This window comes from Molothrus aeneus, chromosome 5 (genome assembly GCF_037042795.1).
Source record: "Molothrus aeneus isolate 106 chromosome 5, BPBGC_Maene_1.0, whole genome shotgun sequence".
NCBI classification, from domain to species: Eukaryota; Metazoa; Chordata; class Aves; order Passeriformes; family Icteridae; genus Molothrus; species Molothrus aeneus.
Genome location: NC_089650.1, coordinates 70,017,263 through 70,143,719, shown reverse-complemented (window position 1 = coordinate 70,143,719; position 126,457 = coordinate 70,017,263). Strand labels below are relative to the sequence as shown.

Below are 126,457 nucleotides of genomic sequence, written 5' to 3'. Positions count from 1 at the left end.
AGGCCTTGAAATCCCAACCCCTTGGGGATCTCCCTCATCCTGAGGGGACCTTTCTGCCCCACTGGGTGGGCTGGGAGTTGATCCATTGGAAAAACCAGAATTGATCTATTGGAAAAGCTAGAGTGTGGTGCTTGGTGAAGGGCCCAGGGCGTGCCCAGGGTGTATCCGAGCTGAACCCGTCTTCCCACTGTCCTGTCGCTCATGGACTGGCTCTGAACTGGTTTAAACTGGGGCTCACTGGGCTTGGTGCTGCCCTGAGAGAACCCCTGGTCCCCTCCTCACCAGCTGCACCTGCACGTGTTAGGATTGGGAGCTCCTCCTGCCATTCCCCATTCCCGCTCTCCTGGCTCCGTACCACGCTTGGGAAGCTGTTCCTGCCATGGAACATTCCCCATTCCCGCTCTCCTGGCTCCGTACCACGCTTGGGAAGCTGTTCCTGCCATGGAACATTCCCCATTCCCGCTCTCCTGGCTCCGTCCTGTGCCACTCCCTGTGCTCTCCTCTGGGGGCACAGGGATGTGCCACCCTGGAATCCCGGCCGTGTCCTCAGGGAAGGGCTGGAGGCTGCTCAGTGTCCCAGGCTGGGGCACCTGGCACCCTTGGAATGGGGTGTGCTGCTGTGGTGTATCCATGGAAACCCGGCTGGAGGGCTTTCCTTGTGACTGTTCTCCCTTTGACTCATTATCGGGATTTTTCCCTTTGCTCTGCCGAGATTGGATTTGGGATTTTGGTGTTCCCAGTCAGGAATCGGCTCTGGGATTCGGCAGTGTTAGTGAGTAATTAGTGAATAATTACCTGTGTTAGTTAATGACAGTGGCAGTGGCAGGAATGGTGCCCTTGAAGCGTTGGACCAGCTCCAGCGTTCCGTCAGTGAAGGTCTGAGATCCTTTGGAAGATGGCTTGGATCAGTTCCCGTTGGTTTCGTCCTGGATAACGTTTCTGACTTCATCAGGAATGCTGTTGGGCTTGGGCTGAGAATGGGATTTTTCATCTGGTTTTTCCCTCTGTGGTGGGAAGTTCCAGCAAACCCAGGAGTTTTCCAAGTGTGTTTAGGGCTGAACTTTGGGACAAGTGGAACAATTTGGCTCCTCCCCGGTGGCTTTGCTCACCTGAACCTCTCTTACCTCATCCAGGAAGGGCTTTGTGGTGTCCCAGCTCCCACCTGGATTTGTACAGAATTCCTGGTATTCCGTGGTGGTCCTCATCACCTCTCCCAGCAGTGGGATATTCCCATGGAAACTGTATTTTTGTATTTGATGCTGATGGGAAGAGAGGGATTTTCCTCTCTCCCTGAATTCGGGGCTTTTCTGGAGGGCGGAGCCTTCCCTTCTATTTTTGATTCCCTCGGATTCCTTGGACAGATGGAAACGAGGGATAAATCCTTTCTCCTGTAATTTTGATGCTCAGAGGTAGTTTTGCAGAACTCTGTAGGAATTCTGGGAATGCTGTAGGGATTCCCCTGCGGGGGGTGGGTTTGGTGCTTTTGCAGTGAGGGCGCTGCCAGAGAATCCCCTTGGCCAGATCTCATGGATCCAAGCGTGAGGATCCACAGGCACAGCAAACGTTCTTCTCTCCATGGAAATGCTTCTCCCATTCTCCTCTTTCCCAGACTGCTGCTGGAGAACCTCGAGTGGCCCCTGGGGTGCTGGGATTGTGACAGGGAATTTTGGCTGCTCCGCTCCAGAGCCCGGAGCTGGGCCTGGAGTTCCCTTGTTCTGTGGTCCTTGTGTGCCTTCCATGTCCTCCTGTGAATTCCTGACTCCCTGGAGTTGTCTCTGGTCCTTGGAGTCATCCTTTGTTCCTTGCAGTTCCTGATCCTCACATCTGTTCCATGGTCCTTGCAGCTGTTCCCTGGCCCTCGTGCATTCCCTGATCCTTGCAGTTAATCCCTGTTCCCTGCAGCCATTCCCTGCTCCTCAGCTCCCTGTTCCCACTCCTGGCAGTGACTTTGCATGGACACTTCAGCTCTTTCCCTGCTCCTCTCTGTGGTCCCAGGAATGTTCAAACTCCAATCTGTGTCTGATTGGCCAAGGCACAATCTGGAAAAATGGGGAAAATCCCCTTCCCTTCCCTTCCCTTCCCTTCCCTTCCCTTCCCTTCCCTTCCCTTCCCTTCCCTTCCCTTCCCTTCCCTTCCCTTCCCTTCCCTTCCCTTCCCTTTCCTTGGATCCTGTTAATTTGCAGTTAATTGCTGTGTATTCATCACATCCCTGTAATTCCCATCCCTGTTCCTCCCCTCCCTCCAGACCTGCTGCAGCTTTCCCAAAAATGGTTCTGCTCCCTCAGACACTTCCAGCTCTGAGGCCCCTTGGATCCAGGAGCTGTTCCAGGGCAGGCACTGACCACGCTGGTGGTTCCAAAGCAATCCAAAGCCTTGGATTTAGTCTGGAAGGAGCCACCTCTTCCCATTCCAGCTTGGATCCAGTGCTGTTCCAGCCCAGTTCACAGGAGGAGAATGTCCTGTGCTCGAGCCCTTGGATAACAGTCATTCCCAATTCCCACTGTTGCGAGTGCCTTAAATCCATCCCAATTCCAACAATGGATTTCTGTTCCCTGTGCTCTTCCCGCTACACCTCACAGCTCCTTATCCCACTTAGTGCATCCCAGTATCCCAGTTCATCCCTGTATCCCAATTAGCCCATCCCAGTATCCCAGTTCACCCATCCCAGTGTCCCAGTTCATCCACCCTCAGTGTCCCAGTTCACCCATCCCAGTGTCCCAGTTCACCCATCCCAGTATCCCAGTTCATCCCAGTGTCCCAGTTAGCCCATCCCAGTATCCCAGTTCACCCATGCCAGTATCCCAGTTCATCCATCCCATTTCACTCATCCCAGTGTCCCAGTTCACCTATCCCAGTGTCCCCACGAGCTCCGGGCAGAGCCAGATGGGATTTGGTCACGGGAACCTTCCCTGCACTTGCGCTGGGTTTGGGATGTGAGGATGCTGTTTGGGAATGGGCCCTGTCAGAATTCCAGGAACAGAAGGAAAAGGTGCTTTGGGAACGCTCAGCTCCCGGGGTTCCCTGTGGGGCCGTGCAGGGAGAAGTTGATCCCTTCCCAGGGGATAATGGGGATCCCGTGGGAGTGGGGCTGTGGGGCAGGGAACGGGAATTCTGTGTCCATTTCCTGTCTGCCCCACAGGGATCCCAGACTCCAGCCTGGGCGTCAGAGCTGTCTCCGAGTAGGACAGAAACGGGGCTAAAAGCACCAGAAAGAAAGGATTACTCCTGATTTTCTGATGGAATGGAATTAGTGTTTAATCCCAAATATTTTATTATTTAATGGAATTTAAATGAAAACTTCCTGGACCTGTAAATATTCCCCCCCTTGGAATATAAACATTCCCCTGCTGGGTCTGGGGTTTGTGGAATGGAAAGGGATTTTCTGCCAGACAGTCCCAGAGAATTCCCTGGTGAGCTTTCCCCTCTTAAAATTGTCCTTGTGTCCCCTGGCAGCCGATGGTGGCAAACACCAGGGATGCTCCGATCTCCCGAGTGGAGGGGCCAGTGCTGGGATCCAACCTTAAACCTGGACCTGGGCACAGAGGGAGGGGCTGGAATTAGGAATTCCCTGGGGTGGGTTGGGGTTTCCCTGGCTGGGATCCCCCTTTTCCTGTTTGGGATCAAAGGAGCTGCTGCGGGGCCAGAGCAGTCGGACGCCCTGGATTCATGGCGGATTTAGGAGCAGGACCTGACCCTCCACCCCCGTTCCCAAGGGAGCCAGAACCTTTCCTGTGGGTTTCCTGTTTGGCTGAGGCTGTGACTCGAGGGTTGGACCATGAAACTGATGAGGAGAGACCTTAAATCCTCGGGATTTCAGGGAAGGAGGTGGTTGGTTTCTCCCCCAGCCTTGGGGACAGGCAGGAACATTCCAGAGGGGATGGATCCATGGAATGAGGGCAGAGGGGACACTGGGGACAGGCAGGAGCATCCTGGCAGTGGCAGCAGGAGCTGCTCTGAGCGTGTCCCTGGCTCCTCCTTCCCTCCCCACGCTCCCATTCCCAGTGTTTGCTGTAAATAGGGAATATTTATAAAAATCTATTGCAGAGATTTCTAAACTCACCCGAATCCCATTTTTCCCAGAGCTTTTGGCTTTGCTGGGATCTCCTGGAGCAGGAGATTTGCACCTTCCCAGTGGCTCCGGCGTCCGTACAACTCAATCCAATCCCAATCCCAGTCCCAGTCCCAGTCCTGGGTGCTGGGCAGGGCTGGGAATTCCAGGGGTCCCAGGGCTGAGAATGGAGCAACTCCTTCCCTTAATTTTATCCCTGTTCCATTTTCTCCATGTGGGAGAGGCTGTTCCAGGCTGGAGCTGTCCCAGGGTGTCCCTGGCGCTCTTGGAGGTCATGGATTTTCCCTTTTCCTCGTTTCTGTCTTTGCCTTCCATGTCTGACCCGGCTGCAGCGGCAGTTGAGGGGAATTTGGGTGGAAATGTGGAGTTTTCCAGGCATTCTCCTTGGTGTGACATTTTCCAAACCTTTCCTTTATCCCTCCCAAGTCCCGGGATCTGCACGGCCACGGGGGTGATCCCAGCTGGCTCATCCCAGTCCCCAGGGGTTCCCGGTGGTTTTCCCTGGTGAATTGGCTCCAGCAAATCCCTCCTTGGCTCTGCTTTCCCGCCCGGCCTCCTCCGTCCATCCGCACTCGGAGCATTCCATGTTTGCTGTTGAGTGGGAGCCTCTGGAGCCGCTTTTCCAGGGCTTTCCCAGGGCTTTCCCTTGCAGGGGCCTGCCGGGAACGTTCGGCTCTGTGACTGTTAGCACAAACCATGGACTCATCCCCCGGGAGACGCCGGTGCCGCCTCCGGCCCCAGGACCCCAGACTGATCTCAAGGTGACCCAAGCCAGGCTGTTTGGTGGGAATAATTCCGATCTCCAGGAGAGCAGGAGCTTCTGCGACCGCAGCAGTGCCTGGGGCTGGCAGGGACATCCAGGCATCTCCTGAGGGAGCAGATTCTGATCTGTGCCCATCCCGGGGGCTCCGTGCCCATCCCGGGGGCTCCGTGCCCATCCCAGGCCGTGCCTGGCTCCTTGCCTTGGCTCATTTTGGGAAAAGGCCTTGGGAATGGCACCTCTGCCATCTCCATGTCGCGGCCGAAGCAGAGCTGATTCCAGGCTGTGGGATGGGAGCTGGAGCCTTCCCTGAGCACAGGAGATCCCATAAATCCAACAGCCCCGGCAGGGGGAGGCGCTGCTGCCGCGGGGATGGGGATTCATGGATTTGGGAAGGTTGCAGGAGGGTCCCCAGGCCGAGCCCGGAATTTCAGCGTCGCTCCGCTCCTCCTCCTCTTCCCGCTCTTCCCTAATCCTGCCGTGGTGTCCCGAGCTGAGTCTCCCTGAAAAGCTGCGCTGGCACCGGGGACATGCCCCGTTCCCGAGGGAGTTCCCGAGGGGTGGGGTGTCCCGGCGGGAGCAGCGGGCGGGGCGGATTCGATGCCTTTCTCCACAACCACCGGCCCCGCAAAGCAATAAAACCACGGAGGGGCCGCGGGGAGATCCCGGGATCCGCTCCCGGCCCGGCGCCGGGGCCCGAGGGCGATGCCAGGGGAGCCTTCTCACGATGCCAACTGCCCTTAAACTGGGATCCGGGTCTTTGTAAGCAATGTCTGTGTATTATGTGTAAATATGAGGGACAAATTTGAAATTACTGCCTTTTCCCTGTTTATTTTTCTGAGTAATTCCAGATGTACTTTAGTCTCTCTACTGTCAAAACTTTTATATTGTAAATCTGATGCTGGTGGCTTTTTTGGTTATTTTGGTTTTTGGTTTGGTTTTTTGTTTTTTTTTTTTTTTTTTTTTTTTGTAAAAAAGTGACCAAAAAAGAAAAAAAAAAAAAAAAAAAAGAAAAAGGAAAAAAAGTCTGCATCTCTCTATGTTGTCAGTTTTAGGCTGTAAATTCCAACTATCAATAAAAGCTCAAAATTCACGTGCCAGTGCTGGGTTCCTCCATCCTGCAGGACACACCAAGGGTCTCGAGGGGGCTCTGGGATGGTCGGGGCCAGGAGTGGGGCTGGACTCCTGATGGAATCATGGAATCCCCGAGGCTGGAAAAGCCCTCCCAGTCCCAGCTGTGCCCGACTTGCACCTTGTTTCCAGCCCAGAGCCCTGAGTGCCACCTCCTGGAATTCCTGGGACACCTCCAGGGATGGGCCCAGCCAAGGCCTGAGCCCCTTTCCATGGGGAAATTCCTGCTGATTCCCCCCTGAGGCTGCCCTGGCCCAGCCTGAGGCCGTTCCCTCTGCTCCCGTCGGGTTGGAATGGTGGCAGCCGAGCAGGAGCGGGTGGCACAGAGCGGATCCAGCGTGGAACAAAGGTTCCTGTGCCAGGATCCCCCCTGGAGCTCTGCCCTGTCACACAGGAGCTGAGCCTGTCCTGTGCTGGCCCGAGGCTCTGCCCTGTTTCCCTGTGCTCAGCAAGGCAAAAGGAGCATCTCTCATATTAATTTTTTTATTAAATTCCGTTAGTTTTCTCTTTATAGAATAACCTTTTCCTCTAGGCACAAATACAATACAAGGACTCTGCATGTTTGACACAATGTACAGAAACTTCAATAATCTACAACTGCTCGGGTAAGTTACAAAACCTCCGTGTTACACCTGCACAGCCAGGATGGTACAGAGGAACGGGGCGACTGTACAAAGAGCTCTGCACTGAAATAAAACGCTGGACTTTAAAAACGAGACGGGTGGAGGGGCTGGCGGAGCTGGGGGGGTCAGTCCTGGGGGTGCTGAGGGGTCCCGGGCAGCAGCGGGGCCGCAGTGACCTCATGGTGCCCTCTGGGGTCCCCCCACGCCGAACCCCCAGTTCACACCAGTGCAGGGGCGGGGGGGCTGCAGGAGCCAGTGCGGTACCGAGAGCCACCCCCGGCACTGAGGGGCAGCAGCAGCTGGGACAGGGACAGCGGGGCTGGGACAGGGACAGCGGGACAGGAGCTGCTCCCCTGGGTCCCCCCGGGCTGGGCACAGGCAGAGCACAAAGGGGGCACCCGTGGGGCGCTGGAGGCAGGAGAGCCCTGGGGGGGGGGGGGGGTGTGTGACCTGTGCAAAGGAGACCCTGCAGAGACCAGGTGGCACTCGCAGGGCCACTGCCCCAGCCCTGTCGCAGCCCCGTGTGCCTTCAGCCAGAGGGGACCCTCATCCCGGGGCTGGTTTGGTCCCCACGCCCCGGGAGGGGACAGAGGGGCACCCAGGAGGCCGCAGCATTTGGCATCTCCCGCAGGGAATGTGCCCCCCGGGACAGCCACCTGGAGGTAGAGACTGTCCCAGCCAGGACAGGGACCCCCTGGCCACAGCCCGAGGAGCCTCCTGCCCACTGGGAGCAGAGTGGCCACAGCCACGTCCCCTCCCAGGGACACAGAGCCAGCACCTGCAGCATCTCAACATTCCCATTCCTGTGCACAGCTGGGAGCAGCTCCAGGGTGGGACAGGACACGGGATGGTCCCGGTGCTCCATGCTGTCCCCTGTGCCATCCCCTGAGCTGCAGGGCTCTGTCCCCTCTGCCATCCCCTGAGCTGCAGGTCCCAGCTCCAGCAGGACGGGAGCGGAGCCCAGGACTCGCTCCCGGGCCGAGAGGGGCAGGGCAGGTTCCGGGGGCTCTGGCAGACGTGCAGGGGGGCAGGACGAGGGGCAGGACGAGGGGGCAGCTCTGCCTCCCCCAGCAGTGTGGGGTGGGGGTGTGGGGCGCAGGACCCCCTGCCCAGGGAGCTGGAGCGGGGCTGGGGCACACGGAGGACACGGGGTCACGACACGGCTCAGACGGGGCCGGGGGCGGGACGGGGCCCCCGCCCGCTTCAACGCGAGGAATCCCTCCCTGTGCCACCCCTCCCCGGACACGCCCGTCCTGCCCGGCGGCTGGGAGGAAGGGCCGCTCCTCCTCTCCCTCAGTCCCGGGCTCGGCCTGGAGCCTGGCGCTGCCTCTGCTCCCGCTGCGGGCCCGGCAGCCGTGCCTGGAATTGCGGCTCCGCTGAGCCGGGCTCACGCGTCCGACAGGCAGCTCTGGATGCGGTCGATCCACTGCTGGGCCAGCTGCACGTCCTGGGCGCAGAAATTGTAAACTCTTTTCGTCGTCTTCAGCTGCGGGCAGAGAGAGGAGGGGCTGAGGGCTGCAGCAGGGACAGCTCCGGGGCCGCGGCCGGAGCCCAGAGCGACCGGAGCTGCCCAGCACCAGCCCCTGGGGACACTCACGTCGAAGAAAGCTTTCTCATCCACCGTCTTGGGGGCCCCCATGGTGGGGGTCCCTGGGGTGATGGACTCCACCTCGGCCAGGTCAATGACGCCCTTGCACTCCGTGTCCATCCGGCTGTCGTAGTACCGCAGCTGCAGGAGAGCCACGCTCAGGGCAGGGATGGGATGGGATGGGATGGGATGGGATGGGATGGGATGGGATGGGATGGGATGGGATGGGATGGGATGGGATGGGATGGGATGGGACAGACCCCGGGGCCCACCCAGTACCTGATGTTTGGTTTTATCCAGCACAAACCACCGAGACTTCCAGGGTTTCATGAAGGCGCCTTTCTTGTACAGAGACCCCTCATAGGATCTGCAGGGCAGGAAGGGGCCGGAACAGCGGGGTCAGGGATGGAAGCCCACTGGGACCCATATCCTGCCCCCCGGGAGGGATCCTCCTCCTGCCGTCACCATTGCCAGCCCATTCCCAGCCCCGCCTGCCTGTTCTCGCTCTCGGACATCTGGAACTGGCTGTAGAGGGTGGAGGTGCTGCGGCGGCCGCCTGGCTTCCCGCTGGATGGGGTGGAGGTGCTGCTGGTGTCGCTGTCCAGGCTGAGGTTGAGCGTGGAGCCCACCCCACTCTCCTGCAGGTACACGCCCAGCGAGCGCCGGTGGTGGGACAGCCCCGATGACATCAGCAGGGAGCTGGGGGTCTGCGGGACAGGGACAGCGTGAGGGGGGCTGGGGCTGAGCTCCAGCAGCAGCAGCAGCAGCAGCAGAACCATCACCACAACCACCAGAACCAGCAGCAGCAGCACCCAGAAGCAGCACCAGCCTGCCACGCCCTGTCACACCTCTGTCACAGTCCTGTCACAGCCACTGTCACACCATCACAGCCCCATCACAGCCCTTGCCACAGCTATGCCCACACACTGTCACACCCTGTCACATCCTGTGACAGTGCCTGGCACAGCCCTGTCCCCCCCTGTCACCTACCCTGTTGCCCTCCTGCCGCCCCTCCGTGCGCTGGGACGCTTTCACCTTGTCCCACGTGTCCTTCCAGCGCTCCGGGACCTGCCCCAGCTCCATCTCCAGGTTTTGCAACTCCTGTGGGGGGGATTCCAGCATCAGCCCCGGAGGGGACAAACCCCCTGGGGCCGCCGTCCCTGTGCCAGGGCTCTGCCGGGTGCCATCCCCGGGGCAGGGTGCCCACCTCGAGCAGTTTGGAGATGGCGTCGGGCTCCACGCGGCTGCGGTTGTCGTAGCAGGGCCAGATGATGCGGCGCTTGCTCTGCGGGGCCGCCGTGTCCTGGCGATCCGGCTCCTCCGCCGGCTCCGGCTGCCCCTGCGCCAGCTCCCAGTCATACGGGGGGCCCTCGGACAGCGTCTCCTCCGTGTAATAATCCCACACCTTCAGGTTGGAGATGTTGCTGTACGGCCTCAGCACCTGCGGGAGGGGTGGGGGCAGCTCAGGAAGGGCAGCGGGGCCAGGCTGGACATTCCCGGCCAGACCAAGGGGACAGCGTGTCCACATGGAGAGCTGGGAATGCCCAGCCTGGAGAGGGAAAGGCTCCAGGGAGAGCTTCCAGCACATTCCAGGGCCTGAAGGGGCTCCAGGAGAGCTGCAGAGGGACTGGGGCCAAGGCCTGCAGGGACAGCACCCAGGGAATGGCTCCCAGTGCCAGAGGGCAGCCAGGGATGGGATCTTGGCAATGAGGAATTCCTGGCTGGGCTGGAATTGCCAGAGCAGCTGGGGCTGCCCCTGCATCCCTGGCAGTGCCCCAGGCCAGGCTGGACACTGGGGCTGGAGCAGCCTGGGACAGTGGGAGGTGTCCCTGCCATGGCAGGGCTGGCACTGCAGGGGCTCTGGGGTCCCTTCCCAGGGGACAAATCCCAGCTCCAGCTGCTCCTGCAGGGAGGATCCCAGAGTGCTCCCAGCCCCCCTGCAGGTGCCCCCAGCTCTCACCTCCCCGTCCTCAGGTGCGTACAGGTAGTTGAAGAAGATGGGAGCTTTCTTGTTGAGGCGGTCGATGTAATCCCAGATGGATTTGGAGAACTGCTGGCCCTTCCGCTCGCCCTTCTCCTCGTACAGGAGCCCTGGGGGACAGAGGGGACACCGGGTGTGACGGGGGCAGGGGCAGGTGCCATCCCTGGCCCCGCACGCCGCGCTCACCCAGCTCGATGCGCTCGTAGTCCGAGTCGAGCAGGAATGTCCGGAAGCGGTTGGAAATGTAGTGGTAGCTGAGGAACTTCAGGTAGTACTGGCTGAACTCGAACTCCATGGGGAACTGCAGGTGGATCTGCGGGAGAGCCCCGGGAGGGCTGGGATCAGGCTCACGGGCTGGGCCCTCCCGCCTGGCCCAGGGCACACTCGGGGGTTCCAGTAGGCACTGAGGGGTCCCTCTGGGTGCTGGGGTTCCCACCGGACACTCACAGCCTTGGGGGCACTTGGGGGGCACTCAGGGGTCCCTCCATGTCCCTTGGGGGTCCCGTGGCCCAGGTGCCAGGGCTCACCTGGTGCACACAGTCCAGGAACTGGAGGAAGATGGGGGCGAAGCCGCTGCTCTGCCCCGCCAGGGTCTGGGCGCCGCGGTGGCTGAAGCGGTGGCCGAAGGACAGCCACTCCTTCTCCACCAGCAGCCGGAAGCCCTCCAGCGTCCGGTAGTAGGGGTCGGACAGGAGCTGCACCAGGGACACCACCTGCGGGGACAGGGAGCTCCAGGGGCTGTGGGGGGACAGCCATGGGGCCACCCCAGCCAGCGCCGTGCCCTCACCTGGGTGGTGATGTCCCAGCCGTCCTCCAGACTGACCAGCACGGACGAGCCCGTGTCCAGCAGCTCCACCACCAGCACCGAGATCTGCAGGATCTTGTGGATCTGCCAGGGCAGGGCCAGGAGTGAGGAGGGCACAGGGAGTTCCTGGGCTGGGTGTGGGGGCAGCGTCCCCTTCTCCGGAGTGAGGCCACGCTCGGGGGTCACAGGGGCCACCACCCTGTGCTCGGACACGGCAGCAGCAGCAGGGACAGGGGACCCTCACCCCCTCCAGAGTGGGACCCCTCCCATGGCTCCACACTGGACCAGCCCCCTGGGCTGCTGCCCTGGCTCATCCTGGCACTGCCCTGTCCCAGCCCCTCTGGAGCATCCCGTGGATCCTGCCTGGCATTCCTTGGCTGGCAGCTCTGTCCAGCACCATGGAGCTGAGCTCTGGATTGTCCCACCCTTGTCCCTCACACCCCTCTGCATGTCCGCAGGGTGTGCCAGTGCTGCTCTGCACAGGGCACTGGAGCCCATCCTTGCTCAGAGCCCCCAGGGGAGGGGAGGGCCCTGTCTGTGGGTGCCTGACCTGGGACAGCCACTCCGAGTCCTCCAGAGAGCGCAGGTAGGCCACGCTGGGGTCGCTGGAGGGGCAGCCGGGCACGCAGGCCTTCATCAGCTTCTTGAAGCTGGCCTTGACCTGGCGCACGTCGAACACCTCGATGGGCACCACCTCCCAGTGCTGCAGCGGGTCCGGCTTCACACCCTGCGGGGGACAGCATGGCCTGGGCTGCCCTGGGCTGGCCTGAGCCACTGCCACCATCAGGACCAGGGAATTCTCTGGACTGGAAAAGCCCTTGGAGACCGTGGAGTCCAACTGTTCCCCAGCACTGCCAAGGCCACCACTGACCCTGTCCCCAAGTGCCACATGCACACACATCCTTGAAATCCCTGCAGGGCTGGGCACTCCAAAGCTCCCTGGGCAGCCTGTGCCAAGGCCTGAGCCCCTTTCCATGGGGAAGTTCCTGCTGCTGTCCAACCTCATCTCCCCTGGCCCAGCCTGAGGCCGTTCCCTCTGCTCCTGTCCCTGTTCCCTGGAGCACAGCCCGACCCCCCCGGCTGTGCCCTCCTGGCAGGGACTTGTGCAGAGCCACCAGGGCCCCCTGAGCCTCCTTTGCTCCAGGCTCAGCCCCTGCCCAGCTCCTTTGGCCGCTCCTGGGGCTCCAGCCCCTTCCCAGCTCTGTCCCTCCCCAAGGTGGCGGTGCAGGGTTTGTGTCACCTTCAGCTGGGACTTGTCCCCGATGATGTAGAGCGAGGCGCGGTGCTGCCGCAGGAAGGAGGGCTCGGCGGGGGTCCCGTTGTGCTGTGTCCCCAGCAGGTCCTTCCCCGCCAGGCGGGACCCGATCTCCACGTTCAGGGCGTAGCTGCTCATGCGGCCGCTGGCCCGGATGCTGCCCCACTTCCCTGCGGGACCGGGGCGGGATCAGGGCGGGACCGGGGCTCAGGGGCCGCACAGCCCCACTGTCCCCAGCCGGGGGACCGAGCTGTCCCCGCAGCCCGGCCCGGGGGGCACATGCCAGGGAGGTGCTGGGCACCAGGTTTGCTTTGGCTCCTTCTCCCTCTGGGTGCTGCAGGAATTCCTGCCCGCTGGATTCCGGCCCCGTTGGCTCCGTGTCTCGTCACTGGCACTGTCACACCCCACTCCAGCGTCACCGGGACCTGCCACCTGCACCACGGCCCTGCCCGCTGTGCCACAGCCCTGCCACCAGCTGCGCCCCGCCCCGGCACCGCTGCCCCGCACCGCAGAGCCCAGGAGCCCAAAGCAAACCTGGCGAGGCTGCCCGGTACTTACCGTGCCCGTGGCACACCTGGAGCAGCGGGGGCTCGGGGGTTACTGGGGTTACTGGGCATTAGTGGTGAGGGGCAGGGAGGGAGAGAGTGGGTGAGTGGGGGTCAGTCACAGGGGTCAGTCACACCCGGCCGGCTCGGGCGCGTCCGTACCTCGGGGCGTCTCGCGGCCCTTCGGCGACGCGCACTTGGGGGTGGACAGGGTGATGACCCTGGCTCTGTGACCCAGCCCTGGGGGCACAGGATGAAAGTGACCTCAGCAAGGGACACAGAGTCATGGACAGGGAATGGGATGGAGGCAATGGCACCGGGGCTGTGGGAGAGCCCTCCCTCCCTCCCTGCAGCTGCAGCTCAAGGGAGCACCTCCTCTTCCCAAGGAATCACCTGCTCTTCCCAAGGAATCACCTGCTCTGCCCAGGAATCACCTCCTCTTCCCAAGGAATCACCTGCTCTTCCCCGGGGATCACCTGCTCTCCCAGGGGATCACCTGCTCCCCCCAGAGAAGCATCTACTCTACGAGAGCTGCCCGGGGCTGGGGGTCTCGGCGAGGCCCCCAGGCAGCGCCCCCGCCCCGTCCTCACCTCCGCGGCTCAAAGTCCCAGGCCCTTCGTCCTTCCCTCCCATCACCTGCTTCATGAGCGATCCCAGCTTAGGCTGCTGCCTCTTGTCGGAGAAATCTGCAGCACCAAGAGAAGGTCAGCTCCCGAGGCCCTGCCCAGCTCCCGAGGCCCTGCTGGAGCCGGGCAGGGCCGGGAGGAAGCGGCAGCAAGCAGAGCCCTGGGATGCAGAGCCAGCGCAGGAAGCACCATCCAGCTGGAGCCACGGAAAACCAGTGCCCGGGGCAGCCCTGGAGGAGGGGGCTCGGCCCCCAGCCCACCCACAGGGTGGGGTCACCCCGCGCCAGCCCTGCCAGGTCACCTGTGCCACCCTCAGAGCCAGGCTGAGCCCCCGCGCTCTGAACACATCCCTTTGCACTGGGGAAAGGCCTCGGAGGGGCTCTGGGAAGTTCTCTGCCTTCAGGATCAGGGAGCCCCCCTGGGCTTCCCAGGGCCCCCAGCCCCTGATGTGTCCACAGTGATGATGGGTGGGGTGACGGGACAGCATGGATGGCACTGGGACAGCATGGATGGCACTGGGACAGGACGGATGGCACTGGGACAGCAAGGATGGCACTGGGACAGCAAGGATGGCACTGGGACAGCATGGGTGGCACTGGGACAGCAAGGATGGCACTGGGACAGGACGGATGGCACTGGGACAGCAAGGATGGCACTGGGACAGCATGGATGGCACCAGAGTTTGGCAGGGTGGGATGGAGCTCTGCCCTGCAGGAAGGGCGAGCTGGGAAAGGACATTTGGGATGGGACAGCTGGGAAGGTCTGGCTGGGAAGGGACAGCTGGGCACAGACTTACCAGGGGTCCCCAGACCGACCCCAGCACCACGCATGGGGGACACACAGTGCTGAGATCCTGGTGGGAAGGGTCTGTCCCCACTGGCCCCCAGAAAGTGCCCAGATCCCAGCACAGGCTTTGGCTCCCAGTGCTCCCAGCTCAGGGACACTGTGCTTCCCAAAACCCCCAGGGTTCCCGGTGCTCCCAGCTCCAAGGACACCGGATGTCCCAAAGCCCATCCCCACCCGCAGCCAGGGAGACCCAGCTGGAGCTGGGAGCTCTGGAGAGGCGGCGCTGCCTCCTGGGATGTGGGAGAGCAGATCCCTTGGGATGCAGAGCAGGAGCCAGGGCTGGCAGGAGCCCACCTGTCCCCCTCCCTTGTGCCCCCCCTCACCTGCACTGCTCATGTGAGCCGAGGTGAAGCCGCTGAGGGTGTTGCGCCCACCGGCGTCCGAGTAGTGGGGCATGGAATTGATGACGGCCTGCAGGTACTTCTCCTGCTCCAGGCTCGTGGAGTCCGCCTGCGAGGGGCCTGCAGGGGACACCAGCGTCACCTGGGTACCCCCAGGATGTCACTATCCAGAACCAGACGACCTCTGAGGGTAACCACCCAGAGCTGGGAGACCCCCGAGTGTCACCGCCCGGAGCTGGGGACACCCCCAGGTATCACTGCACCAAGCTAGGGAGACACCTGAGTGTCACCTCCCAGAGCCAGGGGACTCCCAGACACACCACACAGAGCTGGAGACCCCAAAGTGTCACTGCCTGGATCACGCAGACCCCCAGGTATCACTGCCTCAAGCCAGGAAGACCCCTGAGTGTCACCACCCCAGAGCCAGGGGACAGCTCAGTGTCACCCCAGAGCCAGAGACCTGAAAGCATCACCACCCTGAGGCAGGGGACCCCTGAGTGTCACCACCCTGAGGCAGGGGACCCCTGAGTGTCACCACCCTGAGGCAGGGGACCCCTGAGTGTCACTGCCCTGAGGCAGGGGACCCCTGAGTGTCACTGCCCTGAGGCAGGGGACCCCTGAGTGTCACCGCCCTGAGCCAGGGGACCCCTGAGTGTCACCGCCCCAACCCCCAAGTGTCACCGCCCGGAGCCAGGGGCGATCCCATGGCCCCAGCCCCCGTTCCAGCCAGGGTGGGAGGGTCACCTGGGGTCGGGGCGTTCTGGGACTTGAAGAGGCCGACGACGCCCTTGCCGTGGAGGCCCCCGGAGCGCAGGAGCACGGCCTTGGTGCGGGAGTTCCTCCAGCACACCACGGGGAAGCGGCTCTGGCGGTAGCAGCGCGAGATCCGCTGGATGGTGTTGTCCTGGATGCTCTGTGGCACGATCAGCAGCCCGGGGTAGCTGTGGACACAAACCCCGCGATGGCACGGCTCTCCTGAGCTGCTCTCCTTAGTGCTTTCGTTAATCCCGAGCTCCACTTGGAGCCAGCACTGATCACCCTTCTCCACACACCTGACTGCTCCTCAGATCATTAAATCACAACTCCGAGTTGGGTAAAACCAACCCTGACAAGCTGCACTCAACAAACCCTGAGGGAGTTAAAGGCTGGACACCTGGGAGCCAGAATTCATGGCCCTCCAAGGACACAGTGGAGTGACCAGGACTCATGGTCATCCAAGGACACGATGGAGTGACCAGGACTCATGGCCATCCAAAGACACAATGGAGTGACCAGGATTTATGGTCATCCAAGGACACGTAGGAGTAAATGAAGACAAAGGAAACACTAACAAAGACACTTCAGTCTTAGTGCTGGAAACTCCTCATGTGGGAAAAACATGATAAAACATTGGAAAATTCAGACTAATCATGAGAAGCGAGAAATCAATAATCAATAGAGGGCAGAACAGCGATTAATGAAGAGGATTGAGCAATTCAGAACCAATGAACATCGGCTGAAAATGTATCAATAAGTGAGACAGTCATGGGGGGTTCAGGCTGGGAGCAGGTTGGCCAAGGACAAAGCCACGATGGCACCATTTTTATTGGCGCCGGTGGCTCTATTTTTATTGGTCCCAGTGACACCAGCAGGGGCCCGTGCCCGGGCGGGCTCACCTGCGGCAGATGGCGTACATGCGGTTGACGGTGGAGATGCGGAAGGGCTCGTTCTTGGAGCGGGTCAGGCTGCTGCTCAGCGTGCCCAGCCCCAGGCGCTGGTAGTCCCGGCAGCAGGCGCGCTCCACCACGTGCGTCATGGTCATCTTCTCCGACGGCCTCATGGTGCTGCTGGGCGTCAGGGTGCTCCTGTCCAGCTCCTCGGACACTGCGGGGACACGGCGGGGCTGGGACGCCTCGGGGCACACACGGTGTCCCAGAGCAGCAGGAGGAGGTGGATTGGTTGGAGCAATGTCCCACACCCTGCTGCTGTCACCCGCCAGCCCCAGGAGATTCTCCAGCCAGCCCAAGACCTCTCTCCGTGCTGGGCTCTCTGCCTGGCCACCAGCAGCAGCCAAGGGCCGGGGCAGCACCGGGAACCGGGAGATGCTCCCATGCTGCTCCCACCGCAGGGACTCCGGGTCTTCTCCCAGGTGCCGCTGCTCCCTGCCTCCCCGGGGACATTCCCCACCTGAGATCTCGTCCTCGTTGTCCTCGGGAAAGTGCTGGCTGCCCCGCTGCTCCCAGGCTGGAGGCGTGTACTTCTTGCGGGTCACGTACTGCCGGCCGATCGTCCTCTTGGCGTTCTTCACCAGGTTCTTGGACAGCGTCCTGGGCACACGGGCAAGGACACAGAGGGACAATGCTGTCACCCAGGCAGCCAGAGCCAGGAGCAGCCCTCAGCCCTGGTGCTCACTGTCACACGGGAGGGGACGGACGTGTCACCTGTCAGCTACTCGGCCCTGCAGGAGCCACAGCTCCTGCCATTCCCAAGGGATTTGAGGAGCTGGGGAGATGGGATGGGGCATTGCCCCAACCTCTGGACCAGAGCTGCCACAGGCTGAGCTCTGGCTCATCCCAGGGGAGGCTCCAAATCACAGCAAGGGACAGGGATCCAGCACAGGGACCTGGGCCTATCCCCCCTACCAGGGGATCCATGGCAGGGCCATTGCCAGCCAAGTCTGGGCTCAGGGCTGCAGCCAGTGCTGCAGGACAATGTCCCCAGGTCACCCAGCACCGCATCCCTAAGTCACCCAGCACTGCAGGACCATGTCCCCAAGTCACCCAGTACTGCATCCCTGAGACACCTTGTGCAAAATCAGTGTCCTCGAGTCACCCAGTGCAGGAATAATGTGTCCTCAAGTCACCCAGCACTGCAGGACAATGTGCCTGAGTCACCCAGCACTGCAGGGCCATGTCCCCAGGTCACCCAGCACTGCAGCACTGTGTCCCTGGGCCACCCAGGCCACTGGAACCCCTCCTGTGGGACACCTCCTCAGGCAGGGGATGCCACTGCAACAAACTCCCACTTTGCAGTGTGACCTGTCCTTCCCAGTGTGACTGTGTGGGGCTGGGGACACTGCAGGACAGGGGACATCTACAGCTCTTTGGGCTCCACAGCTCCCTGACCGGAGGGGACAGCTGAGGGTCGGGCTGTGCTGCCAGGGAACAGCGACAGGAGGAGAGGGAACAGCCTCAGGGTGGATATTGGGGAAACTCCTCCTGGAAAGGGCTATGCAGTCCTGGCACAGGGAGGGGGTCCCTATCCCTGGAGGGGTTTAAGAGCTGTGTGGATGTGGCACTTGGGGACATGGGCAGTGCTGGGAATGGCTGCAGTCATTGTCCCACAGGGCCTTTCCAAGCCTAAGGATTCTCTGATCTCCAGCGACGCAAACGCTGCACCAGGATGGGTCTGAGCAAGGAGGGCTCAGCTCCCCGTGTCCCCTTCCTGGTGGCTCTGCCGGAGCAGGGACAGGAGGGGGAGTCCCAGAGGAGGAGGCACATCCAGGTGTGATCCCCTCTCCTGGCACAGGTACCTGAGTGAGGGGTTCTTCTCCTTGGCCTTGGGCTGCATGGCCTGCTTGGGGGACTGGCCCACGGTGAAGGCGAAGGTGCCGCGCACGTGCTGGGGGTAGCGCAGCTTGTGCAGGTGCTTCCGGAAGATCTCGGCGCTGTCCGAGGCCACCTCCTCGTCAAAGGCAATCTTCAGCAGCTGGGGAGGCACAGGTCAAGGATGATAGTGGGGTCAGGCCAGGGACAGCCCTTCCCATGGATCAGGGCAGAGCTCGGACCCGCCCAGGAGCACCATGGGCACAGGCTGGACTGAGAGGCTGCCCTGCCTCTCCCTGGATTCCCATTCCCTTTCCCCTGCCCCATTCCCTTTCCCCTCTCCCACGCCCTTTCCCCTGCCCCATTCCCTTTCCCCTCTCCCATTCCCTTTTCCCTCTCCCATTCCCTTTCCCCTGTCCCATTCCCTTTCCCCTGTCCCATTCCCTTTCCCCTGCCCCATTCCCTCTCCCCTGTCCCATTCCCTTTCCCCTGTCCCATTCCCTTTCCCCTGTCCCATTCCCTCTCCCCTGTCCCATTCCCTTTCCCCTGTCCCATTCCCTTTCCCCTGTCCCATTCCCTTTCCCCTGCCCCATTCCCTTTCCCCTGCCCCATTCCCTTTCCTGCTGGACTCCCCACTCCTGTTCCTGGGTGTCCCTGTGCACAGCAGGTTTGGGAGCTCTCTCCCAGCACGGGGTCCCACCTGGAATGTGCAGGAGCGCAGCTGCAATCCCTCCTGGATGAACTGATCCGCCTGAGCCTGGATACTGATCTTCTTCTCTTTGGTCAGCGAGGCGATGGGGAAGGACCGGATCACCACCTGCTCCCCCACTGGACATGGGACAGGAAGGGGTCAGTTCATCCCTGCCTCGGCCCCGGGCAGGGCCAGGCCACCCCAGGCCACCTCTAGTATCTGTCCCACCACAGACATGGGTCCATGGGACACAGTGGCCAGAAACAACCAACCCCTGCTCCCCAGGGATCACTGACCAACCAACCCCTTGACCTGCAGGGATCACTGACCAGCCCCCTGCTCCCTAAGCATCTCCAGCCAGCCCTCTGATCCCCAGGGATCCCCAACCCTCTCCCCTACCCCCCGAGACGTCCCCCCTCTCCCAGGGCCGCAGCCCCTCACCCAGGGGGTCGGTGGGGGTTCCCTTGAAGATGATCCTGTAGGTGGTGAGGAACACGGCTCCCTCTGCGGGGAGCAGGGGGGGCCCCCCGATGCTGCCCCCGGCCCCCTCCTCGCGCCCGTCCGGCATCAGGTACACGCGGAGCCCCTCCATCACACACTCCTCCCCCAGCAGCAGGTTGGGCCGCAGCAGCTTTGGCTGGGGGAACAACGGGGGGCTCAGGCCCGGGGGAAGGGTCTCACAGCCCCCCTGGCTCTGCTCCCAGCCCAGCAGGGCATCCCTACCTTCTGGATGGGAGGAAGCCTCTTGCTCTCCCTGTGCACGGCGTCCAGGGTCTCAATGTGCATCTGCACGATGTCTGTGGGACAGGGGGTGAGCCCTGCCCTGCCCGAATTCCACCCTGTCCCTGCCCAAATCCCACCTGACCTGATCGAATCCCACCTGACCTGCCTGAATCCCACCCTGTCCTGCCTGAATCCCACCTTGTCTGTCCTGCCTGAATCCCAGCCTGTGTCCCTGCCCAAATCCCACCTACGCTGCTGGAATTCCACCCTGTCCCTGCCCAAATCCCATCCTATCTTACCCAAATTCTGCCCTCCCTTACCTGAATCCCACCCTGCCCAAATCCTACCTGCCCTATCCAAATCCTGCCCTGCCCCGCTCAAACCCCACCCTGCCTTTCCCAAATCCCGCCCTGCCCTCTCCCGCTGTTCCTGCGGGATCCCCGTGGCCACCCCAGTGTCCTCACCCGGGATCATGACGTGCAGCCCCTTGAGGTGCTCGTTGGTGACGCCGCTCTCGGTGCACACCTTGTCCACGAAGCGGTTGATGAACCTCACCACGGAGTTGGCCACGTCTGAGCTCTCGGCGTCCTCGAAGCCACTCTCAGTGTCGTAGCTCTCGGCCACGCTGCCCGCGATGCTTCCCGAGGGAAACGGGGAAGGGTCAGCCCAGGACAGCCCCGGCCAGGGGCCACTCCCTGCACGGACCCGGGAGAGCTCCCACTCCTCATATGGTCCCAGGAGAGCTCCCAGTGCTGATACAGACCCAGGAGAGCTCCCACTCCTCACAGGAGCACACAAGAGTTCCTACTCCTGATATGATCCCAGGAGAGCTCCCACTCCTCATAGGAGCACGGGAGAGTTCCTACTCCTGATTTGATCCCAGGAGAGCTCCCACTCCTGACAGAGATCCTGGAAAGCTCCCTCCCACTCCTGACAAGAGTCCAAGACTGTTCCCACTCCCAGCATGGACCCAGCAGAGCTCCCACTCCCAGAAACCCCCTTGGGCACCACAGTCCGCCTCAATCCTGACATAACCCTGGAATCCCAGCATGGCTGGGATTGGAAAGAACCCTCACAGGGGTCCAACCCCCCCCACTGAGCAGGGAGATCTTTCCCTGACAGCAGCCCGGCCCACCCCAGGAGCTGTGTCCCAGCTCGGGTCACGCCGGTGTCCCCAGCACCTGTTGGTGACGAAGCTGTTGCTGACGCTCTCCACGTCGCCCAGGCCGGAGCTGCGCAGCAGGCGGTTCTTGCTGGTGTCCAGGGGCAGCAGCAGGTAGCTCATCCTGTTGGCGTAGTGGATGGCCTGGCTGAACACCGTGCTCTCCTCCTTCTGGATCAGCTCTTGCTGCTTCTCCCGGCTCATGGTGGGCCACAGCCGCAGCTGCTCCGACGCGATCTCCAGCGCCGACTTGGCCTCCTGCGGCTCCTCCGCGCTCTCCTGGGGCAGGGGGAAGGGATGGGGCTGTCTGCATGGACAGACCCACAGGGATCTCCCAGAACTGGGGTGCAGCCCCTCGTCCTCAGCTGAGCAGGGTGCCCAGAACAGGCAGCTGGGCTGGGATTGCCAGAGCAGCTGGGGCTGCCCCTGCATCCCTGGCAGTGCCCCAGGCCAGGCTGGACACTGGGGCTGGAGCAGCCTGGGACAGTGGGAGGTGTCCCTGCTATGGCAGGGCTGGCACTGGAGGGGCTCTGGGGTTCCCATCCAACCCATCCCATGATTCTATAACTCCATGATGAGCCCCAGCCCTTTGGGAAGAGCTCTCCTGGGCCACCCTCCCACCTGCTCTGTGTGGTTCTCCTCGGCACTGTCCAGGTAGAGGGCCCGGATGTGGTTCTGGACGTCACAGTAGAACATGGCCTCCCAGAACTGGATGTTGGTCCACACCACGTGCTCCTGCACGCAGCTGTAGGCAAACTGGGTGATGCCAGGGCTCAGTTTCTGTGGAAGGAGGTGGAAAAGATCCATCTGCACAGAGCCTTTGTGCCAAACTTTCCACTCAGGTGTCCCTGCTCCTCCAACTGACCACTGGGAAAGCCCTAGGCAGGCAGCAGGGATGTCTGCACCAGAGCTCCTCCAGCATTCCCTGAAAATTCTCTTGCTCAGAGCCCACCCAGAGCCCAGAGGCTCAGCCCAGCCCAGCCTGGCCATGGGATCAAGCTGGCATTCCAGAGCAAGCCCCTTCCCACAGGTGTTCCAGCCTCCCTGGGAGCCTCGGGCCAGTCTGGGCCGGGTGGAACATTCTGGGCAGGAGCCATAGGCTGACAAGCCCTGAGGGGACACCCCCCTGCAGCCTCTGTCTGCCACCTCTGGGGGCTGGCAGCCTCTGGGGGGATCCTGAGGGCTCCGGGGCAGGGACACTGCGGTCACTCACCCTGCAGAAGGCAGTGACCAGCGGCAGCAGGGCGGCAGCGATGCCGTGCTCGTCCATGGCCGTGCAGTCCTGGGGAAGGAGCAGGGGTGACCAGGGGACACTCCAAGGCCAACCCCTGCCGTGTCCCACGGGAAGAAGGAGCCCCCCAGCCCTGCCCTACCTGGAGGCAGCAGTTCATCATGCGGATGACGAAGTCGAACTGCTGGTGGTCCAGCACGGCGCGGTTCTGCTGCACGTGCAGGTGCAGCTCCTGGGTCAGGCAGTGCCGGGCGGCCCGGCCCTTCATGGCGCGCAGCACGGCCGGGAACAGCTGTGGGAACGGGGATTGTGGGCTGGGATGGGCCTGGACAGCCCTGCTCCCACACCAGTGTCAGGGGATGCACTCGGACACGGAGACAAAGCAGGGCACGATCCCAGCTGAGGCTGGCAGGACATGGCCATGGAGGAGGGGGAGGAGCCCAGGGGCACCGGGACATGGAGTTGGGCTGGTGTGGAGCCACCAGCCAAAATCCCAGGAACACCAGGAGGGGGACAAGTCACAGGTCAGTAGTGGCCACAGTAGTGCTGGGGAATGGTGGGACTTGATGGTACCAGAGGGATTTCCAATCCAAATGGCTCCATGGCCTGTTACTGAGGTGGGAGTGGGGCCCTGCTCCCAGGGAACAGGGACAGGAGGACATGGAACAGATTCAAGCTAGGCCAGGGAAGGCTCAGGGGGGACATCAGCAGGAATTTCCCCATGGAGAGGGTGGTCAGGCACTGGCACAGCTGCCCAGGGAGGTTTGGAGTGCCCGTCCCTGCAGGGATTTCAAGGATGTGTGGATGTGGCACTTGGGGACAGGGTCAGCGGTGGCCTTGGCAGTGCTGGGGATGGTTGGACCCAATGGGCTCAGAGGGATTTTCTAACCTCAGTAACTCTGTGATTCCACAACTTTTTGACCTCAAGCCAATCAGCAGGACGTGGGCACAGGACAGGGAACGTCCTCTCCATCCACAGAGGACACCAACCCCCATCCCCAGCCTCTCTCACCTTTTTGGCCTCCAGCATCTTGTTCTCGAAGACGTAGGAGATGCAGTTCCTGACCACCTCCAGGCGCCGGGCGCTGTTGGCCAGGGCGTTCCCGTTGCGCTCCAGGATGGCAGCTGGATGGGAGAGATCCTGTCAGTCTGGGTGGGGTGGGGCTGGCACCCAGGGGGGACACTGTGTCCCCCTGCTCCAAGTGACCACGGGGCCTTCAGGGGCTCCCTGGGGAGCCGAGAACCCCAAGGGGGTTGGAGCTGCTGCTTCTCCATGTTTTACTCCTGTGGTGTGACCCAGAACAGGGTCCTCCTGTGCCCCACATACCCATGGGGTGTCCCAAGAGCACCAACAGCCCCCCAAAGCAGGGTCCCCTGTGCCCCACACACCAATGGGGGTCTCAAGAGCACCAATGGCCTCCAGCAGCTCCCAGGACAGGGCCCTGTGCCCTACAAACCAATGGGGATCCCAAGAGCACCATGGCTTCCAGCAACCCCCCAAAGCAGGGTCCCCTGTGCCCCACACACCAATGGGGGTCTCAAGAACACCAATGGCCTCCAGCAGCTCCAAGGACAGGATCCCCAGTGCCCCACACACCAATGGGGGTCCTGAGGGCACCATGGCCTCCCACAGCCCCTCAAAGCAGGGTCCCCCCATGCTCCACATACCGATGGGGGGTCCCGAGGGCACCTTGGCTTCCAGCAGCCCCCCAAAGCAGGGTCCCCTGTGCCCCACACACCGATGGGGGGTCCTGAGGGCACCATGGCCTCCCACAGCCCCCCAAAGCAGGGTCCCCTGTGCCCCACACACCGATGGGGGGTCCCGAGGGCACCTTGGCTTCCAGCAGCCCCCCAAAGCAGGGTCCCCTGTGCCCCACAAACCAGTGGGGGTCCTGAGGGCACCATGGCCTCCCACAGCCCCCCAGAACAGGGTCCCCCCATGCCCCACACACCGATGGGGGGTCCCGAGGGCACCATGCACTTTTTCTCAGCCTTGACGGCGGGCGGGGCTGTCTGCAGCTTGGCCGTGGCCTGGTCGATGATCCACTGCACGGTGCCCTCGTCCAGGTGTGGGAAGGGCTTCTGGTGCAGGCGCAGGTGGCAGCCCTCCGTGGGCTTCTGCACCTTGTGCATGGTCACGGCAGGGTACGGGTTCTCCTGCGTGGGGAGAGCTCCTGCTCAGCCCTGAGGTCACCCACAGCGTGTCCCCTCCTGGAGAGGAGCCCCCAGCCCCCCGCTCTGCTCCCAGCTGGAATCTGCAGGCCCCAGGATGTGCTCCCCCAATCCCCTCTCGGACAGGAGCCCCCAGCCCCCCGCTCTGCTCCCAGCTGGAATCTGCAGGCCCCAGGATGTGCTCCCCCAATCCCCTCCCGGACAGGAGCCCCCAGCCCCCCGCTCTGCTCCCAGCTGGAATCTGCAGGCCCCAGGATGTGCTCCCCCAGTCCCCAGGGATGCACGGCTGTGGCACGGCCGTGAGCCAAGTGCCAGCAGGAGCTCCATCCCAGCCAGCTGAGGCTCCCAGGGGGCTCTCCTGCCTTCAGGTCTGCTGGGCCAGGGAGGCTCAGGTTGGACATCAGCAGGAATTTCCTCCTGGAAAGGGGGGTCAGGCCTTGGAAGGGGCTGCCCAGTCCCCACCCTCAGAGGTGTCCAAGGAATTCCCAGAGGTGGCACTCAGGGCTCTGGGCTGGGGACAAGGTGGGCATTGGGCACAGCTTGGACTGCATAGCCATGGGGGTCTTTTCCAACCTCTGTGATTCTGGGATTCTATGATCCTATAAAACCAGGGAATCCCACTCCCAGGACCTCTGGGCACACGAGGATGTGCATCATCACGCATGACAGCACAAGGAGGGACAGGATCTGTCACCACGAGCTTATGGAGGGAGGACAGAGTGACCAGGACTGACTGCACCCAGGCTCTCCCTGCCCCACATCCCCCAGTATATCCCCACTCCTGCCCAGGGGCTCCAGGACTCACATTTTTGTAGAGTTTCTCTGCCAGCTCCTTGATGTGCCTCAGGATTTTCTGCTTGTTCCCCTCTTCCGCCTTCATGCGCTTCACGTCGTAGGCCACAAGCTGGGGAGGACAGGACAGGAGTGACAGGGGCAGCTCCAGGGCCTCTCCCAAAGCTGGGGCCATGAAGGTCCTGCTCAGGCCATGGCAGATCCCGCTCAGGCCCCACAGATCCCGCTCAGGCCATGGCAGATCCCGCTCAGACCATGGCAGATCCTGCTCAGACCCCACAGATCCCGCTCGGGCCATGGCAGATCCCGCTCAGACCATGGCAGATCCCGCTCAGACCATGGCAGATCCCGTTCAGCCCCTGCAGATCCCGCTCAGCCCCACAGATCCCGCTCAGACCCCACAGATCCCGCTCAGACCATGGCAGATCCTGCTCAGGCCATGGCAGATCCCGCTCAGGCCCCACAGATCCCGCTCAGGCCATGGCAGATCCTGCTCAGACCATGGCAGATCCCGCTCAGCCCCACAGATCCCGCTCAGACCCCACAGATCCCGCTCAGCCCCGCAGACCCCGCTCAGCCCCTGCAGATCCTGCTCAGGCCCCACAGATCCCACTCAGACCCCACAGATCCCGCTCAGGCCCCACAGATCCCACTCAGACCCACAGATCCCACTCAGACCCCACAGATCCCGCTCAGCCCCTGCAGATCCCGCTCAGGCCCCACAGATCCCACTCAGACCCACAGATCCCACTCAGACCCCACAGATCCTGCTCAGGCCCCACAGATCCCACTCAGACCCCACAGATCCCGCTCAGCCCCAGCAGATTCCGCTCAGCCCCTGCAGATCCCGCTCAGACCCCACAGATCCCGCTCAGCCCCGCAGACCCCGGGGTGTGGGAAGGGGAGCTGCCCCAAGGCCCCACCTCGTCGAAGAGGTCGATGGGGCGGTAGGGAGCCCCGCGCTCGGTGACAAAGCCAGCGAAGGCCATCCCCTCCAGCACCTTGGTGAGGAAATCGTCCTCCGTGAGCCCCCGCTGGCCCAGGAACGCCGCCTGCCAAGGGAACAGCAGGGCCATCAGCAGAGTGGGTGACACCAAGCCTTGGGTGGGCACCTGGGTGGCACTGGGACAGTGCCACCTCCTTCCTCAGGGACAGGGTTGGCATGGAAACCTGAGCCTCTGGCCCATGGCAGCAGGACAAGGGGCAAGGGAAGGACTCTGGTGTCACCTTGGCATGCAGAGGCAGGACACAGGGACACAGGGCCAGAAGGACTCTGGGACATAGGGGCACAAGGATACAGGGACACAGGGATATAGGGACAGAGGGACACAGGAATACAGGGACAGAGGGATACAGGGACACAGAGGCATAGGGACACAGGGATACAAGGCCAGAAGGACTCAGGGACACAGGGACAGAGAGGCACAGGAACACAAGGCCAGAGTGACTCAGGGACACAAGGCCAGAGTGACTCAGGGACACAAGGCCAGAGCAACTCAGGGACACAAAGTCAGAGGAACTCAGGGACACAGGGCCAGAGGGACTCAGGAACACAAGGCCAGAGGGGCACAGGAACACAAGGCCAGAGGGACTCAGGGCCAGAGAACTGCAGGTGGTCCCTCAGCAGTGCCAAGATCTCCCAAAACGCCCAGCTGCAGGCCGGGGCTCCCTCCTGGCTGAGTTCTGCAGGAACACCCAGGCAGGGAAGCGCTCCTGCCCTGGGAGACCTCGGCACACTCAAGGACAAACACGGGATGCAGGTGGGCTGGCAGGGACGCTGGGGAGGTCACTGTCTGGAAAGGCAGGGCTGTTTCCTGGACTCAGCTGTCCCAGCCTGGCTCAGCCTGGCCCCGAGGAGGCCCTCACCTTGTGGAAGCGGATGACGGGCTCGGGGTGGATGCGGATGATGTGCAGGCACCAGCGGTAGCCCTGCAGCAGCTGAGCAAACAGGCGCAGGAACACGGCCCGGATCTCCTTGTCCTGCAACAGGGAAGCACAGCCCGGGCCGGTGGGGCTCAGGGGATGGACGGGGCAGCTCCTGGGGCAGGGATTTCCCCCCAGCACGGGATCAACCCCGGGGTGAGGGCAGGGAATGCGTCTGAGCTTCCAGGAAAAGGGGCATGGGATTCACTGCTCTGCCCCCCAGAGCTGCACAGGGAGGAGAGGAACTCTCCAGCTCTGGGAATGCTGCAAGCCCAAACATTCTCTGTCTGCTCCAGCCTGGCTGTGAATCTGGAGCCCATGGCACTGCAGGATCCAGCCATGGCTTGGAGCAGTGGCTCAGATGGACACGGGGCTGGAATGGTGTGTGAGAGCCAGGATGGCCCTGGGGAACAGCCCCTCACCCAGGGACCCTCTCCTCCTGCCCAGCCCCTCACCCAGGGTGCTTCTCCCTCCCACCACTCACCTGCATCTTGAGGGAAGAGGCGGAAATGGTGGAAGGGGGGAAGGCGAGGTCGGCCACCTCCAGCTCTGGGTCCAGGACCTGTCCAGGGAGGACACTCAGCTCAGGCCCCATCCTGGCTGGAGAAGCCAAGGGCATTTCCCCAGAGACCCCACAGCCCCTTTGGAAATGCTCTGAGGGGCCTGGAGGCAAACCATGGGGGATCAGGAATGCTCTGTTGGGCCTGACCCTGCCTTGGGAAGCACAGCTGGCACTGGGATCCCAGGGAAGACCTTCACCCCCCACTGCCCCCAGGAGGAGCAGGAGCTGCTCCAGCAGTGCCTTGGGAACGCAGGAGCAGCCAGGCCACAGCTGCTTCCTGCCCTGGGCAGGGAGCCAGCACCACATTCCCAGAAACCTCTGCCAAAGGAACCCCCCCGGCACTGCAGGACATCAGAGGGCACTGGACTGGGAATGGCCACTGGGACAGGGGCAGCAGCACCCCAGGGCAGGAATCACAGAGGAAGGAACCCCTGCTGCTCCACTCCCAGCTCCCATGGAAATGTGTGCCATTCCCAGGGCGTTGGCCAGAGGCCATTGGATCAGGAATGGTCCCTGTGACAGGACCCCAAAGGCATGGGCAGGACCCCAAAGGTGTGGATATGACCCCAAAGGCATGGGCAGGACCCCAAAGGCATGGACAGGATCCCAGGGCATGGACAGGATCCCAGGGCATGGACAGGATCCCAAAGGCATGGGCAGGACCCCAAAGGCATGGACAGGATCCCAGGGCATGGACAGGATCCCAGGGCATGGACAGGATCCCAAAGGCATGGGCAGGACCCCAAAGGCATGGACAGGATCCCAGGGCATGGACAGGATCCCAAGGCATGGGCAGGACCCCAAAGGCATGGACAGGATCCCAGGGCATGGACAGGAGCCCAAGGCATGGACAGGATCCCAGGGCATGGACAGGATCCCAGGGCATGGACAGGATCCCAAGGCATGGGCAGGACCCAAAAGGCATGGACAGGAGCCCAAGGCATGGACAGGATCCCAGGGCATGGACAGGACCCCAAAGGCATGGACAGGATCCCAAGGCATGGGCAGGACCCCAAAGGCATGGGCAGGACCCCAAAGGCATGGATAGGATCCCAAGGCATGGACAGGACCCCAAAGGCATGGACAGGATCCCAAGGCATGGGCAGGACCCCAAAGGCATGGACAGGATCCCAGGGCATGGGCAGGACCCCAAAGGCATGGACAGGATCCCAAGGCATGGACAGGAGCCCAAGGCATGGGCAGGACCCCAAAGGCATGGACAGGATCCCAAGGCATGGGCAGGACCCCAAAGGCATGGACAGGATCCCAAGGTATGGGCAGGACGCCAAGGCATGGGCAGGACCCCAAAGGCATGGACAGGATCCCAAGGCATGGGCAGGACCCCAAAGGCATGGACAGGATCCCAAGGTATGGGCAGGACCCCAAGGCATGGGCAGGACCCCAAAGGCATGGACAGGATCCCAGGGCATGGACAGGATCCCAGGGCATGGACAGGATCCCAGGGCATGGACAGGACCCCAAAGGCATGGACAGGACCCCAAAGGCATGGACAGGATCCCAGGGCACAGGAAGAACCCCAAGGCAGGAACCCTGCTCACAGAGGCGCCCTGTCTCCCTCCCAGTTCCCTGGCCACTGTGTCACTGCCAGGGGATGCTGCTGGCACCCCAGGGGTGCCGCGGCACTCACCATGGACAGGGCTTCCCGTGTCTGCTGGAGCAGGGGCTCGGGGAGCAGGGAGATGTGCACGCACTCCGGGACATTCACGGTGCCGCCGTCCAGGTCCGCGATCACCACGTCCAGCTGGGAGGGGACAGCAGTGGGACACAGCCCCACTTCCCAACCCCACATCCCAATCCCACAGGTGATGGGGAGCTATCCAGGTGAGCTGGCTCAGGAAAGGGCCGGGAGCAGGCTCTGGCTCCTCCCCACCTTCCCTGAGCAGTTTCTGTGTCCCATCCCATCCCCAAATCAAAGGACACACTGGGATCCCTCACTGGGGGGACACAGCGACACCTGCCAGGAGAGGGACCCAGCCATTCCCATTGACCCAGCCATCCCCCTGGCTCCTGTGGGACACCTGGATGCATCCCGGGCTGAGCACACGGAGCCTGTGCCCTGGGCACGCTCAGGACAGATGGAGCTGTCACCCGAGCTGTGACACCCACGCTGCTCCTCCCCAGCCCCCTGGCACCAGGGCAGGGAACGTGGCCTCTCACCAGCTCCTGGGTCTCCGACTGGAAGATGGAGTGGACGCCGATGATGAAGGGGGTGGGGGTGCTCAGCACCTCCAGGAGCTGGGCGGGCAGGATGGGCACGTAGGTGAAACTGCAACCAGAAACAGCCTCAAAACCAGCCCCAAACAGCCCCACTGCAGCCAGGCCAGCCCTGCCCCACACCCCAGCCCTGTCCTGGCACAGCCAGACACCATCCTGGCTCTGGAGCTGTGCCCAGGGTGCCCCTGGCACCCCCAGCCCCCTGGGCACCACACAGCGCCAAAGGCTGTGGCTGCCCCATCCCTGTGAATGCCCTGAGGGGGACTGGGGACAAGGCCTGCAGGGACAGCACCCAGGGAATGGCTCCCAGTGCCAGAGGGCAGCCAGGGATGGGATCTTGGCAATGAGCAATTCCTGGCTGGGCTGGAATTGCCAGAGCAGCTGGGGCTGCCCCTGCATCCCTGGCAGTGCCCCAGGCCAGGCTGGACACTGGGGCTGGAGCAGCCTGGGACAGTGGGAGGTGTCCCTGCCATGGCAGGGCTGGCACTGCAGGGGCTCTGGGGTCCCTTCCAACCCAAATTATCCTGGGATTTCATGATTCCATGATATGATCACTGTCTGGTCTTGGGGTTGTCAAAGTCTGACCAAGGAAAGGGTTTCCAGCAGAGCCAGTAACTCCAAAAGAAGAATTTCAGGAAAAATTCCCCATGGAAAGGGGGTCAGGCCTTGGCAGGGGCTGCCCAGGCTTGGAGTGGCCATCCCTGGAGGTGTCCAAGGAATTCCTGGAGGTGGCACTCAGGGCTCTGGGCTGGGGACAAGGAGGGGATTTGGAACACCTTGGACTTGGTGACCCTGGAGGGCTTTTCCAAACTCAGGGATTCCATAATTCTGTGAAAAGGAAGGTTCCTCTGGGACACCAACAGCCTCTCTGCAGCCTGGGGATAGGAGCTGGTCAGGAACAGAGCTGCCAGGAGCCCCAGGGCTGTGTCTCCACTCCCCGTGGGACATTCCCAGCTCCCAGGATGAGCGAGGTTTCAGCCATCCCACAGGAGTCACCACGGGGGCCTGGCCACCACCAGCACAGCCACTGCTGGGAACACCTCACTCCTGCTCATGGAACCATGGAATCTCCTGAGTGGGAAGGGCCCACAGGGTTCACAGATGCAGCTGCTGGCCCTGCACAGACACCCCAACAATCCCAGCCTGTGCATCCCTGGCAGCGCTGTCCAAACGCTCCTGGAGCTCTGGGGCTGTGCCCGTTCCCTGGGGAGCCTGGGCAGTGCCCAGCACCCTTGGAACAGAGCCTTTCCTGCTGTCCATGCTATCCCTCCCCTGGCACAGCTCCAGCCCTTCCCTGGGTCCTGTCCTGCTCAGCAGGAAGTCCAGAACACTTCCCAGCACTGCCTCCAGTGCCAGAGCCCATTTTGCCTGGGGGAAGAGGGAGGCAGGGCTGGGAGATTCCCAGTTATTGCCCAGACCCTGGGACACACCGAGGGTGGGACAGGGGCACAGCTGGCACAGCTGGAGGCTCGGGGACCCTCACCTGTACTTGAGGGGGAACATGAGAGCCAGGAGGGCCCGGCAGGCGTCTGTCAGCCTCTGGTAGCTGCTGGAGAGGAACAGGATCTTGTGCTCGGTCAGCGCCGCGCAGAACAGGAACAGCACGTTGGTGATGCCTGGGCAGGGCACAGCAGGGGCTCAGGAATCAGGGGGGTCCCTTTGACACCCCTCAGAGACCCCTGACCCCCCCCAGGCTGCAGCCCACTCCCCATCCCCGCATCCTGCCAGGAGAGGAGCTCAGCATCCCCCAGAGGGGGATGTCAGGTGTGCTCCCCCCTTCCCAGACAGCTCTGTCCCTCCTCAGGGCTGGTGGCCTTCCCTGGGGGACACAAGGCCAGTGGCAGCCCCAGGCTGCTCCTCCAGACCCCAGCCCCAGTCCCACCCTCCTGGAAAAGGGATGGCACAGCGGGGCCAGAGCTCGGGGCCACATGCAGGAGGTGACCCGCGGGGAGGTGGCCCACAGGGACCCCAGGTGCCACGGGGCAGGGTGGGGACACATCTCACCGAGCTGGCGGAAGAGCAGGGCCACGCTGCAGCTGCTGACAGGCAGCGAGTCATTGATGGGGGTCTGGATGACCTGCCTGTCCCCCGCTCCCAGAGAGATCGTCCTCTGCAAGGGAACACACACCTGGTCACCAGGGCCACCCAGAGAGGGACAGGGCCAGGGCAGGGGCAGCCAGACCCCCTGGGCACAGGGCCAGTGCCACCCTACCCCAGCACAACCCCCATCTGCTGTGGGAAGAGGGAAAGGGAAAGAGAAAGGGAAAGAGGAAAAGGAAAAGGGAAAGAGAGAAGAAGATGCTGCCACAGCAGCCACTGGGCGCTTGACAGGGTCCCTGGGATGAGGGAAAGGAGGGCACCTCCTGCAACATCCCCAGGCAGCACCAGCAATGTCCCAACAGCCCCAAGATCCATGTGCAGATGGGACACAATGGCTCTCCAGGACACGAGGGCTCCCCAGGATTTGAGGACTCCCCAGAACTCAAGGAATCTCCAGGCCACGAGGGCTCCCCAGGGGTCCCCAGGATCTGAGGGATCTCCAGGATAAGAGGACTCCCCAGGATTCAAAAGCTCTCCGGGATAAGAGGGCTCCCCAGGATTCAAAAGCTCTCCGGGATAAGAGGGCTCCCCAGGATTCAAAAGCTCTCCGGGATAAGAGGGCTCCCCAGGATTCAAAAGCTCTCCGGGATAAGAGGGCTCCCCAGGATTCAAAAGCTCTCCGGGATAAGAGGGCTCCCTCAGGATGGAAAGACTCCCCAGGACTCAAGGACTCCCCAGGACTCAAGGACTCCCCAGGACTCAAGGGGAATTCAAGCCTCTCCCAGGCCCTTGGAGCCAAGGGAGCAGCTCCCCTGCCCCAGCCTGGCTGTGCCCAGGAGCAGCCCCAGCTCCACAGCCTCTCCAGTGGAAGGAATATCCAGAGGAATATCCTGAGAAATATCCTGGGGGAAGGAATGGGCACCCCGGGCACAGGATGGGTGCTTCTTCCCTGGTACCACTGAATATTCCCAGCCCTGAGCTCGTTCCCAGGGACACAGGGACACTCAAACACCCCCAAGCTGTCTCCAGGCCCCTCTCCTCCTCTTTCCACACCTCTCCAGGGAAAATGCTCCTGCAGGAGCAGCTTTCCCACTGCAGCCACCTCCTGGCAGAACAGCCCCAAAATCCAGGGCTGAGCAGAGCCAGAGCCCTCAGCTGGGCTGTCACAACTCCAGCAGGGCACCCAGAGAGGTGAGCCTGGAATTCAGCCCCTTCCCAGAGCCCAGGGACACCCTGGCTGTGACACACAGGGACACACACCCGAGGGTGCCCTGAGACCACCGGGACCTGGGGATGGGTCACAGCAATTAACAGGGAGGCTGCTAACGAGGGGACAGACCCAGAGCCGGGAGAGAAAAGGTGGGGAAAAGAAGATGGGAAAGAAAAGGAGTTCGTACCACAGCTTCGTCCTCCACGTCAGGCTGAGGTGGGACAGACAGAGAGCACAGTCAGTTAGGACACACAGACAGGCACAGCAGGGACACAGACACCAGCAGGGACAACAGGACAGGAGAGGAGCCCACAGACACAGACAGGGACACCAGCAGGGACAACGGGACAGGAGAGGAGCCCACAGACACAGGGACACCAGCAGGGACAATGGGACAGGAGAGGAGCCCACAGACACAGAGAGGGACACCAGTAGGGACAAGAGGAGCCCACAGACACAGAGAGGGACACCAGCAGGGACAACAGGACAGGAGAGGAGCCCACAGACACAGAGAGGGACACCAGCAGGGACAATGGGACAGGAGAGGAGCCCACAGACACAGAGAGGGACACCAGCAGGGACAATGGGACAGGAGAGGAGCCCACAGACAGGGACACCAGCAGGGACAAGAGGAACCCACAGACACAGACAGGGACACCAGCAGGGACAAGAGGAGCCCACAGACATGGACAGGGACACCAGCAGGGACAATGGGAAGGGAGAGGAGCCCAAAGACACAGAGTGAAAGCAATGCCTACGGCACAGGGAAGGAGGGCTGGACACGGCAGGAGAGCAGGAAAACCACGAGAAGGGAAGTGCCACCACCAAACTGTCCCCCCTGTCACACAGTCCCCGTTCCCAGGGCACAGAGCCATCCTGCCCCAGCTGGGGGCACGGATCTGTGCCAAGCTCAGCGAGCCATGGTGGCAGGAGAAGCCGTCCTGCTGCGGCAGTCGCTCCTGGTCCCGCCGGGAGGAGCCGGATCCGGGCAGATCCCACGGGAAGGGACTGCAAACCCTGGCACAGCTCGGGCATGGGCAGCACCTCGGGCATGGGCAGCACCTCACTCTGCCCCAGCACTGGGACAGGCCTGGCTCCACCCCCCTGCACAAACCCCAGCAGCACTGCTGGCATCTCCGGGGACCCGCAGGGCTCTGGGTGCCAGAGAGAGCCCCGAACGAGGAGCAGCACCTGCCCCAAATCCTGCTGGGATTTGGGATCAGGGAGAGCCCCCTCAGGGTCAGGGCACCGCAGGAAGGACACCCCTGTGGAGGCACCAGGGCCTGTGCTGCTGTCCCAGTGCCCCTGGTGCTGTCCCAGTGCCCCATGGTGCTGTCTCAATGTCCCATGGTGCTGTCCCAGTGCCCTGCAGTGCTGTCCCAGTGCCCCATGGTGCTGTCCCAATATCCTGTGCTGCTGTCCCATTGCACTGTCCCAGTGCCCTGCAGTGCTAACCCAGTGCCCTGTGCTGCTGTCCCAGTGCCCCATGGTGCTGTCCCAATATCCTGTGCTGCTGTCCCAGTGCCCTGCAGTGCTGTCCCAGTGCCCTGCAGTGCTGTCCCAGTGCCCCATGGTGCTGTCCCAGCCTGGCCAAGGCTCCACCACTGGATCAGTGTGGATGTGGGATCATTCCTGGCCCTCTGTGCTGGAGGAAGGGGAGCTCAGCTGAGGGAAGGCACATGGGGACACAAACACACATCCACAGGGACATCCCAGGGGCCAGCAGGGCACGACAGCTCCAGGGCACAAACTGCTGTCCCCAGCCTCTGCCAGGGGCTCCAGCTGGCCTTTCCCTTTCTGCCACCCCCAAGGAGCCTCCCAGCTCCATGAGCTGAGCCCAGCTGGCCCAGAGCAGGGCAGGCTGGAGGGACACATGGCTCTGAGGGGACAGCAGGGGTGTTGGTGGCCTCAGCTGCAGGAGAAGCTGCTGCTCCTTAGGCCCCCAGCACAGGCACAGGACCCGGTGCAGACACACACACACAGGACCTGGCACAGAGCTTGGCATGGCCATGGGCACAGAACCTGGCACAGACAGAGATACAGGACCCAGCAGCACAGGACTTGGCACAGCCATGGGCACAGGACCTGGCACAGAACCTGGCACAGACATGGGCACAGCACCAGGCCAGTGCCCTGAGGAGAGCTCCAGGCTCTGTCCTGGCCCTGCTGGCCCGTGTCCCCGCAGCTGTCCCAGCCCTGCTCTCACAGATGGCCCGTGACCACTTGGCTCTGGAGCAGCTCTCTGTCCACAGGGGGATCCCACAGGGCTCAGCACAGAGCCAGACCCCAGCAGTGCCCACGGACCAGGGAATGCTCGCATGGATTGAGCAGCACCCACGTCAAGCCCCTGGTGCTCCCTCCCACGGCAGCAGGAGCCAGGACAGAAGCTGCAGCAGGAGCTCCTTGGCTAATTGAGGATCTGAGTGGGATTTGTGCTCGGAAGCACTCGGGAAGGCAGCGGGGCACTGAGCCAGGCCTGCCCACGGGGCCCAATTGGGCATGGGGAGCAGGGCTGGGCTCTGAGGGGACAGAGCGAGGACAGGGAGGGGTAGCAGGACCCCAGGCCCACCTGTGCTCCCCCCGTGATGGGGATGGTGCAGGTCAGCAGGTTCCCAATGACGTTCTCCAGGGACACGCTCAGCCCGTCCACGTAGATGGTGTAGATCAGCCCCAGGCTGTTCTGGAGAGGGGAGCAGAGCAGGGATGAGCAGTGCAGGCAGCTGGGGACACCCCCAGGGCTTGTCCCTGGCCACACCCTGGCAATGCCAGCTCCAGGTCTTCCTTGTCCACAGGGATGGGATATTCCAGCCAGGAGCATGTCCCCATCCCTGCACCGACCCCACTGGAGCCCCAGATGTGTCCCCAAGGCCAGAGCTCCATGGGAGCAGCACCGAGGGGCTTTCCAAAGCTCCAGCAGAGAGGTGACCAGAGCAGCTGGTCTGCTCCAGCCTGCTAGCACCCCAGTCCCACACAAACCCCAAGGAAGGCATGGCAGGAGATCCTTTCCCAGCGAGGGCTGGATGAGATGCCCAAAATTTGGGTGGTGCCGTTCACGCCTCAACTCTGGTCAGCCCTGGGTGGTCACTGCGGGTCCCTTCCCACAAAAACACCCTATTCCAACTGGGAAGCAACAGCAGTCCCAGCTCTGGGGGCACCAGCACAGGGCAGCCCCCAGGACAAGCTGGGAATGAGGGGTTTGAGGAATCTGTGTTGCAGGCACCCTCGGGACGCTGGATTCCAACCACTGAGGAAAAGGGAAAACACAAATCCTGGGCTTTGGAGAGCAAGGCCAGGCAGACTCTGGCACAGTGGAATAATGAGGGAAGAGCAGGATAAACCCCTGCCCGCTGGAATAACGAGGGAAGATGAAGCTCAGATTCCTGGGCACTGGAATGAGGAGCTGGGAACTGTTTCTGTCCCAGGAGAGCAGCTGGCAGGACACCTCTGTCCTTGGGAACAAGTGAGGGGACCCTGTTTTCTGCAGGTGCCCCAGCTTGTGTTTGGCAGGACCCCACTCTGCTGTCCCAGGCTTAGGAAAACAGATCCCGTATTTCAGAGAATTCCCACACCACACAAGGCCAGGGACACCTCCCACTGTCCCAGGCTGCTCCAGCCCCAGTGTCCAGCCTGGCCTGGGGCACTGCCAGGGATGCAGGGGCAGCCCCAGCTGCTCTGGCAATTCCAGCCCAGCCAGGAATTCCTCATTGCCAAGATCCCATCCCTGGCTGCCCTCTGGCACTGGGAGCCATTCCCTGTGTCCCTGCAGGCCTTGGCCCCAGCCCCTGGAGCCCCTTCAGGCCCTGCCAGGGGCTCTGAGCTCTCCCTGGAGCCCTCCCTTCTCCAGGCTGGACACTCCCAGCCCATCCCCATGGATACAATCCGTACCCAGCCCTCCCAAGGCCTCCCCAGGCACACAATGCAGCACCTCTGGAGCCAGCAGAGCTGGCACAGCCAGTGCTCCCAGGAACAGGCCGTTCCTCAGGGGTTCCCAGGATTGGGGCCGGCAGCTGCTCCGTGTCCCGCAGCCATCCGGGATCAGCAGCAGCTGCAGCCCCACAGCTCCGGGGTGCCAAGGGCAGGGCAGGATGGAGCCAGGCTCCCAGGGGCCGTGCCAGCGTGTTCCCACTCCCACAGGCAGGGAGCCTTTCCCAGCACAGCTGCCCTGCCCCCTGAGCAGCACCCCTGCTCCTGACTCACCCGGAACACCTCGGCGTGGTCCAGCCGCGACACCAGCACCAGGCTCTTGGGCGCGAACAGCTGGGCAGGCTGCACCAGGGACGAGGCCTCCTCCTCCTCCTCCTCGCCCTCACCGTTCCTGCCATGGCTCTGGGGCTGCGGAGACACAAACCAGTCCGGGCTGGGGGTTAAGGGATGCTCCTCCCTGTCCCAAGCTCCCAGGGCCAAGCTCCCGATTCCTGTGGCACAGGGAAGGCAGGAACCCCTGGCCAGTGCCAAAAGCAGCTGGGTGCTTGTCCACCAGCACTGCTGGCCACCCTTCCCATCCATCCATGGATTCCAGTGGCACAGGGAAGGCAGGAACCCCTGGCCAGAGCTAAATCCAACTGAATGCTTCTCCACCAGCACTGCTGGCCACCCTTCCCATCCATCCATCCATGGATTCCAGTGGCACAGGGAAGGCAGGAACCCCTGGCCAGTGCCAAAGGCAGCCGAATGCTCCCCCGTCAGCGCCGCCAGCCCCTGTCCCCATGTCCCCTATGTCCCCGTGTCCCTGTGTGCCTCCGTGTCCCCATGTCCCTGTGTGTGTCCCCGTGTCCCCGCATGTGCCCCTGTGTATGTCCCCATGTGCGTCCCCGTGTGTGCCCTCATGTCCCCGTGTCCCTGTGTGTGTCCCCGTGTCCCCATGTGTCCCCGTGTCCCTGTGTGTGTCCCCGTGTCCCTGTGTGCGTCCCCATGTCCCCATCTGTGCCCCCGTGTGTGTCCCAATGTGTGTCCCCCTGTGTGTCCCCATGTCCCCGTGTGTGTCCCCTGTCCCCGCGTGTGTCCCCATGTCCCCGTGCGTGTCCCCGTGTGTGTCCCCGTGTGGGTACCTGCGGGCTCTCCACGGCCTCCCAGAAGGTGAAGCAGGCGCAGTAGTGCCGCTCCGAGTTGATGTCGGTGAGCACGGCCACGAAGAAGGTGGGGGGGTTCCTCTCGGGGAAGAGCTGCCACCCGCTGGGCTGGCAGAACTGCGGGAGGGACAGGCTGGGCTCAGCACAGGCTGGGCTCAGCACAGGCTGCACCCTCACCCACACTGAGGGATCCAGCCCTGAGCCCTGGCCCACAGCGCACACCGAGCCTGGGGGGAATGGCAGCTCCATGGGCCAGGAGCTGGGAGAGACCAGGCAGAGCCCCAGGGCTCCTGGAACTGCCAACCCTGCTGGGCCAGCTCCTGGAATTCCCAAATCCCCCTTGGAGGGAAGCAGGACCAGCAATATCCCCTCCTGTCTGCAGGGACAGCAGGAGCTGCCTGGAGAGACCCAGACTGGGAGGGGTCACCATGGGACACCTGGCCAGGCAGGAGCCCCCAGATCCTGGGGAAGGTCCCCCCAGGGCACACAGACCCCAAACTCTGCACTGACACCATGGCACAGAGACCCCAAACTCTGCACAGTTTCAGACCCTCATGGCACACAGACCCCAAACTCTGTGCTGAACCCATGGCACAGAGACTCCAAACTCTGCAATGCCCCCATGGCACACAGACCCCAAATTCTGCACACCCCCAGACCCCCATGGCACAGAGACCCCCCAAACTCTGCACTGCCCCCATCCCACCGTGGGCCAGACACCCCATGCCAGCACCACACAGAGCCCACAAGGAAAGGGGACACGTGGGACACGGGCTCTGGAGTGGCTCCAGGAGGTGGCACCACTCCCCTGGCACAAACACAGGCGCAGCTGTGCCATCTCACTGCGCCAGTCCCTGGCACTTCCCAAAGCCCCTCCCAGGGCCGGGGTAATTCCAGACTCCCCCCGCTTCCCGAGTCTCAGGGGATTTTCTCGATTTCCTCAGGGCTGCAATTGGCTGCTGAGGAGCTGTGGAAAATTCCCTGGTGTGGGACAGCCCGGCTCCTTCCAGCCCGGCTCCTCCCGGGGCTGGAGGCACGCTGAGGACACGGGAACAGCAAACCCCGGGAGGAGAACGTGGCACCAGGGCCTGGCGAGCTCAGGAGTCCTGCCCCAGCTCCCTCAGGAGCCCAAGGTGGATCCCACCTGAGTCTCCCAGCTGCTCACAGCGCCCACGGATCCTCCTGTCCTGCCCACAGAGCTGGGCTTTGTCCAGATCCTTGGGGTGGCAGCAGGAGGGACGGGGGGAGAAAGCACCCCAGGAGCTGCTTCCCACATTCTGTGTCCCTGGAAAACAACACCCACAGCCCCTCCATCCTGGGGCTTCTCCATCCCGGGGCCCTTCCATCCCAGGGCCCCCTGCAGGCTCCCATGGGAGCACAGGGGAAGGTCTGGCTCAGCAGAACACCGGGGTGAGCACACGGTGTCACTGTCCCGGTGTCACTGTCCCAAGGTGGGAATTGCCCCTCACTGCTCCCAGCCCCACACAATCTCCTGGCACTGTGGGAATGAGGAGCCCAGAGCACACAGAGCTGCTGGGTCAGGATCATGGAATCAGGGAATCCTGGAATGGTTTGGGTGGGAAGGGACCCCAGAGCCCCTGCAGTGCCAGCCCTGCCCTGGCAGGGACACCTCCCACTGTCCCAGGCTGCTCCAGCCCCAGTGTCCAGCCTGGCCTGGGGCACTGCCAGGGATGCAGGGGCAGCCCCAGCTGCTCTGGCAATCCCAGCCCAGCCAGGAATTCCTCATTGCCAAGATCCCATCCCTGGCTGCCCTCTGGCACTGGGAGCCATTCCCTGGGTGCTGTCCCTGCAGGCCTTGGCCCCAGCCCCTCTGCAGCTCTCCTGGAGCCCCTGCAGGCCCTGGAAGCTGCTGGATGCCCTGGAATGCTGGCAGAGGTGGAGCAGGTCTGGAGGCATGGACACACCCAGCAGGTGCCAAAACCATCCCAGAGCTGCCTCAGGACATGGAAAATCCCACACAGAGTCCAGCAGACCTGTGGGATCATGGCATGGAAGGTCCTAAAGCCCAGTGCCAAGGAAGGATCCAAAAAGGAGAGTGGGAATGGCCCTGAGAGCCACTGGAGCACAGGGAGCCCCTGGATTTACAGGGATCTCCATTCCCACCTGGATCCCCCTGCTCCAGCAGAGACCCTGGGAATGCCATCCCCATGGAATGCCCCCACCAGGCAGCTCCTGGGGCTCTGCAGAAACAGCTCTGGGCCGGCAGGGAGAGGCTCCCAGGGTGCCTTATCCACACTCTGTGCCTGTCCCCAGAGGAACTCCATCCATTACAATGAGATATTTCTGCTGGGAATTGCTGCTGGACACTGTGCACGGCCGGGAGCTCCAAAGCCCAGCTCCCTGCACACCCTGGGAACGCTTCTTTCCCCAAAAAGCTGTCAAGGAGATGAGCCCTGAGCGCAGGGACATGTCCCACCCAAGCCCTGGGACGGGCTCCCGTGGATTTCCCGAGCTGCCTTCGGAGCAGCCCCACGTGCTGCTCCCCCAGGACACTCTGAGGGTTTGTGGGAAGCCCTGGAGCCACCCCTGCCTCCCAACAGCACAGGGCTCCAATTGTTTAAATTCCAAGGATTTTTTGGCCGGACAGTTTGACCCTTGGGAAAAAAAAGCAGCTTTGCTCCTGCTTGGGACAGTTCCCAAGTCCCTGCAGACACCAGGAAACTCGGAGCAGAAAAATAAAAGTAAATATAACAATAAATGCGTGGTTTTGCCTCAGATTAAACAGCACAGGAAGGTCCCAAATTGCACTGGAATTTTAGGGGACACATGATGGGAAGAGGAGCTGGACGCTGCTGATCCCAGTAACAATGGGATGAGGAGCCAGTGATCCCAGGGATGATGGGCAGGGACACCTCCCACCGTCACAAGTGCTCCAGCCCCAGTGTCCAGCCTGGCCTTGGGCACTGCCACAGCTGCTCTGGGCACCCTGTGCCAGGCCCTGCCCACCCTCCCAGCCAGGAATTCCCTCCCAAGATCCCACCTAAAAGGACGTCCATCCCTGGCACAGCTGCCAGGGCAGTGCTGGAGTCCCCATCCCTGCAGGGGTTTCAAAGCCATGTGGATGTGGCTCTCGGGGACATGGGCAGTGGTGGCCCTGGCACCACTGATTGCACTCAGTGGGCTCAGAGGGATTTTCCAACCCAAATAAACCCGTGATTCCATGAACCCCAGGGGGAATGGAGCAGCTTCCAGAGGGCTCAGCCTGCAGGTCTGTCCCAGCCTTTTCACTGGAATGGAGCTCCAGCTCCTCCCTCAGGGTCCCTGGAGCTCCAGGGCACAGGGCAGGGATTGGGAAGAGCTCCCACTCCAGTTCAGCCATGAGGGGAACAATCCCACCCTCCTGGATGAGCTGGAGGATCTGGAGGATCCCCATCCTGGGAACGTCCCAGCTCTGAGCTGATCCCAGAGCACCCCGAGAGCTGGTGACCATGTCAGGAGAGCTGGGGACACCCAGGCCCTGGCCCTAGGACCCAGCCTGGGCAGGGCAACCGGAGCTGGGGGTGCTCAGCCTGCAGCAAAGGAGACTCAGGGCTGCCCCCATCGCTCTCTGCAGCTCCTGAAAGGTGCCTGTGCTCAGCTGCCCTTGGGCTCTTTCTCCAGCAGCACTGACACAACCAGAGCACACAGCCTCGAGCTGTGCCAAGGGAAATTCAGGCTGGAGAGCAGGAAAAAGCTTTTCCAGCAAGGGGGATAAAGTTCTGCAATGGCTGCCCGGGGAGGTGGTGCAGTCCCCAGCCCTGGGTGTGTTTGACAGCCTGGATGTGGCACTGGGTGCCAGGGGCTGGGCTGGACTCCATGGCCTTGAAGGTCTCTCCCAAGCCAGGGATTCTGTGATTCTGTGAGTTCTGTGTGATTGCTGAAAGGCCTGGCCATTCTCCTGGGGGGCTGTGGACACTAAGGCTGCATCCATGGCTCCTCCAGGAGGCATTCCTGCATCCCAGAAGAGGAGGGGTAGCAGGAGGCCAGGAGAGGAGCCTGTGCTGGATCCATCCCACCGTTTCTGGAGAGTTCCACAGCTGGAGATGCACCCAGGGCAGGAGGGAACTGCTCCCTCCTGGCCCCGCAGTCAGACCCCGTGGGATGTGTCCCAGTGCCACCCCCAGTGTCACCCCCAGTGTCACCCATGGGTCCCCAGCCACTCACCAGCTCGATGCCCTGTGGGAAGGGGTTGTCCTCCCAGTCCTTCTCCGGGAAGCGCTGCAGGATCTGGCCCTGTCCATCCCCGCTCCCTGTGGACACAAGATGGGATTAGAGGGCAGCAGGTACCCCCCACCCACTGGGAATGCCCAGCTGGAACAACCCCGGGGTGCTCCAGCTCTCCATGGATGGGGCAGCACAGGAGAGAGCCCAGCCCCTTCCAGGCTGAGCAGCACTGCCCACTCCAGCAGGGAACAGCAGAGATTCCAAGGAATCCCAGAGCAAACAGCTCCCAGGCCTTCTCTGGAGGTGGGAGTGGTACTGGAGCAGCAGCTCTGGTCCCTCTCCAGGCAGAACTTCCTTCCCCGTGATCCCAACATGGACAGCACCCCCCGGCCTGAGCTGCACTCCCTGCTCCTCACCTCCCCGCTGGCCTTTCCCCAGACAGCCCTGCCCGGGGTTTGCTTTTGGGTTCCTGACAGCTCCTGCTTCCCTGGGGCTTTATGGAGCACTGGGAGCCCTCCAAACCCTCACCTGCCCCCCAGCCCACACCACTCCAGACCCTAAATCCTGCTGTTTCCCATGGACAGCCTGGAAAAGGCTCAGCAGGGCAGGTGGGCACTCCAGGAGCAGCTGGCTCTGGGACAGCCCGAGGTGACAGTGCCACCAAATGCTCCTGTCACAGACCCTGCCAGGCTGGGAAGGGCTCCCACACTGCTCACGCTGCTCCAGAGACAGAGCTGCTCCTGGATCCAGCTGGGAATCACAAATCACAAGGATTCTGGCCCAGCCACGAAGGCAGGCAGCCCCACGGTGGGGAGAGGGGGCTCCTTCCAGCCCCTTCCAGAGGGAGGGATTATCCATTTCCAGGGACCACCCGAGGCCTCGCCCATCCCAGGAGCTGGGTCCTGGCCATGGAATGGGGCTGGGAAAGCAGGAGGAGCCCCGGGGAAGGGCTATTTTGGGAGCCCAGACAAGTCCCCAGGGTCCTGCTCACCGCCCAGCAGCCACAGCTGGATTTAGCAGGGAGAGAGAAAGGGAAAGGGGCATTTATAGCCCTGGGCCCAAAATGGAAAGGCTGGAGCCAAACTGGGCACCAAATATCCACAAGGATGGGGTCAACCAGATCCTGCCTGGCCACGTGCTGTGACACCACAGCCCTGCTCTGTCACCACAGCCCTGCTCTGTCACCACGTCCCTGCTCCTGACCCTGCTCCATCCCCACGTCCCCCTGGAAGCAGCCCCGGCCCCGAGTGCTCCCAGCCCTGGCCAAAGGCTGCCCACTCCCAGTGCCAAGGGCTCGGCTCAAGCTCCAGACAGGAAAATCCCTTGAGATGCACGCGTCAGGATTATGGCTCCAAGCTGTGCCCTCCACATGCAGCCCTGCCACAGCTTTGCTGCAGTATCCTCAGTTAAAGGGGAAAGGATACAAGACACAAAATCCTGGAATGGTTTGGGTGGGAAGGGACCCCAGAGCCCCTGCAGTGCCACCCTGCCATGGCAGGGACACCTCCCACTGTCCCAGGCTGCTCCAGCCCCAGTGTCCAGCCTGGCCTGGGGCACTGCCAGGGATGCAGGGGCAGCCCCAGCTGCTCTGGCAATCCCAGCCCAGCCAGGAATTCCTCATTGCCAAGATCCCATCCCTGGCTGCCCTCTGGCACTGGGAGCCATTCCCTGGGTGCTGTCCCTGCAGGCCTTGGCCCCAGCCCCTCTGCAGCTCTCCTGGAGCCCCTGCAGGCCCTGCCAGGGGCTCTGAGCTCTCCCTGGATCCTTCTCCTCTCCAGGGGAGCACCCCCAGCTCTCCCAGCCTGGCTCCCTGGGAACTGAGGGGCTCCAGCCCTGCAGCAGCTCCGGGGCCTCCTCTGGGCTCTCTCCAGCAGCTCCAGGTGCTGCTGCTGTGTCCCCAGGGCTGGGGCAGCTCTGCAGGTGGGTCTCACCTCAGGGGGCACAGGGGCAGGATCCCCCTGCCTTGCTGCCCACGCTGGGGCTCAGCCCAGGGCTGGGGGGTCTCAGGCTCATCATCCTCAACACAAACACAAATCATTCCAAGGGCTGCTGAGAACAATGGGAACCTCAGCTCCCAGGGCTTTCCCAGAGCCAGGAGCTGCCACCTTCAGCCAGCTGCAAGCAGGTACATCCTGATTTTAGGGACTGTCACCAACAGCCTGACTCAGGAACCCAGCACTTCCCTCAGCTGCTGCTGGGGCAGCCTGATCCCAGCTTTCCCACTTCCCAGCATTCAGCTCCGTATCGGGGCTGCGGGATGGGCGCGTCCCTTCCTGCCCAGGAGAGCTGGACCTGCCCCATCCATTCTCCTGCCATCCCAGCCGAGATCCCTGGGAAAGCTGGAGATCCCTGGGAATGCACGTGTGCCTGTGAACCTCGGCCCGCAGGCAGCTGCTGCTCCGTCCTTCCTGCGGCTCCTGGGGGACACCTGGCGAGCCCGGCCCCGCCCCGGGCCGCGCTGGACGGTCACGGGATGTTGTTGTGATACAGGAAATTCTAAATAAGCGCAGAGGTTAAACACGGGGCTGAGGCACGGCACCGGATGAGCCCGGCTGGGAGCGCTGGCACGCCGGGAACACGGCCGGACACTGCCGGGAACGGCTCCGGACAGGGTCACGGACACGCGGGCGCGTCCCCCGTGTGCCCTGAGTGGTGGGACAAGAGGAGCTGCACCTCAGCCCCGCACACACACCAGCCAGGCCTCGGCCTCCCAGCCTGGGGCGCTCCCGGGGCCTGCAGGAGGTGCCCATCCTCCCTGGAAAATCCCGGGGGATTCACGAGTAGAGCACGGCAGCTCCAGCCCATGCCAGCCCCACAGGCAGGTCCTGCTCCAGAGCAGCCACGGGGCGTGGGCAGGGAACCACCCTGCAGCAGCTGCTGCAGCCCTTTCACAGAATTCACACAATTCACACAATTCACACAATCCCTGGCTTGGGAGAGACCTTCAAGGCCATGGAGTCCAGCCCTGGCACCCAGTGCCACATCCAGGCTGTCAAACACACCCAGGGCTGGGGACTGCACCACCTCCCCGGGCAGCCATTGCAGAACTTTATCCCCCTTGCTGGAAAAGCTTTTTCCTGCTCTCCAGCCTGAATTTCCCTTGGCACAGCTGGAGGCTGTGTGCTCTGGGTGTGTCAGTGCTGCTGGAGAAAGAGCCCAGGGGCAGCTGAGCACAGGCACCTTTCAGGAGCTGCAGAGAGCGATGGGGGCAGCCCTGAGTCTCCTTTTCCTGAGGAGCTATATACAACAGAGAGAGAGAAGGGAATTTTCACAGGGATTTGAGGCAAAGGAGCTTGTCTGGAACAAGCCCTGTCCCAGCCCTCACACCTGACACTCTCCACTCCCAGGTGACTGGAGGTGTTTCACCACCAGCACGGGACCACTGGTCAGGCCAGCCCCCAGGAACGGCTCCTCTGCAGGCTGGGACACGACTCCCACACCCCCGAACCTTGGAAATTCAGAATGAAATCATCCAGGGGAGCACAAAGTTCAGACAGCACAGCTCAGAGCTGGAGCAGGCACAGGTCACCAGAGCAGCTGGGGCTGCCCCTGCATCCCTGGCAGTGCCCAAGGGCAGGCTGGGCACTGGGGCTGGAGCAGCCTGGGACAGTGGGAGGTGTCCCTGCCATGGAACTGGATGAGACTTAAGGTCCCTTCCATCCCAAACTATTCCATGATTCCAAGTCCTCCCCAAAGGAGCCAGAACTGTTCCAGCCCTCCTTCCCCCCAGGCTCCAACCTGGATGTGATGTCCAGCCAGGAGAGTGTGGAATCACTTTGAAAACATCCAGTACCTTCAGAAACCTTAAATTATTCCAGAAACATTCATTTCACACTATTAATGATTCTCCAGCTCCCCCAGGTTCAGGGGCAGCCTCATCCCTGCTGGAAGCATCAGCTGAGGCTTCCAAGAGCTTCTTGCTGCTGCAGGAATTATTTATAAATCCAGCAGCTTTACAGCACCAGAAAATCCTTGGTGCTCCAAAGCCCTGCCCGGAGTAGGCTCCTGCAAAGGCAGGGACAGAGCAGGCACGAGGCCACACAACCTGCCAGGACCTGGAGCTGCTGCTGAGGGCACTCAGAGCCGAGCTCTGACCCCAGCCCAGCCCAGGGCTGCTCCAGCACAGGCAAACGAGGCCCAGCCCAGCCCAGCCCAGTGCAGGGCATTGATGGAGTTCTCAGAATGAGGAAAGAGCCACGGATCCCTGGGGCAGCACCAAACAGGGATTGGGAAATGTCCTGCAAGCCCTGGGAGCGATTGCATCAACCAGCACCAACCAACACAGTGGGGAGCCCTGCCAGCAGCCCCTGCCCCATCCCTGGGAGCACCCAGGCCAGGCTGGACACTGGGGCTGGAGCAGCCTGGGACAGTGGGAGGTGTCCCTGCCATGGCAGGGCTGGCACTGCAGGGGCTCTGGGGTCCCTTCCCACCCAACCAACTCTGGGACTCCCTGATCCTGCAGTCACACTCTGCCCTACCTGTGCACTGAGGGGTGGCTCCTGCCAGGGCCTGGCACACAGTCAGAGCAGGGAGGGCACTGCCAGGCTGGAACGTGGGCCCGGGGGGCCGATGGACCCTGGGCTGTGGCAGCCCCAGGGTGGGCACGGCCCCAGGGCAGGGACTGTGCCCTGTGCTGGCCCTGCCCAGGGACCCCCTGGAATCCTGGGGCAGCTCCGGGCCCCTCCTGCCAGGAGAGCCCTGGAGGGGCTGGAGTGTCCAGGGAATGGAGCTGGGAAGGGTCTGGAGCCCCAGGAGGGCTGAGGGAGCTGGGCAGGGGCTGGGGCTGGAGCAAAGGAGGCTCAGGGGGCCCTGGTGGCTCTGCACAAGTCCCTGCCAGGAGGGCACAGCCGGGAACAGGGACAGGAGCAGAGGGAACGGCCTCAGGCTGGGCCAGGGCAGCCTCAGGGGGGATTTTGGGGCATTCCCTCCTGGAAAGGGCTGGGCAGCCCTGGCACAGCTGCCCAGGGCAGTGGTGGGGTCCCCATCCCTGCTGGGATTTCAAAGCCATGCGGATGTTGCACCTGGGGACAGGGCCAGCGGTGGCCTTGGCAGTGCTGGGAACAGTTGGATTCAATGGTCTGGAAGAGCTTTCCCAACCTGACTCCATGAATCCACGGTGTCAGGAGAGAACAGCCCTGTCCCCAGGGAAGCCCTGTCAGGCCATTCCCACGCTGATGGAGTCCGTGGGATTTGTCACCAGCAGCCGCTGCCAGCCCAGGTGGGCCCAAGGACCAAACCTGCCCCATTCAGCTGCTGGGACACACCAGGGGGGCCAGGGCGGGATCAAAGCCTGGCACCGGGGCTGCAGCAGCTCCCGCGGGAATTCCCCAGGATCCGGGATTGGCAGAGCCCCGGAGCTGGGCCCGGGCCAGGCCCGGCTGCAGCACCTGCCCCGCGTGGCACCGGCAGCGGGCAGGAAGCTCCGGAGGCAGGAAAAGCCTGTGGGAACACGGTGAGCCTGCAGCTGCCAGGAGCTCCCAGACAGGCACAGGCTGTGTGCCACACCAGGGGGTGATGGCCTGGGATGGTGACATCCCATCCTATGCCATCCCATCCCATCCTGGCCCAGCCCCAAACCCCTGGGACCACCTCCTGTCACGTCCAGGAGCTGCAGCCCCTTTCCCACATCTCCAGCACAATCCTGGAATGGGTTGGGTGGGAAGGGATCCCAGAGCCCCTGCAGTGCCAGCCCTGCCATGGCAGGGACACCTCCCCTATCCCAGGCTGCTCCAGCCCCAGTGTCCAGCCTGGCCTGGGGCACTGCCAGGGATGCAGGGGCAGCCCCAGCTGCTCTGGCAATTCCAGCCCAGCCAGGAATTCCTCATTGCCAAGATCCCATCCCTGGCTGCCCTCTGGCACTGGGAGCCATTCCCTGGGTGCTGTCCCTGCAGGCCTTGGCCCCAGTCCCTCTGCAGCTCTCCTGGAGCCCCTTTAGGGGCACTGGGCACTCTGGGACAGTGGAAGGTGTCCCTGCCATGGCAGTGGTGTCACTGGATGGGGTTTGACATCCCTTCCCAGCAAACCAATCCATGATTCTTGCACATGTCACACCAACCTGAGGACAACCAGCCCATCCTTCACCCCTCTGCTCACCAGGAACCATCCCCTGAGTGGGGAGCTGGGCTATTCCAGCCCTGGCCATGAGCTCCTGCCTCCCTCCCAAAGAGCAGGAATAAGGCACAGACAGGGATGAGCCATCCCAGCCTAGCCCTGCAGCCCCCCGCCCCCAAGCCCACCCAGAACAACACCCGAGTGTCTGCTGTGGGGACAAAGGAGCCACTGTTCCCTGTGACGTGTCCCCGAGAATGGCCTTTCTATGGAGGGAACAAAGGGACTGTTTGTGGGGCTGGGGTGGCCCCACAGCTCCGGCCACCGCCAGGAAAGCCCACCCAGCCCAGGGAGAGCACACAGCCCTGTCCCAGCCCTGGCCACCAGCATGGGATGGGACAGCCCTGTCCCCACCAGCACCAAGGGCAGGTGCTGGCAGCTCCCTGTGCCAATCCCAGCATCCCTGAGGCTGGAAAAGTCCTCTGGGATCATCAAGTCCCACTGTGCCCAATGCCCACCCTGTCCCCAGCCCAGAGCCCTGAGTGCCACCTCCAGGAATCCCTTGGACACCTCCAGGGATGGGCACTGCAAAGCTCCCTGGGCAATGGAATCCCTGTTCCAGTGCTGGACAACCTTTTCCATGGACAAATTCTTCCTGAAGTGGCACTTACCAGACCCCCAGTGTCCCCTCCAGCTGTCCCCAAGGCCACATCCTCCTGTGCCATGGCCTCTGCGCCCCCAGAACGGGACATGCAAAATCCCAAGGAATAATTTCCCATTCATGGTTCTCTCCATGTTTTAGTGCAATCCCATGGGACAAGGAGCTTGGGAAGGACACAGCCCTTCCCAGACAGCAGGAACCCTGCAGGAGCAGGGTGACAGGGGCACCTCTGGCTTGGCCAAAGGGATTTGGAGGGGATTTAGGGCAAAAGTCTCCCCCAGTCACACCTGGAACAGCAATTCCTGTCCTGAATGCAGCTAAAAAAAGGGAAAAACTTAGGAATAAGGGCCTCACTCCCTGTTTAATGGTCACCTCAGTGATGCCTGAGGATGTGCTTGACCCGCTGGACACAGGGAAGATAAGGATCACCCAGGGAAGATAAGGATCACCCACAGCCTGGGACACAGAGCTGGGTGAGGAAACAAACTGTCTGCATGCAATTCCAGGCTGGAAAAACTCCCTCCAGCCACGGAACGCTTCCCACGGGAGGCAAAGCCCTCCAGCCCGGGGTCGCTCACTCCCAGTTACAACACCCTGGAGCAGCAGCAGGGGGAGTCACGGCCCGGCCAGCGCGGGGAGCTGGACCTGGGGACACTCCCAGCATGGCACTTCCAGGGAGCTCCCATTCCCTATGGAATTCAGGGAGCAATGGCTTTGGCAGGCTCAGGATGAGGGTGTCTTAGGAAGCTGAAATGAGGCAGGTGATGGAGGGGTCAGTGCTGATCCCCCCACCCTGGCTCACACCAGTCCTGTTCCGGGATGTCATTATTCCTCAAACCTCCTCCCAGTCCCTCTCAACCTCTCCCGAATCCCCCCCAAATTCAGGAGAAATGCTGGAGAGAGCCTTCTCTCTCTGCACACAGCCCAGGTGCCCTGCCAGGAGCTGGGGTGCAGACTCCCAGGGATCAGAAACGCTGGCAAATCCCTGGCACAGAACACAGCTGGAAAATCCCGGGAGCCTGTGGAACGTGGGGCTCTCCGCTCTCCCACCGCCCCAGATCCTGCAGGAAGATCCACTTGGATCCTGCCCACAGCCAGCACTTTTGGGATGGCACTCAGCCCGTGCCCCAGGGCAGATCCCAGGATGCAGGAGCGGTCAGTGAAGAGGGAGCAGCCCGGCATGGAATCCCTGCTGTCCCGACAGGGTCAGATCCTGGGAGATCCCCACCACCTCCCAAAGCTGTGCCTGGGAGCGGGCTCGGCACAGCCTGGGCAGAGCCCAGCTGTTCCCTGACCCCGTTCCAAGGGAGAGCTGTGTTTATCTTTGGAAACATTAAGGCAGAAGAGGAAGTAATTAAATTTTAAAAACCCCGCCTGCTTCCGAGAGCTCGGCGCAGGAAAGCGCCGGCGGCCCCGAGCGATCCTGGCAGCGGGACATGGACACGGCCTGCAGCTGCCACCGCTCCCACAGCCACGGCTGCAGCAGGAAGGGCTTCCATCAGTCCTGGGGACACGGCCCCACGAGCCCTCAAACCACCTCAAACCACCTCAGTCCACCACCCACACGGGGCAGGAGCCAGAGGTCCCTTTGGAGGAGCCCTCCAGGAAAACTGGAAGCTGTGAGGGCCCAGGAGCTGCTTTAAGGAATCCCAGGTGACCCCTGAAGGTCCCTTTGGACCTCTCATGCTCCGGGGTTCCACCAAGAGCAGCCAGGTGACAGTGACACCCAGCTGGGGGGAGAATGTCCAGGAGGGCCTCCAGGAGAGCTGCAGAGGGGCTGGGGCCAAGGCCTGCAGGGACAGCACCCAGGGAATGGCTCCCAGTGCCAGAGGGCAGCCAGGGATGGGATCTTGGCAATGAGCAATTCCTGGCTGGGCTGGGATTGCCAGAGCAGCTGGGGCTGCCCCTGCATCCCTGGCAGTGCCCCAGGCCAGGCTGGACACTGGGGCTGGAGCAGCCTGGGACAGTGGGAGGTGTCCCTGCCATGGCAGGGCTGGCACTGCAGGGGCTCTGGGGTCCCTTCCCACCCAACCCATTCCATGCCTCCTTGATTCCAGGACCTGGAGCCAGGTGGGTGCTGTGGCTCAGCTCCCCCAGGAGGAGGATCCCAGTGTCCAGCCATGGTCCCGTGGCCAGAGCTGCTAAAAGCATTTTGGGGAGGAACCTCTGCTATTTTTACCTGATGCCAAATTCCAGCCGCTTCCCGGGGGAGCCATTCCCAGCTCCACTGGCACCCTGGGTGATAATTATGGGGATGCCAACATTAACCCACGGCCTAAAAACAGCCCCAGCTGCTCCCATGGCCCCTCCTGCCCTGTAGGAAAAATATGTGGGAATTACAAAATGGTTGGGTGGGAAGGGACCCCAGAGCCCCTGCAGTGCCACCATGGGCAGGGCCACCTCCCACTGTCCCAGGCTGCTCCAGCCCCAGTGTCCAGCCTGGCCTGGGGCACTGCCAGGGATGCAGGGGCAGCCCCAGCTGCTCTGGCAATTCCAGCCCAGCCAGGAATTCCTCATTGCCAAGATCCCATCCCTGGCTGCCCTCTGGCACTGGGAGCCATTCCCTGGGTGCTGTCCCTGCAGGCCTTGGCCCCAGTCCCTCTGCAGCTCTCCTGGAGCCCCTGCAGGCCCTGCCAGGGGCTCTGAGCTCTCCCTGGATCCTCCTCTTGTCCAGGTGAACATTCCCAGCTCTCCCAGGCTGGCTCCAGGGCAGAGCTGTTCCCAACTGGCAAAGGGACACAGAGGGACAGTGGGACAGGATCCAGCCACAGGCAGAGAGCAGCTCCAAGCTCCAGGACAAAAGACCTCAGTGCCAGCCTTGGTCCTGTCCATGCTGGGCAATTCCCTGCAGAGCAGCCAAGGACAGAGGGAAACCCCAAACCCAAATCCCAGCCAGGGCTGCCCCTCACGGATCACACGTGGGTGCCCAAGTCCCTCCCTGCTCCATGCTGCCAGGGCCCAGGGAATGATCCAAGCCCTGCCTCAGTTTGTCTTGACCCTGCAGGGATCATTTCCACCCAGCCTCTGCCAGCATCAACATCTCCCACAGGGCAGAAGGAGCTTTTGTTCCCTGTGTCCCACACAGGCGGCGGCTGCGGGGCGGAGCGTGGCACAGCCGGGGGGAGCCCTGCAGGGAGGGACAGGGACAGGGACGGGAACCACGGGGCAGGAATGGAGAAGTGGGAATGGGGTCAGCTTCCACAGGGGCCTCAGCTGGGCTCGGCAGAGCCAGAGCCACCAGAACTGACAGGGGAGGAAATGTCCCATCAATGAGGGAACTGTGAGAATTCCCCGAGAACACCACTGTGCATGTCCCCAAATGTCACATCCACACGGCTCTGAAATCCCTGCAGGGATGGGCACTCCAGCCCTGTTCAAGGGCTGCACAGCCCTTTCCAGGAGGGAATTCCCCAAATCCACCCTGAGACCCTCCCCTGGCCCAGCCTGAGGCCGTTCCCTCTGCTCCTGTCCCTGTTCCCGGCTGTGCCCTCCTGGCAGGGACTTGTGCAGAGCCACCAGGGCCCCCTGAGCCTCCTTTGCTCCAGGCTCAGCCCCTGCCCAGCTCCCTCAGGGCTCCTCACAGGATCTGTGCTGCAGAAGGGAATCCCCTCCATGAGGGAGGGCCCCCACCAGGGATCTGCCTCTCCTGGGGCAGCAGGAACAGCAGAGGGTGCAGAAGGAGGAAGAGGCTGAATCCAAGGGGAACTGAAACCCCACTGACCACAGACAGCTCTGGGATGGGGAAATGATCCTGCCCTGGAGCCCTCAGCTTCCTCATTGGCATCTCCCAGAGAACCGGGGAATTTTCTGAAGCAGGTACAGCTCCCATGGAGCACCTGCAGCCCCAGAGCCTGGAGCTGTCCCTCAGCCTGACCCCACAGCCTAGAGAGGAGCCTTGCTCTGCCCAGGCTTGGGAATGCCCATCCCTGGGAATGTCCATGCCCCAAACCCCATGGCACACCACCCCAGAGGGTCCAGCCGTGGTCCCAGTCCTGCCCCAGTGACCTGGAGCAGCTCCTCTCCCTCTGATCCTTGGGAGTGAGCAGGGAGATGGGAATGGAAGCACCAGGGAGTGCTGCCAGCTCTGAGCCTTGCCAGGGATTCCTGGGATTAGCACATTCCCAGCAGCTTCTGCTCCCAATGCACCCCATCAACACCCAGCTCCCCCAAACCCACCTCATCCCCCCACATGGATTATCTGGGAAGGCTGGAACAGGCTGGGATGAGTCCCAAGGTCACAGAGCCGAGTGGTTCTGCCCCAGAGGGTGCTGGGCACGGCCCCGGGGCTGCCAGAGCTCCCCTCCCAGGGATGCAATCCCCTCCCTGGGATTGCTGGGGTGTCTGTGAAGGGCCAGGAGCTGGAGCTGTGATCCCTGTGCTCCCTTCCAGCTCAGGAAGTTCCAGGATTCACCTGCAGACCTGTCCCTGGAGCTGCTCCCAGCCTGACCCTGACTCCTGGAGACCAGCAGGACATGGGGCCCTTCCCAGCTTATCCCAGGGGTCTGAAGAGGGGAGATGTAGATGGGATATTGGGAAGAAATCAATACAAAACATGACTCAAAATTCCCCATTTTAGTGGAAGTTCTTGGAGAATTCAGTTTTGCCAGGTGCAGAGGGACTGGGGCCAAGGCCTGCAGGGACAGCACCCAGGGAATGGCTCCCAGTGCCAGAGGGCAGCCAGGGATGGGATCTTGGCAATGAGCAATTCCTGGCTGGGCTGGGATTGCCAGAGCAGCTGGGGCTGCCCCTGCATCCCTGGCAGTGCCCCAGGCCAGGCTGGACACTGGGGCTGGAGCAGCCTGGGACAGTGGGAGGTGTCCCTGCCATGGCAGGGCTGGCACTGCAGGGGCTCTGAGGTCCCTTCCCACCCAAACCATTCCAGGACTCCCTGACCCCGAGGCACACCCAGAGCTGGGCCAGGGGCAGAGGCTCTGTTTGATGGGCAGGGCTGGGAATCACAGCCCCGTGGGATCCTTCCCAGAAGGAAACACAGCTCTGCTCCTCCACCCAAAGCCAACAGAGCCGGGCAGGGGCTGGGCCCTCACACACCTGGGAGCCGCCCTGGAGGGGATCCCGGGCAGCAGAGGACACGGCTGGAACACTCCACGTGCTCCCATGAGACTCAAGGAGCTCCTCCACCTCCACCAGCCTAAAATCTCCTGTTTCCTTAAAAAACTCAACTGAAATCCTTGAATCACTTTGACTTTGAAGAAGACAGGAAAGCCTCAGTGGAGTAAGGAAGATGAATTCCCTGTCCTGGGGAGCAGAGGAGAATCCAGCTGGAGCAGGAGTGCTCCTCATGGATGTGCCTGGCACATTCCACACATGGAGCTTCCAGCCTTGGAATGACAGCTCAGACCTGAGAGAGCAAACACTCATCTCTGCTGCTGCTCTGCCAGAAAAACTGAGAATTGTGGAATTCTGGAATGGGTTGGGTGGGAAAGGACCTCAGAGCCCCTCCAGTGCCACCCCTGCCACGGCAGGGACACCTCCCACTGCCCAGGTGCTCGGGCACAGCCACCCCTCTGCCCCAAACTGCTTCACTTCCCCCACAGCAAAACCCTGATTTCCCAGAAAAAGCACTTGGAATTTGACCCAAATAAATCCCATCTCTGGCGTAGGTTTAGGTTTTTCCAAACCCTCAACAAGTGACTGACCCCCCGTTCAGCCAAACCATCTTGGGATTTACCAAGCTGGACAAAAAAACAACCATTAAAAGAGTTCAACAATAAAATAAACAACCCCAAACCACCAAGATGACATACGGGTAAAACCAAGTCAGACATGGGGCAAAGGTCAGGGGAAAATGAGTAACAAACTATTGAAAAACACCAAAAAAATGGGAATTAACGATAAATTTGACAGAAACACCAAAAATTCAAACATTTTCTCCAACGTCAGCTTCCTGTCCTGCCTGGATTTTCAGGAAGATTGAGTGATGTCCATGCTGACCCCGTCCCCCCGGGGATTTCAGCAGCACAGCTGGTTCCAGACACACCAGTCCCAGCAAAAAAACACCTAAAAGCCCCCAAACCACGGGCTAACAGCCAGGAAACGGGGCAAACACACTGCAAGCATTCCAAACTTGGACATGGATTAAGGAGTAAGGCTGGTTTGGATGCACAGAGCTCGGGGGAGGCAGGACGGGAGGGACCCTCCCGCGCCCCGTCCCAGGGCAGGAGCGACATTCCCAGAGGCAGGAATGATCCCAGAGCCCTGAGCATGATCCCAGAGCCCTGGGGATGACCCCAGAGCCCTGGGGATGACCCCTGCGTGGGCACACGGGGCTGGGATAAATCCCACAGACACATGCCAGGCCTGCTGGGAGCGCTGCAGGCACGGGGCGATCCTGACGGGAACGGGAACCAGCACTGACCCCAAAGGCTCCGGGAAAACAGCGGGGCCAAGGGCATTCCAGGGTGATGGGGCTTGGGACACAGGCACAGCCCCTGCCCAGGGCTTCTGGGTGGACACCAGAGCGAGGGAGGACACGGAGGCTCCTGATGGCAATAACTGCATCAACTGGGAAGTGGGAAAAATGCCCCAGATCTGTCCAGAACGAGACAAGGAGCACTGGAACCGCACTGGATGAGCCCAGCACCTCCCCACTGCCTCCTGCCACCCATCCCAGACTGGAGCAGGAGCTGGGATGAGCCCAGCACCTCCCCACTGCCTCCTGCCACCCATCCCAGACTGGAGCAGGAGCTGGGATGAGCCCAGCACCTCCCCACTGCCTCCTGCCACCCATCCCAGACTGGAGCAGGAGCTGGGATGAGCCCAGCACCTCCCCACTGCCTCCTTCCACCCATCCCAGACTGGAGCAGGAGCTGGGATGAGCCCAGCACCTCCCTGTCTCTCGCTCCAGACCCAGGGAGAAGAGTCCACATTTTCCACCAAACATTTCTGGGAAAAGATCCAAGAGCTGTGAGCAGCTCCCAACCCTCCCTGCTCCTCCAGAGCCCCTTCTTCATCCTCCTTTTGCCCAAAGCAAGGGCCAGGAGATGGGATTTTGCTTTTGGGGTGGTGCACGGTGACATTCCCACCTTGTCCCCCTTTTTCTGTCACTCCTTTCCAGCCACCCCAGTGCTTGGAAAATTCCATGAACCCCAAAGCCCTCATGGGCTGGGATGAGGCAGCAGAGCCAAGGAAAATAATGTGCAATAATCCCATTGAAATGACTTCAGGGACAGACAATGGGATGGCTGCAAGAGGGAAGCCATTCCCTGGGTGCTGTCCCTGCAGGCCTTGTCCCCAGCCCCTCTGCAGCTCTCCTGGAGCCCCTTCAGGCCCTGGAAAGTGCTGGAAGCTCTCCCTGGATCCTTCTCCTCTCCAGGTGAGCACCCCCAGCTCTCCCAGCCTGGCTGGTGCCACGGTCCCCCAGACAAGCTTGGAATGGCTCAGGAGGACTTACCCTGGGTTATCCCGGGAATTCCTGTGTGCCAAAGCCTCAGCTCTGCTCCCAGCACTGGCACCTGGTGCTGCAGGAATGATCCCCAAACAGAATTTGGCACCTTCAAGGGCCTGGGTCCTTCCTGAGCCTGGGGCAACAGAGGCAGCAGAACCGCCTGGACATTGCCAGGGAATGGAGCTGGGCAGGGAATGGAGCCCCAGGAGGGCTGAGGGAGCTGGGAAGGGGCTGAGCCTGGAGCAAAGGAGGCTCAGGGGGCCCTGGTGGCTCTGCACAAGTCCCTGCCAGGAGGGCACAGCCGGGAACAGGGACAGGAGCAGAGGGAACGGCCTCAGGCTGGGCCAGGGCAGCCTCAGGGGGGAATCAGCAGGAATTTCCCCATGGAAAGGGGCTCAGGCCTTGGCAGGGGCTGCCCAGGGAGCTTTGCAGTGCCCATCCCTGTTGGGATTTCAGAGCCATGTGGATGTGGCACTTGGGGACAGGGTCAGTGGTGGCCTTGGCAGTGCTGGGGAACAGTTGGACTGGATGAGCCCCGAGGGATTTTCCACCCCAAACAATTCCATGATTCCATTAAAAACACCCAAGGGAACAGAGAAGCACAAGAGCTTCACGTGGGGGCAGGTGGAGCAGCTGCAGCCAGGTGAGCTCCCCCCATGCCTGAACAATGTCACCCAGCCCTCAGCACACCCCAAGGTCTGAACAATGTCACCCAGCCCTCAGCAAACCCTGAGGTCTGAACAATGTCACCCAGCCCTCAGCACACCCCGAGGTCTGAACAATGTCACCCAGCCCTCAGCACACCCCGAGGTCTGAACAATGTCACCCAGCCCTCAGCACACCCCGAGGTCTGAACAATGTCACCCAGCTCTCAGCACACCCCGAGGTCTCCTTCCCCCTTTTTTTGGATCTCCAGCATCCCAGGAGGGTGGGCAGGCCCTGGCACAGGGTGCCCAGAGCAGCTGGGGCTGCCCCTGCATCCCTGGCAGTGCCCCAGGCCAGGCTGGACACTGGGGCTGGAGCACCTGGGACAGTGGGAGGTGTCCCTGCCATGGCAGGGCTGGCACTGCAGGGGCTCTGGGGTCCCTTCCCACCCAACCCATTCCATGCATCCATGTCCCTGCCCTGTGGCCACAGCAGGGTCCTGTCCCCTCCCGGGGGTCCCTGGCTGACCCCATCCACGTTCACTCCCCCCCGTGCCCATCCCAGCACCGCTCCCGCCCCGTCTCAGCCAGGAAACCCCAGTAAATCCCGGGATTTACTTGGAGCCTGGCAGTCTCCATCTGGACCAAGAGCTGCAAATCCCACAGCAGCCTTGCCCTGGATGGGACAGGCCCCAGGCTGGCACTGCTCCCAGGACATCTCAGCAAATCCCCAGGGAGCACAGGTCCCTCCTCACCCCCTGCCTGCGGGGCAGGACACGATCCCTTCCCTCCCTTCCCACTGGGAATTCTGTCCTGGCCCCCATCCATCCTTCCCTTCTCCCCCATTTGGGGTTCCCCACCATGCCAGGTGGGCTGCCAGCTGCTGTGCCCTGCAGCATTCCCAGGAACTTGGGGTCAAATCCTGAACAATTCCATGGGCTGACAACTCCAGGAGGAACTGGGACTGGTTTGGGGTGGGGGGGCTCTTTAGTCTGGCAGTTTTTTGTTTGTTTTTGTAACTCCACAAGGCTATGGATCCTCCTGGAGCTGCATCCAGTGCTTCCACTGGGACACAGATTGGAACTTCACCTCTCAAACTGGAACTGCCTCCTTAGTCAGGACATCAGCCCCACATCCCTGCAGCCCCATCCCATCTCCGGCCCCACATCCCATCTCCAGACCCACATCCCATCTCCAGCCCCACATCCCTGCAGCCCCATCCCAACTCCAGCCCCACATCCCTGCAGCCCCATCCCATCTCCAGACCCACATCCCTGCAGCCCCATCCCATCTCCAGACCCACATCCCTGCAGCTCCATCCCATCTCTGTCCCCAGATCCCTGCAGCCCCATCCCATCTCTGTCCCCAGATCCCTGCAGCCCCATCCCATCTCCAGACCCACATCCCTGCAGCCCCACATCCCTGCAGCCCCATCCCAACTCCAGCCCCACATCCCAACTCCAGCCCCACATCCCAACTCCAGCCCCACATCCCAACTCCAGCCCCATCCCATCTCCAGCCCCACATCCCTGCAGCCCCATCCCATCTCCAGCCTCACATCCCTGCAGCCCCATCCCAACTCCAGCCCCACATCCCTGCAGCCCCATCCCATCTCCAGCCCCACATCCCTGCAGCCCCATCCCATGTCCCCATGGACACGAGATCTCCACCTCCTTTCCCTCACGGCCACACCCTCTCCAGCCTTCCCTCCTCGGATGTTCCCTTCTCCCACTCCCTGCAGACTCACACACGCTCGGCACGAGGTGTGAAAGGAGAATTTCCCCTTTTATGGTGAAAGGCAGCAAATCGCAGCTGGGGGAGCTGCCCCCAGCCCTGCTCCTCCCCGCACACCCCAGCACCCTCCCTGGGATGGGCTCCACGGCTCCCAGCTGCTCCCTCCGCTTCCTACGGGCTCTGGAGCCGGGAACAGATTTCTCCCAGGATGACTCAGAGGATCCCAGCCCTGTGCCTGTCTCATGACTCCACCCGGCAGGCTCCGGGCCGGAGCGCTGGATCTCTGGGGCTGCCGATTCATGCCCACGTGCCGGGATGACAGATCACATTCCTCCTGCCTGGCCTGCTGCCACCTGCATCCCTCGGGCCAGGAGGAACGGCTGGCACACGCCCAGGGATGCTCACAAGGGCCTTTGGGAAAAAGGAGCCGCTTTTTCCTGGGAAAAAAACTTCCCTGAAAAGGCCAGGATTGCAATCAGGGGATCCTGGGATGGGTTGGGTGGGAAGGGACCCCAGAGCCCCTGCAGTGCCAGCCCTGCCATGGCAGGGACACCTCCCACTGTCCCAGGCTGCTCCAGCCCCAGTGTCCAGCCTGGCCTGGGGCACTGCCAGGGATGGGGATGAAGGAAGGAGCTCCAGAAGCTCTTGGAGCTGCTCCTTGAAACCAGACCTGGATCCCAAACACAGCAAACCTCGAGTTCTGCACCAGCATTAAACATAAGTACAAAATCCCAACACCCTCGATGGAATTCCCAGGAAATCCAACACTTGTGAAGGGTCCTCGTATTAAACCAGAGTTGCCAAGAAAACCTTGGGTCAGAGGGAGAATCCAGAAGAAAATCCACATCTCCTCCCTCTGTGTTAATGATGGTAAAGTGACTGCACTGCCAGGACTTGGGAGGAAAAAGGGAAAACAGGGATGCCAGGGAAAGTGGGAAGAATGTGGATGCAGATCGTGTGTGACAGGAGCAAAGCAGCCTCCAAATACAGCCCAAACCCATCCAAGCAGAGGGGAAAGAAAACGTGAAGTGAAAACACAGACCTGAGCCAGGAGAGCCGAGAGGAACTCAGAGAGGGAGGAAGGAGAAGTTAAATGGACGGAGAAATGCCCCAGGAGAGCCCCACTCTGCAGGGAGGAGCCGGGGCAGGAGAGGCTCTGGGACACCCAGGGCTGCCTGCAGTGCCCCTGTGCCCCCTGCCCTGCTGGCATGTCACTGGAGAGGCACTTGGGACAAGGGGGATGGCCTCTGCTGCCAGATGGAATTAGATGGGATATCAGCAAGAAATTCTTGGCTGTGAGGGTGCTGAGGCACTGCCAGGGCTGGACCAGCTTTTCCATGGGGAAATCCCTCCTGATATCTCCCCACCCTGCCCCTCCCCTGGCCCAGCATGAGGCTGTTCCCTTTCCTCCTGCCCCTGTTTCCAGAGCCTGACTCCACCTGGACCCTCCCTCCTGTCAGGGAGCAGTAGGAATCCACCTTGCTGGGCTTTCCACACATGTCTGCAGGAATTCCCAGTGCTGGGAACCCCTGACACATCCCCAGGCAGAGCTGAGAGCCCGCTCCTGCAGGAATCAGCTCCCCCTGCTCCTGTGAGGAACCAGCACTGTCTGACCTCCTTCCTGCTGAGCTCACCTTGATCCCCTCCAGGAGCTTATCCCTGTCCTTTCCAATCCCCTGCCCGTGCAGGGGAGCCCAGCTGCCCTCCCTGGCCTCATCCCCTGAAGGCACCAGAGCCCCAGCTCTGCTCAGCCCAGCCCCAGCCCGTGGCACGGCTGAAGGCAGCCATTGTCAGCCCTCAGCTGGGCCCTGACAGAGCCACTGTGTCCGAGGGACAGCAGGGCCGTGTCCCCACAGCTGCGGCCCGGCCCTGTGTGCCCACAGCCCCGCAGAGGGACAGAGCAGCAGTACCTGCCTTGGTTCCAGCCCCTTCCCTGCCCCTGCACAGCTCATTCCCAATGGTTCCAGCCCCTTCCCTGCCCCTGCACAGCTCATTCCCAATGGTTCCAGCCCCTTCCCTGCCCCTGCACAGCTCATTCCCAATGCTTCCAGCCCCTTCCCTGCCCCTGCACAGCTCATTCCCAGTGCTTCCAGCCCCTTCCCTGCCCCTGCACAGCTCATTCCCAATGGTTCCAGCCCCTTCCCTGCCCCTGCACAGCTCATTCCCAATGGTTCCAGCCCCTTCCCTGCCCCTGCACAGCTCATTCCCAATGCTTCCAGCCCCTTCCCTGCCCCTGCACAGCTCATTCCCAATGCTTCCAGCCCCTTCCCTGCCCCTGCACAGCTCATTCCCAATGGTTCCAGCCCCTTCCCTGCCCCTGCACAGATCATTCCCAGTGCTTCCAGCCCCTTCCCAGCTCATTCCCAGTGCTTCCAGCCCCTTCCCTGCCCCTGCACAGCTCATTCCCAATGGTTCCAGCCCCTTCCCTGCCCCTGCACAGATCATTCCCAGCCCCTTCCCTGCCCTTGCACAGCTCATTCCCAGCAGTTCCAGCTCCATCCCTGTCCCTGCACAGCTCATTCCCAGCGGTCCCAGCCCCTTCCCTGCCCTTGCACAGCTCATTCCCAGCACTTCCAGCCCCTTCCCGCCCCTGCACAGCTCATTCCCAGTGCTTCCAGCCCCATCCCTGTCCCTGCACAGCTCATTCCCAGTGCTTCCAGCCCCATCCCTGTCCCTGCACAGCTCATTCCCAGTGCTTCCAGCCCCTTCCCTGCCCCTGCACAGCTCATTCCCAATGGTTCCAGCCCCTTCCCTGTCCCTGCACAGCTCATTCCCAGCACTTCCAGCCCCATCCCTGCCCCTGCACAGCTCATTCCCAGAGGTCCCAGCTCCATCCCTGCCCTTGCAGAGCTCATTCCCAGTGCTTCCAGCCCTTGCAGAACTCATTCCCAGCATTTCCAGCCCCATCCCTGCCCCTGCACAGCTCATTCCCAGTGGTCCCAGCTCCATCCCTGCCCTTGCACAGCTCATTCCCAGCGGTTCCAGCCCCTTCTCTGTCCTTGCAGAGCTCATTCCCAGCACTTCCAGCCCCTTCCCTGCCCTCAGAGAGCTCCTCCCCAGCTTTCCCTGCTGAGGGACACAAAAGCTGGCAGGTGAAGGTGTGGATGAACACCCAGCTGGCATCTCCCAATGCCTGGCTGGGCATCCTGACGGGAATTTGCTGCAGGGCTGTGACTGCAGGTAGCTCAAAAACACCAAACACCAGGGCAAGGTCCTAAAACCAGGGTAGAGGCTTTCCCCACATAAAACAGCATCATTACAGCAGTTTCTGAGCAGAGCTGACTCAAAATCAGGGAACTGTTTGGGTTGGAACAGCATTGGGTCCAACCATTCCCCAGCACCGCCAAGGCCACCACTGACCCTGTCCCCAGGTGACTCCAGCCCTGTGCCAGGGCTGCACAGCCCTTTCCAGGAGGAATTTCCCCAAAATCCCCCGAGGCTGCCCTGGCCCAGCCTGAGGCCGTTCCCTCTGCTCCTGTCCCTGTTCCCGGCTGTGCCCTCCTGGCAGGGACTTGTGCAGAGCCACCAGGGCCCCCTGAGCCTCCTTTGCTCCAGGCTCAGCCCCTGCCCAGCTCCCTCAGCCCTCCTGGGGCTCCAGCCCCTTCCCAGCTCCATTCCCTGCCCTGGACAGGAGCACTGGGAGGTTTGGGAGGGACAATGTGCAGGAGGCCACTGTCACTGTTCCCACGGATGCAGGGCCAAGCCCCTCAGAGCATCCAGGCTGGGATCAGAAGCTGATCAGACCAGCAGAGCCCCAAGCCTGCCCTGGGGAGGGTGTGACAGTGACAGTGGCAGTGACAAGACACAAGAGGCCTTATCTGGGCCATCAGCAGCCCAGGAAGGCTGGGCAGGAAGGTGCTGCAGAGCTCACGGAGGAGCTGCTTTGCTGCACTTCCTGCAGCTGCACCTCAGCTGCACACACAGCACGGGCGGCTCCTCCTCCCCAAAATCCCCCTCGTGCTGCCACATCTCCCTCACACAGCTCAGACACACCAAAGTGACGTGTGAGACTCTCTGCATCCCGGCGAGGAGGCTGCAGGAGCTGGGGACGTGCGGCTGCTCCCTGCCAGGGGACACGTGGCACTGGAGCCACTCCACAAACACAAAAACCTCTGGAACTGCCGCGGGAGGGAGGGACAGGCAGGGCCCCACTGCTGCTCCCCACTGCCCCGACCCCCATCCACAGCCTGCCCCTAAACCAGTCCCCAGCCCCTTCCACAGGCTCCCACCGGCCCCTAAATCCTTCCATAGGCTCCCACCAGTCACAAACCCCTTCTCAGGATCCAACCAGTCCCCAGACTCCTCCAGGCGGGTCCCATCCGCCCCTAAACCCACCAAGAGGGTCCCACCAGCCCCCAAACTTCCCCAGAGGGTCCCAGCAGCCCCCAAATCACCCCACAGGGTCCCACCAGTCACCAAACCCTTTCTCAGGATCCCACCAGTCCCCAAACAAACCCCCAGAGGGTCCCACCAGTCACCAAGGACTCCCACAGGGTCCCACCAGCCTCCAAACCCTCCAAGAGGGTCCCAAGAGTCACCAAACCCTCTGAGAGGGTCCCAACAGCCCCCAAACTTCCCCAGAGGATCCCAGCAGCCCCCAAATCACACCAGAGGGTCCCACCAGTCACCAAGGACCCTCTCAGAGGGTGCCTGCACCCCCAAACCCTCTGGGCCTCCCCTGGCAGCAGCTGCCACCCCGGGAGGGACGAACACGCTGGGGATATGGGAAGGCCGGTTCCCAGGAGCAGGAATTCCCTGCCCCGAGGCCAGCAGGCTCTCCAGCTCGCCTCTGCCACAAGAGCAGCATTTAGTGGTCAGGAGCTCTGGAGCCACAGGAGGAACAGAGCGGCCCTGGAGGCGTCACCGCCGCCATCGCGGAGAGAGGTGGCAGAAAAGCTCCTGCAGATCCCAGCCAGCCCCACGGGATGGTCCCTGCTCCCCCAGGTGCGGCAGGGAACCAAACCAAAGGCGTTCCGGGGCTTAACTCCTCCCCTGCAGCCCGGGCAGCTCCAGGGCACGTTCCAATGGGGTTTGTTTGTGTTTTTAGCGCCCATAAAACCGCAGCTGCTGCTCCAGCCCAGCACCGGGAAAAGGGAACTGGCTGCAAGGAAAGGCTTCAGATTCGGGGAAAACACGAGCTGGGGTGAGAGAGAGCAGAGAGAAAAGTGCTAAATCCTCACTGGCAGCACACAAAATACCAGCAAGAAATGGGGCGAGGATCTGGGTACAACAGCTGGGTTAGGGCTGTGTGCCCACCTCACCTTCAGCCACCTTCCCAAAACAGGGACTGCCACTCTCCAAGGAATGCCAGACACCATCCCTGGTGAGAGCAGCAGGGGAATCTGGCAAGGAAACCCAGCTGGACACAGGAATGTGTCCAAGGGGGAGAAATGACCAGCCCAGAGCTGCAGCTCTGATTTCCCTGCCCAGGGGCTGCTCTAGGTCCAGCCTGATCCATCCCACACCGATAACAACAACATGGAAAAGGAGGGGCAGACAGGGGTGTCCAGGGCAGGGAACGGAGCTGGGAAGGGGCTGGAGCCCCAGGAGGGCTGAGGGAGCTGGGCAGGGGCTGAGCCTGGAGCAAAGGAGGCTCAGGGGGCCCTGGTGGCTCTGCACAAGTCCCTGCCAGGAGGGCACAGCCGGGAACAGGGACAGGAGCAGAGGGAACGGCCTCAGGCTGGGCCAGGGCAGCCTCAGAGGGGAATCAGCAGGAATTTCCCCATGGAAAGGGGCTCAGGCCTTGGCAGGGGCTGCCCAGGGAGCTTTGCAGTGCCCATCCCTGCAGGGATTTAAAATCCTTATGGATGTGGCACTTGGGGACAGGGTCAGTGGTGGCTTTGGCAGTGCTGCAGATGGTTGGGCAGGATGGGCTCTGAGGGGTTTTCCAACCTAAACAACTCCATGATTCCAAGATGAATCTCTCCCCATCCACAAACACACCCCGGTGGAGCTGGAGGAGCTCAGGCTCAGCTCAGGCTCAGCTCAGGCTCAGCTCAGGCCCAGCCCTGGCCCTGTCACTGCCCCTGTCACTGTCACTGCTTGGCCTCCAACTCCCACGTGGGACCTGCAGCCACAGAGCTGCTCCTCCCGGGCAGGAGTTCAAAGGGAAGGAGAGGAGGATTCATGGAGCAGCTGGGATCAAAGAGCTGCAGTTCCCAGGCCTGGATGCAGCTGGAAGCTGTGGGGGCCGGCGGGAGGGGTGACCCTTCCAGAGGCAGCCAGTGGCTGCACATGGAATCAGGGAATCCCAGACTGGTTTGGGTGGGAAGGGATTAAACATCACCCAGTGCCAGCCCTGCCATGGCAGGGACACCTCCCACTGTCCCAGGCTGCTCCAGCCCCAGTGTCCAGCCTGGCCTGGGGCACTGCCAGGGATGCAGGGGCAGCCCCAGCTGCTCTGGCAATCCCAGCCCAGCCAGGAATTGCTCATTGCCAAGATCCCATCCCTGGCTGCCCTCTGGCACTGGGAGCCATTCCCTGGGTGCTGTCCCTGCAGGCCTTGGTGCCAGTCCCTCTGCAGCGCTCCTGGAGCCCCTTCAGGCCTGGAATATGCTGGAAGCTCTTCCCTGGACCCTCCAGGTGAGTACCCCCAGCTCTCGCAGGCTGGCTCCAGAGCAGAGGGGCTCCAGCCCTGGAGCAGCTCCGGGGCCTCTCTGGATTTGCTCTGTCTCACATCCCCACCTTTCCCAAGGCCGGGCACGTGGGTGGGAGCAGCTCTGCACGTGGCAGGGCCATTCCCAGCCTCTCTTTCCCTGTGCAAATATTGACCCAGCAAACAGCTCCAGCACTGCTGCCAGCCCCGGGGGCTTTTCCACGGCTGGGATTTTGCTGGATGCTCCCAGAACTCAGCTGAGTCAAACCCTGAGTCACTGGGCCACGGCCACGGACGACGGTGACACGGATGGGTGCCACCAGGAGAGCTGGCATCCAACCCAAAACAGCTGGGACAGCAGCAGGATGAGCCCTGAGAGCCCTGCCCTGGCCTGCAGATCCAGTCAGCTTCTCCCACCAGGAAGCAGCCTCAGGAGCACCTGGGGAAGGGCAGGATGTGTCCTGTGTGTGCCCTCACTGCTCACAAAGAGCAGCCCAAAACCTGCCCCAAGCACCTCATGGAAAGAGGCAGCCCCGAGCACGGAGCAGCTTCCTCCTGCCACCCCAGCCACCCACGGAGCTGCTGAGCCCCAGGCCGGTGTCTGAGGAGGGCACAAGCGCGGGGCGATGCTGCTCCCTGAGCACGGAAACGCAGAAACCACCGGGACTTCCCAGCAGCCACAGCATCCTCCGCAGGCAGCCCGGCACCTGTGGGACACCGGCACCCACGGGACACCCACGGGACACCCACAGGACACCAGCACCCACGGGACACCGGCACCCACGGGACACCCACGGGACACCCACAGGACACCAGCACCCACGGGACACCCATGGGGCACCCACGGGACACCGGCACCCACGGGACACCGGCACCCACGGGACACCCACGGGACACCCACAGGACACCAGCACCCACGGGACACCCACAGGACACCAGCACCCACGGGACACCCACGGGACACCCACAGGACACCAGCACCCACGGGACACCCACAGGACACCAGCACCCACGGGACACCCACGGGACACCCACGGGACACCAGCACCCACGGGACATCGGCACCCACGGGACACCCACGGGACACCCACGGGACACCAGCACCCACGGGACACCCACGGGACACCGGCACCCACGGGACACCCATGGGACACCAGCACCCACAGGACACCCACGGGACACCCACGGGACACCGGCACCCACAGGACACCGGCACCTCCTGGGACTGCACAGGGATCAGTCACGGGATGGGCACCATGGGCAGGGACCCCAGAGCCCCTGCAGTGCCAGCCCTGCCATGGCAGGGACACCTCCCACTGTCCCAGGCTGCTCCAGCCCCAGTGCCCAGCCTGGCCTGGGGCACTGCCAGGGATGCAGGGGCAGCCCCAGCTGCTCTGGCAATCCCAGCCCAGCCAGGAATTCCTCATTGCCAAGATCCCATCCCTGGCTGCCCTCTGGCAGCTTAAATCCCCTGCAATATCCCAAATCAATCCCAAGCTGAGTCTTGGCTGCAGTCATCCAGGTCATGCCCATCCAGTGCTCCCTTACCCAAAACTTCCAGACTCCTTCAGCCACAGGGTTTGGAATTGAGCTGTCCTGGACTCTCAGGGTATGGGGGATGCACAGAGAAAACCCCTCAGATCCCGAGGTAAAACCAGGCACAATCCCAGCTCTGGGAAGCTCTCATTCCCAGGTAAAACCCAGCACAATCCTAGATCTGGGAAGCTCTCATTCCCAGGTAAAACCCAGCACAATCCCAGCTCTGGGAAGCTCTCATTCCCAGGTAAAACCCAGCACAATCCCAGCTCTGGGAAGCTCTCATTCCCAGGTAAAACCCAGCACAATCCCAGCTCTGGGCAGCTGCCATTCCCAGGTAAAACCCAGCACAATCCCAGCTCTGGGAAGCTCTCATTCCCAGGTAAAACCCAGCACAATCCTAGATCTGGGAAGCTGAAGGAAGAGCCAGGAGAATAAAACCCATCCATTTCCAGGGAATAATGTGAGCCATCAGCACACAATGAAACAGACCCTGCCATGGAAGGAGCTGGTTCCCACTGCCTGGTGGTTCCCACTGCCGGGAGCGTTCACCCCACACTTTTCCCTGGAGCCCCTCTCCCACGGAGCGGGCTGGGTGCCTGGCACAGCAGAGGGGCACAGGGACACTGTGCCAGGCAGGTGGTGTGCCCACGCTCTGCATTCCTGAACATCCCCCACGGCTCCACAAACCAGGAAAAGCGTCTGGATGCCTGCCCTGGTCCTGGACAGCCCGTGCAGCCAGAGCAGCTCAAGGCCCCGCTCCACAGCCAGAGCCAGAGCCCTTGAGAGAGTTCAGAGCCCTTTTGTGCCCCTGCCCGAGGAGCAGGACATGGTCCCAGGCCCTGCAGCACAGCCCCAGGTCACGGGGATGAGGCTGTTCCAGGACACCCCAGGAGCACCCAGTGACCCCAGGGAAGCCAGCACAGCCCACTCCAGCACGGATCTGCTTTCGGCTTTGTTCCCACAAACTGCACTGAGCCACGGCAGCATCTCATGGAGCCGGGCTGGGAGGGAAGGGAAGGCTCCAGGGAGAGCTCAGAGCCCCTGGCAGGGCCTGAAGGGGCTCCAGGAGAGCTGCAGAGGGACTGGGGCCAAGGCCTGCAGGGACAGCACCCAGGGAATGGCTCCCAGTGCCAGAGGGCAGCCAGGGATGGGATCTTGGCAATGAGCAATTCCTGGCTGGGCTGGGATTGCCAGAGCAGCTGGGGCTGCCCCTGCATCCCTGGCAGTGCCCCAGGCCAGGCTGGACACTGGGGCTGGGACAGTGGGAGGTGTCCCTGCCATGGGTGGCACTGCAGGGGCTCTGGGGTCCCAGCCCAGCCTGGCATTGTCTCTCTGAAGATGCTGCAGAGCCACCTCACCTCCCAGCACCCCGCCAGACCTTTCCCTTTCACATCCCCACTGCAAACCCCTCCCTGCCCGACCCCAAACCCCACAGGCACTGCATGCCCTGGCAGTGCCGAGGGGCTCATCCAGCCCTGGTGCAGCTCAGCCCAGCTTTGTTTACAGGTGAGGCTTACAGGGATGGCACAGCCCAGCCTGGCACAGCCCAGCCTGGCACAGCCCAGCCTGGCACAGCCCACGGCTCTGCCAGAGCAACCCAACCTGTACAGCAATTAGTCACCGGCAGATGAGCGCCGCTGCCCTTCCTCCAGCATTATCTAAGCAGGGAGGGGGGTGGGAAAACAGAGCTGGGAATGCTGCCAGCCTGATCCCAAAAACCACAGAACCGGTGTCGGTCCAGCCCTGGGGACACGGCTCGGACACCTCCAGCCTGGCAGGGCAAGGGGTTTGCCTGGGCCGGCACAGAGAGGCCACAACTCCTGGGTGCCTCATCCTGCACAGGCCACTTCTGACGGGGCCATCCCAGCAGCCAGGAGGGTTGGACTGGTGTCTGGGACCTGTCCCCTCCCAGGGGAACCGGGATCCATCCCCCCAGGGCATCCTGGATCCATCTCCCCACAATATCCTGGAGCCATCCCCTCCCTGCAGAGGTGAGTCAAACCCAAAATAAAGGGAATATTTACACCAAAGGAACATAATTTGTTAAGTGTGAGCTCTTCCCTTCCCAGTGGCACAGAATCATGGAGTGATTTGAGTGGGAAGGGAACAGAAAGTTCATCTTGATCCACCCCTGCCATGGCAGGGACACCTCCCACTGTCCCAGGCTGCTCCCAGCCTGGCCTTGGGCACTGCCAGGGATGCAGGGGCAGCCCCAGCTGCTCTGGACACGCTGTGCCAGGGCCTGCCTGCCCTCCCAGCCAGGAATTCCCTCCCAATATCCCACCTAAACCCGTTCTTCCTTTTGGCTGTCCCACTGCAGCCAAGCACATCACCTCACAGCACCATCCCTCCCCCCCAGACAAATCCCAAATGACCCCAGGCACACGTGGGACATTTCTGCTCCCTGGGAAGCTCAGGCTCTGGCAGTCACAGCAAGGAGCCCCAGGCCCCTGATCCCCACCAGCCACCAACCAGCTGACAGCACCAGCTCGAGGGTGCAGGTCCCAGCTGCAGCATCCTCAGGGAGGAGATGAGGAAGAAGATGCAGGAGGAAGCACCTGGAGGCAGGACAAAGGGGGTACAGCCACCCGGCATGGCTCCTGAGAGGGTGTGGAAGCTGCTCCCAGATGGAATCCTGGAATCCCCCCTGCATCTCCCACCCCAGCACGGTGTGAGCCATGGGATGGCAGCTCCTGCCCATCCCAGTGCCCGAGGACAAGGGGACACTGGGGGAACACGACTGCAATAACGGCAATAACAGCAAAACACCAAACTGACAGCACACGAGCAGAAAGCCCTGAGGGAACACCAAGCTCTGATCCAGAGCTCTGCTCTCCAGCATTCCCAACACACACCTCACTCCTCCTGCCCTCCTCCAGGGACCCCGGCATGGGGCTGGGATCCACCCTGGGATTGTGCATCTGAGCCCCATCAGCATCCCCTGATGGACAAACCCACAGCAAAATGAGCATTCCCCTTCCCCAGCTGCGAGCACGGGCATGGAACAAGCCCAGCCACAGCCTGGGAGAGTGCCAGGTGGGAAGAGACACTCGAGAGGGGGGTTCTGCAGCAAAGGCCTCATTTCCTGATTTTAGGGCACTTCACCTCCTCTGTGACGCTGCCAAAGCTCGTTTGCCCCGACAGCTCTGGGGGCAGGAACCAGAAGGAAACACGATGGGAAGAGACCCTAAAGCCACAACAAGGAACACCCCACAACCACAACCAACAGCATCACCTGACAGCGAGCAAGGATGCGAGAGAGGACAGGGAAACTGTGGGACATCCCACAGATCTGGGGGTCAGGAGCGTCTGAGGGAGGGCACGAGGACCTGCCCGAGGGGGCAGTGGGTGCCCGGAGAATGAGGCTGGGGGTGCAGCCCCCCATCGCAGGGAATGGGGCTGGGGCCACAGCCCCCCATCGCAGGGAATGGGGCTGGGGGCACAGCCCCTCATCCCAGGCAGGGTCGGTGGGCGCCCACTGGAAGCAGGACTGGGAGGAGCCCGTCCCATGGCCGGGGCTGAGATGCGCAGGGGGAGCAGGCCGAGGACAGCAGTGCCCCCCCAGGCGCAGCCGATGTTTCCGGAGCGGTGACAGCCCGCGCGCGGCGGGGGAGGGAGACAGACCGAAAACACCCAAACCGTGAACGCGCCGAGCCGCGCAGGGGCGGCTCCGGCTGCCGGGAGCTTCCCGGGGCCGCTCAGAGCGGCTTCACGGCGGGCTGAGAACGGCCCGGTGCTGCCCGGCCCGGCACCGGCCACGGCCCCGCCACGGCTCCGCACCCTCGGCCCGGCTCACCCCGCATGCCCGGGACGGCCCCACAGCCCCGTCCGGATCCAGGACCACCCTGCACCACCGCCCCGCACCCCCGGCCCGGGCTCACCCCGCGGCCCCGCGCCCACTGCACGGCCCCGGCCCCGCAGCCCCGGCCGGGGCGGCCCCGCGCGGGCCCGGCCGCCCCGCGTCCCTCCGCCGCTCACCGCGCTTGCCGGGGTCGTATCCCACGAGCACGAAGTAGTCGGCCAGGCGGGCCATGGCGGCGGGGGCGGCCCGGGCCGGCCCCGGGAGCCCCGCGAGGCCGCGCTCGGCTCCTCAGGGCGCCGCCGCCCGCCTGCGCCCACCGCCCGCCGCCGCCGCCATCTTGGCCCCGCGCGCACCGCGCCTGCGCCAGCTCCGGCCGCCGCGGGGGGCGGGGCCGCGCCTCCCATTGGCTGCGGGCGGGAGGGGCTGCGCCTCCCATTGGCCGCGAGCTGAGGGGCGGGGCCGGCCGTGGAGGGGGCGGGGCCTGATGGGAGGGGGCGGGGCCGGGCGAGGGGCTTCCCCGAGGGGGGGGAGGGAGGGTCCGGGAGTCGCGGGGACACGGGGACATCTTGGGGTATGGGGACACCCAGGGGTGTGCGGGGCCATCCCGGGGTGTGCGGGGCCGTCCCCGAGTGTGCACGGACCCCTCAGGTGTGCACGGACACACGTGTGGAGACCCTCCGGATGCGGGGGGACACCCCCCGTGAGCTCAGACTCCCCACAGGTGTGCACGGCCCCCAGGGTGCCCACAGGTTGTACACGACCCCCATTGCACACAGTCCCCCGGGAAAGGACCCCGCAGGTGTGATCCCACTCGGGTGTGACCCCACACACAGGTGTGACCCCACACAGGTGTTACCCCACACACACAGGTGTTACCCCACACACACAGATGTGACCCCACACACAGATGTGACCCCACACACTCACGTGTGACCCACACAGTTGTTATCCCACACACACAGAGGTGTCCCCACACACAGATGTGACCTCCAGGACACGACCCTGAGGCTCGGTGTGCCCATCCCGTGGTGTCCCCGGCATTCGGGGCTCCGTGCCACCCCTCCCCCGGGGACAGCGGGGCCCCGCCCGAGGGTGGCGGTGGCCGCAGGGCCGCGTGGGCAGCGCGGGTCCCGTGCCGTTCCTACGGGGGCTGGGGTCGGCCCGAGCAGTGCCCGTACTGCCGCTGTGCCCGTGCCGCTAAGTCCCGTCCTGTCCCGTCCCGTGCCAGGCCCAGGACAAACCCGGGACTCCGGCAGGACCCGCCCCGGTGCCCCCGGCCGGGGCACGGCCGCTGCCGAGCCGGGGATCGCCCATCGGAGCTCCCGATCCCCACTGCCACGGGAGCGGGACGTGGGGTGGGGATGGGGGCGGCCCGAGGGGCGCCGGGGTCCGGGCAGAGCCCCGGCAGCAGCGGCAGCTCCCGCAGCCCTGGCTCAGCCCCGGTGTCCCCGCGGCGTCCCCGGGCAGGGCCAGCCCAGGGCATCCCCATCCCCGGCCCTGGGGTTCACCCCCCGGCCTGGGGGGATCCCGGGGTGCGCAGCCGGTCCCGGCACCCCCCGAGTGGGGTCCCCTCGCACCCCGCAGCCCGCACCCGGCCGGGGGTGATGCAACCCAGCCCGGCCCTTGCGCCTCCCGCCCGGCCCCGCCGCGTGTCGGGACATGTGCGGCGTGTCGGGACACGGCTGGCTCCGTGCCGGGCACCGGCCCCGCCGCGCCCGCCGGGCACGGCCGCGCAGAGACCCCCAGTGCCCCGCACCGGGCCCGCCCCGGGCAGGGCTGTACCAGGGCGGCTCCTGGGGACACCCGCGGGGTGGGCAAACGGTGACCGGTGGTGGCACCGAGCCGCAGGTGTCCCTGTGCCATGTGCCCATTGCGGCACGGCTCGGCCATCGGCCGGCTGCGGCCTGGCACCGGGGTGGCCGTGTCCGTGTCCCCGCATCCCCGCATCCCCGTGTCCCCGTGTCCCCCACGTCCCCATATCCCCGGGTCCCTGCATCCCCATCTCCCCATGTCCCCACATTCCCGTGTCCCCATATCCCCACATCCCTGTGTCCCCGTGTCCCCATGTCCCCACATTCCCATGTCCCCATATCCCCACATCCCTGTGTTCCCGTGTCCCCATGTCCCCACATTCCCGTGTCCCCATATCCCCACATCCCTGTGTTCCCGTGTCCCCATGTCCCCGTGTCCCCGTGTCCCCACATCCCCGTGTCCCCACATCCCCGTGTCCCCATATCCCCATGTCCCCGTGACCCCGTGAGACAGTGACAGTGACCTGCGGGGCCACCAGCAGGGTGACCGCCCGGGGACAGCCCGAGGGACGGCTACCCGGCAAAGGTGACAGCGGGGACGTGGGACCGGAGCGGTGCCGGAGGCCGGGAACGGGAAAACCGGGCTGATCCAGCCTGGCAGCGCCCGGGGCCGTGACCGCGCCTGTGCCAGGGTGGGACGGGCACGGCGACACTGCTGGGGTCTGCACCGGCGGGGTCGGGACCGCGGGGGTGGCACTGGCACCTCGAGGGTGGCACCGGCACCGCAGGGGTGGCACCGGCACCGCAGGAGTGGCACTGGCAGCAAAGGGGTGGCACCGGCACCGCAGGGGTGGCACTGGCAGCACAGGGGTGGCACTGCAGGGCCCGGTGGCGGCTGGCGGTGCCGCGGGCCGTGGTGGCAGCGGTGACACGGCAGCAGGGGCTGTGCGGGACCCGCAGGGGCAGCAGCGGGCACGGGGAGAGCAGGACACGGGCACGGGGACAGGAACGGGGCACGGGGACACGAGGCACGTGCAGAGCCCGGTCGTGCCGTGTGCCCGGGATCCTCTCGGGCAAGAGCTGCTGCTGGGGACACTGGGGACTCTGGGGACACTGGGGGGTGCTGGCGTTCCTGGAGATGCTGGGGACACTGGGAGCACTGGGGACACTGGGAGCACTGGGGATGCTGGGAGCACTGGGGATGCTGGTGACAATGGGGACCCTGGGGACCCTGGTGACACTGAGGTGTCCGCAGGCTGGAGGACGCGGTTCCTCCCCTCTCCCGGCAGTTCCCGGCCGTTCCCGCGGCCCGGACACGGAGCCCGGTGCCGCGGAGTGTCCCTGTCCCCGCTGCCCAGCGGGACACGGCTCCGGGGCCGTGTGCGGCCACCTCGGGTGTCCCGGTGGGCTCAGGGATGGGGTAGCGGCTGCTCGGTTTGGGGGTCCCGGCTGTGCCCCCCGCCCCCCGGGTGCTGCTCGGGGGGTCCCAGCACCCAGAGGAGCTTTTTGGGGAGCGGGTGCCCGGAGCGGGGCTGTCCCCGGGGCCTCAGCCAGCAGGCAATTAAGCTAATTAAAACTTCTCCTGGGTTCCCAGGGCCGGGAGCCAGCAGAGAGGAAGAGGGAGAGGAAGAGGGAGAGGGAAAGCGCTGCCGGGCCCCGGGGACAGATGAGGTGACCCGGGGACGGCAGCTCCCGGTGCGGGTCCAGCTGTGGCACGAGCGGGTGGCAGCAGCTCCCGGGGTGGCTCCGGCGGTCACCCGTGCCAGGGTGGCTGTGAGGGGACATCTGTCACCCCCCACGACCGGGCAGCGCCCGGGGTCCCTCCCTGTGCCCCAGGGGTGGTGATCCCTGAGGAGGAGGAGGGCAGGGAAACGGCCCCTGCCCGTGCTGCGGGCCCGGGGGCTCAGCTGCACCGCTGCGGTGTCCCCAGAGCCCCCTCCTCGTGATTCTGGTGACACTCACCCTGGTGACACGGTTTTGTCCCCGGGGGTGACAGCGGCTGGCCCTGCCCCGCACGGGCACCCGCACAAGGGCCTGGGAGGGGAGCCCAGCCCGGAGCCCGGGATGGCCCTGGGGTCGCTGTGGGACAGATGTCAGCTCCGAGATCCGCGCCCCAGAGCCACGGGGTGACACCCGCGGGCGCGGCCGTGGGGACACCGCGGTGGCGGCGGCGGGCTCGGGGCGGGGGTCGGAGGGCCCGGGGTGTCCCGCGTCCCCCAGCCGCGGCTCTCGGCCTTGTTCTGAGCCGGGTTTTCCCTCTCGCTGGGGCAGCCCAGCGGCAGAGCCCGCACCGCGGCAGGGATTCCCCGGGAGCCGGGCGGCACCGGGGGTCGCGGCGGGGCCCGGCCGTGCCCCCCCCCGCCCCGCTCAGGGCTGCGTCCGCCGCCCCCGCCCGTCCCCCCCGCGCCGGGATCAGGTGCTGCCCCAAATCCCCCCGCACGGGGCCGGGTGTGTGGAGCCTTTGTGTCCCGATAATGCGGAAGAATCCCAGCGATTCCGGGCACGCGGAGGCCCCCGGCCCTCGGCCTGGGGAAGCCGCGCCGGGGGGAGCGGGAACCCCCAGCCCCGGGCTCCGGGCCGGCTCGGGCCCCCGGGGGTGCTGGGGGGGCGTCCCCCGATCCCACCGGGAGCTCCGGCCCCGAGCAGGGGTGGGGGTCCCGGCCGGGGGTCCCAGCGAGGGAAGCTGTGGGGACCCCTCCCCTGCCCAGCTCAGGAGCAGCCCCCCAGGAGCCCCCCCGGGACCCCAAGATCCCGGTTTGGGGGAGCTGCTGCCCGGCGGGAGCGGGGCCGGTCTGATCCCTGCGGATTTACATTCCTCGGTTGTTCTGCAAGGCCCCATGTGATGCTTTAAACACGGAATCAGCCCTGGCAGCACCGGGGGTGGCGCTGCCCCCCGAGGGGCCCGGGGGGCACATGCAGCTGTCGCTGCTGGGGCACTGGGCTGCACTGGGGGGTGCCGGGGTGCCCGGGGGTGCCGGGCGGGAGGGCACGGCCGGGCTTGGCAGGGCCCGGCGCGACGTGGCACGGGGCAGCCCGGACCCAGCCCGGCCGGGGGCTGCCCAGACCCCCCAACAGTCCCGGCCCAGCCCCGTCCCTCTGCCCCCCAGAGGGATCCCCCAGCCCAGCCCAGCCCGGCCCCGGGGCCGCTCCCCAGCCCCGGCCCCGCTCCAGGAAGGTCCCGGGGGCAGCGGGGCCGAGGGGGCCGGGTACGTGCGGTACGGGGCGAGGCTCGGGGCGGGCTCGGCCCTCAGGTGCTGCGGGGCTGGGGCGGTGCCAGGGAAGGTGCGAAGGCGGCGCGGGGCCGGGGGGCCCGGGGGCAGTGCGGGGCTGGGATGGGGCAGTGCGGGGCTGGCAGGGGCAGTGCGGGGCTGGGATGGGGCAGTGCGGGGCTGGCAGGGGCAGTGCAGGGCTGGGATGGGGCAGTGCGGGGCTGGGATGGGGCAGTGCGGGGCTGGGATGGGGCAGTGTGGGGCTGGGATGGGGCAGTGTGGGGCTGGGATGGGGCAGTGCGGGGCTGGCAGGGGCAGTGCGGGGCTGAGAGGGGCAGTGCGGGGCTGGGTTGGGGCAGTGCGGGGCTGGGATGGGGCAGTGCGGGGCTGGGAGGGGGCAGTGCGGGCCTGAGAGGGGCAGTGCGGGGCTGGCAGGGGCAGTGCGGGGCTGGGATGGGGCAGTGCGGGGCTGGGATGGGGCAGTGCGGGGCTGGCAGGGGCAGTGCGGGGCTGGGATGGGGCAGTGCGGGGCTGGGATGGGGCAGTGCGGGGCTGGGATGGGGCAGTGCGGGGCTGGCAGGGGCAGTGCGGGGCTGAGAGGGGCAGTGCGGGGCTGGGATGGGGCAGTGCGGGGCTGGCAGGGGCAGTGCGGGGCTGGGATGGGGCAGTGCGGGGCTGGGATGGGGCAGTGCGGGGCTGGGGTGCTGCGGGACTTGGGGGTCGCGGGAGCGCTGCGGGGCCGGGAAGGTGCGGGGCCGGTGCGGAGCCGAGGGCGGTGCGGGGCTGCTCCTGCTCCCGCCCGCGGCTCCTCCCGTCCCGTTGGGCTCCTCCCGCCCGCCGGCCCCGGCGATATTTAACCTGGGCCGGGGCGGGGAGCGGCAGCGCCGAGCGGGGACAGAGCCGAGCCCGAGGCAGCGCAGCCCGGTCCCGCTCAGGCACCGCCGGGACCCCGCGCCGCCCCCGGCTGCGGCACAGGCAGGGAGCGGAGCGGGGGCAGGACCAGAAGGGGGCTGCGATCTGGAGCCGGACCCCAGCGCGACCCCCCCGCCGAGCCACCCTCCCCGTGCCTCCCGCAGCCGCCGCCGCTCGTCCCGTCCCGTCCGGCCATGCGAGCCCCGGCCCCGCTGGCGCTGGGTTGCGTCAGCTTCGCGCTGTGCCTGCTGGAGCTGCCCCACGGCCGGGCCCTGCCGCCGCGCAGGTGAGGGACCCTGCCCGATCCCTGCCCGATCCCTGCCCCGATATCTGCCCCGATCCCTGCCCCGATCCCTGCCCCGATCCCTGCCTTCACTCCCTGCCTTCACTCCCTGCCCGCGCCCCCCTTTCCCACCCCTGCCCGGACCCCTCCGGAGCCCCCTGCCCGGGGCGAGCCCCGGCCCTGGCCCCTGCCGAACCCCTCCCCGCTCGTCCTGCCCGCCCGCACCTCCTTTCCCCACACCCCTTCTCCCGCACCCCCTGCCCGCCCCCCAGCTCCGCGCCCTCCCCGTTCCCCCCGGGATGGGGCCTGGGGGGTCCCGGGGCAGCGTCTCCTACCGGGCCCCCACCCCGGGGACCCAGTACCGGGCGGGGTGTGCTGGGTCCCGGCCCCCGCCGTGAGCGCCGGGGGCACCGGGGGCACCCCCGGGGGTGCGGGAGGTGCCAGGTGTGCCAAGGTGTGCAAAGGTGTGCGAGATGTGCCAGGTGTGCCAAGGTGTGCCAGGTGTGCCAAGGTGTGCAAAGGTGCGCCAGGTGTGCCAGGTGTGCCAGAGCCGCGGGGGCTGGCACACGCCGGGACAGAGATTTTGTGTGCGCGGGATCTCGGGGGTGCCCGTGGCCGCTGTGGGTGCCCGGGGGGGTCCCTGGGGTCGGGCCGGCCCCCCCATGTGCGTGTGCACGCCCCGCACGTGCGGGTTCGTGTCCCTGCTCGGGGAGCGCGTCCGGGCCGGCCCCGGCGCCCGGGGATCCCCGCCTGGCTCGGGGCGTGCGGGGGGAGCAGCCCTGGCACCGCCGTGCGTGGGGGGCACCGGGGCACCCCGACCCCGCCGGGCACCCCTGCCGGGGCTGGGCTGGGCTGGGGGCCCGTGGGGCGCGGGACGAGGGTTAAAATGGGGAGGAAATGTTAAAAGAAAGGGAAAAGAGAAGGACGGGACACAGACCAAAAGCTCCAAGCTCCTTGGAACTGAGGAGGGGTCTCCTGAGGGAAAGGTGTCGCGGGACAGGGGCACTGAGGCACGGGGCGGGTGGTGGCACCGAGGTGGTGGCACCGAGGCCGGACCCCCCCGCGGGTGCCCGGGGCTCGGGCGTGGGTGCCGGGGCCGGGGCACGTGGGAACGGGGTGGGCGGAGCGGGGGGAGCCGGGGGGGCTCCGGCGGGACCGGCGGCTGCCCGGAGGTGTCGTGTGTGCGGGACACGTGTCCGTGTGCTCGGGGTACGTGTGTGCCTGCAGGTAGCGGCTGCTTCCTCCTCCTCCTCCTCCTCCTCCTTCTCCTCCTCCTCCTCCGCCCCTCCGGAAGCCCCGGGCTCAGCGCTGGCTCCGGGCTCGGCGTTGCCCGGTTCCCCCCAGCAGAGCCCGGGAGCCGCAGCTGTGTCCCCTGACCGTGTCCCTTCCCTCCTGCAGGGCCCCCCCGGCGCGGAGCCCCCCGGCGCGGATCCCCGCTCTCCCCGGAGACGCCCCGGCCCCGCAGCCCGTCGGGCCCCTGCGGCACCGAGCCCCGGTTCCCCGGCACGGCCCGTGGGTCGCCCCCCGGCACCGCCCGCCCGCCCCGCGGCCGCCGCCGTGGCACGTCCGGCGCCTCGTCCTGCGGCACGACCGACGGCGGGACCCCCGGCGGGACCCCCGGTGGGACCCCCGGGCCGCCCGGGGCCGCCGGCACGCCGGGGCGCACCTGGTGCGGGTGGGCTGCGTGCTGGGCACCTGCCAGGTGCAGAACCTGAGCCACCGCCTGTGGCAGCTGCGGGGACAGTCGGGCCGCCGCGACTCGTCCCCCATGAACCCCAACAGCCCCCACAGCTACGGCTGAGGGGGGGGCGCGCCCCCGCCCCGCGGGACCCCCCAAGCACCGCCGCGGGCTCCTCCGGGCGCCGGAACCTCCTGACGGAGCACCGGGGTGGCCAGGGACGGACAGGAGCTGCAGCGGCACCGCGGGACCGCTGGTGGCCCGCGATGACCCAACGGGATCCGTGGTGGCCGGCGGTGGCCCCAGAGACTGGCGGTGGCCCGGAGCGACTCACGGTGACCGGTGCTGGCCCGTAGTGACTCTCGGTGGCTCAGAGTGGCCCCTGGTGGCTGGTGGTGGCCCGTGGTGACCCGTGCTGGCTGGCAGCGGTCAGTCTGTGCGGGCCAGGTCCAAGGGCCACCGGGAATCCCGCTGACCGCAGCAGCACCGGCGCCTTGTGCAAGACGCTCCGGCTGACTCAGCGTTCCCGTGCCGGCCGTGGCACCCCCGGAGCCCCCCCAGGGCACCCCCAGCGCCCCAGCACTTCCCCAGGGTGACACGGGGGCTGTGGGGGCCCCGCAAGGACAGGGCACAGGGACCCTGCAAGGACAGGGCCCAGGGACCCCGCTCCGGCCTGGGGGACGGGGCAGCCCCAGCACCGTCCCCACTTGGGGGTCCTGGTTGGGGCTGGCACCTTCCCAGGACAAATTCCTCAGTGTGAATGTTGTCCCCTCCCCTGGCACCTTGTCCCAGCCTGTGTCACCCACAGCCAGGCGGGAGCTGGCCACAGGGAGATGTCCCCAAATGTGGGGGGCAGCGGAAAGGTTGGGGTCTTGTGCCCCACTGCTGCCTGTCCTGGACCTGTCCCTGCTCCTGGCCCTGTCCTGTCCAACCCTGCCCCTGCTGCACCCCCACACTGTGTCCCCACAGGCTCAGTGGGTGCCCACATCGGCTGGTGGCCCACGGACACGAGGGGACACGTGTGACATCCCTGTCACCCCGGGGTGCTGCTGTCACCCCATGGCCCAGTGGGACAGGGATGTGTGACCCCAGGTCATTGTCCCACCCCCTCCTGGGAGCAGCTTGAGCAGCCCCCCAAGAGCAGCACCCCCATATCCTCCAGAACAGCCCTGGCCTCCCAGGAGCACCCCCATTCCCAAAGCACCCCATTCCCAAAGCACCCCATTCCCAAAGCACCCCCATTCCCAGAGCACCCCATTCCCAAAGCACCCCATTCCCAAAGCACCCCCAATCCCAGGAACACCCCACTCCCAGAGCACCCCCACTCCCAGAGCATTCCCAGTCCCACAGGAATGTGCCTGTTCCCCCCAGAGCACCCCATTCTCAGGAACACCCTATTCCCAGAGCACCCCATTGCTGGGAACACCCTCTTCCCAGGAACACCCTATTCTCAGAACACCCCTGTTTCCAGGAACACCCCATTCCCAAAGCATCCCTATTCCCAGAGCACCCCCAATCCCAGAGCACCCCCATTCCCAGAATACCCCATTCCCGGGGCACCCCCATTCCCAAAGCACCCCCATTCCCAGAGCACCCCATTCCCGGGAGCACCCCAATCCTCCCAGGAGCTCCCCAGCGCCCATTCCCCATTGCCCCTGGGTGTCCCGGGAGGTTCTGGGACAGGACGTCCCCTGGGTGCCACAGCAACACAGCTGCCCCTGGGTCTGTCCCTGGGTCTGTCCCTGGGTGTCCCAGTTTCAGGACAGGATGTCCCCTGGGTGCCCCATGGACGGAGCTGTCCCTGTGTGTCCATCCCCACAGGTGTCCCAGGACTTCCTAAATCCCATGGAGCTGCTGAGGGGCGCTGGGGGACCTGAAGGGCGCGGGGTCCCCAGGCCTTTGTCCCCTCCCCTGGGTGCCCCTGCTGAGCCTGGTGGGTGCCTGACCCACCCTGGCCCAGGTCGCTGCTTCCTGGGAATCCTGGTTTGTGTGGAATAAACAAAGGAATAAACAGAGCTGGGATGGAGCGTGGTGATCCCATGGGGATGGGGCAGGGGTGGAGGGTGGTGATCCCATGGGGATGGGATATGGGATGGGGCACAGTGATCCCATAGGGATGGGGCAGGGATGGGGCACAGTGATCCCATGGGGATGGGACAGGGATGGGGCACAGTGATCCCATGGGGATGGGGCAGGGATGGGGCACAGTGATCCCATGGGGATGGGATATGGGATGGGGCACAGTGATCCCATAGGGATGGGGCAGGGATGGGGCACAGTGATCCCATGGGGATGGGACATGGTGATCCATGAGGATGGGATATGGGATGGGGCACGGTGATCCCATAGGGACGGGGCACAGTGATCCCATGGGGATGGGGCACAGTGATCCCATGGGGATGGGGCAGGGATGGGGCACAGTGATCCCATGGGGATGGGGCACAGTGATCCCATAGGGATGGGGCAGGGATGGGGCACAGTGATCCCATGGGGATGGGGCACAGTGATCCCATAGGGATGGGGCAGGGATGGGGCACAGTGATCCCATAGGGATGGGGCAGGGACGGGGCACAGTGATCCCATGGGGATGGGGCACAGTGATCCCCTGGGGATGGGGCAGGGATGGGGCACAGTGATCCCATGGGGATGGCGCACAGTGATCCCATGGGGATGGGGCACAGTGATCCCATAGGGATGGGGCAGGGGGTGGGCGAGGGGCAGCCGTGTCCAGGAACAGGCGTTGGTCCCTCAGGGGCAGGAGGTGACAGGCGGGGGCTGTGTCCACGGGGATGTGGGGACAGTGGGGACACACACGTGTGTGTGTGTGTGTGTGTGTGTCACCCCTTTGCCCGGCTGTGTCCGTGCCCTGTCCCGCCGTGCCTGTGCCCACACGTGCCCATGTCTGGCCGTGCCCACCCGTGCCCTGTCAGCCGTGCCAGCCCGGGCCGTGCCCGGTCACACCCGTGCCATCGCCTCCACGGGGCAGTGCCATCCCGGTGTCCCCGCTGTGCCCCCCGTCCCCAGGGTCCGTTCTGTTCCCGTGTCCCTGCGGGGTCACTCCGCGGCCCCACCCGGGGGTCCCCCAGCCCCCTCCGGGCGGGCGCGGGGTCAAACATTAACCGGGGCGGGTTAACTGGTCACCGATTGTCCCCGATTGTCACCGATTGTCCCTGCGGGGCCGGGCGGGGCCCCCGCGCCACCCCCGCCATAAAAGCGGGGCTGCGGCGGTCACCCCCAGCCCCGGAGCCCCCAGACCCAGCATGAGCAGCCTGCAGGAGGTGAGTGGGGCAGGGGGCTCCACCGGGGGACAGACACACCTGGGGGGGACAGACACACCTGGGAGGGGGGACAGACACACCTGGGGGGGACAGACACACCCGGGGGGGGGACAGACACACCTGGGGGGGACAGACACGCCTGGGAGGGGGACAGACACACCTGGGGGGACAGACACACCTGGGGGGGGGGACAGACACACCTGGGGGGACAGACACACCTGGGAAGGGGGGACAGACACACCTGGGAGGGGGGACAGACACACCCGGGAGGGGGACAGACACACCTGGGGGGGACAGACACACCCGGGGGGACAGACACACCTAGGGGGGGGGACAGACACACCCGGGGGGGGACAGACACACCTGGGGGGGGGACAGACACACCCGGGGGGACAGACACACCTGGGAGGGGGGACAGACACACCTGGGAGGGGGGGACAGACACACCTGGGGGGGGGACAGACACACCTGGGGGGGACAGACACACCTGGGGGGGGGACAGACACACCTGGGAGGGGGGACAGACACACCCGGGGGGACAGACACACCTGGGGGGGGGACAGACACACCTGGGAGGGGGGACAGACACACCCGGGGGGGGACAGACACACCCGGGCCACCCCAAACCCGGGGGGCAGAGGAGACCCCTTGGCGATGTCACCCCGGCTGGGAGGTGCCACCCCACCCCAAAGGGTCCCAGCCCAGGGGGTCCCGAGGCTATGGGGAGCTGCTCCCCACCCTGGGTGGGGCTGGGGGGACAGGGCCAGCCCGGGGGGTGTCCCACAGCACCCGTGGGGCTGGGCAGAGACCCCCAACAGGGCCCCCGGACTGGTGTCCCCACCGAGGGACAGCCGGGGCTGGACCCCCCCAGGGATCGGGGATGGCACCCCCAGGTCCGTCTGTGCCCCGGGGACGGACAGTGCGTGGTGATTGTGACACCGTGTGACACCGTGATAGATAGTGTGTGATAGCGTGTGATAGGGTGCGACACCGTGTGACAAAGTGTGACATTGTGTGGCGGTGTGTGATAGTGTGGGACATTGTGTGACAGTGTGATCCCGCCCGACCAGGTCTCTCCTTGGTGCCACTGTCCCCCTGTCCCCAACCTCCTGTCCCTGTCCTGCAGAGCCTCGGCCAGAGGAGCGGGACAGGACCCTTGATCCCCTCTGTCCCTGTCCCCTGTCCCTGTCCCACATTACCCGGGCTGGGGCAGGATGGGGCCCCTGAGCCGCTCCGGTTCCCTGTCCCTGTCCCTGTCCCTGTCCCCGTGCCGCGGTGCCCACGCGGGTCCCCCTGAGCCCCCGTCCCCGCAGGGTCCCGACAGCTCCGAGGAGCCCCAGCCCGGCGAGGCCAAGAGCGAGCTCCGCAACTACACCGTGAGTGGAGTGGGGGTCCCGGCTGCGCGGGGGTCCCAAACCGGGCGGCTCCCGGGGGTCCCGCCCTGCTGGCGGAGCAGCCCCGGGGGGCTCGGGCACCCCGGGCTGGGTGTGGGGACACGGGGGGAGCCCCGGAGCGCCCCCAGCCGCCGGTGCTGCCCCGCAGGAGGGGAAGCTGATCGACCGCGTGTTCAACACCTACCGGCTCATGCACACGCACCAGACCGTGGAGTTCGTCCGCAGGAAGGTGCCACCTGCCCCGGGCCACCCCCGGCGTCACCCCCCGTCCCCCGGTGCCACCACAGCGGGGCTGTCCCAGCCCTTCCCCCCCGCACCCCAAACCCAGCCCCGCCGCCCCATCCCAGCCCGGCTGGGGGCACCGAGGGGCACCGGCCCCCCGGGGAGGGGATGGCGCTGTCCCCACGTGTCGCGTGTCCCCAGAGCGCCCAGTACGGCTCCTGCTCGCAGCGGAGGATGAGCGTGATGGAGGCGCTGGAGCTGCTGGACCAGCTCGTGGACGAGTCGGACCCCGACGTGGATTTCCCCAACTCCTTCCACGCCTTCCAGACGGCCGAGGGGATCCGCCGGGCGCACCCCGACAAAGGTAGGGCCGGAGCCCGCCCTGTGCCGCTCCCTGTGCCCCGCCCTGCGCCCCGCCGGGTCCCGGCCCGGGGCTGACACGGCCCCGCTCGCCCCCAGACTGGTTCCACCTCGTGGGGCTCCTGCACGACCTGGGCAAGGTGCTGGTGCTGTTCGGGGAGCCCCAGGTGAGCGGCACGGCGGGGAGGGGGCTCGGGGAGATCCCCCCGCGGCCGGGGGACCCTCGGGGGGCGCTGTGACCCCCGTGCCCCCCGGCAGTGGGCCGTGGTCGGGGACACCTTCCCGGTGGGCTGCAAGGTGCAGAAGTCGGTGGTGTACGGGGACTCCACCTTCCACGAGAACCCCGACACCAGAGACCCCCGGTACAGGTGAGCGGGACCCCCGGCGGGTTTGGGGGGCGGGGGCTGCACCCCCGGCCCGGCCGTGCTGCGGGGGGGGGTCCAGCCCCTCAATTCCCACCCCATCCCCAGCACCGAGTACGGGATGTACCAGCCCGGCTGCGGCCTGGACAACGTCCTCATGTCCTGGGGCCACGATGGTGAGTCTGGGGGGCCGGGGGTTCCCTCCTGGCCGCAGGGCCCCGTGCCCCAAAGGGGTCCGGGTGCCCCCCAAAGGGGCTGTGCTGACCCCCCCATTGCCCCCTCTGCATGGACTGCAGCCCTTGGTGTGGGGCAGGGGCTGCTCTTTGGGGGGGCTGCAGCTCCCGTGGGGGCTCTGCGACTCTGGGGGGGCTCTGCACCTCTCGGGGTCCCCCCCAGCGGGGCTCCAGCCCCTTCCCACGCTCACCCCCCCTTTTCAGAGTACATGTACCAAGTGATGAAGTTCAACAACTTCGCCCTGCCCAAGGAGGTGAGCTCAGCCTGGGGGGGGGGTGCTCAGGCAGGGACCCCCGGGAGGTTTGGGGGTGCGGGGGGGAGCACCCTAACCCCGCGTCCCCCCCACCCCAGGCCTTCTACATGGTTCGCTTCCACTCCTTCTACCCCTGGCACGCCCACGGTGACTACGGGCACCTGTGCTCGGAGGAGGATCGCCGCATGCTGCCCTGGCTCCGGGAGCTCAAGTGCGTGCCCGGGAGGGGCTGGGGGCTCGGCCGGGCCCCCCCGGGGCTGTGGGGGGTGCAGCGCCCGCCCTGACCCCCCCCGTTTGCCCCCACAGCAAGTTTGACCTGTACACCAAGCAGGAGGAGCTGCCCGACGTGCAGCAGCTCCGCGCTTACTACCAGGGCCTCATCGACAAATACTGCCCGGGGCAGCTCTGCTGGTGACCCCCCTGTCCTGCGGGACCCCCGAACCCCGCTGAGCCCCCCCAAACCCTGCTGGGACCCCCAGACCCTGCCAGGCCCCGCCCTGGGGCTCTACAATAAACCTGCTCCTGCTGCACCCCTGTGTCAGTGCCCCTCTCCACAGGGGTCACCCTGCCCAGGGCAGGACCCCCAAAATCCCAAATCCCAAACCCAGGAGAGCTGCAGGGCTGGAATGTCAAAGGCTTTAATTAGAAAATTATAGGAAACCTCTGGGCTCGGGCTGAGCCGGGCAGGGGGGAACCACGGGATGGGCAGAGCCCGCTGGGGGGAGCACCCCAAAGTGCCGGGGGGGACCCCAAAGTGACCTGAGGGGCTGGGCAGGGTAACCGGAGGGCTGGCACTGCCCAAACTGCCCCAGCCCGTGGGCACAGAGCCCCCACCTGCTCTGAGCCCCTGACCTGTGCTGAGCCCCCCCACCGTGGGGCCTGGAGGGGTCCCTGGGCACTGGGGAGGGGTCCCCCGACATTGGGGCTGGGTCCCCGAGGGGTCTCTGGGCACTGGTGCAGGGTCCCAAGACACTGGGACATGTCCCCAAGCAGCCCCCAAACCCTAGGGAGGGGTCCCCAGGAGCGCCTGGACACAGGGGAGGTGTCCCCAAGGGTCCCCAGGTAGCAGTGGGAGGTGTCCCCAAGCCCTGGGTGTGTCCCCACAGGCAGTGGGAGGTGTCCCCAAGCCCCGGGTGTGTCCCCACCCCGCATGGCCACACCGTGCTGAAGGCACTGGCCCGGGCTGGGGTCCAACAAGCGCTGCCCCCCCAGCTGGGGACTCCCTCCCTGCCCCCCGTTTTTGGGGGGCTGCGGGGGCTACTTCTTCCTCTTGTTGGCCGGCCGGCCCTCGGGCCGCGTCCCCTCCGTGCCCCGCGTCCCCTCCGTGCCCCGCGTCCCCTCCGTGCCCCGCGTCCCCTCCGTGCCCCGCGTCCCCTCCGTGCCCCGGGCCCCGTTGCGCTCTCCCCGCTCCCGGGGCCCTTTGTGGCGGGCGGGGGGCGGCCCCCGCCGGGCCAGGGCCCGCAGCAGCCCCGCGGTGGCGGCCACCAGGTAGAGGGACCAGAGCAGGGCCGGGCCCGACACGGGCTGGCACAGGCGGCGCATGGAGCTCAGCAGCCGCGGCAGCAGCGCCTCAGCCCGGCGGCGAACGGGGGGCTTGTCCTGGGGGGAACGGGAATAGGGGGGAAACGGGGGTCAGGGGCTTGTCCTGGGGGGAACGGGAATAGGGGGGAAATGGGGGTCAGGGGGCTTGTCCTGGGGGGAATGGGAATAGGGGGGAAATGGGGGTCAGGGGGCTTGTCCTGGGGGGAACGGGAATAGGGGGGAAACGGGGGTCAGGGGGGCTTGTCCTGGGGGGGAGAAATGGGAAAAGGGGGGAAATGGGGGTCAGGGGGGCTTGTCCTGGGGGACAAACAGGGTCAGGGGGGCTTGTCTAGGGGGGAAAGGCATTCAGGAGGAATTGTCCTGGGGGAAAGGGGTCAGAGGGGATTGTCCTGGGGAGAAAAGGGGTTCAGGGGCTTCTGCTGGGGGAAAGGGGTCAGGGGGGATTGTCCTGGAGGAAAAAGGGGGTCAGGCAGGATTGTCTTGGGGGAGAACAGGATCAGGGGGGATTGTCTTGGAGAAAAAATGGGTTTGAGGGAGGGAAGGGATTGGGGGTGAGGGAAAAGGGCCAGGTGTTGAAAAAGGGAATCAGGGTGAGGGAATGGGGTCAGGGGACAGGGAGAGGGAGAGAAGAGGGTCAGGGTAAGGGAAGGGGGGATCAGGGGCTGATAAAGGGGATCAGGGTGAGGGAATGGGGTCAGGGGCAAAGAAAAGGGGTCAGGGTAAGTGAAGGGGGTCAGGGAGGGGGAGGTGGGGCCAGGAAGAGGGGGCCAGGGGAACAAGGGACAGGGAAGGGGTCAGGGGGCCGAGGGACAGGGAGGGATGGGGGCTCAGGGGTAAGGGAAGGGGGGATCAGGGGCCAGAAAAGGGAGTCAGGGGAGAGGGATGGGGGCTTGGGGGGGCCAAAGGTGAGCGAAGGGGATCGAGGTGAAGGAAGAAAGGGTCACGAGCAGTGGAACAGGGTCAGGGAGAGAGTGGGGGTAAGGGAAGGGGGGTCAGGATCATGGCAGGAGGGCCGGGGGTGTTGAAGGACGGGGGTCAGGAGCCAGGGAGGGGTGACCCCGGGCCCACCTTGAGGCCGTGCTGGCTGAGCAGGGACTCCAGCGTGGGGTGTCCCAGGGACACGGCTGGGAAGAACTCCTGCACGTGCTGCCGCCGCCACCACGGTGCTGGGCCTGGCCTGGGGGCACAGGGGGCTCAGGTGACCCCAAACCCTCTCCCCCAGGGCCGGGCTGGGGGCACAGGGGCCCCTCCCCGCTCACCTGCCCTCGCTGGGGGATGTGAACCAGTACTTGTAGAGCTGGGCCCGCAGGAAGGTGGGAGGGCGGGCGTGGAACGGGTACCGGGACTCGTCCGTCTGCACCAGGCGGATCACTGCGGGACAGGGGCCAGGGATGGGGACAGCCTGGCATGGGGGACAGCCCAAACACACCCGGGGACAGCCCAAACACACCTGGGGACACCCCTGGCACGGGGGGACAGCCCAAACACACCTGGGGACACCCCAAACACACCTGGGGACACCCCTGGCACGGGGGGACAGCCCAAACACACCTGGGGACAGCCCAAACACACCTGGGGACAGCCCTGGCACGGGGGGACAGCCCTGGCACGAGGGGACAGCCCAAACACACCCGGGGACACCCCAAACACACCTGGGGACAGCCCTGGCATGGGGGGACAGCCCAAACACACCTGGGACAGCCCCAGCATGGCACGGGGGGACAGCCCCAGCATGGCACGGGGGGACAGCCCAAACACACCTGGGGACAGCCCAAACACACCTGGGGACACCCCTGGCACGGGGGGACAGCCCAAACACACCTGGGGACACCCCAAACACACCTGGGGGCAGCCCCAGCACGGCGGGGACAGCCCAAATGCAACCCAAACACACCTGGGGACAGCCTGAACCCACCCCAGACACACCCAGGGACAGCCCCAACACAGCCAGGGACAGCCCCCAAACCAAAACAAGGACACCCCAAACCCAAACCTGGACACCTCCAAGGCTGTGGGGACACCCCAAATCCATCCAGGGACACCCCAAACCCAAACAGGGAACACCTCAAAACCATGGTGGCACCAATGCTGGGGAGGTCCCACCATACCCTCGGCCCCCAGAGCCCCCAGCCCCCGTGTCCCCTGTCCCGGTGTCTGACCGTCGGGCTGTCCCTGCAGCAGGCGCAGCACCAGGGCACTGAACCAGGGGCTGTTCTGGTGGGGCCCGAGGGCGGCGAACCAGAGCTGCCAGTCCAGGCGGGGCTGGTGCGGGGCCACCACGGCCGGCGCCGCGCTCACGTTCCCGGGCTTGTACATGAACTCGATCTCCTGGGGACGGGAACCACGGCTGCCATGGCAACGGGGACAGGACACCTCCGGAACCCAGCCCCAGCCAGGGCCCCGAGTAAGGACATTCCCAGCCAAAATCCCGGGATTCTGTGACAGGGACACCTCCGGAACCCAGCCCCAGCCAGGGCCCCGAGTCACCTCAGCCCAGGAAAGGGACATTCCCACCCAAAATCCTGGGATTCTGTGACAGGGACACCTCCAGAACGTGATCCAACCAAGGGCATGGTTCTGCCCATGGCCACCACAGCCCCAGGAAAGGGACATTCCCATCCAAAATCCTGGGATTCTGTAGAATAGACACCTCCAGAACCTGATCCAACCAAGGGCACAGTTCTGCCCATGGCCACCCCAGCCCCAGGAAAGGGACATTCCCATCCAAAATCCTGGGATTCTGTAGAATAGACACCTCCAGAACCTGATCCAACCAAGGATCGGGCACAGTTCTGCCCATGGCCACCTCAGCCCCAGGAAAGGGACATTCCCATCCAAAATCCTGGGATTCTGGGGCAGGACACCTCCAGAACCTGATTCAACCAAGTGCCTGGAGTCACCTCAGCCCCAGGAAAAGGACATTCCCACCCCAAATCCCAGGATTCTGTAAAAAAGACACCTCCAGAACCCAATCCCCTCCAGTGCTTGGAGTCACCTGAGCCCAGGAAAAGGACATTCCCACCTAAATCCTGAGATTCTGTGACAGGGACACCTCCAGAACCTGATCTAACCAAGGGCACAGTTCTGCCCATGGTCACCACAACCTCAGGAAAAGGCCATTCCCACCTCAAATCCTGGGATTCTGTGACAGGGGCAGCACCAACCACAGCTGACCCAACCACAGGTCTCATCCTGCTTGGGGTCACCTCAGACCCAGGGAAAGGACGTTCCCACCCAAAATCCCGGGAGTCTGGGGCAGGACACCTCCAGAACCTGATCCAACCAAGGGCCTGGTCCTGCCCAGGGTCACCACAGCCCCAGGAAAAGGACCCAGGGTGGCTCTAATCCCAGCAACGGACAGGATGAGAGGAAACGGCCTCGAGTTGCACCAGGGAAGGTTTAGGTTGGATATTGGGAAAATTCCTCCTGTAATGGGCTCCCCAGGCCTGGCACAGGTTGGAGTCCCCAACCCCCAGAGACTTCAAAGCTGTGTGGATGTGGCACCTGGGGACACGGGCAGTGGTGGCCTTGGCAGTGCTGGGAATGATTGGACTCCACGATCCCCATGATTCCAACCAGACCAACTGCACCATTCCCTGCTCCTGCCCTCTGCTGCCCCTTGGCCCTGGCAGGAAGAGCTCCTGGGGCAATTCCCTGGCAGGAAAAACTGGGCCTTGGGACTCCATGAGCTCAGAGCCCCTTCCCAACCCTGACTCGGTGTCCCCACCCTTGGCTCAGCGTCCAGTTGTGCCCAGCCCACACTCACCATCCAGCTGTGCCCATCCCCGTGCCCATCCCAGGCTCCCCATCCAGCTGTGCCCAGCCATGCCCATCCCAGGCTCCCCATCCAGCTGTGCCTGTTCCCGTGCCCAGCCCACACTCACCATCCAGCTGTGCCCATTCCCGTGCCCATCCCAGGCTCCCCATCCAGCTGTGCCCATCCCAGGCTCCCCATCCAGTTGTGCCCATTCCTGTGCCCATCCCAGGCTCCCCATCCAGCTGTGCCCATCCCCGTGCCCATCCCAGGCTCCCCATCCAGCTGTGCCCATCCCAGGCTCCCCATCCAGCTGTGCCCAGCCATGCCCATCCCAGGCTCCCCATCCAGCTGTGCCCATTCCTGTGCCCATCCCAGGCTCCCCATCCAGCTGTGCCCATCCCCGTGCCCATCCCAGGCTCCCCATCCAGCTGTGCCCATCCCAGGCTCCCCATCCAGCTGTGCCCAGCCATGCCCATCCCAGGCTCCCCATCCAGCTGTGCCCATTCCTGTGCCCATCCCAGGCTCCCCATCCAGCTGTGCCCATCCCAGGCTCCCCATCCAGCTGTGCCCATCCCCGTGCCCATCCCAGGCTCCCCATCCAGCTGTGCCCATCCCAGGCTCACCGTCCAGTTGTGCCCATTCCTGTGCCCATCCCAGGTTCCCCATCTAGCTGTGCCCATCCCCGTGCCCATCCCAGGCTCCCCATCCAGCTGTGCCCAGCCATGCCCATCCCAGGCTCCCCATCCAGCTGTGCCCGTTCCCGTGCCCATCCCAGGCTCCCCATCCAGCTGTGCCCATTCCTGTGCCCATCCCAGGCTCCCCATCCAGCTGTGCCCATTCCCGTGCCCATCCCAGGCTCCCCATCCAGCTGTGCCCATTCCCGTGCCCATCCCAGGCTCCCCATCCAGCTGTGCCCATTCCCGTGCCCATCCCAGGCTCCCCATCCAGCTGTGCCCAGCCATGCCCATCCCAGGCTCCCCGTCCAGCTGTGCCCAGCCATGCCCATCCCAGGCTCCCCATCCAGCTGTGCCCAGCCATGCCCATCCCAGGCTCACCGTCCAGCTGTGCCCGTCGTAGCTGCCCTCCAGGATGACCTCGGGCCGGCCGCCCACGCCGGTCATCCTGCGGAAGAGCCCGTAGGAATTGACCACCTGGAACCGCTCCACGGCCCCGAACATCTGGTGGATGCCGGGCCACAGCTTCCCGTTGGACTCGTGCTCGATGTAGGTGAAGGGCACCTGGGGGGATGGGGGGGGGCTCTGTCACGGCCTGGGGGGGTTTGGGGGTCCCCAAGAGCCCCGTGGCCCCCAGGCCTCACCAGGCTGACGGCGAACAGGCCCACGGTGGCCGTGGCCATGATGGCCCACTGCAGGGTGGCCCACAGCTTCCAGAGGCATCCCCGGACGCAGGCACAGCTGGGGGGGCACAACTGGGGGGTTATGGGGGCAAAGAGGCTCAGCCCCCCCGGTTTGGGGGGGTTAAACCCCTCCACACTAAATCTGATAGCTCGAATCCTGGAGCGGGACCACCCCTTCCCAGCTCCCAGGGTGTGACACCCCAGTGTCCCCCATGCCCCTGGGGGCACCTCAATTCCACCCACACCCCTGGGGGCACCCTGATTTCACCCACACCCCTGGGGGCACCCTGATTTCACCCACACCTCTGGGGGCACCCCAATTCCACCCACGCCCCTGGGTGGACCCCACTGTCCCCCTACACCCCTGGTTTCACCCACAGCCCTGGAGACACCCCGGTGTCCCCCCACACCCCTGGGAGCACCTCAGTTTCATCCACAGCCCTGGGATCACCCCAGTTTCACCCACAGCCCTGGGATCACCTTGGTGTCCCCCACGACCCTGGGATCACCCTGGTGTCCCCCACACCCCTGGGATCACCCCAGTTTCACCCACAGCCCTGGGATCACCTTGGTGTCCCCCACACCCCTGGGATCACCCCAGTTTCATCCACAGCCCTGGGATCACCCCAGTTTCACCCACAGCCCTGGGATCACCCTGGTGTCCCCCACACCCCTGGGATCACCCCAGTTTCACCCACAGCCCTGGGATCACCTTGGTGTCCCCCACACCTACCGGTACATGGCCGCAAGGATCTCCCAGGACAGGGACAGGGAGGCCACCCCCACAAGCGGCAGCGTCACCGTGCGCAGCCACATGGTGAACTCATGGTAGGTGAAGGCTGCAGGGGGGACAGCCCGGGGTCAGGGACAGCCATGGGTCAGGGACAGCACGGGGTCAGGGACAGCCTTGGGTCAGGGACAGCACGGGGTCAGGGACAGCACGGGGTCGGGGACAGCACGGGGTCGGGGACAGCCCGGGGTCAGGGACAGCCCGGGGTCAGGGACAGCCCGGGGTCAGGGACAGCCATGGGTCAGGGACAGCACGGGGTCAGGGACAGCCTTGGGTCAGGGACAGCACGGGGTCGGGGATAGCACGGGGTCAGGGACAGCCTTGGGTCAGGGACAGCACGGGGTCAGGGACAGCCTTGGGTCAGGGACAGCACGGGGTGAGGGACAGCCATGGGACAGGGATAGCACAGGGTCAGGGACAGCCCTGGGACAGGGACAGCCATGGGTCAGGGACAGCCCGGGGTCAGGCACAGCCATGGGTCAGGGACAGCACGGGGTCAGGGACAGCCATGGGACAGGGATAGCCCTGGGATGGGCACAGCCCGGGGTCAGGGCCGGCCCCTGTGCCCAGGAGGGGCACACAGGCTGTGCCCTGGCACGTACCCACTTTGGAGTCCAGCAGTCTCCTGTCCCAGTCAATCTCCAGGCCGAAGTAGTGCACGGTCCAGCAGAGCAGGAGCCCGTAGGTGCTGAGCTCCAGCAGCGTGCCCAGCACTGAGCCCAGGCTGGGGGGCCAGCCTGGGGCACAGAGGGGCTCAGAGCCTGCCTGGGACCCCCCTCACAGCCCTGGGGTCACCCACGGGCACAGGGCCCTGCCTGCACTGTCACCTGTCCCCTGCCCAGCCTGGAAAGGACCCCCAAACCAGGGATGCTGGGGGTCCCACTGCTGCCAGTGTTGGAAAGGAAGGAGCAGGGAAAGGCCCAGGAGCAGCAGTACCTCACTGGGACACAGAATTCCAAAGGCTGGGAGCTTCTTGTGGGGTGACAGCAATGCCAGGAAGGATGATCACACAGATCATTTATCTGTTATTATTTATCTTCCTTAATTCCCTGATTTCAGAGGAAAAAGAAACCTCCTCTTCCTCCTCCTCCCCCCACACCCAGCTCTGACCCATTGCAGCTCCAGCCCCAACACCAGGGAGGAATCAGGGAATCCTGGGATGGTTTGGGTGGGAAGGGACCTCAGAGCCCCTGCAGTGCCAGCCCTGCCATGGCAGGGACACCTCCCACTGTCCCAGGCTGCTCCAGCCCCAGTGTCCAGCCTGGCCTGGGGCACTGCCAGGGATGCAGGGGCAGCCCCAGCTGCTCTGGCAATTCCAGCCCAGCCAGGAATTCCTCATTGCCAAGATCCCATCCCTGGCTGCCCTCTGGCACTGGGAGCCATTCCCTGGGTGCTGTCCCTGCAGGCCTTGGCCCCAGTCCCTGTCCAGCTCCAGGCCAGGCTGGATGGCCCTGGAGCACCCCAGGACAGTGGGAGGTGTCCCCACCCATGGGGGCTGGAATGGGACGGGATTTAAGGTCCCTTCCCACCCCATCATTCCCTGATTTCACAGCTGGGGTGTCCCATGGGCACAGCCCCTGCCCTGGGGTGAGTGTGGCAGCTCCCACAGTGTCCCCTGTGCCAGCCTGGGGCTCTCACCATTGCTGGGCCTCCTGCGGGGCCGGCCCAGCCAGTGCCCCACGTGCTCCTCGTCCAGCAGGGAGAAGGCCAGCACGATGGTCAGCACGTTGAAGAAGTTGTAGTTGCCCGTGAGGATGATGAGGACCTGCAGCAGGACCTGGGGGGCACAGGGGGGGTTTGGGGGTGTCACAGGGCCAGGGGGGCAGAGGACACTGGGCACAGCCCGACCAGCACCTCCAGTGTGGCCACCTCACCTCCCAGTGCCTGTGGGGACGAGCCAGCCCCAGCCCTGGAGAGGCCCCCGTGGGGACCCCCCTGGCACAGAGAGACCCAGGGGTGTCACAGACACGTTTTTCTTTACATCCTTTTAAAGTTTTAAACCTGCTTTACCTTCCTACTAATCCTATCTCACAACAAAAAGTGAGCACACCAGTAATTAACCAACACCAAACCCACCACACTCACTAGTACAGCACCCAAAAAATCCCCAAATTAATAAAATCCTGGATTAACAAAAAGCGAGCACACTAGTAATTAACCAACACTAAACCCACCACACTCACTAGTACAACACCCAAAAAAATCCCAAAATTCATAAAATAGCAAATTAACAAAAAGGGTACACTAATCTTTAACCAACACTAAACCCACCACACTCACTAGTACAGCACCCAAAAAATCCCAAAATTAATAAAATCCCAAATTTACAAAGTGAATACACTAATAATTAACGAACACTAAACCCTCCACAGTGATTAGCACACCATTCAAAAAAATCCCAAAATTAATAAAACCTCAAATCAACAAAAAGCAAGTACACCAGTAATTACCCAACATTAAACCCAGTACATTCATTAGCACACCACCCAAAAAACCTTAATAAAATCTGAAATCAACAAAGCGAGTACACCAGTAATTAACCAACACTAAACCCAGTACCCTCATTAGCACACCGCCCAAAAAATCCCGAAACCAACAAAATCCCAAATAATCAAACCCAAACCTCTCCAGGAGCCCCCCTGAGGTGCAGGATTACCCACCTAAGCCTGTCCCCAGGGGCAGAAGCCCCCCTGAAGTGCAGGGTTACCCACCAGTGCCCACCCCCAGGGGCAGGAGCCCCCCTGAAGTGCAGGATTACCCACCCCAGCCCATCCCCAGAGGCAGGAGCCCAGTGAGGTGCAGGATTACCCACCCCAGCCCACCCCCAGAGGCAGGAGCCCCCCTGAAGTGCAGGGTTACCCACCAGTGCCCATCCCCAGAGGCAGAAGCCCCCCTGAAGTGCAGGGTTACCCACCAGTGCCCACCCCCAGAGGCAGGAGCCCCCCTGAAGTGCAGGATTACCCACCAATACCCATCCCCAGAGGCAGGAGCCCCCTGAGGTGCAGGATTACCCACCCCAGCCCATCCCCAGAGGCAGGAGCCCCCCTGAAGTGCAGGATTGCCCACCCCAGCCCATCCCCAGAGGCAGGAGCCCCCCTGAGGTGCAGGGTTACCCACCCCAGCCCATCCCCAGAGGCAGGAGCCCCCCTGAGGTGCAGGATTGCCCACCAGTGCCCACCCCCAGAGGCAGGAGCCCCGTGAAGTGCAGGATTACCCACCCCAGCCCATCCCCAGGGGCAGGAGCCCCCCTGAAGTGCAGGGTTACCCACCAGTGCCCATCCCCAGAGGCAGAAGCCCCCCTGAAGGGCAGGATTACCCACCCCAGCCCATCCCCAGGGACAGGAGCCCCCTGAAGTGCAGGATTACCCACCCCAGCCCATCCCCAGAGGCAGGAGCCCAGTGAGGTGCAGGATTACCCACCCCAGCCCATCCCCAGAGGCAGGAGCCCCCTGAAGTGCAGGATTACCCACCCCAGCCCATCCCCAGGGACAGGAGCCCCCTGAGGTGCAGGATTACCCACCCCAGCCCATCCCCAGAGGCAGGAGCCCCCTGAGGTGCAGGATTACCCACCCCAGCCCATCCCCAGAGGCAGGAGCCCCCTGAAGGGCAGGATTACCCACCCCAGCCCATCCCCAGAGGCAGGAGCCCCTGCCCACCTGGCAGTAGAAGGCGAAGAGGCGCAGGCGGCGCAGGGGCGCGAAGAAGAGCACGGGCACGGCCACCTCGATGACGTAGGTGGCCACCACGCTGAGCTTCTGGAACCACACGGGCAGCTGGTGGGCCAGCCACGCGCCCGGCGTGGGGATGCACTGGCTCTCGTAGTGGTACGTCAGAGCTGGGGGGCACACAAACCCCAAACGTTCACCCCAATCCCGGGCAATCCCGGCTTTTCCCATCGCTGAGTACAACCAGGGCTAACCAGGGAAAAGCTTCCCGGGGCAAAAGTGATTCCAGGTTAAGGGGTTCCTCGGGGTTGAGGGATACAGGGAGCTTTGGGGGGGCTTTCCATAATTTACTGCCTAAAAATTCGCCCCAATTCTGGGTAATTCCGGTTTTTCCCACCCTCATCTCACCTGCACCCCACATCTGTGAGTCCCCAATAGCTGAGTCCCCAAAGCTGCAGCCCTCACCTGTGAGCCCCCCAACACCTGAAACCCCAAACCTGTGAGCCCTCCCAAACAGCTCCCCCCCAAAGCTGCAGCACTCCCCAACACCTGAACCCTGAAAGCTGCAGCCCTCACATGTGAGCCCCCCAACATCTGAACCTCCAGAGCAGCCCCCTCACCTGTGAGGCCCGCAAGAGCTGAGCCCCCCTCACCCGTGAGCCCCCACCAGGTGGGGCAGCACCTGGTGAGTTTCACAACCCCTAAAACTGGAGAATTCCCCCCAAGATCTGAGCCCCCAAAGCAGCCCCTGTCACCTGTGAGCCCCCCAAGCAGCCCCTGTCACCTGTGAGCCCCCCAAGAACTGAGCCCCCTCACCGGTGAGCCCCCACCAGGTGGGGCAGCAGCTCATGAGCTTCATAACCCTTAAAACTGGAGAATTCCCCCCAAGAGCTGAGCCCCCAAAGCAGCCCCTGTCACCTGCGAGCCCCCCAAGAGCTGAGCCCCCTCACCGGTGAGCCCCCACCAGGTGGGGCAGCGGCTGGTGAGTTTCACCACGCCCGAGGCGAACATGAGGCGGAAGAGGAGCCAGCGCACGGCCCAGAAGGTGACGGCGTCGTGGGGCCTCCAGGCCGGGGACCCCCATCGCAGCAGGCGCAGGGGGGCCACCAGCACGGCCAGGAACCCGGCCTCCAGCAGCAGGCTGTCCCTGGGGGATGGGGGGGACAGCGCTGAGACCCCCACCCTGCACCCCACAGGGCACTGGGGACACGGGCATGTCCTGCTTGTGGAGCTGGGGACACGGCCATGACCTGTATGGGGGGTGGGGACACAGCCACGCCCTGCTCCCCATCCCACTGTGCCCCTACTGCATTCCCCAGAGCCCTCCACCTCCCCTGTCCTGATCCCCAGAGCCCCCTGTGTCCCCTACCCTGTCCCCAGAGCCCCCTGTGCCCCCCAACCCAGTCTCCAGAGCCCCCCACCCCACTGTGTCCCCTGTCCCCTGGGCAGCCCATTGTCCTGGTCCCCAGAGCCCCTTGTGCCCCCCACCCAGGTCCTGGGGAGTCCCCCAGACCCTACAGCCCCTCAGATCCCCGTGTCTGGTCCCCAGAGCCCCCCATGTCCCCTGTCCCATCACCAGAGCCCCCCACCCCACTGTGCCCCCTGTCCCACCCTCCAGGACCCTCTGTGCCCCCCACCCTGGGGGCCCAGGATGGTTCCCCAGCCCTGAGCCCCCCAAAAGCCCCAAAGGTGAGGGGGGCCTGACTCACCACTGGAAGTACAGGAACACCTGTCCCACCTGCGGAGAGGGAGCGGGGTGGGGATCAGCCGGGGGGGGTCTGACACCCCCCGACACCTCCCCATGGGGAGAGGGGTGGGCACAGACCCCCTGGGCCCCCCTGGCACGGGAGCAGTGGAGGGAACAGCCACCCCTGGGAGGGCTGGGCTCACGCAGATCATCTGCCCTTCCTTAATTCCTGATTTCAGAGGGAAGTGAAACCTCCTCTTCTTCCTCTTCCTCCTCCTCCTCGCCCCACACCCAGCTCTGACCCTTGGGAGCTCCAGCCCCAACACCAGGGAGCATCCAGGGAATCCTGGGATGGGTTGGGTGGGAAGGGACCCCAGAGCCCCTGCAGTGCCAGCCCTGCCATGGCAGGGACACCTCCCAGTGTCCCAGGCTGCTCCAGCCCCAGTGTCCAGCCTGGCCTGGGGCACTGCCAGGGATGCAGGGGCAGCCCCAGCTGCTCTGGCAATCCCAGCCCAGCCAGGAATTGCTCATTGCCAAGATCCCATCCCTGGCTGCCCTCTGGCACTGGGAGCCATTCCCTGGGTGCTGTCCCTGCAGGTCTTGTCTCCCTGCACCTCCAGGCCAGGCTGGACGGGGTTGGAGCACCCCAGGACAGTGGGAGGTGTCCCTGCCCGTGGGGGCTGGAATGGGATGGGATTAACAGCCCCTTCCCACCCCATCCTTCCCTGATTCCATCACTGTGCCTCCCCCAGCACCCTGGGCACGCCAGGAGCTGGCGGGACGAGCCACCACCCCGCTGTCCCCTGCCGTCCCCGCACCTGGTAGAGCGACAGATAGAACATCCTGAGCAGGGCAAACACCAGGCAGTCCCGCATGGAGTCGCAGAGGAGCGCCCCGAGCGCCGCCAGCATTCCCAGCAGGCAGAGCAGCTCCATGCCCTGCTCCGTGTCCAGCCCCAGGCGCGGCCCCAGCCACAGCAGCGTGGGGACATCGCGGAGCTGCTCCCAGAGCCCCTTCCCGCTCAGCCGCAGCACCCGCCGCGCCGGCAGCAGCCCCTCGCGGCCGTACAGCCCTGCGGACAGCAGGGAACACGGATTAGACCCGGCACTCCGGGGAAAACCCGGCTTGAACACGGCATTCCGGGGAAAACACGGCGAAAACCCGGCATTCCAGGGAAAACACGGCGAAAACCCGGCATTCCGGCTTAAAGTCAGCATGCTAGGGAAAATACGGCTTAAACCCGGAATAAACCCGGCATGCCAGGGAGAACACGGCTTAAACCCGGCATAAACCCAGCATGCCAGGGAAAACACAGCTTAAACCCGGCATGCCTGGGAGAAAACCCAGCATAAACCCCACATTCCCGGGAGAAAATCTGGGAAAAACCCCCGGTAATCCCGGGAGAAAACCCGGCATAAATCCGGCACTCCCGGGGAAAACCCGGCATAAACCCCACATTCCCGGGGGAAACCCCGCCATTCCCCCGAGAACCCCGGCATTCCCGGGAAAAAAACCCGGCAGCACCACCCGGAACCCCCCCCGAGGAGCCGGGGCTGTTGCCGGGACAAACCCGAGGCACCGGGAGTGCGAGCCGGCCCCATCCCTGCCTCCATCCCTGCCTCCCTCCCGGCTCTCCCGGCCTTGATCGCTGCCGGAGCGGGCGGGAAGAGCCCAGGTGCGAGCCAGGAGCTGCCAAAGCCACGTGGAAGGGACGGGCGCAGGCGGCTGCTGGGGCTCAGGGGGACCGGAGCCGCGCCGGGACGGCCGGTGCTCCCGGGAAGGAGGAAACGAGGGAGGGAAACGAGGGGGGAAACGGGAGATGGAGGCGACGGGAGAAGGGAAAATGATAACGGGGATACGGAGAGATCGGCCCGGCAGCGGGACGGGGACGGACTGTCCCTGCCCCGGCTCCGCCGGTCCCCTCCCGACCCCGATCCCGTCCCGGTTCCACGGGTCCCACTCTCGGCTCCACCGGCCACGTCCCCAGCTCTCTCCCGGCTCTGCCCTGGTTCCCCCAGACCCACTCCCAGCCCTATCCCGGTTCTCCCGTCCCTGTCCCAGTTCTCCCGCCCCCACTCCCATCCCTAGCCCGGTTCCCTCGGCCCCACTCCCGGCTCTGTCCTGGTTCCCCCAGCCCTATCCCAGTTCTCTCGGTCCCACTCCCAGCTACGTCCCGGTTTCCCGGGCCCCACTCCCGGCCTCATCCCCATCCCTATCCCGGTTCCCTCGGCCCCACTCCCGGATCTGTCCCGGTTTCCCCGGTCCCATCCCCATCTCTATCCCGGTTCCCTCGGCCCCACTCCCATCCCTATCCCGGTTCCCTCGGCCCCACTCCCATCCCTATCCCGGTTTCCCCGGCCCCACTCCCGTCCCTGCCCCGATTCTCCCGGACGCACTCCCATCCCTGTCCCGGTTCCCCGGCCCCAGTCCCGGCTCTGCCCCAGTTCCCCCAGCCCTGTCCCGGTTCCCCCGCCCCAGTCCCGGCTCTGTGCCCGTTCCCGGTCCCGCCCGGCAGTGCCCGCCGCGGTACCGGGGATCTGTACGTAGAGGGAGCCGAAGGCGGCGATGTAGACGGCGGCCAGCCCGGCCAGGAACAGCGCCCGCGGCCGCGCCAGCTCCCCCATGGCGGCCATGGCGGCCCCGGGCCCGGCGGCGCGCGGCGCTGACGTCAGCGATGCCGTGACGTCATCGGCGCGCGGGGTGCGTCGCGGAGCGCGGGAAGGACGAAAATGGCGGCGGCGATCGGGGGACGAGGTGGGGCTGGTGAGGGGCGGGCAGTGGGGACACGGCGGGATCGGGGTTTGTATGGGGACCGGGATCACGATCGGGATTGAGGTTTGAATGGGGACCGGGACCGAGATCGGGATCACGATCGGGATTGAGGTTTGAATGGAGACCGGGACTGAGATCGGGATCACGGTCGGGACCGAGGTTTGAATGGGGACCGGGATCAGGTCGGGATCGAGACCGTGATTGGGATCTGGATCAGAATCACGATCGGGATCGAGGTTTGGATGGGGAGCGGGACCGGGATCAGGGTCGGGATTGAGGTTTGAATGGGGACCGGGATGGGATCGGGGTCGGAATGCCGGTCGGGATTGAGGTTTGAATCGGGACCGGGATCAGGATCGGGACTGAGCTTTGAATGGGTACCGGGACCGGGATTGGGATCGGAATCACGGTCGGGATCGAGGTTTGGATGGGGAGCGGGACCGGGATTGGGATCGGAATCACGGTCGGGATCGAGGTTTGGATGGGGACCGGGATCAGGTCGGGATCACAGTGGAGATTGAGGTCGGAATGGGGACCAGGATTGGGATTGGGATCACAGTCGGGATCGAGGTTGAGAGTGCAGTTGGGGTAGGGATTGGGATGGGAATTGGGGTCGGAATTGGAATTGAGGTTGGGCTCGGGACCAGGACAGAGTTAAGGATGGGAATTGGGGTCAGGGTCAGGTGAAGGTTGGGATAGGGGATGGGATTGGGGTGAGAATCAGGGTGGGGAGCGGGATCAGGGCTGGGACTGGGTTCCAGATTGGGATTGGGATTGAGTTTGAGGTCGGGGTCAGGGTTGGGACTGAAGTTAGGGTCAGGATCAGGTCAGGATTGGGATCACGGTCAGAGTGAGAATCGGGGCCAGGGCTGGGACTGGGGTTGGGGTCAGGGTCAGGATTGGGGTTGGGATCACGATCAGGGTCAGGATCGGGACTGGGCTTGGCAGTGGGGTTGGATCTGAGTGTTGGGATCGGGATTGCTGTTGGGATTGGGGTGGGGATCTTCCAGCCCAAACAATTCCCCGTTGCCTGAGCTGTGTCCCCGTTCCCACCCAGCCGAGCTGTGATTCCTGCAGAGCTTCCCCTGGAGCTGTCCCCTGCCCTGCAGCCCAGGACACTCATTCCCTGAGGGACCCTCCTCGAGGGCGGGGAGCTCCCAGGCCGCTTTTGGGGTGTCTGCAAGGGGGATCCCACCATGGAAGAGGTGGATTCCCGCTTCCTGCACCTGCTGCAGCCCATCCGGGACCTCACCAAGAACTGGGAGGTGGACGTGGCTGCCCAGCTCGGGGAGTACCTGGAGGAGGTAACAGGGTCACCCTCGTGTCCCCTGCCCCTCCTTTTCTTTCTCCTTTTTCTTCATCTTCTTCCTTTTATCCCTCTCTTTCCTGCTCTTTTTCTCTCTATTTTTATCCCTCTTTTTCTCTCTCCTTTTTGTCTTCCTTTTCTTCATTTTATCCCTCTCCTTCTTTTCTCTCTCTTTTTATCCCTTCTTTTCTTCCTTTTACTCCTCTGTCTCTTCCCCCTCTTTTTATCCCTCCTTTTCTCTCTTTTTCTCCCTTTTTTTCCTTTTCTCCCTCCCTTTCCCCCTCCTTTCCTGTCTCCTTTTTCTTCCTTTTATCCCTTTTTTTATCCCTCTTTTTCTTCCTTTTATCCCTCTCTTTCCCCCTCCTTTCCTCTCTCCTTTTTCATTTTCTCCCTATTTTTATCCCTCCTTTTCTCCCCTCCATGGCCAGGTGAATTTTCCCAGGTGAATCCCAGGGTCATCCAGCTGGGGTGGTGGCCTTGGGGACAATGACACCTTTCCCAGGCTCTCTGCCACCTCCCCTCATCCCTGTGGCACCCCAGACCCTGCCAGGCTCATCCTCTCCTCCTGCCTGTGAGGAACAGATGTATAAAGAATTCCCAAAACCTCACAGAAAGCTCTCACAGTTTTATACCTCTGTATGCAAACACTGAAATAAGGTGTGCTGACTTAAAGCCATAAAATAGAAATGACATTGTTGGGAGAGAGATTGAAGTAGGAACAAGTTTCAAAATATGGCCTTGCAAAAGAATTTTAAAGGAAAAAAAATTTAATTTAATTAAGTTTTAATAAAAAACTTAATCTTAGAGAATTAAAACTGGGAAAGATGCATGGTAGCAAGACCACATGGAGGAAAATAGAAATGACCAGTTAGAATTAACAGCAATATTAGAATTAACATAATTAATTGCAAGTGGTCAGTGTTAGAATTAACAGCAATATTGTGTGGCAGAAGCTAATAGGGTGAAAAATATTTACAAGGTGTTGTAACCAGAAAATAAGTTAGCTTTTAGTAGAACAGTGCTGAGTTTTAAATCTTTTATATCTCGCCCTTCGTTGAGACTGATTAGAGAATAAAACCTTTTCAAACACCTCTGTAAAAGCTAAACCCAAACCCTGCCCTGCCCCTCCCAGCTGGACCAGATCTGCATTTCCTTCGACAATGGCAAAACCACCATGAACTTCATGGAGGCAGCGCTGCTGATCCAGGGCTCTGCCTGCATCTACAGCAGGAAGGTGAGCTCACACCTGCCCCATCCCATCCCATCCCATCCCATGATCCTGAGCCACCCCGAGTCCCTGGGGTCACCCCGCAGTTCCCCCTTGGCTTCAAGTCATTGATTGTTAATTTCAGCTCATCCTTCCGAAACTGGATCCCTTTGTAGGTGTTGGCAGCCCCAGGGAACAGCAGGAATTTTGCTGTTCTCCAGGGTGGGATATAAAATCCTATTTTGTCACAAAATTGTGGCATGTTGGAGCTTTTGGACCACAAATTCCTGGAATGGTTTGGCTGGGAAGGGACCTCTGAGCCCATCCAGTGCCACCATGGGCAGGGACGCCTCCCACTGTCCCAGGCTGCTCCAATTCCAGGGATTTCCCCCAGTCGGGCCGTGGAATGGCTGAAAAAAGGGAAAAGAGCAGCAAACCCCAGGGAATTGACCCCTGTGATGGGAGAGGGGGAGTCCCTTGGGTGGAAGGGCTTTCCCAGGAGCTGCTCCCCCCTTTTCCAGCTCCAGGTGCTGTTTTCCAGGTGGAACACCTGTACATGCTGGTCTGCCAGACACTGGACTGCATCTCCAAGAAAAAGTGAGTGGGATTTTCCTTTCCCAGGGGGAAATTTCCCTTCCCAGAGGAGAATTTTCCCTTCCCAGAGGAGAATTTGTCCTGCAGAATCCCTGCCCTGGGTCTGTCCTGTGCTGCCCTGATCCTGGGCCATCCCCACTCCCATCCCTGCCCTGGGAGGTGCATCCCAGGCTTAGGAATGTCATCACAGGGATAACACACAAAGCCAGGGCTGGTTTTCCTTCTGGTTCATGGGGATTCAGGAGCCCAAAGGAGCCTGAGGGAGCCTTTTCCAAAAGGAAAATCCCTTCGGAATGTGCTGCCAGCTCCTTTGGACTTCCACACTGACATGAACGAGAGGGAAAACCCTGTTATTTTTTGGGGGATTTTCCCACCTGGAGGAGCCACAGCAGGGCTGGAGGGACCCTTGGCCACCATTCCCTGGATCCTGAGCCCATTTTTCCCTAGGAGGGAGAAGCTCCCCACTTCCCTGGGCCCCGACGGCCGCGATGCCGACGCCACCTTCACGGAGAAGGAGGAGGAGGTGAGGCAGGCTCTGTGCTCCCTGTCCTGCTCCAGGAGGGTCCCCTGGTGTCCCTGCCAGCTGGGGTGACACTGGGGGGGCTTTCCTGCAGTTCCTGTCCCTGGATGACATCCCAGAAACCAGCCAGGCCAGCGTGGACATGAGGAGGGATCAGCAGCCTGCCGTAAGAGAAACCAGTTGCATTTTATGCCTCCTTTTAGTTCTCCTTTCCCTTCTTTTATTCCTCTGTTTATCCCTCCTTCCTCCTTTTCTCCTTCCTTTTTCCTTATATTCCTTCTTTTTATCCTTCCCTTTCCCCCTCCTTTTCTCCCTCTTATCCCTGTTTTTATCCCTCCCTTTCCTCTATCCTTTTTCCTCATTTTCTTCCTTTTGTCCCTCTCTTCCCCCTCCTTTTCTCCCTTCCTTTCCCTCTCCTTTTTCCTTCTTTTCTTCCTTTTATCACGCTTTTTATCCTTTCCTTTTTCCCTTCTTTCCTCCCCTCCACCGCACCATTTTCCCAGGTGAATCCTGGGGCCATCCAGCTGGGGTGGTGGCCCTGGGGACAATGACACCTTTCCCAGGCTCTCTGCCACCTCCCTGTCCCTTTCCAGGCCGTGAGCATCGTTCCCCTCACCCCAATGTCCCTGGTGCCCCCGGAAGAGGGGGAGAAGAAGGAAAACCCCCTCCTGAGGTGCCACTCCTGGGATTGTCCCGTGTCCCCTCCCCTGGTGGGATTGTCCTGTGTCCCCTCTTCTGCTCCAGTCCCTGGATATGATTGTCCCATGTCCCCTCCCCTGCTCCAGTCGGGATCCCTGGGTGGGATTGTCCTGTGTCCCCTCCCTGGTGGGATTGTCCCATGTCCCCTCCCCTGCTCCAGTCAGGATCCATGGGTGGGATTGTCCTGTGTCCCCTCCCCTGCTCCAGTCCCTGGTGAGATTGTCCCATATCCCCTCCCCTGCTCCAGTCCCCGATGGCATTGTCCTGTGTCCCTTCCCCCGGTGGAATTGTCCCATGTCCTCTCCCCTGGGTGGGATTGTCCTGTGTCCCTTCCCCTGGGTGGAATTGTGCAGTGTCCCCTCCTCTGCTCCAGTCCCTGGTGGGATTGTCCCATGTCCCCTCCCCTGGGTGGGATTGTCCCTTGTCCCCTCCCCTGGGTGGGATTGTCCCACATCCCCTCCCCTGCTCCAGTCCCTGGTGGCATTGTCCCTTGTCCCCTCCCCTGGGTGGGATTGTCCTGTGTCCCCTCCCCTGCTCCAGTCCCTGGTGAGATTGTCCCTTGTCCCCTCCCCTGGGTAGAATTCTCCCTTGTCCCTTCCCCTGGGTAGAATTGTCCTGTGTCCCCTCCCCTGGGTGGCATTGTCCCGTGTCCCCTCCCCTGCTCCAGCCGGGGTCCCTCAGCACACGCACACAGTTCCTGCTGGGATCTGTGGAGGAGCAGGCCGCTCCAGGGATGTGCCCAGGGGCCGTGGTTGGGGACAGTGTCGTGCCGTGTCCCCGCAGCCGGCGCGGCGAGGTGCTGGCCAGCCGCAGGGATTTCCGCATGAACACCTCCACCCCCCACGCCTCCGGCGCCTTCCTGCTGGAGCTGGCCGGGCTCTCCCCCACCCACCCGCAGCTTGAGCAGCGCCTGGGGACAGCCACAGGTACTGGGGGCTCTGGGGTGCCTGTGTCACTGTCGCTGTCCCTGCCAGGACTCACTGTCGCTGTCCCCAGCAGCGGCTCCGGGATCCAGCCCCGCGGAGCATCCGAGCACGGCCCTGGTGAGGGCACTGAGCTTCTGCGAGGAGGCAGGTGAGGGGTGGCACCTGCCAGGGTGTCCTGGGGTCCCTCTGTCCGTCCAGGAGGCTGCAGAGGAGGGTGAGGAGTGAATTCATCCCTGACAGGAGGGGACAGTCAGGACTGGGCTCGGCTCCCAGGGAACAGGGACAGGAGGAGAGGGAACGGCCTCAGGCTGGATTTTGGGGAATTTCCTCCTGGAAAGGGCCGTGCAGCCCTGGCACAGGGGTGAGGTCCCTGTCCCTGGAGGGGTTTAACATCCCTGTGGATGTGGCACTTGGGGACATGGGCAGTGGTGGCCCTGGCAGTGCTGGAAAAGCTTGGATTTGGGCTCTGGGGGATTTTCCAACGTACCAACTGCAGCATTCCCTGCTCCTGCCCTGGCAGGAGAAGCTCCTGGGGGCATTCCTTGGCAGACAGGGTGGGAATGGGGGGTTCTGGAAGCTTCTCCAGCCTCTGCCCATTCCCACCCCTCCAGATGATGCAGGACCTGAGGACGACGACGTTCCCGGGGCCCCCCTGGGGGCTGACATGGAAGTGACCCCGGTCCCTAACGAACACATCGTGGCTCAGAGGGTCTGTGTGGGGCAGGGGCTTGGGGGGCTGCCTGTGCTCCTTCCCTGGATCCCCTCACTCCTTCCCCAGAGCCTTGTGCTCCTTCCCTGGATCCCCTTGCTCCTTCCCCAGGCCCCTGGATCCCCCCAGCCCAGCCCTTCCCTGCCCCCCAGTCCCTCACTGTCCCTCTCCGTGTCCCCCAGAGCACGCCCCGGACCCGGGGGTACGTCCTGCGGGAGAGAGCCCCAAGCCACGACCCCAAAGCCCTCAGCAAGGTAAGGGGGGCCTGGAGCCAGGGAGATCCCAAATCTGAGCCAGGGAGATCCCAAATCTGGGATGCCCCAGAGCCCCTGCCCATGCTCACCCCTGTGCCAGGAGGAGCCCAATCCGTGGCAGAGCCTCGACCCTTTTGGAGACTCCGAGGAGAAGCCCTTCAGAAAAGGTATTTTGGGGGAAACTGGGCAGCTCCAGGGGAGCAGGGACAGCACAGCCTGTGGTGGTCATCCCTGGCCACCTGCCCCTCAGTGTCCCCAGCCCCACAGCGGGTTCTTCCCAGCCCCATGGTGGGTTCTTCCCAGTCCCACAGGGGGACATTCCCAGCTCATGGAAGGTCATTCCCAGCCCCATAGCCCTCATATTCCCAGCTCCATGGTGGACCTTCCCAGTCCCATGGGAGGGTCATTCTTGGCTATGTGTCCCTCAGTGTCCCCAGTCCCACAGTGGGGTACTCCTGCTCCCACAGGGGGACATTCCCACCTCATGGAGGGACATTCCCAGCCCCACATCCCAATCCCCATGGCAGGTCCTTCCCAGCCCCACAGGGGGTCACTCCCAGCCACACTGGACATCCTCAAATGTCCCTGTCCCCACACTGGGTCATTCCAGCCCCACGACATCCAGAGGGGCCCCTTCCCAGCCCCTGGTGGTGGCAGCACACCCGGTGTCACCTGTGTCACCTGCAGGGAGGCCCTTCCTGGTGCCACACGGCCTGGATGACGTGGTTGGAGGCAAGAGGAAGAGGAGGAGCCCGAGGAAGCTCCAGGATTTCACGAGATGGTTCTCTGCAGCCTGTGAGTGATTTCTGTGGGATTGGGATCCAAAAGGATTTAAAAATCTTTAACAGAAGGATTTAACAGTCCTGTGCATGTGGCACTTGGGGACACGGGCAGGGGTGGCCTTGGCAGTGCTGGGGGGGGACTTGATGGGCTCAGAGGGCTTTTCCAACTTGGATAAATCCATGGAATTTCCATCCAATGATTGTTCCTGATCTGCTCGCCCCAGACAACAACGTCACGGAGGGACGGAAAAGCAGGAGGAAGGGCCCCACCTTTGCAGGTGAGGGGACAAGGGCAGGGACACATTCCCTGTCCTTGGGGACACCAGGGACTGGATCCTGCAGTGGGGAGGGCATGGAGAGGAAGGACACCCAAAACTGGGGGGAATGGACACCAGGGACTGGATCCTGCAGTGGGGAGGGCATGGAGGGGAAGGACACCCAAAACTGGGGGGAATGGACAGCAGCTCCTGCAAAGGGGAAGGGCCTGGGAGGGTTCTGCTTTGGGGGGGTGCAGAGGGGCCATCCCAAATCCCTGCTCCCAACCCCTGCAGACCTGGAGGTGCTGTACTGGCGGCAGTTCAAGGAGCGGCTGGCGGCGCACAGGAAGCTCCGGAGCCGGGGGGTGAGCGGGGTGTGGGCTAAACTGGGAGGCTGGGGGGCTCCAGCATCCCCTTGCCATGCTCTGGGGGTGCTCAGGGGGGCTCAGGGCTGTTCCTCCCCCCAGGAGCTGCTGAGGGAGCCGGAGCCAGAGCTGGACCAGGAGTGTGGTGCCGACAGCGATGAAGGGGCAGGTGCTGGAACCCAAAACCCCAAATCCCCCCAGCCTGGGGAGCCTTTCTTTCCTTCCTGGGGGTCTGGGGGGGGTCCTAGAAGGTTGGGGGGGGTCTCAGGGGGCACTGAGGGGGTCTCAGGGGACACTGAGTAGTGTCCCCATCCTGGCAGATGGGGATGATGATGATTTTGTGGAGCACGAGGACATGGAGCCTGAGGCACCAGAGGAGCTGGAGGAAGGAAACCTGGGTGAGCTGCTGACCCTTCCCTCCCCAGTTCCCTGGCCCATCTGTCCCTGAGGGTCCCTGTCCCTCCCAGGGGGGTGGCAGGGTGCTGTCCCCCACTCTGGTGACCCCTTTTCCCACAGACCCCCCCGAACCTGGCTACGAGGAGCTGGTGCGCAGGAACGTGGTAGGTGCTGGTGTGGGGACCCGGGGGTGACTCCAGAGGGTCAGGGTGTCCCCAAGAGGCTCGGACGTGTCCCCATTGCTGTCCCTGTCCCCAGGAGCTGTTCATGGCCAGCTCGCAGAAGTTCGCGCAGGAGACGGAGCTGTCGCAGCGCATCCGGCAGTGGGAGGAGCGCGTGGAGCCGCTGCTGCAGGAGCAGGCACGGACCCGGGCCGGGCTGGCACCTGGGGGGCACTGCCCGGCTGGGCAGGGGGCTGGCACTGCCCTGCTCACCCCTGAACACCCAGTACCCACCCACTCTGAGCCCTCTGCCCTTCCCTGCCCACACCCAGAGCCCCCTGCCCACACTTGAGCACCCCCTGCCCCTCTCTCTCCACCCCTGAGCCCCCTGCCCACCCCTGTCCCCTCATACCTGCAGGAGTCCTGTGCCCTGTTCCATGTCCGAGCCTACGGGCTGGCACTGACCGGTGACCCTCCCTGTCCCCTCCCTGTCCCCCAGGAGAGACGTGTCCCATTCCATGTCCATGGATAGGGGCTGGCACTGACCAGTGACACTCCCTGTCCCCTCACTGTCCCCCAGGAGAGCTGTGTCCCATTCCATGTCCATGGATAGGGGCTGGCACTGACCAGTGACACTCCCTGTCCCCTCGCTGTCCCCCAGGAGAGCCGTGTCCCATTCCATGTCCATGGATAGGGGCTGGCACTGACTGGTGACACTCCCTGTCCCCTCCCTGTCCCCCAGGAGAGCCGTGTCCCCTCGATGTCCGTGCCTACGGGCTGGCACTGACTGGTGACACTCCCTGTCCCCTTGCTGTCCCCCAGGAGAGCCGTGTCCCCTTCGATGTCCGCGCCTACGGGCTGGCACTGACCGAGCGCTGCGCAGAGCTGGGCCGGTGGCACTCTCTGGCCAGCCTGGTGGCCGGGCAGGCCCCGTTCGAGGTGTGCCGCTACCTGCTGGCCTCGCTGCAGCTGGTAAGGCTTTGGGGGCTCCCTGGGGGGTCGCTGGGTGTGCCAGGACCCCCCTGCCACCCTCTGTCCCCTCCCCAGGCCAACGACGCGGAGGTGGAGCTGGCGCAGGAGCCGGGGCTGGAGGCGGCGCTGGACACGGCGCGGCTGCGGCTGCTCTCGGCCCGCCCGGCGCACGAGAGGTTCCAGCACTTCCAGCTGCCCTCCCAGAGAGACCCTGGCCCCCAATAAACCCCCCCCCCTTTTGCTAAGGAGAGGCCTCTTCCCTGGGGGGGGGTGTAATGGGCATGGGGGGGTTACAGGATACAGCTGCACTGGGATTTGGGGGGGGGTCCCTTCAGTCACCTGCACAGGGACCCCCAGCCGTGGGGACGGGCCTGGGGGGTCCCTCTGCCCACCTACCTTTGGTCTCCCTTTGGGGAGGGGTCACTTCACTCACCTATGCAGAGCCCCCTGCCCCATGGGACACTCCTAGGGGGCTGCAGGGGTCCCTCCCCAGCATGTGACACTGCTGGGGGGCAGTGGGGCTGGTGGGGGTCCCTCCACCTGCTCACCCACGTTCTCCCCCTCACAAGACACACCTGGGGGTCACTCCACCTGCTCACGCAAAACTTCCCTCATCCCAGACCATTCCTGGGGACACTGGGGGCTGTCAGGTGTCCCCTCTCTGCCATGTGCCACCCCTGCAGGCTGTCAGGGCTCTGTCCCTCCCATGGGACACACTGGGGGTTGCCATCAGTCCCTCCCCCATTTCCCAAATCACGACAGACCCCACTCGGGGGGGTGGGGGTCACGGCCGTTTATTGCCCTCCCGCGGGGGGCAGCGGCTCGTAGGCGTCCATGTGTCCCCTGACGCTGCGCGCCACCTCCTCGGCCGTGCGGGAGCGGCCGTAGCAGTCCCGGAAAACGCCGTCGGGATCCACGAGGAACGTGAGCACCGAGTGATCCACCACGTAATCCCCGTCGTCGTCGCGGGGCCCGGCGCTGACGTAGACGCGGAAGGCGTTGGCGGCGGCCCGCACCTGCTCGGGGGTGCCGGTGAGGCCCTGCAGGCGCGGGTGGAAGTCCCGCAGGTACCGCGCCAGCGCCGCCGCGTCGTCGCGCTCGGGGTCCACGGTGACAAAGAGCGGCTGCAGCGGCGGCAGCGCCGGGTCGCGCTCCAGCAGCTCCACGGCGCGGCTCAGCTTCTCCAGCTCCTCGGGACACACGTCCGGGCAGTGCGTGAAGCCGAAGTAGAGCAGCACCCAGCGGCCCAGGAAATCCGCCTTGCTCCGCGCCGCCCCCGACGTGTCCTGCAGCTGGAAGTCGCCCTGGCCCAGCGCCAGCCGGCGGAGCTGCTGGAGGCGGCGGGAGCGCTGCTGCCGCTCCTTCTGCTGCCGCACGTACAGCCAGCCCGCCGCCGCCGCGCCCGCCACCGCGCCCACCACACACAGCCGCTGCCGCAGCGGGAGCCCCGCGGCGCCGGGGGGCGCGGCCAGGCGGCGCCGGGGCTGCCGCGGCCCCGGGGGGCACAGCCGCGGGCACAGCCGCGGGATGGGGCGCAGGGACCGCAGCATCGCTGGGGCTGTGCGGAGCGGCGAAGGGGGGGTCAGGGGACACGGGGAGCTGCCCCGGGGTCCCCGCCCCGTGATGGGTTTGACCCCAACCCTGTCCCCCAAATGCCCTCTGACTCCTCATTTCACCTCTCCTGATGCTCCTTGATGCCTACTCTTTCTCCCAAACGCATCCTGCCCCCCACTCAATACGCTGCTGCTCTTGGAGCCCCCAGTCTGCTCCCCAAATGTCCCCTGACCTCTCATCCCACTCCTCCTGATGCTCCTGGACCCCAACCCTGTCCCCTGAATGTCCCCTGACCTCTCAATCCACTCCACCTGACGGTCTTGAACCCCCCACTCAATATCCTGCTGCTCTTGGAGCCCCCATGCTGTCTTCCAAATGCCCCCTGACCCCTTATCCCACCCCTTGGACCCCAACCCTGTTCTCCAAATGCCTCCCAACCCCTTATCCCATTCCTCCCGATGCCCTTGGACCCCAACGCTGTCCCCCAAATATCCCCTGACCCCTCATCCCACCCCTTCTGATGTTCTTAGACCCTCCACTTTTTCCCCCAAATGCCCCCTGCCCCCCACCCGGTATCCTGCTGCTCTTGGAGCTTCCACCCTGTCCCCCAAATGCCCCCTGACCCCTTATCCCACTCCTTGGACCCCAACCCTGCCCCCCGTGCCCCCCTGCTCTTGGACCCCCAGCCCTCCAACCCAAATGCCCCCTGACTCCTCATCCTACCACTCCTGATCCCCTTGGACTCCAACCCTGCCCCCCAAATACCCCCTGCCCCCGTCGTGCCCTTGGACCCCCAGCCCAAATGCGCCCTGACCCCACGTCCTGCTGCCCTCGGGACCCCATCCCGATCGCTGCTACTCCCGGGCCCCCGCTCTGCCCCTCGAACGCCCTCTGGCCCCTCATTCCCCGCTCCCGGTGCCCTCCCTCCACCCGAGATGTGCAGTCCCCGCTGACCTCTGGCCTCCACCCGCGCCCCGTCCACCGCCGGTCCCGCCCGGAGCACCCGCGCCGCTGCGGCCGGAACCGGAAATACCGGGAGGAGGCGGAGCCACGGTGGGAGGGGGCGGGGCCACGGCGCAATGAGGCGTGGTCTATAAGGTGCGTGCCCGATGTGGGCGGGGCGTAGCCAAAATGAAAGGGCGTGGTCAATATGAGGGGCGTGACCGGACTGTAGATTGCGCTGCCTAAGTGGGCGGGGCGTGGTCAAACGGGAAGGGCGTGGCCAATGTGAGGGGCGTGACCGGGCCCTCGTGCACTCCTCCCTTCACCCACGAGGTGGCGCCACCGCCCCGCGCCGCAGCCTTCAGACTCGTGGGTGGGTGTGTGTGTGAATCGCGACATGGCCCCGACATCGCGATCATCGCGGTTTATTGCGAGTCCCGGCATGGCCCGGGCAGGGCTCCCGAGGGCACGATGGTCTCGGCCACCAGCGGCGGCGGGTCCCGGGGGGGCTCCGGGCCGAGGCACAGCGCGTCCTGCAGCTCGCGCCGGCCCTCCGCGCCCAGGGTGCCCTCATGGTGCACCCGCAGCCAGGGCTCGCCTGAGGGAGAGGGACACGGAGGGGTTATCGGGGGCTCTGATCCCCCCATATCCTCCCCAACCCGGGGGCACAGAGGGGTTATCGGGGGCTCTGATCCTCCCAGATATCCTCCCCAACCGGGGGGCACAGAGGGGTTATCGGGGGCTCTGATCCCCCCATATCCTCCCCAACCGGGGGGCACAGAGGGGTTATCGGGGGCTCTGATCCCCCCATATCCTCCCCAACCGGGGGGCACAGAGGGGTTATCGGGGGCTCTGATCCCCCCATATCCTCCTCAACCGGGGGGCACAGAGGGGTTATCGGGGGGCTCTGATCCCCCCATATCCCTCCCAACCGGGGGGCACAGAGGGGTCATCGGGGGCTCTGATCCCCCAGATATCCTCCCCAACCGGGGGGCACAGAGGGGTCATCGGGGGCTCTGATCCCCCAGATATCCTCCCCAACCGGGGGGCACAGAGGGGTCATCGGGGGCTCTGATCCCCCAGATATCCCCCCGAACCCGAGTGCACCCCAGCCAGGGCTCGCCTGAGGGAAGGGAGACACGCGGATGCCCGTGGGGCACACGGCGGCGATGGAGGTTCCAGGGAGCCGCCCTCACCTGCCCGCAGGTGCTGCCCGGTGCCCACCAGCAGCTCGGCGCCCACGCGGGGGTTCACGGGGTCCCCGGCCCGCGACCGACCCGCGCCCAGGCGGTGCAGGACCCGCGCCAGGGGCAGCGCCCGCACCTGCTGCACCCAGCCTGGGCAAAGGGGGTGGGGGTCAGGGACATGGGGGGACAGGGACATGGAGAGGGGACAGGGACATGGAGGAGGAACAGGGACATGGAGGGGGACAGGGACATGGAGAGGGGACAGGGACATGGAGGGGGACAGGGACATGGGGGGGGACAGGGACATGGAGGGGGACAGGGACATGGGGGGGGACAGGGACATGGAGAGGGGACAGGGACATGGGGGGGACAGGGACATGGAGAGGGGACAGGGACATGGCGGGGGGCCAGGGATATGAAGGGGAGACAGGGACATGGCGGGGGACAGGGACATGGGGGTGTCAGGGACATGGAGGGGGGGAGACAGGGACATGATGGGGAGACCCCAGCCCGGGCGGGTCAGGATATGGCATCCCCCAGGGATCAGGAACTGCCCAGGGATGGGGGGCAGGGGCACAGGTGAGGACCCCCAGAACACGGGATTGGGAACCAGGGACCCTCGAGGAACAGTGTGTGGGGCAGGGGGGTTTGGGCACCCCCAAGCACAGAGGATGGGGGGCAGGGGGCTGCAGATGAGGGCTCTCAGGGTGGGGGCAATAATCCAGGGGAGTCTTGACCATCCCGGGCAGGGGCGAGGGGATGGCGAGGGACGGGGGCAGTGGGAATGGGGGGGACCCTCAGCCCCTGAAGGGGCACGGGGTGAGGAGAGGGTGGGGAGTTTGGGGTGCAGGATTTGGGCTGGGGTCCCCTCTGACCTTCCTGCAGCGCGGGCAGCTCCTCGCAGACCTTGGCCTCGCCCAGGAGCTGGCGGCGCTGGGCGGGGGTCCCGGCACAGAGGCCCCGGGCGGTGTCGGGGGGCACCCCCTGCGCCCCCAGCATGGCCTCGAACGTGCCCAGGGCCGAGCCATCGTCCAGAGCCCGGGCCAGGCGCTCACGGCCCTGCTCGGCCCCCGCGGCCATGCCGCACTGCCACAGCAGCACCCCGCCTGCACCCCAAACGGGACACGGGCTGGGACCCCCACAGGGACCCCCACTCCTGGGGAGCCCCCAAACCCTGCCCCACTGCCACTCTGCGCCCCCAGCCCCGCTCGGGACAGGGAGGAGGGGCCAGGGCAAGGGGAATGGGACAGGGACCCCATGAGGGAACAGAGAGTGTGAGGGGGACCCCAGGATTGGGACTGGACACAGGACCCGTGTGTGCAGACCCTGGCCCCCCCGTGTCCCCCCCGTGTCACCCACTGACCCAGGGCAGTGACCCAGGTGTCGCAGGTCGCCCCCTCCCGTGTCACCCACTGACCCAGAGCCGTGACTCAGGTGTCGCAGGCCACCTCCTCCCTTGTCCCCCCGTGTCCCCCCGTGTCACCCACTGACCCAGAGCCGTGACCCAGGTGTCACAGGCCGCCTCCTCCCTTGTCCCCCCGTGTCCCCCCGTGTCACCCACTGACCCAGAGCCGTGACCCAGGTGTCGCAGGCCGCCTCCTCCCTTGTCCCCCCGTGTCCCCCCGTGTCACCCACTGACCCAGAGCCGTGACCCAGGTGTCACAGGCCGCCTCCTCCCTTGTCCCCCCGTGTCCCCCCGTGTCACCCACTGACCCAGAGCCGTGACCCAGGTGTCACAGGCCGCCCCCTCCCTTGTCTCCCCGTGTCCCCCCGTGTCCCCCCGTGTCACCCACTGACCCAGAGCCGTGACCAGGTGTCGCAGGTCGGGGGGGCCGCCCCCCTCCAGGCACTGCAGCGCCTCCAGCACCTCCAGCGCGTTGCCCACGGCGCGGCCCAGCGGCTGCTCCATGCGGCTCAGCAGGGCCGCCGTGCGGATGCCCAGGTGTGCGCCCACCTCCACCTGCGCGGGGACACGCGTGGGGTGGTGGGGACAGCGGGCGGGGACAGCGGGAAAGGACAGGGACAGCGGACAGGGATAGGGATGGACAGGGACCGGGACAACAGGAGGGGACAGTGGGCAGGGACAGGGACAGGGATAGGGAACAAGGAGGGATAGGGACAGGAGCCGGGACAGTGGGCAGGGATAGAGACAGGGACAGGGGCAGGGGTGGGGACACGTGGGGACAGGGACAGAGACAGGGACAGGGGCAGAGACAGGCAGGGGCAGTGGGAAGAACAGACACAAGGGACAGCAGGCAGGGACTGTGGGCAGGGACAGAGACAGGGCAGGGATGGGGGATAAGCAGGGACAGGGATAGGAACAGGGACAGGGGCAAGGACAGGGACAGGGGCAGGGGCAGTAGGAAGAACAGACAGGGTCAAGGGACAACAGGCAGGGACAGGGACAGCAGGCAGTGTGGGCAGGAACGGGACACGTGAGGACACGGACAACCAGGGACAGGGTCAGGGACAGGGGCAGCAGGCAGGGACAGCGGGAATGGCCCGGGACAGCAGGCGGGCACAGAGGACGGGGACAGCGGGAGGGGACGGCGGGCAGGGCAGCCGGGCAGGGGTCCCGGGGGTCCCCGGGGTCTCACCAGGCTCCGCGCCAGCTCCCGCGCGCTCTCATGGGTGGGGTACAGAGCCGCCTCCCCGAACTTCACATCGAGCACCAGCGCCGAGAGCCGCTCCGCCGCCTTCTTGCTGAGGATGGAGGCTGGGCCGGGCGGGCGGGCGGGGGCGTTACCGCCTGCCTGCGCCCCTCCCGCGCCCCGCGCGGCCCCGCGGCCCCGTGCCCGTACCGGTGATGAGCGGCAGGCTGTCCACCGTGGCCGTGACGTCGCGCAGCCCGTAGAGCACCCGGTCCGCGGGCACCAGCTCCGCGCTCTGCCCCACGATGCAGCAGCCCACCCGCGCCAGGATGTGCTGCATCTGCGGGAGCCGGTGTGCGGTGGGACCCCACGGACACCCCACCATGGACACCCCAGGGACACCCCATGGACACCCCAGGGACACCCCAGGGACACCCCATGGACACCCCAGGGACACCCCACGAAGACCCCATGGACACCCCAGGGACACCCCACGGACACTCCACGGACACAGCACGGACACAGCACGGACACCCCAGGGACACCCACACAACCCACGGGCACCCCAAGGGCACTCCCCATCTTCTCCTGCACCTTTTGGGACCCCGTGAGAACCCACAACCTGTTGGCACCCGTACCCCATCTGTACCCCATGGCATCCACCCCTTCTTTGGATCCCATGGACGCCCCACTGGCACCCCACACCCCATGGACGGGTGCCCCAGTGGGACCCCATCATCACCCCATTGTCACCCCCAGCCCTCTGGCGGCCCGGTGCCCCCGAGCCCGGTTCCTGCAGGGTGTGAGGGTGCCCGTGGTGTCCCCGTCCGTCACCTCCTCGGGGCTCTGGGACACACGGAACCCGGGAATGGCCTCCAGCTTGTCCAGGGTGCCCCCGGTGTGGCCCAGCCCGCGCCCGCTGATCATGGGCACCTGGGGAGGGGCACAGGTAGGCACAGATGCGGCTCGGGGACCTCCCCGTCCCCGCCCCATCCCCGGGTCCCCCTCACCTTGCAGCCGCAGGCGGCCAGCGCGGGGGCCAGGGCCAGGCTGACCTTGTCCCCAACGCCACCGGTTGAGTGCTTGTCCACCACCAGCCCGTGCCAGGCGGGCGGCCAGGCCAGCGTCCGGCCAGAGCTGGCCATGGCCCGGGTCAGGGCCAGCGTCTCACCCGCGTCCATGCCCCGCAGCCGGATGGCCATCAGCATGGCCCCTGCGGTGACAGCGGCCGGCCGCATGTCACCTCTCCGGTCCCCTCCCCTGTCCCCAGCCTGACCCGTGCCCCGCAGCCAGATGCCATCTGCGTGGCACCCGGGGACACGCGGGGCCACCGCAGTGCCCTCCCCAGGACCCCCACACACCCACATCCCCTGGCCGTGTCCCTCTGCCGCGTCCTGGGGTCCCCCTCTCTCCCCCCCAGCCGTGTCCCCAGCCCAGGACCCCCTGGCACATCCCGGGGTTTCCCTTGCTGTCCCTCCCGCTGCTGGGGCCGCCCGCTGGCCCGGTGTCCCCTGTGCCCGTGTCACTCCCCTGTGCCCGTGTCACTCCCCTGGCCATGTCCCCCCGGCTCTGCCCGCGCTCCCCACCCCGTCCCCGTCCCTTCGGCGCATTCCCGGCTGTGCCGCCCCTCACGCTCCCTCCGCTGCCCTCTCGCTCCGCTCCCGGGCTGTCCCCGCGTCCCTCCCGCCCGCACCGATCTGTCCCTGCTGCGCGGTGCCCTCGGTGACGCCGCGCACGAAGCTCCGGATCTCGGCGTCCTCCAGGCGCTCCCCGTCCCGCTTCTTGCGGATCAGGGTCGGCAGAGGGGTCGGGGCGTCCATCCCTGCCCCGGACAGCGGGCACCCCGCTTTGGGACGGCCGGCACCGCGATGTGGCAGCGGTCACAGCCCGAAGTGGCGCCGATGGCACCTGAGCCCGCACGGCCGCGCCCCGGTTGCTCAGAGCCGCCACCCCGAGCCCGCAGGGCCGCGCCTGCCCCGGCGCTGCCGGGACCTGCCCGCTGCCCGGCCTGGCCCCGTGCCCGGCCTGGCCCCGTGCCCGGTGCCCGCTGCCCGCGGGCGGCGAGGCGGCTCCGGCCGTGGACTCTGAGCCCGGGGTAACGAGCGGGGCACGGGAGAGGCCGCGGCGGGGGGTGACACGGGGGTGACACGGGGGGTGACACGAGGGGTGGCCCCCGGGTCCCTCATTCACCCTGGACGCTCGCAGGTGATGCCCTGCCAGGGATCCCCCCCATCCCAGAGCTCCCACAGAGTGGGGGGAGTCCTCGGGGCGCGGCGTTGGTGTGCACGTTCCCTCCCTGTTCCGTGTGTCCAGAGCCCCCCGTGCCCCGAGGTGCTGGGTGGGATGGGATGGGACTGGAGCAGGGAGGGCGTTGGCAGCACATCCCTCACCCCTGGCACGTCCCACCCCACCATGGGGTCCCTCTCCGTGGTCATGCCAGGGTCTCCCTCGGGATGGGCCAAGTGTGGCTTTAGGGGAGCCCCCGGTCCCCGTGCGACGCAGCGGGACAGAAGGAGAGCGAGCGAGTGCTGCTGTGGTTCGTGTTTGTCACAGGCTGACAGCGTCACCCACGTCCCCGCTCTCCTACAGCTGCAAGTCCATCACGGGGACCACGGATTCCGAGTGGCGCACACCGAAGGTCTGTCCTTGTTTGCGGTCCTGCGGGAAGACAGGGGCGATGTGAAGGTGACAGGCTGTGGGTCCCTGTCCCCCAGCCCTGTCCCTGTCCCCGTCCCCGCTCACCGGCTTGGGGTAGTAGTCGCTGGGGCTGGGCGTGTTGGAGGTCAGGCGGGAGCGGGTCCGCCCCACTATGGTGCAGCGGGGCGCACGTGCCATGTACAGGTTGGTGTCCACAGTGCAGTAATTGTTGGGTCCTGGGGTCTGCGGGGACAGGGGCGGGTCACGTCACCCCCTGGACACCCCACACCCTCGGTACCCCGAGCCCCTGCACCCCACACTCAGCCCCCCGCAGTCGTGGCACTCCAGACTCCATGGTACCCCAACCCCACAGACCCCTGGCACCCCACACTCCAGGTACCCCACCTCCCCGGGATGCTGATACCCCAGATCCCAGTCCCCCGGCACCCCAGTCCCTTTGCACCTGCCCCCCCAGCCCCCTGCCCCCCCAGGCCCCCGGCCCTCCCAGCCCCCACCTTTTTATCGTCGTCGAAGATGCTGCGGCCTCGTCCTGTCATGGTGTATTGGGGGGTCGATGTCTTGTGCACCAGGCGGGGGCCCACCACGGGTGGCAGCTGGTAGGTGGCAGGGCCTGGGGAGGGGACACGGCTCAGGGGGACACGGGGCTTCACCCTCCCACGGCCTGGGAGGGAAGGCTCAGCCCCGGGGCGCTGGGCGGGTCAGACCAACCAGGGAATGTCGGGGAGCCCAGTCTGGCCCAGGGGGATGGGGGATCCCAGTCCGACACAGGGGGAATGATGGGGATCCCAGCCCAGTCTGGCCCAGGGGGAATGATGGGGATCCCAGAGCAGTCCAACACAGGGGGAATGATGGGGATGCCAGTGCAGTCCAACACAGGGGGAGTGATGGGGATCCCAGCCCAGGGGGGATGTTGGGGGCCCCAGCCCAGCCCTAGGGGTATGACGGGGTCCCAGCCCGGGGGACGCGGGGGTCCCGTCCCGCCCCCCTCCCTGTCTCACCTGGCGTCTGCTGGGGTTTGTCCGGGCGGCTGCGGGACCTCACGGAGCAGGCGGGGGCCGAGGGCAGCGTCACCCTGGTTGCCTGCTCCGGGGAATAATGCGCTGCAAGGGGACAGCGGGGTCAGCCCCGTCAGCTGCGGCACCGCGCGGGGCTCCCGCCGCCGGGGCTGCGGCCACTCAGTCCGTCAGTCAGTCAGTCCGTCAGTCCGTCCGTCAGTCAGTCAGTCAGTCACTCAGTCCGTCAGTCACTCAGTCCGTCAGTCACTCAGTCCGTCCGTCAGTCAGTTCGTCCGTCAGTCAGTCACTCAGTCTGTCAGTCAGTCAGTCAGTCCGTCAGTCCGTCAGTCAGTCAGTCCGTCAGTCCGTCAGTCCGTCAGTCAGTCACTCAGTCCGTCAGTCAGTCACTCCATCCGTCAGTCCGTCAGTCAGTCACTCAGTCACTCAGTCTGTCAGTCAGTCCGTCAGTCAGTCAGTCCGTCAGTCAGTCAGTCAGTCAGTCACTCACTCACCCACCCACTCACTCACTCACTCACTCACACTCACTCACCCACTCACTCTCACCCACCTGGCCCGGGTGTGTCGCTGGCCCGGCGCTCTCGGGGGCGGCCGCTCATGGTGAAGGCGGGGCCGCGCTCCGGGCCGCGGGCGGTGCAGCCGGGGGGCACCAGGTACTGGGGCCCGGGGGAGCGCGGCTCCTCGGGGCCCTCCAGCCTCATCCCGAAGGTGTAGGCGGGGGCTCGGCGGCCGGAGGGGTTGCGCTGGTCTTTGCCTGGGGGCGGGCAGGGGCTCCGTGGGACTCGGCCCCCCCGGCTCCCGTCCCCCGCGGGCCCCGCGGCCCCGCACTCACCGATGCCGCCGGGGATCCCGTACTTGGGCCCGGGGCTGCCGTACGCGGCCGAGGTGGGCCCCCGGGGCCGGTGGGGTCTCCAGGGGCCCACCCAGGCGTCGTTCGGCATGGGGGGTTCCGCTGGGGGCGTCTCCGCTTCAGGCTCGGGCCCCCGGCCGGAGGCCTCGGGGGCAGGCGCGGGTACCCCCGGCGGGGCTGCCCGGGGCGAGCGCAGCGGCGCCGGCATGCGGGGATGGCCGTGTTGGTGGCAGCGGCGCCCTGGTGACAAGGGACTCTGCGGGGCCGCGGGCGGCGGCGGGGTGGCCGTGGTGTCACAACGGCCCCGGGGTTCCAGCGCTTTGCCCTCCTGCGCGCTCAGCACCCCGCGGTGACAACAGTGACAGCGCCGGGAAGGAACGCTGGGAGCCCCATGGATAAACCCCGGCACCCCCATGGGTACATCCCGATGGGTACACCCCAAAAATACACCTCATGGGTACACCCCAAAAATACACCCCATGGATACATCCCAAAAATACACCCCAAAAATACACCTCATGGGTACGTCCCAATGAGTACACCCCAAAAATACACCCCATGGGTACACCCCAAAAATACACCCCATGGGTACATCCCAAAAATACACCCCAAAAATACACCCCATGGGTACACCCCAATGAGTACACCCCAAAAATACAGCCCATAAGTACACCCTAAAAATACAACCCATAGGTACATCCTAATGGGTACACCCCAAAAATACACCTCATGGGTACATCCCAATGGGTACACCCCAAAAATACACCCCATGGGTACATCCCAATGAGTACACCCCAAAAATACATCCCATGGGTACACCCCAAAAATACACCCCATGGGTACACCCCAAAAATACACCCCATGGATACATCCCAAAAATACACCCCAAAAATACACCTCATGGGTACGTCCCAATGAGTACACCCCAAAAATACACCCCATGGGTATATCCCAATGGGTAGACCCCAAAAATACACCTCAAAAATACACCCCATGGGTACACCCCAATGGGTAGACCCCAAAAATACACTCATGGGTACATTCCAATGAGTACACCCCAAAAATACACCTCAAAAATACACCCCATAGGTACACCCCAAAAATACACCCCATGGGTACATCCTAATGGGTACACCCCAAAAATACACCCCATGGACACATCCCAATAGGTAGACCCCAAAAATACACCCATGGGTACATCCCAATGAGTACACCCCAAAAATACACCACAAAAATACACCCCATGGGTACACCCCAATGGGTAGACCCCAAAAATACACCCCATGGGTACATCCCAATGGGTACACCCCAAAAATACACCCCATGGGTACATCCCAATGAGTACACCCCAAAAATACATCCCATGGGTACACCCCAAAAATACACCCCATGGGTACACCCCAAAAATACACCCCATGGATACATCCCAAAAATACACCCCAAAAATACACCTCATGGGTACGTCCCAATGAGTACACCCCAAAAATACACCCCATGGGTATATCCCAATGGGTAGACCCCAAAAATACACCTCAAAAATACACCCCATGGGTACACCCCAATGGGTAGACCCCAAAAATACACTCATGGGTACATTCCAATGAGTACACCCCAAAAATACACCTCAAAAATACACCCCATAGGTACACCCCAAAAATACACCCCATGGGTACATCCTAATGGGTACACCCCAAAAATACACCCCATGGACACATCCCAATAGGTAGACCCCAAAAATACACCCATGGGTACATCCCAATGAGTACACCCCAAAAATACACCACAAAAATACACCCCATGGGTACACCCCAATGGGTAGACCCCAAAAATACACCCCATGGGTACATCCCAATGGGTACATCCCAAAAATACAACCCATAGGTACATCCTAATAAGTACACCCCAAAAATACACCTCAAAAATACACCCCATGGGTACACCCCAAAAATACACCCCATGGATAAACCCCGGCGCCCCCATGGACACATCCCAATGAGTACACCCCAAAAATACACCCCATGGGTACGTCCCAATGAGTACACCCCAAAAATACAGCCCATAAGTACACCCTAAAAATACAACCCATAGATACATCCTAATGGGTACACCCCAAAAATACACCCCATGGGTACATCCCAATGGGTACACCCCAAAAATACACCCCATGGGTACGTCCCAATGGGTACACCCCAAAAATACACCCCATGGTTACACCCCTGGCACCCCATGGATGCACCCCTCGGATCCTATATCTGAACCCCCAGAAGCCCATATATGACCCCCCCCACCCAGACCTCGTGGAGAGGACAGGAGGGACATGGAGACACAGGAACACAAGGACAGGGGGACAGGAGGGGACATGGAAGGGGACATGGGGACAGTGGGGGACAGGGGAACAGGGAGACCTGGATGTGAATGACATGTGGGGGACATGGGGACATAGGGGGGGACATGGGAAGAGCACGGGGACACAGGGAGAGGGTGAAGGGGTGACAGGGGACATGGGGACAGGGGGGACACAGGGGATGTGGGGACATGGGAATATGGGGGACACAGGAGGACAGGGGGACACAAGGACATGGGGGGACATGGGAACACAGAAACTGGCTGAGACCCCAGGGGGCTGCCTTGGGGACAACCCTTCCCTTGGGGACACCTCTGTCCTGGGGACACCTCCGGTCGTGGCCCCCATCCACCTCCCATGGGGAACCGAGGGTCCCCATCCCCCGTTGGTGTCACCCGTGGGGCGCGGACACAGCAAAGGGACACGGGGACATCCCGGTGCTTCGGTCACTTTATTGGGGGGTCTCCGTGTAGGGGGGGCGGGGGGTGGGAATTGGGGTGCGGGACAGGGGTTTGGGGGAGGAGGGGATTGGGGGGCAGGGTTTGGGATGGGGGCAGGATGTGGGGCTGGGGGGCAGAGAACCAAAGGTTGGGGGGGCTGGGGGTGGGATTTGGGGGCTGGGGTTTGGGGGTGGTCAAGGGGCTGGGATCTGGGGGGCAGGACACAGGGTTTGGGGCACAGAGTGTGGGGTGTCAGGGGCAGGAGGTGGGATTTGGGGCAGGACTGGGAGCAGGGATTGGGGTCTGGGACGGGGATTTGGGGGACAGGAGGTGGAATTGGGGGGGTGGGATTTGGGGGGCAGCACAACAGGGGCGGGGTTGGGAGCAGGGATTGGGGTCTGGGATGGGGTTCGGGGGCAGGATGCAGGGTGGGGGTCAGGCCCCAAAGTCGGGGGGCTGCGCAGGGGTCCTGGCGCCCCTAGGCCGGGTATTTGCAGATGAAGGGTTTGCGCTCGCCACAGGCCTCGCCCTCCCAGGCCATGAACCCTGCGGGGACACGAGCCAGGGCTGGGACAGGGGACACACGGGACACTCTGACAGCCCCGGAGCCCCCGACACCCCAGTCCCTCCCTGACACCTCCTGTCCTGCCCTGTCCCTCCCTGTCCCTCCCTGCCCCTCCCTGGCCCTCCCTGCCCCCCCAACCCTTGGGTCCCCTCACCAGCTGAGTCCTCCAGTGTGGCACAGGGCTGTCCCCAGGCCATTGTCCCCAGGCCATTGTCCCCAGGCCATTGTCCCCAGCCCCGGGTCCCAGTGCCCCCCTCACCTGCCGAGTCCTCCAGGGCGATGCAGGGATGTCCCTTGGGGCCATCGTCCCCCTCCCAGGCCCAGTAGTGCCGCGGGGACCCGTCAGCCCAGAGCCAGCCCTGGCGCTGTGACAGGGACACAGGGACACCGGTGGGACAGGGGCACAGGGGCACAGGGACACAGGGACACAGGAGGACAGGTGGGACAGGGGGACAGGGGCACAGGGACACAGGGGGCATAGGGGCACAGAGGACACAGGGACACAGGTGGCATAGGTGGCACAGGGGGACAGGGACATAGGGGGACAGGGGCACAGGGGCACAAGGACACGGGGCACAGGAACACAGGGGCACAGGGGGCACAGGAGGACAGGGGCACAGGTGGGACAGGGGCACAGGGGGCACGGGGGGCACGGGGACAGCACAGGGGCACAGAGGGCACAGGGGCACAGGAACAAGAGGGCACAGGGGCACAGCACAGGGGCACAGGGGGCACAGGGGGCACAGGGGCACAGGGGGCACAGGGGCACAGGGGCACAGCACAGGGGCACAGGGGCACAGGAAGCACAGGGGCACAGGGGGCACAGGGGCACAGGGGCACAGCACAGGGGGACAGGGGCACAGGGGGACAGGGGCACAGGGGGCACAGGGGCACAGGGGGACAGGGGCACAGCACAGGGGCACAGGGGGCACAGGGGCACAGCACAGGGGCACAGGGGGCACAGGGGCACAGGGGCACAGCACAGGGGGACAGGGGCACAGGGGGACAGGGGCACAGGGGGCACAGGGGCACAGGGGGACAGGGGCACAGCACAGGGGCACAGGGGGCACAGGGGCACAGCACAGGGGCACAGGGGGCACAGGGGCACAGGGGCACAGGGGCACAGCACAGGGGCACAGGGGGCACAGGGGCACAGGGGCACAGGAACAAGAGGGCACAGGGGCACAGCACAGGCGCACAGCACAGGGGGACAGGGGCACAGGGGCACAGGGGCACAGCACAGGGGGACAAGGGGACACAGGAGCAGGGAGGGCTCAGACACCGGGGTGGCACATGGAGACACGAAGGAGCGGCAGGGCGGGCTCGGGGCAGGTTGGGGCGCACAGGCAGGGCTCAGGCAGGGGACACCAGGGTGTGACACCGGGGTGTGACACCGGGGTGTGGCAGACAGGTACCGACAGGCAGACAGGTACCGACAGGCGCAGCTCGCTCAGGCACCCACCCGCCGGTGCAGCCCGATCCAGACGCCCTCGTCCCTGTCCCTGTCCCTGTCCCTGTCCCTGTCCTTCTCGCCCTCCTCGTCGTCCTCTCCGCGCCGCGGCCGCCGCGCCAGGAAGGCGGCGAGCGCCCGGTGCTCCTCGGGGCTGTGCAGCGACGCCAGGTGGCCCCCGCGGGTGGCCTGGCACCACGCCTGGGGACACAGCCGCCTGCAGGGGGGCCCTGGGGGTCGGGGGGACCCCCGGCACCCCCCATTGCCCCCCGCACCCACCTCAGCCCTCCTCCAGCTCAGCTGCTGCCCGAAGTAGCCGTAGCAGTGTCCCTCGAAGGACAGCCACCCCCGGGGACACCTGGTGGCCTCAGCCCCTGGGGGGGGGCAGGGGTGTCACCGTCACCCCCCAGCCCAGCTGCGGCGGCTTTTGGGGGGGGTCAGGGCACCTCCGGGCCTGTTTGGGGGGCTGAGGCTGGGGCAAAGGGATGGGGGTGGGAAGCAGAGGGTGGGCACGGGGCACTTTGGGGGTCTCAGAGTGTGGGTGGGGGATCTGTGTGAAATTTGGGGCTCTCGGGCGCAGTTTGGAGGGTTAGAGTACAGTGGGGTGTCTCAGGGTGTGGGCAGGAGGGTCTCGGGGTGCGGGGGGGGTCTCGGGGTGCAGTCGGGAGTCTCAGGGCACAGTTTGGGGTCTCAGGGCGCACTTTGGGCTCTCAGGGCGCACTTTGGGCTCTCAGGGTGCAGTTTGGGATCTCAGGGCGCAGTTTGGAGGATCAGGGTGCAGTTTGGGATCTCAGGGCGCACTTTGGGCTTTCAGGGGTGCAGTTTGGGATCTCAGGGTCCAGTCTGGGGGTCTCAGGGTGCAGTTTTGGGGATCAGGGCACAATGTGGGGTCTCAGGGTGCAGTCTGGGGGTCTCAGGGTGCAGTTTGGGATCTCAGGGCACATTTTGGGGTCTCAGGGTGCAGTCTGGGGGTCTCACCCGGCAGGGAGGGGGCCAGCACCAGGCACCCCAGCAGGCAGAGCCCCAGGAAGGTGGCGGGACCCATCCTCAGCCTTCCTGCAATGGGGGGGCTGCAGGGCCGGGGGGGCGCGGCCGGGCACCCACCCCTGCCCCAGCACCGACCCCTGCAGCACCCAGCCCTGCAGCACCCACCCCTGCAGCACCCACCGCTGCAGCACCCAGCCCTGCAGCACCCACCCCTGCCCCAGCACCGACCCCTGCAGCACCCAGCCCTGCAGCACCCACCCCTGCAGCACCCACTGCTGCCCCAGCACCCACCCCTGCCCCAGCACCGACCCCTGCAGCACCCACCGCTGCAGCACCCAGCCCTGCAGCACCCACCCCTGCCCCAGCACCCACCGCTGCAGCACCCACCCCTGCCCCAGCACCCACCGCTGCAGCACCCACCCCTGCAGCACCGACCCCTGCAGCACCCACCGCTGCAGCACCCACTGCTGCCCCAGCACCCACCCCTGCCCCAGCACCGACCCCTGCAGCACCCACCGCTGCAGCACCCAGCCCTGCAGCACCCACCCCTGCCCCAGCATCCACCGCTGCAGCACCCATCCCTGCAGCACCCACCCCTGCAGCACCCACCCCTGCCCCAGCACCCACCCCTGCCCCAGCACCCACCCCTGCAGCACCCACTGCTGTCCCAGCACCCACCCCTGCCCCAGTGCCCCCCGCACATTCACCCCAGGACCCCCAGCACCA

The 126,457-nt window shown here is 64.3% G+C and overlaps 9 protein-coding genes across 12 annotated transcripts; 3 read left to right on the top strand and 6 right to left on the bottom strand.

Moving 5' to 3' along the window:
* Positions 1 to 6,429: 6,429 nt before the first annotated feature.
* On the bottom strand, positions 6,430 to 70,771 carry SBF1 (SET binding factor 1). 4 transcript variants are annotated; one of them, XM_066551096.1, is made up of 43 exons: positions 70,673 to 70,771; positions 42,069 to 42,154; positions 37,884 to 38,021; positions 37,033 to 37,167; positions 35,405 to 35,515; positions 33,023 to 33,046; positions 31,590 to 31,695; positions 31,069 to 31,201; positions 29,529 to 29,637; positions 28,999 to 29,112; positions 27,273 to 27,350; positions 26,732 to 26,845; positions 25,789 to 25,917; positions 24,879 to 24,977; positions 23,854 to 24,058; positions 22,914 to 23,026; positions 22,044 to 22,193; positions 21,884 to 21,952; positions 21,292 to 21,450; positions 20,690 to 20,949; positions 19,973 to 20,145; positions 19,509 to 19,582; positions 19,227 to 19,422; positions 18,795 to 18,922; positions 18,082 to 18,257; positions 16,737 to 16,876; positions 16,226 to 16,433; positions 15,315 to 15,511; positions 14,553 to 14,690; positions 13,348 to 13,443; positions 12,920 to 12,997; positions 12,198 to 12,382; positions 11,508 to 11,684; positions 10,940 to 11,041; positions 10,680 to 10,865; positions 10,339 to 10,465; positions 10,132 to 10,262; positions 9,379 to 9,612; positions 9,162 to 9,272; positions 8,667 to 8,878; positions 8,451 to 8,538; positions 8,181 to 8,312; positions 6,430 to 8,069 (listed from the first exon to the last, which is right to left on the bottom strand). In XM_066551096.1, the coding sequence occupies exons 1-43, from the start codon at positions 70,725 to 70,727 to the stop codon at positions 7,971 to 7,973; spliced, it is 5,775 nt and encodes a 1,924-aa protein (XP_066407193.1). In that variant the 5' UTR covers positions 70,728 to 70,771; the 3' UTR covers positions 6,430 to 7,970. The 4 variants fall into 4 exon arrangements, with proteins under 4 accessions (XP_066407193.1, XP_066407194.1, XP_066407195.1 ...); XM_066551097.1 differs by lacking the exon at positions 33,023 to 33,046; XM_066551098.1 differs by lacking the exons at positions 12,920 to 12,997; positions 13,348 to 13,443.
* A 5,791-nt stretch (positions 70,772 to 76,562) lies between these two features.
* On the top strand, positions 76,563 to 78,452 carry ADM2 (adrenomedullin 2). The gene is made up of 2 exons (XM_066550738.1): positions 76,563 to 76,654; positions 78,050 to 78,452. The coding sequence occupies exons 1-2, from the start codon at positions 76,563 to 76,565 to the stop codon at positions 78,450 to 78,452; spliced, it is 495 nt and encodes a 164-aa protein (XP_066406835.1).
* Positions 78,453 to 82,821: 4,369 nt separating this feature from the next.
* MIOX (myo-inositol oxygenase) lies at positions 82,822 to 84,847 on the top strand. Its single transcript, XM_066550737.1, has 9 exons — positions 82,822 to 82,983; positions 83,150 to 83,230; positions 83,425 to 83,587; positions 83,683 to 83,750; positions 83,842 to 83,951; positions 84,054 to 84,121; positions 84,383 to 84,432; positions 84,531 to 84,643; positions 84,739 to 84,847. Exons 1-9 carry the CDS (start codon positions 82,822 to 82,824, stop codon positions 84,845 to 84,847), a joined length of 924 nt encoding a protein of 307 aa, XP_066406834.1.
* A 207-nt stretch (positions 84,848 to 85,054) lies between these two features.
* On the bottom strand, positions 85,055 to 99,871 carry LMF2 (lipase maturation factor 2). Its single transcript, XM_066551095.1, has 14 exons — positions 99,761 to 99,871; positions 98,049 to 98,302; positions 97,253 to 97,281; positions 96,494 to 96,690; positions 95,535 to 95,713; positions 93,517 to 93,655; positions 92,481 to 92,615; positions 91,822 to 91,927; positions 91,050 to 91,146; positions 90,787 to 90,969; positions 88,134 to 88,302; positions 87,234 to 87,345; positions 87,043 to 87,151; positions 85,055 to 86,031 (listed from the first exon to the last, which is right to left on the bottom strand). Exons 1-14 carry the CDS (start codon positions 99,861 to 99,863, stop codon positions 85,690 to 85,692), a joined length of 2,154 nt encoding a protein of 717 aa, XP_066407192.1. The 5' UTR covers positions 99,864 to 99,871; the 3' UTR covers positions 85,055 to 85,689.
* A 1,327-nt stretch (positions 99,872 to 101,198) lies between these two features.
* On the top strand, positions 101,199 to 109,375 carry NCAPH2 (non-SMC condensin II complex subunit H2). Its single transcript, XM_066550188.1, has 20 exons — positions 101,199 to 101,306; positions 102,441 to 102,542; positions 103,057 to 103,112; positions 103,557 to 103,632; positions 103,724 to 103,795; positions 104,223 to 104,302; positions 105,112 to 105,254; positions 105,328 to 105,402; positions 105,866 to 105,963; positions 106,146 to 106,217; positions 106,318 to 106,384; positions 106,905 to 107,012; positions 107,224 to 107,277; positions 107,551 to 107,621; positions 107,724 to 107,790; positions 107,942 to 108,019; positions 108,138 to 108,181; positions 108,276 to 108,377; positions 109,001 to 109,150; positions 109,226 to 109,375. The coding sequence occupies exons 1-20, from the start codon at positions 101,199 to 101,201 to the stop codon at positions 109,373 to 109,375; spliced, it is 1,773 nt and encodes a 590-aa protein (XP_066406285.1).
* Positions 109,376 to 109,928: 553 nt separating this feature from the next.
* On the bottom strand, positions 109,929 to 112,056 carry SCO2 (synthesis of cytochrome C oxidase 2). Its single transcript, XM_066550736.1, has 3 exons — positions 111,977 to 112,056; positions 111,659 to 111,888; positions 109,929 to 110,708 (listed from the first exon to the last, which is right to left on the bottom strand). Exons 1-3 carry the CDS (start codon positions 112,054 to 112,056, stop codon positions 109,945 to 109,947), a joined length of 1,074 nt encoding a protein of 357 aa, XP_066406833.1. The 3' UTR covers positions 109,929 to 109,944.
* Positions 112,057 to 112,071: 15 nt separating this feature from the next.
* TYMP (thymidine phosphorylase) lies at positions 112,072 to 117,244 on the bottom strand. The gene is made up of 9 exons (XM_066550189.1): positions 117,118 to 117,244; positions 116,435 to 116,637; positions 116,259 to 116,357; positions 115,635 to 115,764; positions 115,431 to 115,549; positions 114,631 to 114,793; positions 113,709 to 113,939; positions 112,843 to 112,983; positions 112,072 to 112,244 (listed from the first exon to the last, which is right to left on the bottom strand). The coding sequence occupies exons 1-9, from the start codon at positions 117,242 to 117,244 to the stop codon at positions 112,072 to 112,074; spliced, it is 1,386 nt and encodes a 461-aa protein (XP_066406286.1).
* A 753-nt stretch (positions 117,245 to 117,997) lies between these two features.
* Positions 117,998 to 120,036, bottom strand: CIMAP1B (ciliary microtubule associated protein 1B). The gene is made up of 6 exons (XM_066550897.1): positions 119,928 to 120,036; positions 119,646 to 119,849; positions 119,081 to 119,182; positions 118,577 to 118,692; positions 118,167 to 118,304; positions 117,998 to 118,082 (listed from the first exon to the last, which is right to left on the bottom strand). Exons 1-6 carry the CDS (start codon positions 120,034 to 120,036, stop codon positions 118,008 to 118,010), a joined length of 744 nt encoding a protein of 247 aa, XP_066406994.1. The 3' UTR covers positions 117,998 to 118,007.
* Positions 120,037 to 123,207: 3,171 nt separating this feature from the next.
* On the bottom strand, positions 123,208 to 125,789 carry LOC136557140 (dromaiocalcin-1-like). Its single transcript, XM_066550734.1, has 5 exons — positions 125,723 to 125,789; positions 125,024 to 125,118; positions 124,751 to 124,945; positions 123,554 to 123,659; positions 123,208 to 123,275 (listed from the first exon to the last, which is right to left on the bottom strand). The coding sequence occupies exons 1-5, from the start codon at positions 125,787 to 125,789 to the stop codon at positions 123,208 to 123,210; spliced, it is 531 nt and encodes a 176-aa protein (XP_066406831.1).
* Positions 125,790 to 126,457: the final 668 nt, after the last annotated feature.

What these genes read in the sequence shown, in the direction of transcription:
- MIOX (XM_066550737.1), top strand. Translation starts at nt 82,822, where the DNA reads ATGGGGCCCCTGAGCCGCTCCGGTTCCCTGTCCCTGTCCCTGTCCCTG. An exon ending in GCGAGCTCCGCAACTACACC is followed by an intron (nt 82,984 to 83,149) that starts GTGAGTGGAGTG and finishes GCTGCCCCGCAG; the next exon opens with GAGGGGAAGCTGATCGACCG. An exon ending in CATGTCCTGGGGCCACGATG is followed by an intron (nt 84,122 to 84,382) that starts GTGAGTCTGGGG and finishes CCCCCTTTTCAG; the next exon opens with AGTACATGTACCAAGTGATG.
- TYMP (XM_066550189.1), bottom strand. Translation starts at nt 117,244, where the DNA reads ATGGACGCCCCGACCCCTCTGCCGACCCTGATCCGCAAGAAGCGGGAC. An exon ending in TGTCCCAGAGCCCCGAGGAG is followed by an intron (nt 115,765 to 116,258) that starts GTGACGGACGGG and finishes CGGCTCCCGCAG; the next exon opens with ATGCAGCACATCCTGGCGCG. An exon ending in CGGGCAGCACCTGCGGGCAG is followed by an intron (nt 112,245 to 112,842) that starts GTGAGGGCGGCT and finishes CCTCTCCCTCAG; the next exon opens with GCGAGCCCTGGCTGCGGGTG.
- ADM2 (XM_066550738.1), top strand. Translation starts at nt 76,563, where the DNA reads ATGCGAGCCCCGGCCCCGCTGGCGCTGGGTTGCGTCAGCTTCGCGCTG. An exon ending in CGGGCCCTGCCGCCGCGCAG is followed by an intron (nt 76,655 to 78,049) that starts GTGAGGGACCCT and finishes TCCCTCCTGCAG; the next exon opens with GGCCCCCCCGGCGCGGAGCC.
- LOC136557140 (XM_066550734.1), bottom strand. Translation starts at nt 125,789, where the DNA reads ATGGGTCCCGCCACCTTCCTGGGGCTCTGCCTGCTGGGGTGCCTGGTG. An exon ending in GGCTGCACCGGCGGGTGGGT is followed by an intron (nt 123,660 to 124,750) that starts GCCTGAGCGAGC and finishes TCCCTGTCACAG; the next exon opens with CGCCAGGGCTGGCTCTGGGC. An exon ending in CGCCCTGGAGGACTCGGCAG is followed by an intron (nt 123,276 to 123,553) that starts GTGAGGGGGGCA and finishes GTGTCCCCGCAG; the next exon opens with GGTTCATGGCCTGGGAGGGC.
- SCO2 (XM_066550736.1), bottom strand. Translation starts at nt 112,056, where the DNA reads ATGTCGGGGCCATGTCGCGATTCACACACACACCCACCCACGAGTCTG. An exon ending in CGGGGCGGTGGCGCCACCTC is followed by an intron (nt 111,889 to 111,976) that starts GTGGGTGAAGGG and finishes CCGCCCACTTAG; the next exon opens with GCAGCGCAATCTACAGTCCG. An exon ending in GGCGCGGGTGGAGGCCAGAG is followed by an intron (nt 110,709 to 111,658) that starts GTCAGCGGGGAC and finishes CGCTCCGCACAG; the next exon opens with CCCCAGCGATGCTGCGGTCC.
- SBF1 (XM_066551096.1), bottom strand. Translation starts at nt 70,727, where the DNA reads ATGGCCCGCCTGGCCGACTACTTCGTGCTCGTGGGATACGACCCCGGC. An exon ending in TGGGACTTTGAGCCGCGGAG is followed by an intron (nt 12,998 to 13,347) that starts GTGAGGACGGGG and finishes CTGTGCCCCCAG; the next exon opens with GGCTGGGTCACAGAGCCAGG. An exon ending in TCCTGGACTGTGTGCACCAG is followed by an intron (nt 10,466 to 10,679) that starts GTGAGCCCTGGC and finishes GCTCTCCCGCAG; the next exon opens with ATCCACCTGCAGTTCCCCAT.
- CIMAP1B (XM_066550897.1), bottom strand. Translation starts at nt 120,036, where the DNA reads ATGCCGAACGACGCCTGGGTGGGCCCCTGGAGACCCCACCGGCCCCGG. An exon ending in CAAACCCCAGCAGACGCCAG is followed by an intron (nt 118,693 to 119,080) that starts GTGAGACAGGGA and finishes TCCCCTCCCCAG; the next exon opens with GCCCTGCCACCTACCAGCTG. An exon ending in GCGACTACTACCCCAAGCCG is followed by an intron (nt 118,083 to 118,166) that starts GTGAGCGGGGAC and finishes GTCTTCCCGCAG; the next exon opens with GACCGCAAACAAGGACAGAC.
- NCAPH2 (XM_066550188.1), top strand. Translation starts at nt 101,199, where the DNA reads ATGGAAGAGGTGGATTCCCGCTTCCTGCACCTGCTGCAGCCCATCCGG. An exon ending in CCTGCATCTACAGCAGGAAG is followed by an intron (nt 102,543 to 103,056) that starts GTGAGCTCACAC and finishes GCTGTTTTCCAG; the next exon opens with GTGGAACACCTGTACATGCT. An exon ending in GAAGGGCCCCACCTTTGCAG is followed by an intron (nt 107,278 to 107,550) that starts GTGAGGGGACAA and finishes CAACCCCTGCAG; the next exon opens with ACCTGGAGGTGCTGTACTGG.
- LMF2 (XM_066551095.1), bottom strand. Translation starts at nt 99,863, where the DNA reads ATGGCCGCCATGGGGGAGCTGGCGCGGCCGCGGGCGCTGTTCCTGGCC. An exon ending in TCTATCTGTCGCTCTACCAG is followed by an intron (nt 97,282 to 98,048) that starts GTGCGGGGACGG and finishes CCCTCTCCGCAG; the next exon opens with GTGGGACAGGTGTTCCTGTA. An exon ending in ACTGCTGGACTCCAAAGTGG is followed by an intron (nt 91,928 to 92,480) that starts GTACGTGCCAGG and finishes TCCCCCCTGCAG; the next exon opens with CCTTCACCTACCATGAGTTC.